Source organism: Medicago truncatula, chromosome 7 (genome assembly GCF_003473485.1).
Source record: "Medicago truncatula cultivar Jemalong A17 chromosome 7, MtrunA17r5.0-ANR, whole genome shotgun sequence".
Classification (NCBI taxonomy): Eukaryota; Viridiplantae; Streptophyta; class Magnoliopsida; order Fabales; family Fabaceae; genus Medicago; species Medicago truncatula.
Window position 1 is genome coordinate 29,046,824 of NC_053048.1, and position 144,179 is coordinate 29,191,002.

At 33.0% G+C, this 144,179-nt stretch overlaps 14 protein-coding genes across 14 annotated transcripts in view; 3 read left to right on the plus strand and 11 right to left on the minus strand.

Annotated features, from left to right (window-relative positions):
• The window catches only part of LOC25498501 (probable WRKY transcription factor 49), a 2,643-nt gene extending 1,318 nt beyond the window's left edge, over positions 1-1,325 (minus strand). Inside the window, exons 1-2 of the mRNA XM_013593426.3 lie at positions 912-1,325; positions 622-765 (exon numbers count right to left, since the gene is read on the minus strand). Of these exons, the coding sequence (XP_013448880.1) occupies positions 622-765; positions 912-1,198 (431 nt within the window). The 5' untranslated portion in view covers positions 1,199-1,325. The remainder of the gene's footprint in view (positions 1-621; positions 766-911) is intronic.
• A 14,661-nt stretch (positions 1,326-15,986) lies between these two features.
• On the plus strand, positions 15,987-19,798 carry LOC25498503 (laccase-17). The gene is made up of 6 exons (XM_013593428.3): positions 15,987-16,104; positions 16,209-16,360; positions 16,731-16,975; positions 17,212-17,340; positions 17,798-18,760; positions 19,323-19,798. Exons 1-6 carry the CDS (start codon positions 15,988-15,990, stop codon positions 19,451-19,453), a joined length of 1,737 nt encoding a protein of 578 aa, XP_013448882.1. The 5' UTR covers position 15,987; the 3' UTR covers positions 19,454-19,798.
• A 2,502-nt stretch (positions 19,799-22,300) lies between these two features.
• On the minus strand, positions 22,301-24,573 carry LOC25498504 (protein FAR-RED ELONGATED HYPOCOTYL 1). Its single transcript, XM_013593429.3, has 3 exons — positions 24,313-24,573; positions 22,824-23,341; positions 22,301-22,689 (listed from the first exon to the last, which is right to left on the minus strand). The coding sequence occupies exons 1-3, from the start codon at positions 24,354-24,356 to the stop codon at positions 22,610-22,612; spliced, it is 642 nt and encodes a 213-aa protein (XP_013448883.1). The 5' UTR covers positions 24,357-24,573; the 3' UTR covers positions 22,301-22,609.
• A 15,347-nt stretch (positions 24,574-39,920) lies between these two features.
• LOC25498506 (uncharacterized) lies at positions 39,921-41,677 on the plus strand. Its single transcript, XM_024770926.2, has 4 exons — positions 39,921-40,311; positions 40,411-40,589; positions 40,675-41,391; positions 41,526-41,677. Exons 1-4 carry the CDS (start codon positions 39,921-39,923, stop codon positions 41,616-41,618), a joined length of 1,380 nt encoding a protein of 459 aa, XP_024626694.2. The 3' UTR covers positions 41,619-41,677.
• Positions 41,678-47,344: 5,667 nt separating this feature from the next.
• LOC25498508 (uncharacterized) lies at positions 47,345-49,281 on the minus strand. Its single transcript, XM_013593435.3, has 3 exons — positions 48,433-49,281; positions 47,637-48,347; positions 47,345-47,547 (listed from the first exon to the last, which is right to left on the minus strand). The coding sequence occupies exons 1-3, from the start codon at positions 49,069-49,071 to the stop codon at positions 47,479-47,481; spliced, it is 1,419 nt and encodes a 472-aa protein (XP_013448889.1). The 5' UTR covers positions 49,072-49,281; the 3' UTR covers positions 47,345-47,478.
• Positions 49,282-49,534: 253 nt separating this feature from the next.
• On the minus strand, positions 49,535-52,618 carry LOC25498509 (laccase-17). The gene is made up of 6 exons (XM_013593436.3): positions 52,400-52,618; positions 52,119-52,270; positions 51,738-51,982; positions 51,498-51,626; positions 50,257-51,225; positions 49,535-49,959 (listed from the first exon to the last, which is right to left on the minus strand). Exons 1-6 carry the CDS (start codon positions 52,553-52,555, stop codon positions 49,829-49,831), a joined length of 1,782 nt encoding a protein of 593 aa, XP_013448890.1. The 5' UTR covers positions 52,556-52,618; the 3' UTR covers positions 49,535-49,828.
• A 7,494-nt stretch (positions 52,619-60,112) lies between these two features.
• Positions 60,113-60,873, minus strand: LOC112416640 (uncharacterized). Its single transcript, XM_024770927.1, has 3 exons — positions 60,684-60,873; positions 60,531-60,600; positions 60,113-60,320 (listed from the first exon to the last, which is right to left on the minus strand). The coding sequence occupies exons 1-3, from the start codon at positions 60,871-60,873 to the stop codon at positions 60,113-60,115; spliced, it is 468 nt and encodes a 155-aa protein (XP_024626695.1).
• A 789-nt stretch (positions 60,874-61,662) lies between these two features.
• On the minus strand, positions 61,663-62,667 carry LOC112416641 (L10-interacting MYB domain-containing protein-like). Its single transcript, XM_024770928.1, has 2 exons — positions 62,353-62,667; positions 61,663-62,238 (listed from the first exon to the last, which is right to left on the minus strand). The coding sequence occupies exons 1-2, from the start codon at positions 62,665-62,667 to the stop codon at positions 61,663-61,665; spliced, it is 891 nt and encodes a 296-aa protein (XP_024626696.1).
• Positions 62,668-65,052: 2,385 nt separating this feature from the next.
• Positions 65,053-65,799, plus strand: LOC25498511 (agamous-like MADS-box protein AGL62). The gene has a single exon (XM_013593438.1). The coding sequence runs from the start codon at positions 65,053-65,055 to the stop codon at positions 65,797-65,799; it is 747 nt and encodes a 248-aa protein (XP_013448892.1).
• Positions 65,800-67,353: 1,554 nt separating this feature from the next.
• On the minus strand, positions 67,354-69,457 carry LOC25498512 (aspartic proteinase PCS1). The gene has a single exon (XM_013593439.3). The coding sequence runs from the start codon at positions 69,237-69,239 to the stop codon at positions 67,929-67,931; it is 1,311 nt and encodes a 436-aa protein (XP_013448893.1). The 5' UTR covers positions 69,240-69,457; the 3' UTR covers positions 67,354-67,928.
• Positions 69,458-72,300: 2,843 nt separating this feature from the next.
• On the minus strand, positions 72,301-73,262 carry LOC112416642 (uncharacterized). The gene is made up of 2 exons (XM_039827955.1): positions 72,656-73,262; positions 72,301-72,557 (listed from the first exon to the last, which is right to left on the minus strand). Exons 1-2 carry the CDS (start codon positions 73,260-73,262, stop codon positions 72,301-72,303), a joined length of 864 nt encoding a protein of 287 aa, XP_039683889.1.
• Positions 73,263-102,947: 29,685 nt separating this feature from the next.
• LOC25498514 (amino acid transporter AVT1G) lies at positions 102,948-108,403 on the minus strand. Its single transcript, XM_013593441.3, has 10 exons — positions 108,083-108,403; positions 107,770-107,984; positions 106,251-106,274; positions 105,972-106,152; positions 105,534-105,756; positions 104,674-104,809; positions 104,395-104,563; positions 103,855-103,898; positions 103,702-103,764; positions 102,948-103,221 (listed from the first exon to the last, which is right to left on the minus strand). The coding sequence occupies exons 1-10, from the start codon at positions 108,291-108,293 to the stop codon at positions 103,126-103,128; spliced, it is 1,362 nt and encodes a 453-aa protein (XP_013448895.2). The 5' UTR covers positions 108,294-108,403; the 3' UTR covers positions 102,948-103,125.
• A 6,049-nt stretch (positions 108,404-114,452) lies between these two features.
• On the minus strand, positions 114,453-120,376 carry LOC25498515 (amino acid transporter AVT1D). The gene is made up of 11 exons (XM_013593442.3): positions 119,918-120,376; positions 118,978-119,261; positions 118,471-118,685; positions 118,051-118,074; positions 117,771-117,951; positions 117,368-117,590; positions 116,794-116,929; positions 115,690-115,855; positions 115,262-115,305; positions 115,107-115,169; positions 114,453-114,790 (listed from the first exon to the last, which is right to left on the minus strand). The coding sequence occupies exons 1-11, from the start codon at positions 120,133-120,135 to the stop codon at positions 114,695-114,697; spliced, it is 1,650 nt and encodes a 549-aa protein (XP_013448896.2). The 5' UTR covers positions 120,136-120,376; the 3' UTR covers positions 114,453-114,694.
• Positions 120,377-132,924: 12,548 nt separating this feature from the next.
• Positions 132,925-134,950, minus strand: LOC25498517 (uncharacterized). The gene is made up of 2 exons (XM_013593444.2): positions 134,592-134,950; positions 132,925-133,471 (listed from the first exon to the last, which is right to left on the minus strand). Exons 1-2 carry the CDS (start codon positions 134,846-134,848, stop codon positions 133,333-133,335), a joined length of 396 nt encoding a protein of 131 aa, XP_013448898.1. The 5' UTR covers positions 134,849-134,950; the 3' UTR covers positions 132,925-133,332.
• Between the last annotated feature and the right edge of the window lie 9,229 nt (positions 134,951-144,179).

Consider the following 144,179-nt stretch of genomic DNA (forward strand, 5'->3'; position numbering starts at 1 on the left):
TAAAATGATGTTGAAAATTTAACCTTAAAAATGTTAGTCGTTTGATTGAGATCAAACAAGTCACATCAATTTGAGTTGTTTGATATGATAAAATAGGACTCAACATCAAATTGCATGACTAGTAGGTTTTAAGATAATAGACATGAATTATCTGTAGTAGCCAAAACCTACTAGTCATGCAATTTGAGTTGTTTGATATGATAAAATAGGACTCAAAGTTCAACCTCTAAATGTTTTTTTCATCAATAATGCATCATTTTTGGCCTTTTACAACTACAACAAATTCAAATTCATTTAGGAGATTTTATAAATATAACTTGTAACATGTCTACAACTTGATTAAGTTTTACTCTAAATTTTCTAGCCACTACCAATTTTATAGGTGAGTAGATAGTTGTATGTATTTCATTAATCTATTGAAGTTGTATGATTTTATTGAACTAAATCAACTTTGTTTGAGAAGGTTTTTTAAAACTATTGCCAAAGTACTATATATATGCATTAACAAGATTGGTTTAAGGAAATATCTAAAAAAAAATCACAAGTAAATGAGAAAACAAAGAAAATATATAAAAGTGAAGGCCCCATTACATTACATGTAAAAGAAAATCAAGAGTTTACCTAGGATTTGGGCTATTCTTGATGGATTTCTGACCATACTTCCTCCACCTATATCCATCATCACCCAACCCATTGCCAAAGCATTTGATTTTCAAAGTATACTTATTCTCAATCTTACTCAAACTCCTTTCTAATATTGAAACTCTGAAATGAAAGCATGAAACACAATTACACACATCAAATAAGTGAAATCTAGCAAGCATATGAAGAGTTGGTCCAATTCATGCAACTAAACCTAATGAAATTACCATGCAAGTTAACAAAAAAATAATGTTGAAGTATATTCTTACCTTGTTGATGAAATTTGTTGAAATTGGTTACTATGGTTAGTAACTAACAAAGCATTTTCAATATCTGAAATGGTAGGACCTGAATAAATATTTGAAATGAACCTATTAAAAGCTTGGTCTTTTGAAGAATCATGACTTAAATTGGCTACTTCAGATACTCTCTCATGTGGCAACATAAGAAGAGGAGACTCATCAACTAAAAGCTCTCTTAAAAGTTCATCATTCTCTGACCAATTAGAAGACATTATTTTCTCCATCATTGTCTTTGACATGGATGAGTCAATCATATTTATTAGGCTTTAAAGAGAAAATAGTATAATTGAAATATGAATTTAGGTGAAGTAAAGATATAATAGGCTAATGAGATATGAAAGAGTGGAGTAGATATATGAAGAGGTGGTTGTTATGCAATACTTTGTTTCTTCTATCTTGACTTTTAAAAGAAAGCCAAGCAATGTGGCTATGTGGTTTTTTGTATGTATTATGGTTTGACTTCTAAGGAAATTTCTATTCTAAATAATGTTGTAATATTGTCAAAATGTGTCATCTTTCACGGCCTCATAATTTGAAATGGGGCCTTTTACCTATTCTTACAATTTTGTTAAGTGAAATCTAAAAATTGAATTATATATGTGGTAAATTTCTTTGTTATTCCCCCTCTTTTGGTTGAGAACATGCAAGTGGAACAAGTGTAATTTTATAGTTTTCTAAAAAAGGTCTTTGATAGTGATAAGGACTATATCAAGATTCTTATAGTTTTTTTAAAAATGATTTATACAATGCATCATCTTTTTTCTATAACTTTTTAAATAAAGATTTTTTTAAGAATACTTTAAATGAGAAATTAGTTTAATTTTAATAATTTTTTTATAAAAAGTCATTTTAAGTATTTCTTCCTTTTGGTATTACTTTTTTTGGACACTAGAATTTCAAAAAATGGTTAAAATGAAATAGCTTCTCATAGAAATCATTTTTTAGAGATATTTTTTGGAAAAAAATATAATATATATTTATTACGTTAAATCTCTAATGAATATCTAAGTTAATGATTGCCAAAATTACCCTTTTGAATTTATTAGAAATGTATTTGAAATAACTTCTATTAATTTGAGTAAGTTTTCATAAAAAAAAAAACACATTTTTAAAACTATTAAGAAAAAATATTATTCTTAAATCTATAACTAACAAACCTTAAGTATGGATTTGGAAAGTCGTGCACTAGTGAAGTCAAAATAGTAGTGATTATTGGATAAGTTCAAACAATCTAAATTTCACGCTCAATATGTTAGATTATTTTAAAAAAAATTAAAATTGGTATTTTCTACATTGTTCGATTATGATCCAGCGACCACAAATATCTTGACTTGATGAAAGCAATGATTTCTAAGTGCATGAAATCCAAATCCATTAAGTAGTGTTTCTAGACTCGTGCATCTAAATTTCAATTGTGCTAAAGTTGCTGAGACATTAAAAAATTTGATGTTTGAAGTTGAGATAAAAAGGCTAGAACTTTTTTTTTAAGACCTTGAATGCAACATCAAGATTTTTAATGTTTCCATGATTGCAATATTTTAAAATGTTACTAAATTTTATCGTTACATGTATTGTCTAGTTTTTCTCTCAAAAAAAAATGTATTGTCTAGTTTTCATCTTTTTTTACCGGATCATGGTGAATTTGATGTATGGCTATGCTTTTAGATTAGTTTTAGAATTGACATAGGTTGAATCCATACAAATAAGATATGGTGATGATTCATCATGGAGAGAGGCGTTGACATTTTGAAAACATTTGTAGTACATGACCTGTTTTCTTTTAAATGTTTATATTGTCTTGTTATGTGATGGGATTGATGCATCACAATGTGACAAAAGTTACTTGACAACACCATTTCAACTAAAAATAGAGTCAACCTTAAAGAATTATTATTTAGATTTTTTAAGATGCTCTTTGACCCTTGTAACTTATTTTAAGTAGAAAAAATTATAAGGGTAGTTGAGTTTTAGCATTATTTGCTACTATAGATTAAACGGTAGGTTACTTACTAAAGTAGCATTCTCCCTATGAAAAGTAATATTAAGGAAGCTACTAGAGCTAATTTGTCCTATAATCAAAATCAAAATCATAGAGTTTTAATTCTACTAAGATTTTATTAGAAACATAGCATTTAATATAGATAACATGCTTTTTTCCATTTAGTATTCACAAGATGTAGGGTTTGAAAGCTACTTGATACAATGTTTAGTGCATCCTAGTTGTTAAAGTAGTTTTAGTAAGTAGGATAATTAGAAGAACATTAGTAGCAAAACTTTATGTAAAGATTATGAGTGATGAATTTTTTTGCAGCAACTCTTGGACCCATTGTGAAATATGAACACACTAGTGGTAGAGAAATTTGGCATTAATTATTATGCTTTGTTTCATATACAAATACAAATGTTTGGCAAAACCGAGCACATTCCTAAACAATATCTTAGAAAGCCTATTGGTCTTGAAATCATAGCTTAGAATTTTGGTTGGCATTCTTTCACAAGCAACATGAAATAATGGACCCAAGTTGTAAAGGAAACTAGTGACTTCAGTGGCAGAGGAATGATGATCTTACACCAGAATTCCTACAAATTGATAAAAATCGGACGATAAAAAATGATCATCGATGTGCCAAATGTGTGAATGCGTGACAACTTGACTGTTGGGGAGCCAAATCCAAATTTTTGAGACATTCACAAGTGAGTTGTTAATGTGTCTTAGGTAAAAATTGTAAAACAAAATCATATTTCAAAGAATCTATAAAATTTGGTCTCATATCTTCATCGTTGTTTATCCACAACTAATCTATTTTAAAGAATCTATTAAAGATAGAGGAGTGATATTTGTACAACTAATATTAGACAACTTTGGTGACAACCACTTTTCTTCTTTTGTGATTGGACAAAAACAATGGAGAGAGAAAGAAGAAGAGAGATAATAAAAGCACATGTGAGTATGAGAGAGGGGGTTGTTTCAAAAGTTGTCAAAAAATGGTTGTACAAATATCATCGTTGTTTATCGACAACTAATCTATTTCAAAGAATCTATTGAAGATATAAAGTAAACTCTCTCGGTCTCATCCCAACTATGTTTTTTTGTATGCATAAAAGTCAAATTCAAACGGTCTCATCCCAACGAGGTTATTTTGTCAAAAAAATTTAAATGGTTAAACTGCACTTTTCAAAATGTTGCGATTTTGGCCCTCTATTAAACAAATGAAAATTTTGCTCACTATCTTTAAGGAAATATGCTCTTTTGACCCTCTAACTTTATAAAATATGCTCTTTTGTTCCTCTATCTTCAGGAAAATAAGCTCTTTTGACTCTTTATCTTTACAAAAAATTGCAATTTTGGCCCTCAGTTTTAGGATACGTGGCATCTTCTTAGTGGTTTTGCAACGTTTTGTAAAATTAAGGGGAAATTTTTATATTTTTTTTAATAAAGAATAAAAATCGCAACATTTAGAAACTTAGAGAACGAAAAATGCAATTTAGTGAAAGTTAAATTAAACTTCTGACAACTTATTTAAGGTCTTTAAATTTACTACCAATTAATCAACCATATATTTACCAAATTCTATCACTCTAAAGTTAATATGAGGGATTTGTGGTGAATTTGAACAGGTATACTTTTTCATGATAAAATAAAATCAACAGTTGTGAAAAAACAAATAAAACAAAGTTATTATTCGGAGGAACAATGTTGCTGATTTTCCTCCCCAGAAAGAGACAACAAAGATCTACTCCTCCTGCAACATTTTCATCTCTAGAAGGTACACAAGAATCATGATTTCTTTATCTCAATGGGCTGTTGGATTACTTGGAAGTTAGGGAAGTATTTGTTCTTATGTGGCTTTGACTTATTGAAACCAAACAAAACCATAATAATAGAGAGCATATTCCACAAAATTATCGTATATTTATATTGTTTTATTTTAAAAGTCAACCACTATATTGTGATTTGTGAGAAATCACATGAATGCAGAACGTGGGAAGTTTTGAGCCCAATGGCAACAGCGGTAGGATAATTGCTCTTCTCCCATCACATTTTACTCACTCCAAACTAAACTTTCGAAAATATCTTTTGGTGACTTAAGTCATGCAGATGTTAAACGTTGCATGACTTAACTCACGTTGCGTGAGTTAAGTCACGATGAATCACGTTCTGAACACCAACGTGAGTTAACTTATGCTGGTTTTGAGTCGACTGATTATTGAGTCTAGCGGTAGATCCAATTGAACGTTTCCCATCAGCCCAATAATTTGAAAGTGATGGTGCAATTGTTAACTACTTTGATTAGGGAGTGTTAGCACTGATTGGGTGTGTTTGATTTGGAAGAGAAGGTTTGAAGTGTGAAGTAAGTAAAAGAGAGTGTGAGAAGAGATAAAAAAAAGTGAAAAGTAGAGTAGATTTGTTTGAAATTGTCGTTTTTCGTCCTTCCATGCCAATTTTTTATGAATCAACAACATTAAAAAGTGATTAGTAATTGTAGGATTTGTTTGAAAATGAGCTAAGGAACCAAATTAAATGGTCTATCGACGCATCTTGTTTCTCGTTTGTCTTTTATTCACATGTAATTAATCATTAATATATAAAAGATTACAAATTGTTTTTCTCTTAAAAAAATGATTAGTAATTGTATCTTCATGAGCTAGTTCAGTTGGTAGGGACATTGCATATTATATACAGAGGTCGGGGTTCGAACCCAGACACCCCACTTCTCCACGTTATAATGTGAGTTTTAGCCACTAGGCTACTTGACCAAAAAAAAAAAAAATTAGTAATTGTCAATTGATCGAAATGATTAATAATTATATTGATCAAAACTCAAGTGACCCATATTTATAAGAACAATTTGCATAATTAAGCTTTTTATTTTTCATTTGGTAGTGCATGCGGTGGCAGAGCTCTTAAGGAGCCCAAGGGAGGAGTGGAACACCCCCCCCCCCCCCCCCCCCCCCCAAAATTAAATTAAATTAAATTTATAGGAAGATATTAAAATACATCCCACATTTGTAGAAAATTATTAGACTCTCCCTCACTTCGCTCCCCCTAATTGTATAAAATTGTATATTACTTTTATGTTAGTATTTTTCGCTTCCTATAATATTTTAGGCAAGATCCACCGCTACATAGAGGAATGATAAAAAATAAAAAAAATTAAAAAAAAATAAAAAACCGCTTGAAAACTTACAAGCATATAAAGACGTCTTGGTTTCGGAATCTAGATAACTACAAAAGATATTCAACCTAATAATCTCGACTAAGAACCTGTTTCTCTTCATATTTTATTACTCCTTATTTCTTTAAGTAAGCAAGCTTTCTCTTAATTATTTTAGATTTTCTTCAATCCTCATTCTTGCACTATATCGAATGAGTAAGCTTGCTTTTGTATTCCAAGATTTTGCACTTTGATTATGATGAGAATGGGGTTTTATTCTGAGATGACGTCATGATCCTTCTTCTTTTACACCATTATCATTTCACAAAGTGAAATGGGTTAGTTGCACATCATCATTTACCCACGAACGAGTAGGGACCAACCTTATGATAAACAAATCATATCTATTGAATTGGATGCTTTATGGAACAAGAAGTGTTGGAAAAACTTTCTTTTCAACTTTTACTCTAACATTCCATTTTTATGAAATTCATATGGTTCCTCTACTTTGTGTGAAACTCGTTTTCAAAATGAGATACTCACATTTATTTTATATGATAACAGGGCTTTGGAGTAGGTTTTAGAATAAAAGTATTCTTAGCACTCTTTTATTTAATTTATATAGATTTAAGCATCAAAATAAAGTAATTTTTTTAAAAGAAAATCATAAAAAAATAAAATAAAATATTGTGGTGGCCGAGGTTTGAACTCCAAACTTCGTATATATTTATACATTGTTTCTATTAACTGAGTTAAGTTCACTAATATAAAACTACTAGAAAGAGATTCAATATGAATATTCAAAAAATAAAAGCTTCTAATGATAAATTGTGTCAGGAGTCAACTTTTAAAAAACATCACAAAGTTTACAAAATTGCGGGGTCTTTCCAAAGATGTAAGTTCCGGAATGAATATTCTTACCATAATTGTTTTTGGAAATAATCTTAAAAAATGTTTGAAAAAAGAAATTGTCTTTTTTTTTTTTTTTTTTACAGTAAATTATCGGTGGTATTTCACATGCGAAAGGTCAATCCTTTAATAGCAAGAAGCTTTCACTGTACTTGGTAACTTTGAACTTGGTCGATTGGTGTCTTGCCACACTTAAAAGCTTCTGAAATTTGATCCACATATTACTAAGTACGCTAAAACTGATGAATTCAAGGTGCTATGTCATTAAAATTTAAAAATCTAAAATATATATTGATTAATTCAATTACTCATGGCACTCCTATCATCATTGAGTTAATCCAAAGATTTAAAATTATTAATTAAAAATTAAAATATTCATATTCACTGGTATAGTGAAAATAATTGCTAATTGAGATGCATCGTTCCAAAGAAATGGAATTAAAGTTAAAAGAAAATTTACCAATGAAAGTAATTGCTAGTTCACTGAACAGAAATGAAAATCAAGTGAAAAGGTAAAACAAAATTTTATATATTGATTTTAGAGATGCAATAGTGAAATTAGTGATGAACGAGTGTGTCTTTGGAACATTTGATCTAATGAATGATATTAACTTTTCTATAGTGGAAGAGGATTGACCTTTTCCATGTGAAATGCCACCTAAATTGTCTTGTTGTGACACGCAAAATCCATCGCCAGAAGTTCTCGAAAAAAAAAACAAAACATTCATGATATCATTTCCTGGATCTCTCAAAAACGAATGTTCTTGTATCAGTATTGATACCATTAGTTTTGAAGTTGAAATGCTACAGTGTAATTGGGTTAAGAATATAACTGAATGTTTCCCGTTAGTCCAAGAACTTGGAGAAGTGACAATGGCACATGTAAAAATTTGTTCAGTTAAGTTGTTTTGAGAAGCTTTTACTTGTATCTCAAATTTATATGTTATATAAAAAAAAATGGTAAAACTTTTTTAATGTCTGGTATGATCTGAAAATACATGTAGAAAGCTTAAAAAAAGTGTGTTTGAATCTTTGTACAACTTCGCACGTTGACATAATTTGTTAATGATAGAAACTTCGGATTCCCAATATCCCTTATATTGATAGTCAACGATTGATGGTTACAACACCCTACCATTCGTAACAGTCATCCGAAAAATGTCCTTCAAAAATTATCTAACGAAGGTGTTGAAACTAAAAAAAAAAGTCCTTGAAGAGTTATCTCCCAAATGATTTTAGCATTTTTTTTAAGGGCATAGGAAGATTGGTGGGGGTGCGAGAAAAGCAATCATCCTTTCTAATATACATTCAGTACATTAACATAAGCCTCGTGATATTAACTTTCAAAGAGAGAAGTAATTACCGAAGAGACCCGCCACATTACTAAAAATTCAAACAAAACATTTATAGGAAGCTATAACCCGAAATGAATTGGGGCAATTTATCCCTAATGACAAAAACGATTCGATTTTAGAACGAAGGAGATAGATATCACATGTTGAATGAAATAGATGAAGTTTGATGTTCTTGAGATGAAAATGACAATTGATTGTAAAGAAAAAAAATCTTATCGATGAGACCTACATTACCCATTAATGAATTGGAGGTAATTTACCCTAATGACAATTACGATTCGATTCTGAAACATAGGAGATGGTGATCGCATCTTAAATAGAGAATATAAAGTTTGATGTCCTTGAAATAAAAATGGCAACTGATTGTGAAAATAAAGATAAAAAAAATAAAATAAAATAAAATAAAAAAAAGAGATTTTCTTTCATAGTGTTAAATTATCCTCAATTCATCAAGGACCAATACACCCACGAAAATAGATTCAAGATTTAGCATCAATTTTTGTAGTCATGAAAATTGAAAAAAGTATTGGGATTCAACCATTTTTTTTTATGAAATATACACTTCTACTATTAAATAGCAAGATTGTATTTTACCAAAAACATAGCAAGAGTGTCTAACAAAAACTACATGTTTGGCATGAATGCTCACAAAATTATGAACAAAATCTTAGACGGTGGAAGGATTCACCCATATCTTGCCTTTGCAATAATGATCATAAAATTTAAATTTATAACAAAATACTAAACATGCTATATGCATCTTTGGATTCTTCTTTTTTCACGAGGTCTATGACCCTAATTTTAATACCATGTAAAACTTAGAAACTCATATGCTTCATGAGTGCCAAGAAGGAAACAAACACCTGGAGTGGGTAAGCTCAGCTGAACTCATGGGCAATACATGTTGGAATTAAAAGCTTTCTCTTTATCTTCTCATAATTTCAAATATTATTTGAATGAAAATGTCTATTTGATTTTGTGGATATAAACATTGATTTTGGTTAAAATTAATAAATGTAAACGAACGTTTGTGTAATTATGTTTGCGTAAAATATAGGTTGTTGAATAATAAAATTAAGAATGTGTTTGGTTCCATGGAATGTTGCTAGCTCTCGCAACTTATAGTTGATTCTGTACTAATTTTAGGTATTCCATTTCATTAGCTACGTTAAGGTTTCACCAACTTCGCGTCGGATTTGCTCCAGTTAAATCTTGGTAAAGCATACCAACAGTTGGTTGAACTTCATGTGTTACCACAACCACATCAAACGTTTCACATCCAAGTTGAAGTTTGGTTTTGTAGCTTTTATGAAATTGCGACGAACAATTGGTTGAACCTCATGTTTTGCCAAAATCACAACAAGCTTGCTGCGTCTAGGTAGAAGTTTGGTTTTGTAGCTTTTAAGAAATCGCAACAAAAGCAAGGGCGGACATGTGTTTGGAAATGCGGGCGCGCAACAAAACATACACCAAGATAAATTATCGGGTTTGGAGGTAAATATAATCCTTAAAGTTAAAATCAATTTCAAAAAACAAGAAAAAAAAAATACTAAAAGCAACTAAATATATGAAAGTGAATTTATATTTTTAAAAGCACTTTTATAAGTCAATCAGCCATGAAGATTTCTTTCATAATGTTTTGCAACGAGAATTCGATGGCTCCTAGCTACTTACTTTTGATGCAAGAAGTTTGTTTCAATTAGTTGAACCATCAACTTTTATACAATTATTGGGTCATGAGAAGATGCTCAAGTATCATCACATTGATCTAAGAACATCCTACAAAGAGAGTTTAAAAAACCATATTTTTATCCCAAACCTAAAGACGTATGTGCTTGGATACACGTTTGCAAAATCACGGCAAATAACTATATTAACTCAGAAACAACAATCAATCACTTCGCATTTTGACATCAAAAGACCTTAGTCATGTGGAATCGATGAAAATAATTCAAACCGAACATATATTTGGTGTATAAGTCATCTCACTTTATACTCAAAGTCTAATTTTTCATCCATCCGGTTTAAGAGTTCTAACTCACATTTACTTACTATACCTACACTTTTTCACTCATGTAGCTCTCTGTTTCTTCAATCAAAATAATGCAGAGATATGAGAATTTTCCAGCTGAAAAATCCACTAACTTCAGCTCGCATTTTCATGCCTTCAACAAGCACAAAGCAATGACTTGTATAACCCTCTAAAAATCAAAAACTATATTTCTTAATAGCTTTTACATTACATATAACTAAGTTAAAAAATACAAACAAAGAAACATTAAAAAATCAAAACACACAAACATTTCATTAAAAAAATTCAAGGAGAGTTCACATTGACACAAATCATATATGTATATATATGATAAATGTAATCACTTATCATTTTCTGTGTAACAAATTACATAAACCATCATAAAAAAAACTACAAACCTCTACCCATAACACCATACACAATTATTCTTATATATAATAATTAAATTAAATCTATAAAACAAGCAATTAAACAAACACTCTCCACTACTCCTAAATAGAAAGGACCAATATGAAACAAAACAAGAAAAAGGTTGAAACTTTTCAGGCACAAGCTTCTTTTCTGGCTACATAAACAAACAAGGAATCAAGATCAGGTGGTTGGAAGTACCCTTCCTTTGGTGGAGGTCGTCTCATTCCGACAACCGGCTTCTTCCTCGGCGGCGGTGGTGGACAAATGAAAACCGCTGGAATTTGATTCTGCAACAATCTTGGTGTTCTACACTCATCTTCCATGGCACCAAACTCAACAAATTCACAATTCAACTATATTTTCAGTAACCCTTTTGCCCCTTCTCTCCAAAATCACAATAAAAATGTGAACTTTACACTTTCAACTTTTCAAGGTTTAGACATTGAATTGAAAGTGTTTTTTCATGAGAAGGGTATATATAATAAGAAAAAAATAAATAACTAATGTAAATAAGAATATGGATTATTTATTTAATTTTAAATATTAAAATTGGAGGGAAAAGAGTGAAATGGGTGACAGCTAAGCAATCAAAAAACAAGGTGACACGTGGCGTTTAATAAGTGGATGACAGTGTACAACGTAGGACACGTTTCGCCGCGTTTTTTTCATGTGAATTCAAATTGGGCGGCGCAATGGAAATGAGTCGGTGTTTGCGCGGGAAAAGGAAAATTTTTGTGTTTGGATTTGGAAATTTGAAAGTGTTGAGATTCACTGTTGGATGAAGTGGGACCCATTGGGAATGGACGGTGGGATTTGTAAGTGGGGTCCATGAGGGTATGGGTTATTTTTGTTGGGTAGTGGTGATATTGATGAATTTTTAATGGGTTCATTGGATTCGATCTGACAAGAATAAAGAAAGAAGTGAAGAGTTACGTGGCCCAATGTTGTTGATTAATCACATCTGTCAAGTCATCAATTAGTTTACATTGTTGAAGACAAATATAAGGTCAAGTTTGGATTGATGCATGGTACATTTTAAGATTTACTCATGTCATTTTAATTACTCCCTCCATTCCACTTTTGTCATTTTTAACAAAATTTGTTTGTTTTAAATTAAAGAAATGATATTGTACAATAACTTTGTGATTATTTTTCTTTGGTTTTTGTGTTAATATTTTTTTCTTTGTAAAATTATGATTGTTTCAAAAGTTATCAATCAAATAATATAACTCTTTAAATTATATGTCACTTTACAATATAAAAGAATCACTAATAATTTTTCTATAATGTCACTACTATTTACTACTCTCTCCGTTTCAAAATGAGTGTCACTTTAGCCAAAAGAATTTGTTTCAAAATGAATGTCACTTTACATTTTCAATACAACTTTAATTTTTTTCTTTCAACTTTAACCTCTCCAGTTTAGTAAAAGTGATATGTCTAATATTTATTTCATTAGATTTCTTAATCTGTATACAATTGCTAAAGCGACACTCATTTTGAAACGAAGGAAGTATTACTTTATCTTTTTTCAATTATTTTAATTTATGTTTTCCTTATCATCAATGAATGATATTTTTTCAAATCAACTCATAATTTCTCTTTTCTATACGACATTAATCACATTTCTTAATCCTTGTGCATTTGCTGGAATGACATATAAAGTAGAGTCAATGGAGTAGTTTGAATGAAAAGATTAAGAGTTGATGAACTAAAAGTCTTGAATTCAAGTTCTAGTATGAAAAAAATTTAAGAGTAATTATATTTTCACACCCTTTTCTTTCATGTCTCGATAGTCGTCTCTTATTTACAACATCTCTGAAAATGTTGTTGTTGTTGTGTTTTGAAGAAGGATGTGATGCAAAGAGAACATATGCGGATGAGAGGGGATGAGGACGGCAGTGGCAGTGGTGGTGGAGACAACGAGACGAGAGGGTGAGAGATGACAAAAGTTGTGGTGGTCATGGTGGTTAGATATGAGGATTGGGACGGTGGCGACAATGGTGGTGACGACAAGAAAAAGCGTAAGAGATGGCGATGGTGGTGGTTAGATCTGAGGCAGACAGTGGTGATTGTGGTGAGATTTGAGGTTGAGGATGGGCGACGACAGCGGTGGGTGGGGCCGGTGAGAGATTAGAAAGAGATAAAAAAAGGTGAGGAAGTTGCTGAGTGTGTTGGACAAAATTATCCCTCGTTTTCTTCCAATGGACAAAATTGCCCCTTTGAAATTAATTAAAAAAGGCACATGGAATGGTGTAGAATGGGGTACGACATATGAGGAATTCTATGTATCACTACTAAAAAAATTAACATAACAGTGTCAACATTTTTTTAGGGGAGCAATATGAACATTTGTCATTAAAAAAACAACTACATAAATAAATGTAATGTTGTAAATTTTAGTCTTAAATTTTATCATATCTTCATTGTATATCGTTCTTTTTGTAAAAACAATGTATTTTTTTCTTTGGTTAAAAAGATAATTTGCATTTGTTTTTTTTTTTTTTTGAGGAATAATTTGCATTTGTTGGTGGCTCATAAAATAAAAGTTTAGAGAAAAATAGACATAATTTAAACTATTCGACCCACCTTTTTAAGAAAACGAACAAATTACCAAATATCCTAGAAGTTGAGTCTCTCAATTTTTCAATCTTAACGGTTAACACCTTAACCAATTTTCCAAATATAACTTAGATGATAGATCAAGTTAAGGTGTGTTTGGAGTTTTGAAAAAGTAACGTATGACCTGAACTAGTACCTTTGAAAAGGGCTTTTATTTTTCTTTTAAAAAAAAAAGGACTTTTAATTGATATATTGGACAAATCTCCGTACACAGTAGTGCACAGTTCTAAACTTTGTATTGTGTAATTCAAGAGTATGTTTGTGAATGAGTTTTTTGAGGGGAGTAAATAGGTCATTATTCTCCTAAAATTATAAGTTTTGTCAATTACTGAAATTAACAAAATTTTAATTACTCTTTGAAATTATACAACGTTAATCAATTTACTCCCTCCGTCAAATTTTTCTACTAGTGAACATGACGTTTTGCAAATACACCTCTGAAATTTTGCACTTTTGTGCAAAATGCTTCCGAACTTGAAAATTTATATATTTTTTTTGTGTAATGAGTACTTGAAAATTAGTCCACATCTAATTATGTACTAATCTTGTTCTTGTCTTGTGAAGGTGGTGCACACTTCTTAATTGTGACTTTGTTTCTCCTTATTGCTACTCATGCTAAGCCTAAGTCTGGTAAACTCAAAGTGATGAGTGTGAATTCTCTCAAGACCGTTGTAAAAATAACCATTATTGTCACTTTAAAAAATACACATTTTTCCCTTCCCCAATTTTTTTTTCTAAAAAAAAAAACTATGGGAAAATCAAATAGGTACAAGCCTATTTTGATGTATATATGCATGTAGTTTTTCAAACTCTAAAATTAATAGTTAGCTTTAATATTTAACTGTTAATTGTTTACCTTTAAGGGAAAAATAATATAAATATTTAAGTTCGTGGGACATTTTGCACATAAGTGTAAAACTTCAGGGAGTATATTTGCAAAACGTCATGTTCACTAATAGAAAAATTTGACGGAGGGGTAAATTGATTAACGTTGTGAAGTTTCAGGGGGATAATTGAAGTTTTCACTACTAGAAAATAGACATTTCACAACAGGACTTTCACATCAGTGGACAAAATAGCTGAAGGGAATTATAGCACGGTGGCATTTTTGAAATTTTATTGAAGTTTGATTTATTTTTCCCATCAATGGACACAAGTAGCCGAGGGGAAAACTAAATAACCAATAACATTTCCCATCGGTGGATTTTTGAAGTGAGGGCAAAACAAAAGCGGTGGCAATTTCGCAATTTTAACTAAACTTCTCTTAACCAATAGAAAACACGTTTCTTGTAAATCAAACTTACAATTTCAGGGAGGGTAATTGCCTATTTACTCTTTTGGAGGGCTTTTGTTGGACAAATTTTAGAAGGCTAAATTTATTTTTGATAATTGTTAATCACACTTAATTGATTTTTAAAAAATATTTTATAATGTCCATAGTTCAAAAAAGAAAATTAAATTTTTTCCTCATAGACCTTCCATCACAACATATTCTTGTTTGACATCCGAAGCCGTGTAAGAATAGTTCAACTGGTATAAATTTAAAGAATAAAAAATTGAAGATCATACGTTTAATTTTGAATGAATGAGTAAATATTAATTAGTATAAGAATACTACAACCTATATGTTCAATTTGATTGTGTTGATCCTTGTTTTAGCAATTGAATGAAGTGTATTGTGTCTATGCCACTGTATATAAGTTTAGTTAAGAAAATATATTTGCCAATATTCACGAAAATTAGTCATGTCCATGAAAAAGTAGATCTTGAGAGACCATTGTCACCTATATAAGTTGGTCATTGTTCCCCTTGCCTCAACTTAGATTGATCAAAATTCCAAGTGACATGGAATACTTGTGTTCTAAAATTAAGTAATGGAACAAATTTTTTTACTCAACTTGAACAAATTGACTTTATAGCTGTCCTCGTGAGCTTAGCTCAGTCAGTTTGAATAATGCATAATATATGCAAGGTTCAGAGTTTAAATCCTGGTCACTATCAAAAAAAAATTGACTATTTAGCTAAATAGAGGAAAAATTTAGAATACAAAGTGATCATATAGTATTGAAATTTGCTCTTTTCCTTTTCAAAATTACTCATTCCCTTCACTCAACGAGAGTTAATTCTCGCTCGACATTTTTTGTGTTAACTCACACTGACATTTTTAAGATCGATTCAATTACTTTTTAAGCCGGTTCAACCAATCTTAATAGTGCCAACATGAGTTAACTTACACTGAAAAATATCGAACGGGAGTTAACTCCCGCTGAGTTAAGGAAATGAGTAATTTTAAATGGGAGAATTAACAATTTTCTATAGTATTTGAAATAAATACTTAGAAACTCATATCCAATGATCAAAGGTCATTGTGATACTCAAATAAAGGCACTCAATTAACCTCACAAATATTACTTCATATCCACTCTAAAATTAAATCAGACCTACAACCATGTTCACCACACAATTTGTGACAAGACCACCACAAAAATTAATCTGTCTGTCAATTTTCTTATATAAACATATGAGTTCACTTGTCCTAACCACAACTAAGACAACAAATGGAATTGACCAAATTTCGTTCATTTCATTCATTCAAAGTTTTTTTGTTTGGTTTATGTGTTATAATATTGTTTCCCGAGCTTGTAGTGTGCAGAACAAGGCACTATACATTTAATGTACAATATAACTTAACTCATGCATGCAATATTAAGTTTACTTCTATTCTCTGATTGCATTTTTATCTAATATTTATACTTTGCATTTTTTTTTCATGTACAAGATTGAGTACAAGAATGTTACAAGATTGTGCCACACAAGAACCATTCTTAGTGTTAATGGAAAATTCCCTGGACCTCGTTTAGTGGCAAGAGAAGGTGATAGAGTTTTGGTCAAGGTGGTTAATCATATCTCAAACAATGTAACCATTCATTGGTATGTATATATGCATGTACTTAGTTTTATATTGCAGTTCCAGAGTCATAATATAAAAGATTTTGAAGTCTCGAGAACATAAACTTTGACTACATCGGTCGCACTTTTCCATATTTTACTACAATATAAAGGTTTGCAGCATAACCGCAACCATAATTTTTTTCATTTTGTTATAAATTGTGGTTCAGTTATGCTGCAAACTTTGATATTGCAGCCAAATGTGACCGATGCAAACACAGTTGTTGTCAGAGACCTCTAAATCTTTTATATTGCAGCTGCAATTGTGGTTGCGGACCGTAATTTAAAGCAGTAACCTAATATTCTAGATTATTGTAGAATTTTAATATGCTATGATCTTTGATTTTTGCAGGCATGGAATAAGGCAGAAAACAACAGGATGGTCTGATGGACCAGCATATGTAACACAATGTCCAATTCAAACAAATCAAACATACACATACAACTTCACCATTACTGGACAAAGAGGAACCCTATTTTGGCATGCTCACATATCATGGCTAAGAGCAACCCTTTATGGACCTATCATCATCCTTCCTAAGCACAATGAATCTTATCCTTTTCAGAAACCTCATAAAGAAATCCCCATTCTTTTTGGTATAATTAATAGCTAGAGTCTTCGGTTTTAAATTACGATTGCAGCCGCAGTCTCGGTCACACTAGGAACCTCAATGAAGCCAGAAATGTGGTTACAATGCCGTTGCAGAGACCACTAAAACCTTTATATTGTGGCCTTAATTGCGGTAGTGGACCGTAATTTAGAACCATGTTCATGCAACTCTTATGACAAATACTTATATAGTAATGTAACTTTTATTGTTGTGGGATTTCAGGAGAATGGTTTAATGTTGACCCAGAAGCAGTTATAAATCAAGCATTGCAGACAGGAGGGGGACCAAATGTTTCAGATGCATACACCATCAATGGCCTTCCGGGACCATTCTACAATTGTTCCTCTAAAGGTATGAAAACAAGCATGTTTTAAACATTGCCCAAAATAATCGCTCATTTTATCTTTAGAGGCTATGATGTGACATGTTAACTGGACATGTCACATTGCACGTTGATCTCACATCAATGTCAGTTTACTAGAACTAAATTTTCATTTGAAGTTTAGGTCATCACGAGACAATTTTTTAGTAATTGTTATATAATTTCATTTCGAAACATGTTATAGGTCACATATTTACCATTTGAAAAATTTAGAAGCTAAGATGTGAAAATTACTAGACTATGAAGCATGGACACTCCTCGACACGACACCGACACATATAATTACACTGAATTATGTGATTTTCTCAAATAATTTACGGTGTCGGCGTGTCAGTGCCTGTGTCGTGTTAGGTGCCCGTGTCCGTATCCGTCCTTCATAGATGATAAGTCACTAATTTCTTTTTCTTGTATTCATGATTTTTGTAGATACATTCAAACTAAAGGTGAAGCCAAACAAGACATATCTACTAAGGATAATCAATGCAGCACTCAATGAAGAACTCTTCTTTAGCATTGCAAATCACACCTTAATAGTTGTTGAAGCTGATGCTAGATACACCAAACCATTCAACACAAACACACTTCTCATAACACCAGGACAAACCACAAATGTTCTTCTCAAAACCAAACCAGATTTCCCTAACACCAATTTCCTCATGATTGCTAGACCTTATATCACAGGTCTTGGTACATTTGACAATTCTACCCCTGCAGGTATCTTGCATTACAAGCAACACAACTCATCGATTAAAAATCTTCGATTTCTCAAACCAACACTTCCATCATTAAATGACACAAATTTTGTATCAAATTTCACAAAAAAATTCAGAAGTTTAGCTAATTCTAAATTCCCTATCAATGTACCAAAAAAAGTTGACAAAAAGTTTTTCTTCACTGTTGGATTAGGAACATTTCCTTGTCCAAAAAACTCAACATGTCAAGGTCCAAATAACAACACAAAATTTGCAGCCTCAGTGAACAATTTCTCATTTGTTCTTCCATCAGTTTCTATTATGCAAGCATACTATTTTGGAAAATCAAATTCAAATGGAGTGTATAAAACTGATTTTCCCGAAACACCATTGAACCCTTTCAATTACACCGGAACTTCGCCGAATAACACAATGGTTAACAATGATACAAAGTTGGTTGTGTTGAATTTTAATACTAGTGTTGAGTTGGTTTTGCAAGATACTAGTATTCTTGGTGCTGAGAGTCACCCTTTGCATCTTCATGGTTATGATTTTTTTGTTGTTGGACAAGGTTTTGGAAATTATGATGCTAATAAAGATCCTGCAAAATTTAATTTGGTTGATCCTGTTGAAAGGAACACTGTTGGTGTTCCTGCTGGTGGTTGGGTTGCCATTAGATTTTTTGCGGATAATCCAGGTTGGTATTTATGATGCATATCAATGAAATAATTTGTGATTGTATAATGAAATATTAATGTTACTTTTTTTATTATATCTTTGACTATTTGTTAGTTATTACTCTCTTTTCTTTCAGTTTTTTCATTTATCTTTTCCATATCACTTATTAAGGATAATTTTATAAAACAACTCATAATACATATTTCCCCCACAAAATTAATTACATTTCTTAATACTTGTGAACAGGGACGTTCCTTGGCAAGAGCAAGCGGCTCTATGGAACTAGGCCTCCAATTTATGGGGGCCTCAAATAATTGTAGGGATAGGGGTGTAATTGTTAGAATTACAACTGAGCCTCTAAATTGTCGGGAATGACCTTACGTGTGAAATGCCTAAAACATCATATAACATTATATAATATATCACAGGGAGTAGTAAATAAAAAGTTAGTAAATAACATTTGAAGGTCCTAATTAATAATCTTTTGGAATACTTGTGTACCTTAACAGAAGTAGTATGTCTTAGTCATTGTTGTTTAATGTTTATGTCACAATGACATGTGGAATTTTTGGTGAAAACAGGAGTATGGTTCATGCACTGTCACCTAGACATCCATACAAGTTGGGGATTGAGAATGGCATGGCTTGTATTAGATGGACCTGACTCCAACCAGAAGCTTCAACCACCACCTTCTGATCTTCCAAAATGTTGACTTTGACTCACCCTTTTGTCTCCACATTCATTGAGGCCCTATACTTCATTTTCTCAATCATTCTCAAATGTTAATTAATTTTGTTCCTTTAATTCACTTCAATATGAAGGAAAAAAAATTGAAATTTTTTTGATGTGTTCAATAAGTTGTGACAATTGTGTTGTGTCACAACAAGATTTGTTCTTGTAAAATAGTGTCTTTGTCTTGAGTCTTGTTGCTGTCATGTTTGGTTTGGTTTGATTAGGTTAAAGAGAGATGAGAAGTTCAAGAGTAATAGTCATAAGAGGGTTTGCATTCTTGATTTAATTAATTTGATCATAATTAGTATTTGATTAGTTCCCTTCATTTGGTCTATTTTGCTTCTATTCAAAGTCTTAAGCCACCTATTTGTAGTAATAAATGATCATTTCTTCAAGTTTGAACTAGTTACTTCGTGTTTGAACTAGTTAAAATTGTAACCAAAAAAAAGAATTATTAAAATGAAAGGTTACCACCTTTTTGAATGATTACGTCCATTCTCTTGTTTCTCTCATTAATTGAAGGGAAAATAGGTAGTACTTTGGACTCAATTATAAGTAAAATAAAAGTGTTTACATTTGTTGTAATCAATGTAAGAAAAAATATAAACAAATTTATTCACATTTAACGTTATTATTTAAAAAATGCCTTAAATTAATTCTTTATTTTGTGAGGAGATGATCACTATGATCAGAGGCAAGTTATTATATGTATTTCATTTTTTTCTTCATAAAATAAAGAAAATTAATTGCACTTAACTATCTTTGTTTTTCGGCTACAAATTGCACTTAACTATCTTCTGAGTATTTTTGTGAGAAATGATATTTGAACAACTAATTTTTAACAACTTTTGTGGCAACTATCTCTCTCAAACTCACATTCTCTTTTTATTTTCTCTCTATTGTTTTGGTTTTTGTGTCACTATCTAAATTTCATTTCTATGTAAATTTTAATTGTTCAAGAAGTTGTCCCAAATAAGAGTTGTTCAAATAACATTCCTCTATTTTTTGCTTACAATTAAATCTAAATGGAGTACATGATTATTTTCAAAGATTATATGATCACTATTGGATAGAATAGAATCATAATTTATAGGTATTTCTTCTATATTTTTGTTGCTAATTATTTTCAAATAATGAATAACTCCAAAGAAGTTGATTAGTGTGTACCCTAACCCTACTACTATTAACTTCAAAATGAAATTTGATTTATGAGATTAATACTTAAGAAAGCATAGTCTCAATTAATTATTTTCTTGACCAGGAGGAATTGCTTTCTAGAATCTATACTAATTATGGATTTATTAGTTTGTAAGAATTGTTTTATGACCTTTTAACAAATAAGATAGTGACATTTTGTTTTGGTTTAGAAAATATTGACAGTTTCAATTGAAACTTTTTTACATCTGTTATTCTTTTAACTAGATTGAAAAATCACATGTCCTTTTTTTTTTTTACTGATTCATGAGTGAATGAGGCATATACCCTAGAGCAAATATGAAGTCTAATGTGGACAGCCAAATATATGTTTAATTATTTTAAGTGATGCACAATTTTAATAAAACTAGATATAGCCATAAAAAGTAGATAGCTACTTTTTCACATAGATCCGGTGGAGGTGGAGCGCAATGGTGGAAGTTCAGGTGGTGGCCACTCAAACGAAAACAAATTTGTTGTGGGTGAGGTGTTGGTGGTCATTGGGGTACATGAGAGGACAATGATAACCTAGTAAGGTGATCATACACGAGACACGGAATATGCAGGACAAGCGTGTGCGTTCACTGCCACGAGAACCTTAGAGATCATTCATGTTTTTTGTGTAGCAACTGTAAGGTAGAAATCTCAAATTTATCAAATTGGATGAAAATATGAGAATGTGGAACAATATATAAATGTGAAGACTCGTAAGGCTAATGCCTTAAGATAATGAGCTCTCATATAGTTTTGGATTCGTAAATTATGATGACAATTATCTGATATTTAAATAGATGGAAGCAATAAATGGATTAAATTTGGAAGTTTATAACCAAAGTTTGATAATTGTTTAAATATAGTTAGTTGTGTACAAGCTTAGTCAGTACTATAACTTCATAAGTCATAAGGTTAGCTCATTTGTACTATCTTATCATTTGTATGTGAGTGTTAGAGAGTGCGCTAGAAAGAGAGTGTTTCTAACATTTCTCGACACAGAAACATACTCACCAAACGAAACCAGAAAAACAACCAGCAAACTTATGGTGAAACATCAAGAATTTACGCGCTTCAGTCTTAGAGACCTATCCGCAGGAGATAGAGAGATCGCGGAACAATTTCACAATGACAGGAACAATACAAGATCAAGCTCAATCACTCTAATTTTCTTTTCACAAAGTTGAGTTTATCTCACCCTTCACATTCTCCACATAGAGATATGCAATACAATTTATATAACCCCTTGAAACAAGCTGCAACTGAGAACAAAATAATGTAAAAACTTGTAACTAACTGCAACAAACTCTCAGAAGATGCAACATCTATATGTTTCAATTCTAGTTTATGTGATTGTATAAAAAGTTGCTCAAAATTCTAAATTAAATTCCAAATTTCAAAGAAGTTTGTTTATATCTTACTATAGACTCCAATTCATTTTAGTGCAGATACTCACAATTTTTACTTTAACATGATAATCTGAAAGATTATATACTACACAATAACCAAAAAAAATTTCAAATAATTTTCATTTATTCTTCTGCACATTGTCCACATTAAAATCTAGTAGAAGATAATTCGAGAAGTACAGCATCATCAAGGAAATTAATGCAGAAGGAAAATAATGCAGCAAACAGAGATGTGGGAAGGCCAGAAGAAGAAATCTTGAACTACCTTCTGAAAAGGTGAAAATCTTCATACAAGTAATATATACAACTTCCATTGTCAGAATCAGCGGTGTCAAATAGTGGCTATAGTTGCGCTATAGCGTATCAGATTTTGAACAAATTGTTATTGTTCTGCAACACACTAGTTTGTACAAAGTGTTGTTAAATAACAGCGTTATAGCACTGTAGTATAGCAGAATTTGAAGAAACCGCTATTTTCTGCATTCCACAATTGACAACACTGGTCAGAATTATATATAGATCTACCCCCTAAATAATTTCTGCTAGAGCATAAGTGCGGAAAAGTACTCCTCAAATTCTTGATCAATTGTCGGCGGCGGCGGCTTTGTACTTGATTCAGCTTCTGCATTTAAAACATTATCAAATGTGAGCCTAACATTTACTAACCGGAATTGTTTATCAAAGGCATGCAATTAACCAAGAAACTAATTTCACAAGTTCTAGCATGATCCTATCTCTCTCATATATAATGCATACCTTCGTTTAGTAACAATCGTCCAGATGAAAGGACATACTTGTCAGGATTCACGCCATTAGAAAAAAGAAAATCTTCAAATTCCTTATCTATAGATTGATCATCACCGCTGTCTTTAACATACTCTGCATATACCTGAAGATGCTCCTCCGGATTTTTGAATGCTTGTGAATCAAGATCATCATAGGATGAATATGTATTTGCACTATCTGCCTCAAGTTTGGCTTCTTCATTTATAGACATGGAAGTATCAGAGTCTTCAATAAAACTATTACTATCTTTGGCAGATTCGGGTTCGGATCTATCATCGAGGAACGCAACATCCATTCTGCTATTAACCGTGTGGTTGTTCGCACTACCAAAAATTGGACTTTCATCAGACATTGATGTATCTTCTGAAGAGAAACTCTCAACCCGGCATTTATGTTTTGGTCTAAGCATATCTAACTGAAAACCCTGTAATTTTCTTTTCTTGTTCCATTCAATAATGTTGATGTCATGCATTTCATCAACATGGAATCTGGAAACAGTTTTTGAAAAATGTCAGTTGAAAAGAAGAAAAAAGATAAATCATGACAATAATATAACAAATAATGGAATGAACATTTTACAACTTTCTCATCAGGGATTTGAACTTCGTCCCTTTAGGTTATAAAGTCAAACTCTTACCACGGAAGTGAGACCTCATAGACAAGATTTTTATTCAACTAACTTTTAACTCAGTTTAATCATGGAAGATCATTCCTTAACCTACAACTTTTCCTATGCTAAAATCAATTTATCAAGCGTGCGCTATGCATCGACAAACAAACAAAATAAGTGCACAACTGAGACAAGTCTTGCACGATGTTCAAACTTGTTTTCACCTTGATCAATAAGTGTTATTATTAGATCAAACGATATATGATGAGACATATTGATACAATGGTGAAAAACAAATCCGTGCATAATGCAAGAGTAATTTAATTGTGCACATTAGACAAAGCCAGTAAAACCCTATTAGCTTCTTTTGTGACTTATTGTGATCTGAAAACAAATAATAGCACCTCTAACTAGAAAAGTTCAATAAACTGAAAAAAATAAAATATGGTAATCTACAAACTTTCTTAGGAAGTAATCTAATTAGTGTGTCAAATGAAAAACTTAATCACTAATCATTTGAAGCATAAATGACAAACCAGAACATAAAGGTACCAAAAAAATGTGAATTTACAAGAGTCTCATATCAGACAAAAGATGGTATGAACATGTGTTTATGAGCCGTGACAATTCTCATCTCACAAGCCGGTTTTGTAGGGTTGTGTAGGATCCAACGATAGTTTCTAACATTTTCAAAATTCCACTACTATGAATTACAATACCAAATTGGATAAGATAAAGATAAACAATATCATCAAATCTATGACATATAATACAAGAAAAAGTAAAACAAACAGTGATTAAACACAGTAAAAAAACAAGAAAAATCTTGAACACCCCAGATGGAAAAACCTGTTAACTTGAGAAGGGATCTTTGTTCTTGCTTCAATCTCCATGAGTAAAACCAAGGACTGTGATGAAAAACCAAAACTAGACAAGGTTCTTGAGGTTGAGAGAAAGTGGAAAGGAAAAGTTACTTTAAGGATGCCATGCTGAGAATATCCGAGAATTTATCACCCACACTTTGCTCTGTCTTCTTGTTGTTTATTACCAAAATAGTGTCCATGGCGCGTGAGTTGCACATTTTTTAGGTTGGACTTTGGAGCAATTTCACGTGGGAAAGTATGGTTGAGGATAGGGTTTGATGGCCACTTGTTAGTTGTAAACATGGTGACGTGTGAGTTGTTCATGTGCAATGTAGTGATGAGTGTTAAATCATCTCTTATAATTTAAGGTTAATATATGTTTGCCTCCCATAAAAAATATGAGCAATGATATATGAACATCATTTTGATACAATCAACAACTCTTTTGCAATTTTTAAATATATTTTTAATGATTTTGATTTGCGTGCTTCTCACATTATCAAAGGGTGTTGCATTAGTTGTTCAATTTTGGTTGTACATATAATACAACTCTAAAAATATTTCTGTAGATTTTTTTTAAGCGACTTAATAGCTGGAGCTCACACATTTTAAATATGGATAAATAGGGTGTCAGAGGTTCGAATCCATACCCCTGCATAAATTATGCAATGTTCCTACCAATTGAATTAAGCTCACGGAGACAAATTTCTTTAGATTTCAACTCTGCAATTTGAAGATTATTTAGCTTTGGACTTTTATGATATCAAATTATAAAATTTAAAGTATTTTTATCCTCCTTGTAATTTGAGAGAATTTTGGTTTATCACATGTCATATCATGATTTTGTACAGTCAAAATTCATAAAGGTTCAAAAACACATAATCTTCAAATTACATTGTTGGAATCTAAAGAATTTTTTTTATAGGAAGATAAACCAGAAACTACTAATATTATAGAGAATAAACATATATTTATAATTTAACCAAATGTTCTGAGATTGAATCCAATAAAAAAAATGCAGAAATGTTAAATTTTTGAAAATTAGTTTTGTTATTTACTGGGGTCTTCTTGAATCTATTTAGTTGTGCACATATCATATATGATTCACACAAATATTTTAAGTTTGATCCCATAATCACGACTTAGATAGTAATTCTATGGATATTTGATATATTGAAACTTAGTTTATTGAATGTGAGTTTTGTCATTAAATTATTTGAAAAAACCACTCCCTTTGTATTAAAATAATCAAGTTATTTGTAAAAAGAAAAAAAATTCTCCTCAAATAAATGATTCATTTTACTTTTCAAAACAATATTAATTACTTTTTTTTTTCAATTATACTTCTAATTAATACTACTAACTTTATCACTCTAATTCAATACTTCGTATTTTGCATTTATGATAATTGTAAATGTATCAATACTCGACAAAAACATTTAAAACGATTTTAACTTCTTTCACTTATATATTTTTCTTAATATGTGTGAAATGATCAAATTATTAAGTTATTTTAGAAGGGCGAAGTATGTTTTATATTTTAGGTATCCATTGCATGATTTATTCTTACATTATTTAAATATAATTATAAATAAATCATTCTCACGTTGAAATAGGTGTTGACTGTCATTGAAAGCAAAAATTTGCATTTTTTAATATGAACTTCAGTGGTTAATGAACTTTATAGAAGGATTGATTGTTCAAAAGAACATGAGTTCTATTCTAAGGCAGAACAATTTTTAACCAAACTTTACTTACATTTCGATCGAATTTCGGATTGTCAAGATCCTTTTCCCTATGAACTGAAATGTTAACAAAAAAAAGGTGATGCAAGTTGTAACACCCTAATTTTCTATTTTTAATTAATTCAATGATGTTTAATAGCTGGAGTTTTGATTAATTTTATTGTTGATTGCTCTTGTGCTTGAGTATTATTTTATTGTTGAGAAAATAGAAATAATGACGTGGAGTGGGAAGTGGTTTGAGAAAATTAAATGCAACGAGGAGGAGTGTCCTAACAAAATAAATAAAGAGTCGTGGGTGTAGAAAGTAAGATTATAATAAGTGGGGGAGGGGAGAAGTAAAAGAGTAGTGTGATAGATTTTTAGTAAGTGTACTAAAAATGCATCGAAGTAATAAAATAAGTTCGTACACGAGGACTTTGTTAATCTCAATTTAGCAATATAGTAAATATTTAGGATGTATAAATTATTTTGTTTAGATTTGATTTGATGGCATAAAATTAATGACAGAAAATAAAGATTGGTTTTAAGAATAAGATAGATGAGTTTAGGTCTTTCGAATCATTGATGTTCCCCTAATTGATATACTGCATCTATTCTTATGAATGATTCACTAGTTCCACGATAATTAACCTAATATCACTAATAAAGGATTATTCATTCCTAGACTAACCATGTTTATTAGAATAATTCAATTAGGTGTAAGTCGAAAGCTAGGGTCAGTAGTCATTCGTTCTCACTAAATCATGTTTATATTTGATCAGAATATAAAAAGCATTAAGAACAATTGAATTGAATAAAAACTAGATTATCATTCACAATAAATAGAGTTTCGCAACAACATGTTTCAATTAGGGTTAAAAAGAATCATATCAGACCTAACTTCTAATGGATTTAGCTACTCATAATGGTGTTTACAAATAACATAATCATTAGAGGATTCAATACATGCATGAATTGGTAAAAGAGTGAAGAAATCGCCCTTATAGTCGTCTTGTAGTCTCAAAATCGCACCTTGCTTTATCCAAATCGTAACAAACAGCTGAATTAGGGTTTCTTAGAATCGTGTCACGTTTTTGCCATCGTGACACGTTTTTGCATTCCAGAGAACATGTTTTTGGTCTTCTCAAATCGTGTCACGTTTTTGGCAAATCGTGACACGTTTTGCTTCTTTGCATTTTCCTCAGTTTTTCTCATCTTTTTGCTGCATAATTGTGAACTCCAATTTGTGCTCAGTTTACACATAAAATTACGTAATTACGAGATGTCATCATAGTGCGTAGGAAAGGAAGACAATTATAGCGAATGGTGAGCCCAAATATAAATAGGAATATTAGGGATTAGAAATCAGTTTTTCTAATCAGAGAAAAGGGAGAAGAAAAGCAGACAGAGAGAAGCGGAACCCTAGTGCAACAACATCGAGCCAAACCGAAGGTTTCTACGGATTCGAGGTAAGGGGGAGAATCTCTTCATCTCTAGGGTTTAATATTGGCTTGTGGGGATGTAAAGGGGTTATAGTAGGAGTGTTGTTATGATGGTGATGAGAGCGTTGTTGAAGTTAATTAATTTTAAAGTTATGATTGTTGTTATGAGGAGGAGTTTCACTAAAAATTATGATGAACTGATGTAAAATTGTTGTTCAAAGAGTTTTGTTAAGATAACCTAGTTTAGAGATTATAGTTAAGACCATGACTCTGAACGAAAGTAAAATTGGATAGGTTAAGAGGGAATTAATTCTCAAACAATAGGGTAAACCTAGAGTGATAATTAGGGACAATTTGGGTGGGTAGGGATTGAGCTAAGTGAGTTAAAAGTGATTAATTGGAAGAAAACGCAATTTTGAACTGTTTTTGGTCGATTGTCTGTCAGCCAAAATCGGCCACCAATTTTGGTTCAAAATTTTAGTGTTTTGATTCGACAAAAATCGGGCCCCGATTTTGGAAATTCGGTCCCCGATTTTGTCAGCCCAACTTAACAAATAAAAACTGTTTTGTTTAACCATTTTCCGTTTTGAACTGGGTTTTGGTGTAAACACAAAAGTTGTAGGTATATGTCTTAGCTTTCCAATGGCTTTGGTCTCACCTCAAGAAGACATCCAAAACGTTAGTTAAGATCGAAATACTACACAGGGGTCAGCACGGTCAAGCGATCTGCCTAGGTTCAGGGAAGCCAATCTTTCCACGCTTCTCTGTACATAATTGGATTTAGGTTTATTCATGAAAGATGTAGATAAAGGTGTTAGATTTAATTTACCATTGGATGGAATCCATTAGTCCCTCTAGAACTTGAGTTATGATTTAAACACCGCACCTGGATCATGATACGTTGTTAATGAAATTTCAGTACAATCCTTTTAGTGGAATCTTCAACATCTATAAAAATAGTAGTGATTTTAAGAAAGCCATTAGTGTGTAAAGTAAATGTAATGACCTCTAAATTACATATATAGATGAGGGAGTGTGTTCGAGCATAAGTAGAAGTGCTTACATCAAGATAATAACAAGCTTAAATATGAACCGAAGATAATTGCCTATGAGAAATTAATAATTTCAAGATAACTTGGAAATAGGAAGTGAAAGATAATATGGATGACGCTACGAGGAATATTAGTAGAGAGGTAAACACTTAAATTAGAATGGAGAATAGGGTATATTATTAGAATGAAAGAGGTAGTAATGGAGAGAACGAATGATGAGAGTAGATTCCAAATTTAGTAATGAATAACAAAGGAATGTGATGTGTACATATGTTCGTGTAAGATGTTGTTTACTGATGAGAGGTTACTGTCGTATATATGATGAAGATATATGTTGAGATGACAATTTTTGAATGAAGATGATGAATGATGTAATAAATGATGTTTGTGAATGACGAGTAATACCGATGTCATATCTTGTTTAGGGTGACAAATAAATGATTAAGTGGGTTATGTTGCGAGTAGGAGTTAAAACATTGGACAATGTCAGTGGTGAAAATAATAGAGAGAAAAGATATCTAGTTAACTAAGGTTTACAAGATGAGACTTCAATAGAGCAAATAGTGTGGGTACGTGGTGAGTCTAAAAACACATGATTTAGTGAAAGGGGTATAAGACGATCATAAAAGTGGATATGAAGTAGGTGCTTTTCTGAGTAATTGATGAGGTTATACATAATCTCCTTAAGCCAATAATGAGTTTAGCAATACCATTAAGTGAAAGAGTAAAAGAGTCAAGGTAGTTAAAGAACTTAAGATGAATGTTAGATAGTAATGTATAAGGTGTATAAATGAATAGAGAATATAGAGGTCTAATTTAGATGATTGTAAACGATTAGAGGGTCGTTAAGACGAAATGTAAGGGAAGATAAGGAGTTGTATATTAAGTAATTAAAGATAATAGGAGTGATGATAACGATGAGTAAAACAGGGATCGATTAGAAGAGAGCAAGATGAATAGGAAAGAGGATAAGAGGTAATAGTTATAATGGTTAACGATAATAATAAAGACTAGTATCGAGAGAATGAAACCTTGAATTATAATGTAGTCTTAGTGAGGAAAGTTGCTAAAGTCAAATTAATGATAAGGTGGTGATATAAGCGGATGATAGAGAGTATTGATGAGGAGTCCTATAACTATGACAGAGAGTGATGACGATTAATATTATATATATGTAAAGAAATTACTACGATGGGAAATGATGAGGTTATATTATAATAATGAAGAGAATGACGATGTATATATTGTTGTGATGATGAGAGTGTCGATGGTTAACTTATGACGATGATGAGAGTGACGATATTTATCTATGATGATGATGAGAGTGGTGATGATGTTTTGTGTGCTTGCATTAGAGTCGTGCATTTTATGGGAAATCTTGCATTAATATGTGAATTATGTGATGAGTGTATACTTGTAATACTTGTTGATTTTAATTTTATGCGTCCATGTAGAGTCTAGAGCATGATGTCTTGCATTGTTATGTAGTGAAAGTCCAGTAACATACCTCTGGCAAATTATGCAGTGAAAGTCTAGTAATATACCTATGGCAAAATATGCAGTGAAAGTCCAGTAGCATAACTCTGTCAAAATGACAAGTAGGTGTGTGGTACCACATTCATATAGGTAGATAAGAGAGTCCATATGCATATATATGATGATGTTTTGTGCTTGGTGGTTGTAAGTGTGAAAATGATATGCTTTAGTGATTTGTGAAAAGAAGAGATTATGCATAATAACTATTGAGAGTGAAGAAGATATAGTGGAGATTATATTATTTTGATATTTATTTAGTATATGTGTTTTTCCCTATTATTATGTTATGGCAGGATTTCTCACCCCTTATTTTGTTGTGTTGTTTTATGTATGATGGTTGTACCTTGAGTACAGATACTCAGGTTGACAAGGAGTAGCTATGGGACGTTTTAGAAGGTGGAGATGAGGGGATGCCCTCCGTTTAGTTCTGTTATTTAGTAATTGAATAAGCATGTAGTCTCCACGAGCTCTGATATCGTAACATTAGGGTTGGGGTGACGATTTAATTTTTAATTGCAGTTTGAGTTGAATCTTGGAAACTTTGTTATCTTCCTATTTATGATTATTGAATGACAAGTATGAATTTATTAATGTGATCAGTGAATAATTTTCTTATTCTCCAGTGAATTTATTTTAAAAGAAAACATTCTATTGTTATTCTGTGATATAGTGCCGAGTTTTGTAACATCCTTACTATTAAATATATTCTTATTATTTAATAATTATCGTTGGGAAATAGGGTGTTACACAAGTAGTATGAATCAAATGATATAATTGGAAAAAGATAATTACAATTGCATAGAAAAATGAAAAGGGTCATCCATATTGGAACAATTTTTTTACAAATAGCTCAATCGTTGTGAGATGAAGGTAGGAGTTCAGTAAACAAGGATGATATTTGAAGACCCAAGTTTTCCAACAATCATATAACATTTTTTTTTCTTTTTATCTCTATTCTTATCATCACTAACTTATCACATCTACACATCATTTTATTATTTTTATTCCTTTCAAGATTTTACAGTTTTGAAAAAAATCCTTTTTAAAAATGTGTAGTTAAAAACAAATAAAAATAGAATTTGTAAAAAAAATCATACAAGGTGTTTCTTTGGGAAAGATTGACATATGCATGTCAACTTTACTAAAGAGAAATGATAACTAAACACAAAATATTTGACACAAATACGACACCATGGGTAGTTTGGATATTTCCACCATTAAGCAGGGGTAGTTTTGTCAAATCCCCATAGACCCATCTTCTTCATACTCCCATCTTCCCTGCATTCTCTCAGTTCCTCACGACAGCACCATTCTCCTAACCACCGCCGTCCTCGCCCACTGTCCTCACCGTCGTCGGCCTTCATCAGTGGCAACCAACACCGTCCTCACCATCAAGCCGTTCAAATCTGAACGCGGCGACGACAAATCTTCTTCTCTCTCTCGTCGTCGGAGTTCCGTTCAGATCACCACTACATCAGACATCAAATCTGTTTTGTTGAAGACGGTGACGACCGTGTTCGCCGTTGATTGTGAGAAACCTCGAGGGAGAGAGAGAGCAGTGAGAACTCGAGGGACAAAACAAACACATATAGCACATGAGAAAGGTGGAGGTTGCGGCGGCGTTCAAAGGAAGATTACCAGATAGCAAGCTATGAGAGACACTCGGAATGCAAGAAAGAGAAATGCAGCAGGGGCTGTTCAAAAAAATGCAGTTAAAAAAAAATGCAGCAAGGAGAGAGAAAGAGGGTTGCGGACAAGAGAAGAGGGAAGAGAATTGAAAAAATAATAATAAAATATAAGGTATAAGTGAACAGTTGTATATGGTGTTGTATTTGTGTCTAAAGTTTTGTGTTTGTTTATCATTACTCTTACTAAACAAATATTGTAGCTCAAGTATAGATCAAGGTGTCAACTTTACTGGTTTAACTGAAAGAGACTCAAAAATATTAAGCAACTGATTGCATGTATCCTTCATCGAACCATCAACTTTAATATCATTGTTAGGTTATGGAGGAGTCTAGAGGATCATCCATATTGGACAAAAAATAACCACAAAAATAAAAGAAATACCACATCTTACTCAAAAATCGTAATATCACATATAAACAAAAAATTGTAAGAGATTAGGTTTGTAAATTTTCTTACTTATATATTGTTCAACATTCACTTTTTCATTTAATATGAAACTTATACCTCACAATATACAACAATTTCAGATTCCACAAGTAGGCGAGTTTTTTTTTATACACCTCTTACGAACAATAGTCGGTCACCTTTTAGTAATGTCACTCAACCATGAAGGTTGTTCTTGCAACCGACAGGACCGTTAATAAATTATTCTCTAATAACTTGTATGTAGGAGAAACTCTTGTGTGGTCACAAAATTTTGTTGTACTCAGAAAAATGAAAGGTATAATTAATAAATAAAACATACAATATACAAGTTATTGGAGAATAATATATTAAGGGTCTTGTCTGTGGCAAGAACAACCTTTATGGTTGAGTAACATTACCAAAAGGTAACCGAATCTTGTTCGCAAGAGGTGTATAAAAAAAAAAAAAAAAAACTCACTTACTTGTGGAAGCTAAAATTGTTATATAGTGTGAGTTATAAGATTAACATTAAATGGAAAAATGAATGTTGAACAATATATATGTAAGAGTATTTATAAACCTACTCTCTTACGATTTTTGGTTAAGATGTGCTATCTCTTTTATTTGTGTGGTTGTTTTTTATCCAATAGATCCTCTAGACTCCTCCATGACCCAACAATGATATCAGAGTTGATAGTTCGACAGAGGATACGTTCAATGGACTCCTTAATATTTTGATCATTTGACACATATTAAAAAAATGTATAAGTGAAAGAAAGAGGAAAATCGTTTTAAGTGTTTTTGTTAAGTATTGATACATTCACCATCATAAAAGAGGAAATAGGAGATATTGAATTAGGAGTGATGAAGTTAATATTAATTAGAGGTATAATTGAAAAAAGATAATTAATACTACTCCATCCGTTCCTTATTATAAGAAATTTTTGATTTTTTAGATTCATTGAGTAATTAATGTATCTTGTTGTAAATATAGACTAGATACATCACTTACACAATGAACCTAAAAAGTCAATTGTTTCTTATAATAAGGACCGGAGTGAGTATATTACATCGAAAAGAAAAATGAATCATTTATTTGAGGACAATCTTTTTTTCTTTTTACAAATTACTTAATTATTTTAATACAGTTGGAGTAATTTTTTCAAATAATATAACAATGAAACTCACATTAAATAAACTAAGTTCCAATATATCAAATATTCATACAATTCCTATCTAAGTCGTGATTATGGGATTAAAACTTAAAATATCTGTATGAATCATATAAGCAAATATTCTCATTTTAGATTTATTAATAACTGATGTATGTGGATTATATTATAGTCTAGAAACATTAATTATTCAGTGAATCTGAAAATAGAATATTTGTGTGACCGGATGGAGTATCGTTTCAAGAGAATGCTAACGAGTTCTCTCGAGGCACTTTTTAAGAATCATAAAAGGATAAAAAAAATTATGTATGTGTAGTCAATGCATTGAAAATTGTAATAGTTGACATTTTGAAGAAATAATTTTTAAATTTGGGATCCTTAAAGACTGCCCCGGGACTCTCATGAGCAAGTAAACCAAACATGATGCGAACCCTGAATTGGTAATCTGTACCGGTTCATATTACTTTTGTGAATTAGTTCGCACAAATTCCCCCTATAATTCCTTGAAATTGGTGAACAAAATATGTGAAGATTGAAGAAAGAGGAAAATGAGGTTGAGTATGACTTAAAAGAGAAAGAAAAACCTCTGGTGATGCAAATAAATTTTGTATAAAATATTTTTGAAGCTTAGAGAAGAAGAATGTCTTTTGCAAAATAACACCAATAAAAAAGTGAAAGAAAATTGAATATGAAAAAAAGTTTTGTTAAGTGAGCACTAGTTTATTGCAGCTGATTATTATAATCCTTCTACTTTTTGGAACTAATTAATTTAACTAAATAAATATTAAGATATTTTGAGTACCTGAGCAGAGTTGGAAAGACTCGCAATGAAAAAAATAAAATATTTTTCTTAAAAATTTATGGATAGTTTAGGCTAAGTCATACTTAATTTATAACTCAACTAAAACTAAAGTAAAATTTATTAAGGCAAGTTAGAATATGATTAATAAATGGTTTAATCTATTGTATCTTATTGGTGCATCAACCGAAAAATTTAAGCATGATAGGGTAGATTTAAAAGATCCGGCTCTTGGTATAAACTATTTTGTCTGCAGTATACCATCACGGGTATTTTTATATGAACAATCCCTAAAATTGTAATGTACTCCCTCCGTTCCTGAATAAGTGACCTATTTGTAAAATAAAATTGTTTCAAAATACTTGATCTTCTCAAATTTTAAAGCAAAATTTGACAATTTGACTCCTTATAATTGCTAGTATGGTCTCCATGTAAAAAAAGTGTGTCAGCTCCATTGAGTATCAAACATGCTTACTACTTCACGTAAAGCAATCAGAACTTTGGCTAAAGATTTAGATTGGTGCATTGAAAGGTTGGTTTACACTACAACTAAGCCAATCAGAATTTGATTTATTGCTACAAGTTTCATGGCATATGCATATTGATATCTGACAGCTACGTAGCTTTGGCATGTAGAGCAAAGTTTATTCATTGGTTGCAGTAAAAGTTTGTAGTGGAACAATTAAAGTAATTATTATTTAAAAGTGAAGGTTTAAAAATAATAATAAAGGCAATTCAATAAAAATATCACTCTCTTTCTTTCATCTTTACACTTTTCTTAATCTGTGTGAAATGATCAAGTAGGTCACTTATTCAGGGACGATGGAAGTATAAAGTATAAACTACTTCACTTGACTTGTGATGGTTGACCCATGATGATGGTTAGTGACATGTTATAATATCCATCTTAGACCATTCTAGTGCTTGTCTTTTTCATCAGTAAAATACAAGAGAATCAGATTGTCTTCTTCTAGAGAATCCCAAATTTAAGTTAAAATTCATAGTTTTTAATGTTTGTGTATGGGGCTTTGATACACCACTGAACTCATGGTTATCTTCATTTGTCAATATTTGTTGTTATTGCTCTTTTTGTCCTTTTTCTTTTTGATACAAATATAGCGAAAGGAAGGATACAAATTTGGCTTGTGATTAGAGATCCAATAGTTGAACTAGTTTGAGCTAAAGCCTAAAAGTTCTAGTTTTATTGTAGGTAAAAGGATAAGTTTATAAGATTAAAATGAATTTTCAAAAAAAGAGAAAACATTTAAAAATATATTTCAACCTAAATACAATATGAATAACTAAATACTGGAACCTCCATAAAACTCTACCCACTAATAAATTTACAACAACTTGATTGAATGAAAATAATCAGTAATAACATAGATCTTTTCAATTTGACATAATAAATGGAGTATGTTTGTGCTTTTCTTTTGAACATACATTTTGCAACATCAATTGTTATGAACAACTTTTGGGGTTGTTCATTAATAGAGGAGAATTACTTTAAAAGGATTAAAAAGCTATAACTACACTATTCTAACATAACAAAATTCTCCATTCATTCATTTGATTTGATAATCATTACACCAATCACTTATTTATAACCTTGATATTCACCTATGACTCATCACAATGAATCTCTCTAGATCCTTCTAAAAACATGACTCATCCTCTAATATAACGGGCTATTATATTCTAATGGACCTATCTTAATTCATTACATTCCACTGTTCTTGCAGAAACACCTTGTCCTCAAGGTGGTAATTAAAAAGCTCACATTATAGTCATTCTTCCTAACTTCAATTCCACTCTATTTAGACTTTAATGTTTAGCACATTTGACCCATGACATCAATACTAAATATATAGATGTGAGGTGTTAGATGAATCTATGTTTGAAAATAGAGTAAATGGTCACTTTAGTCCTGATTTTGCACCTCTATGTCATAAAGGTCCATAACTTAAGATTAAATATAAAGTAGTCCCTGAATGTGCACTTCTGTTATCAGTCTAGTCTATGTCGTTAAAAACTTCTGTTAACTGATGAGTTGACAAATGTTTTTTGCTGACAAGGCGCATGATGTGTCACAAGGACTAAAGTGAAAGTAGAAAATGATCACTTTGGTATCTAAACCAAAAATCAATGAATCTCAAATGCCTAAATTTTGAATTTAATCCCGAAATCCTTAAAACTGGTATTTACATAAATTTATAAGGTAAAAGTGGAAGAAATAACAATAAGCTATAAGTTATAAGCTCAAACGCTGCTTGAAATAATGTCTGAAAAATAAGTTATGAGCTCCTGAAATAAACTATAATCTCGTTGTAAAAAGACCGTTACTAAACGAGGCTTTTTTTGTTAGACGAACTTATAAGCTATAAGTTAGCTTCTTGGTCTTGCCAAACAGAGCCAAAACATATAAGCTTATTTATAAGCTATAAACTAAAAAATATGCCACCAAATAGACCTAATGCAATGGCTCACTAAGCCGAATTGAAGTTCTTTCGTTTGAAAACCCATTTCTTTTGTTCCCTAAACCGTAATTAATGCAAAAGCAATGCTATATAATGTGAAAGAAAATATAGCGAAAGCATCCTGAATCAAAACCAATCAATCACAGTTTGCTGTTTGACAGAATACAAGGAGGTGTTTGCAGAAAAAATGGAAGTAAAAAAATAAACCTCCAACTAAAACTAGCCAACTAATGTAGCTATACATTCTCGGGAGAAATAGTATTTCCCTTGATGCAAAGTGATCTAAATTCCTAATCAAGCTCTCGTCCATATGTTAATCGGGAAAGAAAAAGGGGTGTTACTACCTTTTTATGCATTTGCTATGGCAAAATAGCTTATTAATTAAACGGATACATCTTGTAAACAACTCCTATCTTTTTCCAAGAATCCAAACACTAATCTCAAGTATAGACATTTAATCTTTCAAAAAAAAAAAAGTATAGACATTTAATAGCTAATCGATGATTTTACTTGTACAAAAAGAAAAAATCATTTTTATCAGTAAAGTCAATTTGTAATTGTTGGAAATAATCATTTTTATCAGTATAGTGGTAGAGTTGTTAGTAGCATTGGACAAGAGGACACATATTGTAAATTAGCTCATTCTAGGAGGAAAGAATATGAAATGGTAATGCCTACAATATTATTGACATGGCATCTCAAAGGCTTGAATACAATTGCACCCATATAAGCCTATTTATAAGTGCCTGAAGATGTTTCTAGAATTAGAATAATCTAGGTCTTTGTTTGCCTTTTCTACATTAGAATATTGTAGATGTTTTTAGGCTACAATTTAATCTAGATATTAATAGAACAATCTAGAAACATGTGGCAACTTTAAGCTATTATAGTTTTTTCTAATAGACATTATCATTATTTTAACTAGAATATTCTAGAAATATGTATCAATTTCAACAGTAATCTCAAAAGTCATAGGTTAATATAAAATTCCAAACATCGTTTGCTAGTTGCTATTTGCTTCCATGGCTTCTACCCAAACAGAGGAGGCGTATGTGCCATTCAAGCTTGTGGTGAATGAAGAGAGTAACAAAGTCATGTATGCTGAAGCAGAAAAAAACTTTGTTGATGTTCTATTTAGCTTCTTAACATTTCCATTAGGAACCATTGCTAGACTTGTTCAGAAGGAATCTAGCATGGGTCCAGTTAACGTTGGATGTCTAAACACATTCTATCATAGTGTTGCTGATCTTGGTGATGAGTGTATGTTGAGTGAGACAACCAAACAAATGTTGCTGCAACCTATTAACTTCGCAGAAGATTATTGCAACACTCTTAAACTTAACATCGATGACACTCAACCAACAAAGTTCCTCGTGTGTACCAACTTTAATGGCTGCTACTATCGCGATATGACCACATCGACATATAAAGATAAATATAAATGTCGATGTGGTCATTCTTTTACAGTTCAAATTTTCCTTAAACATATCCGCCAAGGATTTGTTACTGGTGTAACTACTTTTGTCATAACTGATGATCTCACTATCAAGCCAAATTGTATTGCCTATACAAGCTTTAGTTTGTTCAACGAGTTTGGCATAAAAAAACCCTAGTTCGGTAAAAGAAGTGGTTCTGAATGTCACTAAAGAAAAGATTTTGTATTTGAACATCACTATTGTCTATAACAGTTAGAGGAATGATATTTGAACAACCATTTTTTGATAACTTTTGCGACAATTTTCTTTGCCAGAGACTACCTTACCTCAATGTGTACGCCGCCAAAAAAAAAGTTCATCGCTAAAGGGGCTCCAAAGAAAAATAAACATTTCATTCAATCGACGAAGAGATCGCCTTCGCTCTAGGAGATTGTTGATTCTCAAGAACAACAGACACAGACTTCACAAACAAATTCAACAGGGGCAAGTAAAAAAAGTGCACGGTCAATTCCCAAAAATCATAACACAAATCCCAAAAATCCTAAGTCAATTCTGGATGCATGACTTTATTGAAAAGGTGGTGGAAGTTGCTGGTGATGGTCGTTGTGGGTTCCGTGCAGTTGCAGGTCTACGTAACTTGAGTCTTGACGATCACCAAATGATCTGTTACCAGCTGCACAAAGAGATAATAAGTGAAGGAAATACTCGTTATCAGCGGATGATTAATGATGATAGGCGATATAAAGAGGTCTTGGGTGCTCTAACCTTTTATGGTATTGGTCATGTACCACCGGATAAATTGATGACCATGTCGTATATGAGTTTTCTCAATGCTCAGAAATACAACCACGCAGTTGTTCTACTGTCCACTCAGAAAGTGGAATCTGAAACATTTTTTGCTTATAATTTGGGACAAAGAAAATGAGTTTTTTATGCTTATAATTTGGGATGGAGGGAGTATATATACACACACGCACACACATAATTATTTATTAGTGCAATTTTATCATAATTGTCTTTTACTTGATTTTTTATCTTCAAAAAAGTATGAATTCACGAAAACATGCAAAAACTGTCCAATATTGTCTATATTGTGACATTTCGGATAATACAATCCGGACATGTTCGGATTACGTTCTTCGAAAGACATTTTCGAGAAAAAAAGATAGGGCGTGTGATTATACTTACTCCGTCCCAAATTGTATGTCACTTTAGAAAAAATATTTGTCCTAAATTGTATGTCACTTTAGAATATCAATGAAACATTAATGTTACTTTTTCTATTATATCCTTAACTATTTATTACTCTTTTCTTTTTCAATTCTTTCATTTATCTTTCCCATATCATTTAATAAGGATAATTTTGTAAAACAATTCATAATATCTCTTTCCCACACAATATTAATTACATTTCTTAATATGTGTGAAATGTCCAAAACATCATACAATTTGGGATGGAGTGAGTATTTAGAGTAGGAAAATTAATAGTCTAATTTGAATATTTTATATATTTGCATTTAATTAAATCAGTCTAAGAAACTGCTGCTGCACTTAGGAATCATCAGAAACCCTTCGGTACCGTAAGCCGTAATAACCACACTTCTGCTGTTGTGGTTATCCAAATCATTAATCAAACTCTCGATCATGCAAAAGTCCTATCTTAAGTTTCCAAGAATTGAAATAATAATTTCAAGAATTACAATTAATAAAAAATACTGGCCCTTAAGTAAAAGCAGCGAGAATATGAATGTTCCCTTATATACCCATTATATATATGAATGTTCAAATCGTTCTAACAAAGTTACCTTCAAGTTCAACATAAGACTTTAAACTCCTCAATTGATAGTTCTTATCAATTTACCATGGCAACAACTACTCAAGTAGAGGAGCATGTGTCCTTGAAACTTCTGTTAAATGAAAAGGGTAACAAAGTCCTATTTGCAGAAGCAGGGAAGGATTTTGTAGACATTCTCTGTAGCTTCCTCACAATACCTTTAGGAACCATTGCCAAACTTGTAGAGAAGGAATCTAGCATAGGGCAAGTTACAGTTGGTTGTCTAAACTCTCTCTATGGAAGTGTTGCAAATCTGGATGAAGGTTGTTTCTCAACTAAGACAACCAAACAAATGTTGCTGCAGCCAATAAACTCAGCTGAAGATTATTGCAACACTCTTAAACTCAACATTGATGACACTCAACCAACAAAGTACTTCGCATGTACCAACTATAACGCGTGCTACTATCGCGATATGAGTATGACCTCATCAACATTTTTTTTTTTTTGGTACAAGACCTCATCAACATTTAAAGATAATCTTAAGTGTCGTTGTGGGAATTATTTTACCCGTCCAGTTTTACTTAAACATCTCCCCCAAGGATTTGTTAATGGTGTAGCTACATTTGTCATAACTGATGATCTCACTATCAAGCCAAACTGTATTGACTATACAAGCTTTAGCCTGTTCAAGGAATTTGGCGTAAAAAACCCTAGTTCGGTAAAAGAAGTGGTTCTGAATGTCACCAAAGAAAAGGTTTTGTATTTGAATATTGCGTTTGTTTATAAGTTATAACTTCTCTCTTCAATTTTTGATCGATTATAATTACTATTTGTTATAGGTACTTGATCTGCTTAAGTGTTCTTTGCTTTCCAAGTCAACTTTGACAGATTTGTTCCTAGAGAAGAAACCATCCCTTGAGAGATCAAGGTTTATATTGGGTGATGTTGAAATTAGTGACAATATCCAAATCAATCTAAAGCTAGTTATAAGAAAATCAGATAACAAGGTATTGTATGCTCAAGGACAGCAAGATTTTGCAAACTTACTTTTAAGTTTTCTTACATTTCCTTTGGGTGGAATTGTTCGAATATTTGGAGAGAATTGTTCCTTTGGAAGCATGAATGGATTATACAAGAGTATAGTTGATTTGGATGAAAACCAATATTTGACATCAATGGAAGCTAAGAACAGGCTTGTTGATCCTTGCATTGCCCCACAGTTGAAGTTAAGCAAGCAGATTTTACCAATTCTTGATCCTGGTGTTCTTGAATACTATGGTTATTTTGAAGGCGTTGTTACCAGTAATAATATTATCCAGGTTCAAATTTTCAAACCTGGTGTAGATAAGAGCTATGCTGGAAATTTTAAGAAACTGAATTCATCGAATGTCATGAATCCTGTTGACGGTTATGTTAAGGGTCCAGCTATGTATTTCGCTACAGATGATCTGGTTGTAGCACCCTTAACTCCAATCTCAGCTTTGGGTTTACTTAACCGTTTGAATACTCCTCTTAATGAATTGAAGGAAAAAGTTATCACAATTGGCATCAAGGAGGTAAAGCATAGTAAAATTTATATTAGATTTTAAATCTTCAGTTTATTTAAATATTCTAAGTTTGGGGCGTGCCAATTTTGGTGCGTTAGTTTGAAAAATAAAATGCTTATGTTTACCTTATTTACTTGCTGCAGTGTCTTAGCATATTGAAGGCTTCTTTGACATCAACATCTGCCCTAACAAATGGTTTGGCTCACATGTTAACTGAAGTTAAGGAGGAGAAATGAAAAGAGTTTACACTTTGTTGTGTGTTTCAAATCAAGTTTCTTGGAGGAAAGTTAGCAATGGACAAGGAGACAATAATGCTAGGTTTACTGTTTTGAAGTTGTTATTTCTATTCTATTGTTTTATTTAGTTTTGAATTTTTAATAGTATCATTTGATTTCCCTGCAAGCCATATTTGCATCTTTCAAGTTTCTGCTCGTGTTTCTGTCGAATTGGATATTTGGTTATATTATATCTTCATTGCATTTATGTTTTTGTGTGTGTGCGCGCCTAAACCTTGTAACCATGAAACACTGTCACTCATCAAGGGTTCAACCAGTTATGAACTATTCCACTTTGACTTGTGATGGTTGAAATTAATACATGTTAAAATATCGTTTTAAGTTAAAAATTATCATTTTTTAAGTTTTTATTGGAGCTTATGATGAACACGAATTCACTACAGTCGCTATGACCACATCAAGAACCAATTAGTCAAGACCAGAGGGTAAGATATCTTAAGCAAATATTGTGTTTGCTTAAAAAATATGTTTAATCCGTAGATTGACATCAGCTGGTAAATATTTAACAAATTCATACTCCATCCATTTTAAAATGAGTCGTTTTTAGCCGATTGGACATCGATTAAGGAATGAAATGAAATAATCGTTAAACATAACACATTTACTAAACTGCCTTTACTTTATAAAAATAAGACAAACTTAAAGTTGCATTGAAAATTGTGTGAGAGAAAAGTTGGAGAGGGTAAAGTTGGAAGAAAAAAAAATTAAAGTTGTATTGGAAATGTAAAGTGACATTCATTTTGGGACAATTTTTTTTAGTTAAAATGATACTCATTTTGAAACGGGGGGAGTATTTGTTTTGGACTAGGCCTTGGCCCACGATGCCGACTGAATGCATGGCGGTTAGATAATCCATCATCACCAGTTGAGTCAAGACGAAAGACTTCATGTGTGTCTTACCGCACATGGTGGGACTCAATCCACTAGGATAGTCAATGTGATCTCTGTTGAAGTCATGCTTTTCTGTCGGATTTCACGGATCAGTTATTGCTTGGTTCCCCTATATAAACACGGCTTCACGCCACAATGAAGAACATACACAATTTTCACCACTTTTTCACTGACTCTCGAATTGAGTTTACTTTAAAATTGACCGAAGAATTTGCTCCACCGTTTATTCCCAGGTAAGAGCGGCATGGTTCAGTAAACCATAAAAACCAAACCGAACCGAACCAAATTGTTGAGATGGTTCGGAAAAACTAAATCGAACCGTTTAAGGTTTGAAAGTAATTAAACTGAACCAAAGTTATTGTTCGGTTAACCATTTTCTTATCTTTGAACCAATCCGAACCAAAACCAATATTTGAATCGAAATGTATTGAATAAGCTGTTTTGAATAAGTTGATTTTTAAAATAAGCTGTTTTGAATAAGCCATTTTTTAAAAAGTTGTTTTGAATAAACTGTTTTTAAAATAAGTTGTTTTACATAAAATAAGTTGTTTGGAATAAGTTGTTTTTGAAAATAAGTTGTGTTGAATAAGTTGTTTTGCATAAAATAAGTTGTTTTGTATAAGCTGTTTTTAAAATAAGTTGTTTTTTAAAATGAGTTGTTTTGCATAAAATAAGTTGTTTTGAATAAGTTATTTTGCATAATATAAGTTGTTTAGAATAAGCTGTTTTTAAAATAATATGCTTAGCATAAAATAAGTTGTTTTGAATAAGTTATTTTTAAAGAGAGATCATAATAAGTTGTTTTTTCATAAAAAGATAGATAAGGTTAATGGTTCAGGTCGGTTCGGTTAATTGTTGTTATTAACAGTTCAGTTCAGTTAGTGAATTGTTATCAAAATAATGGTTCGGATCAAAATTTATGAAATCGTTCGATTAATTTTGATACGGTTCAGTTAACCGGTTCGGATTGACTTTTAGAGTGATGGGGCAGCTTTGGCTACCCCAAATTTTTTTATTTCTATTGAATGACTAAGTATATTATTATAGTTAGATACCCGAATAATATAATTTTTAGTTATTTGAAATAAGTTTACTTGTAAAAAAATTAGCATAAATAAAAAAGTTAAAAAATTATTACTTGATTAATAAACTTATTTATTTTATTTGACATTTCGGTCTCTATAACAACTATAGAGAAAATATTTTTAACAATAAAAATTATCAATAGTCAAATAAAATGGACGATAGTTTCATGTAAATAGCTTATTTGTTTATGTTGAAAAAGAAATTGTTAGTCTATTTTACAATTATTCAATTATAAATATATTTGACTGCTTATAGCTTAATTTTTTAAAGATTAAACATATTAATCCCTTAAATTTAATATATAAAATTTTAATTTTAATTTACCTCAAAAAATTCTTTGCATTTGTCCCCCTCGTGAAAATTAGTATAGCTTCGCCACTGCCGTTTATTCCTTTTCCAGTGGAGGTATTTTTAAAGTTGGAATTTAATCTTGTGCTATATGCAACTCCAGCTGGTGAGAAACAACTTTGTGGTGCCGTTTAGCATGGACTCATAGATGTATTGGTCCATACTGGATCAAGATTTTTGACCATTAACTTGAACAAACTTATAGATCCTATCTTGTATTTGTTGTATTATATCTCTCCACCCATCATTTTTTTATTCTTTCTCTTTATTCTCTTCCTCTCTCCAATAGAGAAGTGTCGAAAACTGTTTCCTCCTCCTAGCTCTCTCTCCTTACCTAACTGCATAAACGCATAAACATGAGTTAACTAAACTTGCAGATTTGAGCTCATGTGTTCCTAATTAATAGGCTAAAGTGCATTTTTCCCCCTCCCTTAATTTTCAAAAACTTGTAATTTTGGCCTCCTAAGTACAAAAACTACAATTTTGGCCCCCTAAGATTTAGCCCCTTTGCATCTTTGGTCCTTTTGGTCAATTTTGACTTATTCAACGCCTACGTGGCCTGCCACGTGTGTAATTAATTAATTAAAAAAAACAATTTTTAAATTAAAAAATCAGAAGAAAAAAAATAAAATAAAAACTGAAGGGACGTGATTCATCCAAAACATGATAACCACCTTGTAGACATACCCTCATTGCTTGCAAACTTGATTTCTTTCTTCTTGTCTCCTTCCATAACAACAACATGTTTTTCAATCATCTGTAAGGGAATTACACATTTCCCTAGCAGTTCCTCTTTGTTCGGCACAACCCTATCTTCCACACTTCAAATTAGCGGCTCTTCAAATGGTTCTGCAGCCACAAACATCAAATCCTCATTCCACATCGGATTGATACTCCTGCTCCGAGAGATTCTATTCCTCAAGGTCTTCTCTAGTTGTGGATTGTAATGATTAATGATAAAAAAAATTTGATTTATGTTCATTGTGGTTATTTTTTAATTTTTGGGTTTCATTAATGGGGTAGTTTATGGGTTTAAATGTAAATAATGAACTTTTGTAAATGATGAATTTTTGGATTTAAATTTGTGTTAATGTTGGATGATGATGATGAAACTATTTTGGGTTTAATTTTTGAGTGTTGTTATTTCTGAATGAGTGTTGGGTGAAAAAGATGAAGGTGTTGTACTGGGTTCATCAAGATCACGTCTCTTCCTTTTCTTTTTCAATTTTATGAATTTTTTTATTTTTTTAATTTCATTTATTTAATTTAAAAATATTATATGATTTTTTTAATTTTTTTAAATTAACTAATTACACACGTGGCCTACCACATAAGCGTTGAATAAGTCAAAATTGACCAAAAGGACCAAAGATACAAAGAGGCTGAATCTTAGGGGGCTAAAATTGTAGTTTTTGTAATTAGGGGGCCAAAATTGCAAGTTTTTGAAAGTTATGGAGGGAAAAGTGCACTTTAGCCTAATTAATAATTGATGTGTTCTTTAAGTTTATATCATCATCAGATTAAAATAAATGCTTCATATTCTTTCTAATTAATTTTATCCAAATTTATCTTTCGTGCGTTTTTCCCAATTTCATTCATCTTCATTGATATGTTCTTCCTAAAAATCCAGAGCTGAAATCAATCACAGATCTATTTTTCGACGAATCTAAAAAATGAGTTTAATCTTTTGATACATCCTCAGGATCCGTAGCAAATTTCCACCCTCTACCTTACAAACACCAAACCCTACCATTCCTCTTAATCAAGAACACAACTTATCTATTGAAACTGTCTTAACAAACCCAATATTGTCTTGTTGAGTTGATTTATTTATGTCTTTTTGAATGGTTTTCTTGTTCAATTGATGTTTGTGGTATGTATTTATAAAAAATAATTGATGTTTACAAAAAAATTGTCTGCATGAATTGATTGTTTGCGTTTCTTAGCCTTTTTTAAGTTATAAAATAAAAATCTGGATTTGAAATTTGTGTATTTTTTGTTTTGAAGAAGATGATATAATGATGGGGGATAGTGTGTAGGATAATGCATACAATATATCGTTGCTTTTTCTACTTTTTAGGATAGTGTGTAGATGATGTAGGGTATTATTGTGAGGCTAAATCAATCCAAGGGTATAAAAAGTTGGTCCATTATGGACCAATTTTTTTTAGTGGTTCATTATACGGCACCCAACTTTGTTATAGTTCCCTTGAGTCCCTTACTATATTGCTAACAACAGATATTTCAAGAACTATGACTAATAAAAACAGTAGATATCTTACTAAAGAAATCTGTCAGTTCTTGTCAAAAATAAAAAAAAACTCTATCAAGAGTTATGATTTATAAAAAAATATATCAAATTAAATTAAACAGCATTGTTATTTATCTAAAGATATTTTATTAAGAATTGATCAAGAAAAGATCTCAGCCAATTAAATTTGTTATTTGTCGGAAATCAAAGGAGATAATAGTGTGTAATTAAGGAAAGGTGTTAGCTAATACACCGTCTTGAAATTTTCTTGATAAAGTTTGGTGTGTTTCGTTTGCAAAACAATAAGTATTGGACAGAACAGTACAAGACATAACAACACAACACAACACAAGGCAGAACAACACATGACAAATTATTAGAGCATTAAATAATTTTTTTGTTTTATACGATTTTTGGGGGACGAAATATCATTTTGGTATTTTAGACAACTTGTACGTATAACAAAAAGTTATGTTGTGGTTTGGTGAAGGACAAAAATATCAGTTATTGTCGCGTCCCTTGCCTTCACTTTTTAGCAAATCAAACGCACATGATCATTTCCCACTTTTAAAATCTCTCCCTCGTCCACTCTCCCTTTACTTTTCCGCTAGTTGAAGGAAGTACTCCCTCCGTCCCGAAATATAAGCAAAAAAAACTCATTTTCTTTGTTCTAAAATATAAGCAAAAAGGACAAACTTTTATTCTATTTAATCTTATTTTTAAAAAAATATCATCTTTTCCAATAATTTTTTTTGCTTATTCTCATGAAATTAAATGCAAATTACATTTAATTTTCTCTCTCTTCCATTTTTTCCATAACCAATATCCAATGAAAATTGTTTTTACATCTTCCCATGAAACTTATTTCAAAGAAAACACAAAAATCTATGCTACAAACTTTTATGCTTTAGTTTTCTTAATAAGTGTGATTTTTATTTTTTTACTTATAATTTGGGACGGAGGGAGTAGATCCTAAAAAGTTTCACTTTACTACAACATCAACCACACTTTTTTTTTTGAGGCAACAAAAATTTATTGTATAATATGAAATTGAAAACATGATTAAAAGACGCAGATATGGCTAACAGGGTAGGGAAAACAAACGATGCCATTCAAAATTCAAAACTTAACAAACTTCGGATCTCAAAACAAATTGCTGTAGAATTGAAATAACACACAACAAAGTGTAAACTGATCTTTTCATTTCTCCTCCTTAACTTCAGTTCACATGTGAGCCAAACCATTTGTTAGAGCAGAAGTTGAAGTCAAAGCAGCCTTCAATATGCTAAGACACTGCACAAGACAATAAGGTAAACATAAGCAATAAGATATGAATAATGTGAAAATTAAAAATTTAATATAAATTATATACTATGGTTTACCTCCTTGGTGCCAATGGTGACAACTTTTTCCTTCAAATCATTAAGAGGAGTTTTCAGTCGGTTAAGTAAACCCAAAGCTGAAATTGGAGTCAATGGTGCTACATTAACCAAATCATCTGTAGCAAAATACATAGCTGGACCCTTGACATAATCCTCACCAGGATTCACCCCATAACGTAAATTCAGTTCCGTAATACTTCCAGCACAAATGGTCTTATCTACATCAGTTTTGAAAATTTGAACATGAATAATACTATTACTTTCAACATAACCATAATATTTATGAACACCAGGTTTAAGAATTGGTAATATCGACTTGCTTAACTTCAACTGTGGGGAAATGCAAGGATCAACAAGCCTGTTCTTAGCTTCCATTGATGTCAAATATTGGTTTTCATCCAAATCAACTATACTCTTGTATAATCCATTCATGCTTCCAAAGGAACAATTCTCTCCAAATATTCGAACAATTCCACCCAAAGGAAATGTAAGAAAACTTAAAAGTAAGTTTGCAAAATCTTGCTGTCCTTGAGCATACAGTACCTTGTTATCTGATTTTCTTATAACTAGCTTTAGATTGATTTGGATATTGTCGCTAATTTCAACATCACACAAAATAAACCTTGATCTCTCAAGGGATGGTTTCTTCTCTAGGAACAAATCTGTCAAAGTTGACTTGGAAAGCAAAGAACACTTAAGCAGATCAAGTACCTATAAAAAATAGTAATTGTAATCGATCAAAAATTGAAGAGAGAAGTTATAACTTATAAACAAACGCAATATTCAAATACAAAACCTTTTCTTTGGTGAAATTCAGAACCACTTCTTTTACCGAACTAGGGTTTTTTATGCCAAATTCCTCGAACAGACTAAAGCTTGTATAGTCAATACAGTTTGGCTTGATAGTGAGATCATCAGTTATGACAAAAGTAGCTACATCATTAACAAATCCTTGGGGGAGACGTGTAAGGATAATTGGATGGGTAAAAGAATTCCCACAGTGACATTTATGTTTATCTTTATACGTTGAGTTGGTAATATTACGATATAAGCAGCCAATAGAGTAGGTGGCACATGTGAAGTACTTTGTTGGTTGAGTGTCGTCAATGTTGATTTTAAGAGTGTTACAATAATCTTCCGCTGAGTTGATTGGTTGTAGAAGCATTTGTTTGATTGTCTCGTTAGAGACACAACCTTCATCCAGATCTGCCACACTTTTATACAGCGAGTTTAGACAACCGACTGTAACTTGCCCTATGCTAGATTCCTTCTCTACCAATCTCGCAATGGTTCCTAAAGGCATTGTTAAGAAGCTACAGAGAATATCCACAAAGTCCTTCCCTGCTTCTGCAAACAAGACTTTGTTACCATTTTCGTTCAAAAGAAGTTTCAAGGACACATGCTCCTCTGCTTGAGTAGAAGTAGTAGCAGCCATGTTAAACTGATAAGAACTAGCAAGTAGCAATTGTGAAGTTTGAAATTGTGTTGAGCATAATTTTGTTACACATTTTGAGTCACATATATATTTAAGGGTACATAGTGTGATTGCAAAATCGTTCAGGGTCTTGATAACGAGTGTATTAAAGACATTTATTAAAGAAATCAAATGTACACCTTTTACATTTGAAAAAGTTGAATACACAATTTTCCAATGTAAAATTTCTATATTTATATCTTTAAGCGATCTTTTAAGGACACTTTTAACATTTCTCAATACGTCTAACAAAGTTACCCTCAACACAAAATTTCAAACTTCTCAGTTGCTTTTTTGGTGGTGAGTGTTTTGCTTTTATCAGGAAAAAGCAAGTGAAATGATACATTTTTCTTTTGTACCTAAAACGTTTTGAATTCATTGAATTTTTTCTCTGTTTCAACTTTTTTGGTGGTGAGTGCTTTGCTTTTAACAGGAAAAAGCAGAGTGCTTTGCATCTTTTTTTTCTACTTTAATTAAAACTCTTCCACTCGTTACTTTTGTAATGAGTGTGACCTTACAAGAAAACAATCACTACAATCAAATTGTCCAAAAATTTCTTCTTCTTTTTTTCGAATACAAAACTTCTATGAAACATATTACTAATAAAAACAAATAAACAAAGAATGTGGACAAAACTAAATCCAAAAAACAGAATCAAATCCAATTCTAGCTAATCCAAAAATGGATATAGAAATGTAATATAATGATCTAAATCTTTTCAGCATTTGGGAAGATCAGAAGGTGGAGGTGGCAGCTTCTGATTGCGCCGTTTTCCATCCTGGACAATCCACGCCATTTTCAATCCCCAACTTGTATGCACTTCAAGATGGCAATGCATGAACCAAACACCTGCTCATGATATATGATCAACATAACATTAATTTCAAAAACATTAATGTTGTGCATATCAATAGCTAGATATATCTAATTTGATGTAACCAAGTAGTTGGACATTGTTAATGAATTACGCGAACTAAGTTCAATCTCTGAATGAAACAATTTTTAACCAGACTTTACTTATCTACTGATTACCTGGCTCCGTGTCCTCTAGGCCGGATGGTTACGAACAAAAAAATATATAATATTATGTCAAACATATTTATTGATTAAAAAATAATGGAATTTAGTATTTAAAATGTTTCCCACCTGGATTATCTGCAAGGAATCTCAAAGCAACCCATCCACCAGCTGGAACACCAGCAGTATTCCTTTCGACAGGATCTACCAAATTGAACTTAGCAGGGTCCTTTTTAGGGTCAAAGTTTCCATTCCCTTGACCAACAATGAAGAAGTTAAAACCATGAAGATGCAATGGATGACTCTCAGCTCCAAGAATACTTGTATCCTGCAATACCAACTCCACTTTGGTATTGTATGGCAAAACTGCAACCTTGGTTCCACTCTTTACCATGATGTTCTTTGGTGGTGTTCCAGTGTAGTTGAATTTAACAGGTGGATTAGAAGGAAAATCAGTAGTGAAAACTCCTTTTGATTTGTTGAAGAAATGAGCTTGAAGTAAAGCAGTGTTTGGCATCACAAATGAAACATTGTTAATAGCTGCTGCTACTCTTGTGTTATTAGGTCCTTGACATGCTTGGTTTTTTGAACATTGACTAATACCTAAACCAACTGTGAAGAAAAAGTGTTTGTCAACAGTTTTTGGAACTTTTGCTGGGAATTTCTTGCTGTTCAAGCTACGAAGTTTCGTGTTGAAGTTCATCGCGAAGATAGTGTCGTTGAATTTAGGAAGTGTTGGTCTAAAAAGTTTAACAGTTTTGTTTTTTGACTTAGTGTTTGAAAGTGAATGTTTCTTGTACTCCAAGAAACCAATTGCTGTAGTGTTGTCAAAAGATGCAGGACCTGTAGCATAAGGTCTTGAAGCTATGACAAATTTGGCATTTGGGGTTTTGGATTTGGTTTTGAGAAGGACATTGGTGGTTTGGCCTGGTGTGATAAGAACAATGTTTGTTCTGAAGGGCTTTACATAAACAGCATCAGCATCAACAACAAGGAGGGTGTGATTAGCAATGCTAAAGAACATCTCATCATTGAGTGCAGCATTGATTATTCTTAGTAGATATGTTTTTCCTGGCAGAACCTTGAGCTTAAAGGTATCTGCACAAATAGAATAATTTAACAACTTGATTGAATGAAAATAATCACTAATATGGTTTTGAATGGACTATGTTTGTGCTTTTCTTTCGAATGTTCAACACTGACATAGATATATGGACACCAGACACAACACTGACACATCGACACCATAATTAATTGATAAAACAAAATAATTGAATGTAATCAAATGTGTTGGTGTCGTGTCGGTGTTGGAGACTGGGACCTGTCGGATACTGGACACACTTTTAATCTGATTTTTCGGTACTACTTACCTTTAGCTGAACAGTTGTGGAGAGGACCTGGAAGACCATTGATGGTGTGAGCATCTGAGGTATTAGGTGCTAACCCTGTTTGTGTTGCTTGATTTATAACTGCTTCTGTGTCTGCTTTCCACCACTCCCCTATCATGTTATCAAAGTTAATATACTAATTTAGGAAATAAAAAATGTACACTTATAATATGTAGAGTTAATATTAAAATGTGTGACATATTTTGAGTGGTCTTAACTTACCTAATACAATTGGGATTTGTTTGAAAGGATGAGGGAATGGGTAAGGCACATGCTTTTTGGGAAGAATGACAATAGGGCCATGAAGAGTAGATCTAAGCCATGAAATGTGTGCATGATACCACAATGTTCCCCTTTGTCCTATGATTGTGAATTTGTGCACATAACTTTGTCCTGGCTTAATTGGACATTGTGTTATATATGCCGGTCCATCTGCCCAAGCACTTCGTACTTGGCGAATTCCGTGCCTGAAAAAATTAATCAAAATTTAGGTATATACTGACAGTGTAAAAACATTTTAAATACATCTTGATATATATGATTGAATGCTCGTGTAAAATAGTAATTAAACTTATAAAATTGTAGGAATAAATAGTGTAATACCAATGAATGGAAACATTGTATTGAACGTGGTTAACCACTTTCACGACGACTCTGTCGCCTTCTCTTGCTATGATTCTAGGACCCGGAAATTGTCCATTGACGGTTACAATGCTCTTTGTTTGGCAAAGTCTTGTGACATTTTGCAATTTGATCTACAAAAAGGAAAATGGAAAAAGATAACATTAAGTAAGTGTAAATTGATATCAAAATTATTGAATTGAATGCATTTTTTTGTCACAAAAAATGAAATAAATCATGGTAATGAAATGCAATACACATACATCAAACTTGTAATGCCTTGTTGTGCTAACATGTTTTGCATGACTTGTTGTTCTAACATGTCTTGCATGTGCTAACTCTGGCAATACCCACAAAGCACATAACACAATCAACATTGCTCTCATGAAGCTTGACATTTTGATATAAGCAAAACCCATTTCCTCTTCCAATTGTTTTCTTTGAAGCTCTTTAACTAGAAATTGAGGTTGATGTTTTTTGATTTGGATGGAGAAAACAACAAAATGATGTAGCTTATATAGTAAAGATTGAATTAGTGTAATTAGATAATTAGGTGATTAAAAATGAATTAGTGTGATTAGATAATTAGGTGATTGAAAATGAGATATTACAAACTTGGTATAACTTGCACAACAATGTTCCAAGCTTTTATCCATGCCACTTGCTTAAGAGCAATAGAGTATTTTTCAAGCTAGATTTTTCATATTTTGTAACATCCTCTAACGATCTAACATCATTTTCTAATATGTCACTTTGTAAGACAAGTTAATTAGTTACATCACTAGATCTGATAAACCTCTCTAGTATAATCATCTAAACATATGAATTAACTCATTATAATAGAATTTACTATGTCAATTAGTGACAATTAATGGTACGTGTCATAGAGATTGGACAGTGAAAAATCTAGGTAACTTTAGATATCTAATGAGATAATTATTATGTGACATTGGAACAAATTAGTTAATGTTATTATTAGTAATAGATCATGGGTCAATTTGGTCAAATCATATTAATATTATCCAAGAATACTTTGCATAGTTTGAGTGAGAAAATGAAAATAAATAAATAAATGTTGAAACCCATTTGGGGTTGGTCTAGTGGTTGACTTGAGATCTTAGAGTTTGCTCTTTCAAAGGTCTCAGGTTCGATTCCCTCTGGTGCTAATTTCGGTGGGTTAAGTTCAGAGCTTGCTCTGGCTTTAAACGGGGCCTCCGCAAGTGGGCGGTGGGATTGATCTCCTCGAATTAGTCGATTCTTGGATCGGATACCGAGTTTAAAAAAATAAAAAAATAAATAAATGTTGATAAATGAAAGGGACTGGTGATCACAAGCTGGGTTAGATGGACTTGGTTGCAAGGTAAACTTCACACATCTACCGTTAATACTTGCTATTTAAGGAAGAAAAGGAAAGTTGCAATGTTCACAACCATATTGTTTAGTTAGCAATGTCGGTTGTTAATTTGATGATAGTGTACTATAAACAAAGTCTAACAGCTTTTGATGTTATTCTTGTTGAAAATGACATTTCCTCGGGAGAATTTAAAATATATTTTTTAAGGACATTGTTATTTGAACAACCATTTTGTAGGACAACTTGTGGGACAATCAAAATATAGAAAGAAATGTTAGTCTTGGCACAAAAACCAAAGCTATAGTGAAAAAAAATGAGAATATAATGTAAGTATGAAAGAGAAATTTGTCACAAAAGTTGTCATAAAATAGATGTTCAAATATCATTTCTCATTTTCTAATCCTAGGAGATAATTATATTATTTTAAATTGTGAAACGTTGATCAAGTTTGCCACTTTAGTTAAATATGTTATTAAATGTATCTGTAACATTACTAAATTGATGTTATTATAATCACATAAAATACAACCATATAGACAAATTTGATTAATATTTTACAATGTTAAGATTATTTTAGAACTTAATTTAAAGGGGTTTTAAAATATTGGTAATATAAGCAATTAGATTGATACAAACCTCCAATTTTAAATAAAAAAGTTAAGAATTTACAGTACCTTTTTCTTGAGTTTCTTTCTCTCTCTTCTCTCTCATATGGCACAATCCATTGACCATATTTTGGATCTACTTTTAAATTTTTGTAGTGATATTTTATTGGTAGGAAACAAATTTAGTATGTAATGTTGGGAGCTTCTACGGTACACCTCACAAATTGAGGTGTACCGATACTTGCTTCATAAATTTATAAATTAATTATCATTTTATGAAATAAGTTGTTATTTGTCATTATTTATATTTTAGAAAACACCATCTCATGAGAAAAAAAACATTATTTCATTGTTTATATGAATTATATTAAATTTTTAACATTTTCTCATAAAAAAATAATAAATATTCTTCATTATGAGCAATAAAAATTCAAAAAAAGTAAATTTTATTTCATCGACGCTTTTGGTAAATAAGATATAATTATTATAATTGTCAATGATAGAAAAATAATTATTTTTTCTTCAAAAAACAATCAATTCAATTATTAATTTAATATTTAGTGTACCGATACACTCAAAATGTTGGATGTATCGTAGAATTTGCTTTTAAGGTTTACATTTTACAACACTCAAACTGCACTAGAAATATATGGAATTTAATAGTTTAAAAAAGAGGTAGGACATCTATGGTGTACATATATCAACACTAAAAGAATTAATAAAGGAACTTGCTTTTTCAAAATAGTTGTTGTTGTAACTATTATTCCAAGAGTCCACTTACTATAATTTGGGTAAGATGAAAATAGAAAAAAATGTGTTCGATTTAGTTGAAAGAAAAACCCTCTCATGAGGGCACCATATCTTTCAAGTAGGGTCTTTTTAAAAACTTTGTGTAACCTTCTGTGTTCTGCTTTCTACACTCTGGTTTATGTGTTCTGCTCATTGTGCCTCCTCCACACCACCCCACCGGCCACCAACATCGCTTTTGGCTGCGTCTACCACTGCAAAAAATCCGTTAGATAACGGCGTTTTACTGTGGAGGTTTTAATAAAAAAAAACCAAGAATAATCTAAAACAAACATCAAAGACTTCGGGTAGTATAAAATTTTGTTTAATTTGCTGAGGTTAAAGAAAACTTTGTTTAATTTACTAAGGTTAAAGAAAACCCCTCTAAATGAAATAAATACTTAAAACTAGTATGTTATTTTCAATGAAAAAATGGTTGCTAAAAGATGCACCCTTTTTTCATAACTCAACGTTTTTCTTTTTGCATAAATAGAAAAAACAAAAGTGAACACCACAATGATTATCATCGATAGGGTACATATAATTGCTGGGATTTTACCCCAATTATTGAATGTAATTGTCATCACACTATTTAACTCTTCCTATTCCTGTATGATAGCACATAACTCATTTTCATGAATTCTGGATTTTCAATTGTTGAATTCTGGAAGAAGAAAGAATCATCATATTCACGAATTCTGGATTTTCAGTTTCCGCGTTAAGTGCCGAGGTTTTTCTCGGTAGTTAACTGCAGTTGGTTTTGAACTTCCTCGACAGTTAACTACAGAGAGGTATTTTCGTATTTTATATGTGTTTATCAGCCAAACAACACGTGTATACATCAATTTTCTAGTCCTTTAAGTTTTCTTTGTTTTATATTGATTTTTTATGTTTCAAATATTTACAATATTACCCTTTTCATGTAACACCCTTACAATAATGTTGATGTGGCAGTCGAAATCAACAAATACGCCGACATAGCAGTCCGAATCAACAAATTATATGATTTTTTAATTAAAAAAATCGAGAAAAATCCATCTTCATGATATTCATTGGCTCTATTTGGTAAAAATAGCGGATAGATTATAAGTTAGCTTATAACTGATATTTGATTACTGATAGCTTATAGTAGATAGCTGATAGCTGATGACTTATAGCTAATAAGTTAATTAAAGTCTTTGGTAAAATTAATGGTTCAAATTGCTGATAAATGTAAAATGACAAAAAAAGACATTCTTAATTTATATATATATATATATATATATATATATATATATATATATATATAGTAATTTAAAATTATTAGTTTAATAAATATTTTATATATTATTAAATTAATGTTTTGCTAAAATTCTATTTTTAAATTTATTCCATTTCGATTTTTAGACTTTATGAAAATTAAAGTATGAATGATTTTATTTCAGTTTTATACTTCAGAAAAATTAAACATAACATTGCACTAAAAATATTTTGAACATAACAAAACTCAACGTAACACCTCCTCAACAATAAAAATAAACTCTCAATAAAAAAAAAAAATGTAACAACACTTTTTCTATTTTCTTGACAGGATGTTATTTTCTATTTATTATTATTTAAGTGTCTCTATTTTATAAAATGAATAGACAGTACCAAAATGTATTATTATATATGTATATGGGATATTTTGTCAAAAAAAATCCATATGAAATATTACTTCAAAAATCTATATGGAATATTATATACCATCTACATGTATATCAACGATGGACGATTTTTCTAAAAAAACCAAATAATGGATGATTATCTTTAAAAAAAAAAAAAACAATAGATGATTATAAAAAAAAAAAAAAAAAAAAACTAAATAGTTTTCGTAACAAAAAAGGACAATTCTACTTGGTAATACCTGAAAAAATATCCCAAAAATAATGCTTTTATTATTTTAATAATAAGACCAAATACCTCCCCGAATCCTTTATGTTTCATGTTTGTTTCAGATACATCCTTTAAGTTAAGTTTCTAAGGTTTCAGATAGGTCCTTTAAGTTTCGAGTTTGTTTCATATAAGTCCTTTCTATCAACCTCTGTTAAGCCAAAGTTGATTTGATAGAAATGACATATCTGAAACAAACTCGAAACTTAAAGGACCTATCTAAAACCTTAAAAACTTAAAGGACTTATCCGAAACAAACTCAAAACTTAAATGACATATCTGAAACCTTAGAAACTTAAAGGACCTGTCTGAAACAAACGTGAAACTTAAAAAGGGGTAGTGCAGGATTTTACATAAAACAATAAGGGTAAAAATAGAAGAAAATATGATAAGCTATAAGCTCAAATGCTACTTAGAATAGCGTTTAAAAAATAGCTTATAAACTCGTGAAATAAGCTATAAGCTCGTGGTGAAAAACCGTTACCAAACAGAATTTATTTTGTCAGACAAACTTATAAGTTATCCGCTATAAACTATAAGTTAGTTTTTTGGCCTTGCCAAACAGAGCCTAAATTAATTATAACATTACCACCAACAAGGCATGGTGATTACTTGGGTCAAAGACAAGGAAGAATTGGTTACCATCTTAGTTAGGCCAAAACTTAGAAAATAGGGATCCAAATGGAAGCACCAATAGAATTAAGCAACCATCTAAAATCTTTAATTAAAAAAAATGAATCTATCATCTCAATATCATCACATGCATAATGCATTAGTTAACACACACCGGCCACACACTTTATTGGTAAATTAACATCAGAATTGAGAACAATTGACTGCACTTTTGTTGAGACCTTGAAAATTGACACTACAGTCATTAAGAGCTAGGATATGAGATCAGCTTCACCACTTCACTTGTGTTCTATATAAAGACACAACTAGCTGCTCGGTTTCTTATTCATACCCTCCCTTGAAACACAAACCTTGTTTTCTTTGATCATTTTGAACTATGGACAACAAAGGAAATGACAATAATGGTGCTGCTGCAAACAATGCCAAGGACAACGTTGGCAGTACCACTAAAGGTGATACGATGAAAGCTCCTGGTGAAGATGGATCCAACATTTCAAGGGAGCAATTTGAGAAAAATCCACAAGGCTATTTTGCTGATTTGCATGCTGCTCAAAAGGATAACAAGAAGAATTAGCTAACTAGTTAATTTCTTTTTCCAATAATGTTTCTTGCTATGGTATTATATGTTCTGTAGAATATATTTTGTCATGTGCTAAGGAATAAATAAGAATTACATTTTAAGTTTGTTTCCTAAGGTAATTGTACTGCTGATCTATGATAAAGCATTTTTCTTTGTTGGTCCCTCTTCTATACTTGTTCTGTCTCAAACTATTAATTTTTATGTTGAATTGATACTTTGCAAGAGTAATATGATAACTTTTATCTTTTTTTTTATAAAAAAACTTGGTATCTGATCAAAGAATCGATTAATCCGAGGGGACTAATCACACCGGCCACTTGCGAGGGCTCCGTTTAAAGTCAGAGCAAGCTCTGTATGGACTTAGCCTACCGAAATTGACATCAGAGGAAATCGAACATAAGACCTCTAGTGGAGTAAACTTCAAGATCCCAATTTCAAAAACATGAATACTATCCAATTTTAAGCTGTTACTTTTGATTTTTTTTTGACAAACCTGTTACTTTTGAATTAGATTCCTAGGTGGTGGTCAATAGTGTATATGCATATTGTGGTTCCAAATATTACAATGTAATTTTATTGAAGGTCAATAAAATGACAATGCCACTTTGATGTTGTCAAACTTAGTCCAAATATTTACTGACATCATGTTTTGTTTTTCTTGTCTACTTATACATAGCTGATATTTATAAATATCAGCATAGGGAAGGGGCAAAAATGCTTTGAGACTTCTCAGAAATTTGAAATCAAATACATTGATATGTTTTCTATTGATTAAGTTTGATTCATTTAGGATGTGTTTGGTTTAGAAAAGAAGTTGTGAAGAGAGAAATATATAAGAGAGAAAAAGATGAGAAATAGAGTAGATTTGATGTATTGTTTGGTAGAAGAGAGATATAAAAGAAATAGAGAAGAAAGAAGTGTTGATTATTTTTAGAAGTACCAAAATACCCCTAACTAATAAACCTTCAATAAAAATTAATTTATTAAATAACTTAATCCAATTTTTAATTTAAATTGTTGATGACAATGATGCTGATTTTTTTGACAAATGATGAAGATTATTATTAAAAATTAATCATTTCATTAATTTGTAACGTCATCCAAATAAATTATAACTCTTTTTTTTTTATTCTTATTGGAAATCATCCGTTCAATAAAAGCAAAAAGGAAAAGAGTGAAGAAATAAATAAATAAATTTAAAAAACAGCTTAATTATCTACATCCCGCTTCTCCTACATATATGCAGCTTAATTTCATGTGCGAAATTTTCTATTTTGCTTCAGCTTGTCTCCTACAACAACTTCCCTTTGTTTTATCCTTTATATTGGATAATCATTGGTGCAATTTCTGAAAAATAAATCATAAATGAAATATGAATACAAGGGTAAAAATGGAACACCAAAATTAAGGCACCTCTCTCTCTCTCTCCTGTTTCTTCGATGTGAAGAGGAGAAAACAAAAAGCACTGGGTCTCACAAATTTTTAGTCTCTCTTCTATCTTTTTTTGCATTCCAAATAAGAGAAATTTACCATCTCTTCTCTATTTCTCTCTTCTCTGTCTCTCTCTTCCTTATCTCTCTTCGACCAAACAGAATGTTAAATAAGTAGAATTAGGGTCCGTTTGTTACGGATTAAAATAAAAGTGATTTTGACATAAAATAATTTAGAGATTATGTTTTAGAGATTCTTTAAAAAACGAATCTATTTTATGTTTTTTTTTTTTTAAAGTGATTTTTAGTTTGTTTGGATACAACTTTCTAAAAGTGATTTTTTATTATAAAATTACCATAAAGGACACAAATTTCTTTCAAATATAACATGTTTGTCCAAAAAAAAATTACTTTTTTATGTATGAAAACAAGTATGTTAATTAAAAATGCATTTACGTTGTTAAAAAAACATACTATCTACATATTTGTCACATTCAAAAAATTTACACAAGATATTACATAAAATTATCAACATGAATTCAAATAAAATGAGTAACATAACATATTCCATGAAGAACAATTAACATATCATATTTAAAAAAATATTAAAGCATAATTATAGTATCTATACTCGGTTTCATTCATTGTCCATCGAAAATAAATATATAAACATAAAACTAGTGTTGTCCTCTTCTAGGAAATTGATCTCTAATAGCATTTCTCATTTCTTCAATGTGTTTGATATCTTCTTGTGTTGGATCTTGCCATTCATTATGTTCAGGCACACTCTTATCATCTTCATCACTGACATTTTGCTCATTGTCTTGTAACTCATTAATATTCTCTAAATTCTCAAGAATCGATATATCACTCGAGTCTTTTCTTCTAATAAAATTGTGAATTGCGAAACATGCCCATATAATTGAAATTTGAGTTTGAGGTTTAAAATTGGTCATATTTTGCAATATTCTCCATCTTGCTTTGCAAACACCAAATGTTCTTTCAATAACACTTCTCAAACTAGAATAACGATAATTAAATATTTCATTTCTTTATCTGAAACTCGGAGCAAGTCGAAAATGTGGAAGATGATACCTCGTATTCCTATATGGTCCCATGAAACCTTTGAATGATGGATATCTTGAGTCGACAAGGTAATATTTGCCTGTGCATAAGTAGGAGATGTGAAATACAATATTATTAAACATAAACATATAAAAAAAATAGTTGAAGTTACATGCAACTAACCTTCAGGCGAATAAGGGAATTTTAACCTCGGTGTACGAAGAGTTTCCATAAAAATCTTAGCATCATGAACAGATCCTTCCCAACCACTTAATGCAAATGTAAAACACATTAAAATCACACACAACCATGACATTGGTGCTAGTATATCCTTTCCTATTGAAATAAGGTATTTGTTTATCGGCTGGGACATGTATAGCGATATGGGTGTCATCTATTGCCCCTATACAATCTTTAAAGTAAGGCCAATATCGATCATCTTCTTTAATGTAATTAGAGGCAACATAGTGCATCTAGTCAGAAGGTCTGATAATGTGATTCCCCAACTTGTAAACGGCTATTAAAACTCTATGGAAATGATTATGAATAGTTTGACCTGAATGTTGGAAGCCTCCTTGGACGTTTCTATATGTGGCTCCATGACCTATCATATACAAGAATTAAGCAACACTTTCTTCAACTCCGATGTTTTTAGTTGGTGTCAAACCGTATTTATTGGTTAGTTCCCATACCAATTGCTGGAAGACATGTTTCCTCATTCGGAGTTGCTCAAACAATGTGTTGTCATTTCCATTTATCAGTTCTCTATACCACATGTGACCTGTGAGAATTGATGTAGTTTTCTTTTCTTACACAACATATTTCAACACATGATATGTGACTAAATAGGCTGCCAAAACTGTTGCAATATGATAGCTACTATTATGTTCATAATCAATTTCCATTTCTAAATTACTATCACTCTCATCCGAGCTTTGGGACATCCTGTGCCACAACATTTAAACTAAATTAATACATAAAAGAGAGAAAATATATAAAATATTTGATTTAAATATTGTTAAATAATACGTATCCAAATAACTATTAAAGTAGCCAATATCAAGTAAGAAAAACTATCATAGTACTCTAACATAATTTTTATTAACTTTCATTGTATCAAATAAAATAATAACTAATTATCATTGCTCAAATAAATATTCAATCATTGATGATGCTCCTCGGAAAGAGTGCCTAGCCAATCAAAAGCCATGTTAGGATCTTTCTTCAAGAGGTGAAAAAATGTTGTTCTGTTATCTTTATTGGCATGGAGTTTCATAGCAGAAAAGTATAAATGTGATCCTTGTACTAAGGAAGGAATCTCATCCAACATTGTCAGACACTTATCATAACTATAATGATCCTCAAATATTGGTGATTTATGATTCATCCCATCAACAATACGATCAAGAGATCGTTGAAGTTTTTCTGCTGTTCCCATCTTTCCTTTTCCGATATTTTTCCTCTTTTTCAAACCAATATTTGAAGGAGTTGGTGTTGCATTTACTTCAACATTATTACCAACTTCAAAGCTATCATCTTCTCCTTCATTATCAATATTCATATTATTTTCATGACCTTCAAAAGCAACCCTTTCTTCTTCACCTAGCACTTCAAAAGCCGGTGGATCTTGATACGGCTTTAAAATAGAAAATCCAGTAACTACCTGACCCTTGAAACATTTATCCAACAAATCAAGAAATTTAGGTCCCCCAATCTTCCATTTCAAAACATCAGGATCCTCCCAGATATCAAATAAAAAATAAATAAATATGTAAACAAATCATTACAAGAAAGATAGATATAAGGGAAAAAATTAATAATTACAAAGTTACAAAGTCAAACAGAAACACACCTTACTCTTAGCAGTCCACCTGTCATCATTAACTTTGACGGTATTCTTATCATGATCCCACCCAAGTCCGGTGTCTTTTTCAACTAATTTTGCAAATGATGCAAATTCCCTTTTTAAGGCATCCAATCTATTTTTCAGTTGAAAGCGGTTATAAGCATAGGTTGTCCTCTCTTGAAACTTAGTTTGAATGTTCTTCCATCCATCTTTCTTAAAATGTGAAGTTGGCCTATTACCGGTATCAACTTCTTCAACACAAATTTTCAAAAATATCTGTTTTGTGATTGTCCCATTTTGCGGCAATTTTTTCATCTCCATCAGACCCTTTCAAATCTTTTTTGGGTGCCATTCTAGTTCTAATACATTCAATGAAGATCAAATATCTATAATAAAAAGTGTTGAAAACTATTTAACTAAAATCTCTTGGACATATATGTGTCATTCTAGTTCTAATACATACATACTATTAAAATTCAAAAAATCTAAACTTAAAACACGAGCAAGATGATTAGTTGAAAAAGATGGATTGTTCTTCCATATCATGTGATACTATATATATGATATTTAGCTACTACATATTAATAATAGCATTTGTTCATAATTTAACCTGAATCAATACCTAACTAAAGTGATCTAAGAATAGGGATCAAACAATGCTATATATGTAAACAAATTATGAATAGTTAAGCATGCCATAAAACTATTGATTTACCAAATTATTACTCCACATATATTTTGCACAAGAAACACAAGAATGATAAATTTATCACTAGCATTTGTTCATAATTTAATTTGCTTATGCACTCATATTGCCGAATACAAAGTATCATATTATTTTTTTATAAAAAAATTAACAAATATTCATCGGTTTAGCATTTGACACAATACTGCAAGAGTAGGAGACAAGCAGTTGGTGAAATAGCACAATACAAAAGCGTTCGTCAATTTCTTGCCATTGGTTTATATATATATATATATAAGCCCCACACCATGGCAGGACAGGGCACCCAAACAATTACCCTCATCAACAGCACCGCAAAATAGAAGCAATAGTGATATATACAAACAGAAAAAACATCCAATATAGACAAAACAACACAAAATATATGATAATGGAAAGAGAAACATGAAAAAAAAAATATACAGGTTCAATTATGAATGAATCAAAAAGATAATAAAATTGCTAACCTTCACAACTTAGATGATCTGCAGCAAAAATTAAAAGAGGGAACTCACTTGTTTAAAGAATAGAGAGAAGAATAACGAATAGGCTGTGAAAAAAATGAAGACTAGTCTTTGTGTATATATAGCAAAACAAGGATATGATTGGAATTTTAGTTTGTTTTAAACATATCTTTTTTTGTTAAAATCTCGTAACAAATTTCTCTCTCCTCTAAAAAAAAGTTGCTCATAACAGCTTCTCATTTGAATCTGTTTTTAGATTATTTTTAGATTTTGATTGTTTTGAAAATCTGTAACAAACAGATATAGCCCTCGTTTGGATAAACAACTTATATAGATGCTTATAGTATTAGGGCTTATAATATTAGAGCTTACATCATAAGCTCTACTTGATAAGCTATTTATGTTTGGATATGTACACTAAAAAGTACTTACATAAATTGAAGTGTTTGGATGTGACATTACATAAGCAATTATCGAAATTTTAAATATTTTTAATTTAATAAAAAAATCAAAGAATCGAACCTCAATTATCAAGATATTTTTTGATAAAATTAATCAAGATGTAAAAAAACAATATTATAATATATTAATTATAATTATATATATATAGTATAATCAATTTTCGTCCTTAAAAAAAATATCAATATTCATATAAGACAAAATTAACATTCGATGTGTAAATAAATAGTCTAAACATCACTATACAGAAGTATAATAATATATGATAAGCTTTCTTTAAAAAAAAAAGTATAATAATATAAATATAAACTTGAGAAATTATGATTGTAAACTTACCGTATATATAGATATTAATGTACAGTTTGTTACCAAAAAAAGACAAGTTAAGTTTGTTTTTTTTATTCAGTTTCATTTTGTTACGTAATAAAAAAATAATAAAAATTATCCTTAGAAAAAAATTTAGTTACGTGTGTTACTTTAGTAAGATAAGTATATAGCAATTTTGTTACTCATGCACAACCAAAGATAACTAACATTATAATTAAAATATATGTTTTTTTTTTCTAAAAACAAAAAAATAAAATAAAAATATATGTTTTGAAAAAGTGGATCCAGAGAAAATCGAATGAGGTTACATAAATTCATAAGCTCCTTGTTAAGCCGGAGGGTAAGTTGAAAATTTAGGCTTATTAAAATATGGCATAAGCAGCTTATGAAATTATGATAAACTATTTTTATTTATTTACCCAAACACCTTTAAAAAGGCTTATGGGAGTAGATAAGCCCACATAAGCTCAAAATAAGCCAATTCAAACGGGGCCATAATATTAAAAAAAGTGATTATTTTGTTCAAAAAAGTGATTTTATTATTATTTTTTTTTATAAAAAAAAAGTTGTAACAGACGGGCCCTTAAGAACAAGAATATGAACATAATTATTGCAAATTCCAGCAAATATTTAGGTACATACACCATAATTTGTATGCAAGTTAATTTGACAAGAGCGTCATTTTTTTTGCATTGAATATCATGTCATATTTCAATGTAACGAAAAGGCGTAATGTTTGAAAAAGATAAACACATATTGGTTTTTTTTAAGTCCAATCACAATACGGGAGTTAGAATATACACACACAAAAAGTGGCTATACAATGACTCATTCGCAATCCAAGTGACTTTCTTAAAGCATCGTAGCGGACTCTTCAAGAAAGTCAATGAGCTTTGCACCCTTTGTGGTGTAGATGTTGCTCTCGTTGTATTCTCACCTAGTAAAAAGGTATTTTCTTTCGGTCATCCAAATGTTGATATGGTCATAGATCGCTATCTCTCTGGGGTCCCATCGCAAAACAACAACACCATAGAATTTATTGAGGCTCATCGTAGCACCAAAGTGTGTGAGCTCAATGCTATGTTGATTCAAATCAACAACACACTAGACGAGGAGAAAAAGTGTGGTGATGAGTTGAGTCTTTCATGCAAGGCGTTGAAGGCTCAATTTTGGTGGGCTTATCCGATTGATGGAATGAATAAGGCTCAGCTTGAATTATTCAAGAAGATGTTGGTGGAGCTTAAGAAACTTGTTAATCAACATGTTGATAGGAGTGCAATTCAGGGTGCTACTGCTCACACTTTTCCATTTTCTGTTGGTAAAGATTTATCCTCTAACATCCCTCTCCATTATCAGCCAAATCCTCAACAAATTGAGATGTTTTCGCCACAAAATTTTCATAACCCTATGTTGCAACCTCATTTAATTGGTTTCAACAATATGGGAAGAGGAAGATATGGACCCCCCGGATTTTATTGAAGTTCTAGAGTCATTAAGTTCATATTCGCCACTTTACTTGTGTTGTATGAAAATCCATAACCAATTCAATTTCCCATCTACGCCCTCTCTTGAAACTAAAACTTTTATTTACGAGTCTAATCATATCTCTGTTATCATTTTGAACTATATAGATGACAGAGTAAAGGGTAATTATAAGTTTGTTGCCTAAAGTATACACACCGTTGATATATAATAAAACACTTTTCTTTGTTGAATCCTCTTCTATACTTGTTTTGTCTAGTAAACCGGTAATTTTTATGCAAATTTGATACTCTGTATGCTTAATGACAATTTCATCTCTCATTTTTTCATTTGTCTCTCCTCAATCACAAAAATAGAAAACGAGACAAAATTTCATTGTAAAAACCAAACAGAACAAACCGATCAACCAATATGTCGGTAAGCCCTATATTAATTAATTTTAAACAATATGAATTCATCCGTCCTAATCTATTCTCATATTATCCTAAATAATGAACTTTTTAAAGTATCCATTAGAGAACTCAACATATGAGCAAAGAATTCAACATATGAATACAAAGTTAATTGAAGTTGATAAAGACTAACCAACGGTCAAAGAATTAAACAACATATTGCAAATTTCTAGAAATATCCAGGTACACCTAGCTAGCATATCCAATAGTTTGCTGAATAATTCTCTCAAAAAAAAAAAAAAAAAGTATGCTGAATAAGGTAAGATATACAATTTTGCAAAGCGCAATTTTTTACATTGAATTTCCTGCCATAAAAGGCATGCAAAAGAGATTTGATAAGAATATCCTAATCTAGTAAATTATCAATATGAAACGTATGAAAAAGATAGCCACGATTGGTATTCAAAGAAAAATCATAATACAATACTTAAAACACATACACACAAAAATTGACTATACAAAATCACCCCTTCACACCCAATTTCAATGTGTCATTTTGTACTCTAAAATATCAAACACACAATCACCCACCCTTTTCTTTTCTTTTCTTTTCTTTGTTCTCTCTGTTTGTGCGTCAGTCATGTCGAACGGAAAGAAAGGCTGAGGTCGCCAAATGATCGAGATGAAAAAGATGAGCAACGAGAGCAACCTGCAAGTAACTTTCTTAAAGCGTCGTAGCGGACTCTTCAAAAAATCCGATGAACTTTACACCCTTTGTGGTGCAGATGTTGCTCTCGTTGTATTCTCATCATTAAACTCATTATAGATTACAACTATAGATGCATTTTTAATCACAAAAACTATCCATAAAATCACCCTACCAATATGACAACATCACTATAGTTACTGAATAAACCTCGTAAATTGTTCAATCAATCGAGTTGTAATTTTTTATGAATTTATTTTGTCAAAGTAATTTCGGGGAGATCTTGAATGTTAAAAGTATTGTGTATGTTCTAGTCTAGGCCATCAAGATAATTGTTTTTAGTCATTTTAAAAGGGACAAATAAAAAGTATTGTACATAAGAGAAATGTTATATGTCACCAAAGCTTCCATGTATGAAAATATATAACAACCTTTTTTTGACAGTAAAAAATATAAGAAACTTAAAAATGATTATCTATATTTATGTATATACATGAATAAGTGTTTATCAACTGAGAATGAGCAAAGAAGTAATTGTATCCTAGCCTACCACCACCTACATATTTGTACTTTTCGTGCAAATAATTTGGTATGAACAAGTACATTTTCAAAAAATAAAAGAAAATATACAATTTGCAATTTCCTTTATTTTTATACTGAAATATTGCAATTTCAAATGTAGTAACAAAATAATAGAGTGTATGAACCAAGAGACTGATTGTTGATTTTAAGTTCCTGACAGCCTTGTCCAAAGTTGATTTCTACCAAGAGGCCCCTCATTAAAATCGCACGAAGGGAATGGACCACAACTTCAGAAATTTGAATAAGCTTTAATTGGACCATACCTCAATAAAATCATTGTTGTTTAGTAGGTCCTTCAAAATTGCTTTCGTTTAAAAAAAAAATCATTGAGAATTATGATTTCATCATGCTTTACGCACAAAACAACGATAAAAAATTACAACCTGATCGATTGAGCAATTTGAAGGATCTATTAAGTAACCGTCCAATATAACATGTGGGTCTAACTACACAAAACCCAATACTTTTTGACCCACCATATCACATCGTACGTGAGCCAAACCAACCCTAGATTTTACAAGATCAAATTCCATCCACATATTCTGTTGTTGGTGATGCCCAATGATAAATGACTCTACACCTAGTAGATCCGAGTTTCCAAATGTGAAACAATAAACTGAATCATTCCCTACAACCCGACCTGGAACCTGATATAAAAGTTGTTCGCCCGAAACCCTCATCTCGACTCCATCAAATACTAAACTAACACTTGGCAACTCGGGTAATTTTGATTGGTTCAATGGAACCCGATAACAAAGATCCATTGCTACTTGAAATGCAAAATTCGGATCATCCAATACCTGTAAAGTACTATTTGTTTGATTAAGAAACTCTTCTCTCAACACACTATAAACCGGCCCAAGTAAGAATGTAAACTGAGTACCCAAATCAAACATAGTTTGACCCGCTCCAGTATGATCTGGAGCGAGCATATCACTAGACAAATTAAGTAACTTCTCTGAAACCCTAATTCCCATTAACCGAACTGTGTACGCGGCCCGATCAAAATAGGGCAAAGGAGTGGATATTTGAACCAAAGGAGTATAATTCAACGACCCGACCCATGAGAAATTGGATTCCCCAAGAAGCAAAATACCCGAGAAATCCGAACCCGATATACAATATGAGAATTTGGGTATCTTAAGCTGAGAAACAAAAGAGAGAGACCCGAGATTCATACCCATTAACCCGGTTGTGTTAAAATCTCCATCAGAGTTTGTGCTAATGCTTGAGTCCATACACCCAAATACAATTCCCGGGTTATCGGATGCTCCAAACCCGAATGAATCAGAAGCAAGGTTCCCTTCAGAGGAAGAAAAATCTGCGTATGAAAGAGTTGCATGGCAATGATTGTTGGAGTCGCATGAAGCAGGTATGGGAAAATCTCGGGTTTGGGTAGTGCATGTAGATGAAGAACAAGAAATAGGTTTGTATGAAGAAGAAAAATTCGGGTTAAAAACCGGGTCAGGCATGACCCGGTTTGTTGAGTTGTTGCAATGAAGCCATGAAAGTTCACTTCCTGTGTCAATGACTAATGACACGTTTTGTGGGGGGGTGCCAATAGTAATTGAAACAGTGAGACTAACATTGTGATGAAACCTAAGCTTGTTTGGTGGTCTTGGAAGATACCCAGATGAGATAACTTGTGATTTGAGTGGTAAAGTTAAGATCTTTGTTTGTGTTGTGAGTGGTAAAGTTTGTAGAATGAGAAAAATGATAATTTTGAGAAATGAGTTTGTGAGAATGGTGCATCTCATTATGGCTTTTCACCTTTTAGAATGATGCAAATTGGTGCAAATGTGTGATAATGTCTTGGTTTTTGGTTTTGAGATGAGTTAAATGATTGGTAGATTTTGAGTAAATTTTAGGGACAAAGTAAAGTATACGATGTTGTTAACTTATAGGTAAGTAAGAATCTCAATGGTTTGTTTTACTACACAAGAAAAAGATCTAAGAAATAGGTACAAGACTTTGGTTGTACCATTATATCATATGGTACCTAATTAACATACTTATGTTTCTTGTTAGGTATGTGTAAGTATATAATAGTACTAGTATGTTAGATTTTATTTTATTTTGCTGACATTTATGTTTCATGATGTGATTCTGAGGTTGCTTTGTTTATACTAATAATTTGGTGATGCTAACATGGTTTAAATTGTATACATGTTATGCTGTCTGTGTAAAGAAAGACAGAGTCTCTTAAGTATTAGCATTGGAAGGCTATGCATGAAGCTTATTTAGAAATCTAACATGCTCAATACTTTCATATTAACAAAAGAAAAACATCTCAATAAATATTAACAATATTATATGTTTTCAATGTAACATTACTTATTTTAGTTCTATTGTAAAAATTATTATTTATTTTAATTTTATTTCTACCTCCAAATTAACATTATGTATACTGGTATGAAGTTTTCACTCTTTTTTTTTTCCTACAACTTTTTTATTTTGTGTAAAATAATAAATTAAAGTTACACACAATATGGGACCAAAGAAGTACTTCAAGTAGATGAGATCAATCAAGACCCTATAGTTTTATTATCTTCTAGCTTTAGCCCCACCTTATGGGAGTTGAAGTGTTGAACTGTTAAATAATTTTTGAAATCCAAAAAGTAAGTTCGTTTCTGAATTATTGATATATGTGTGAGTAAATTATCACACATTAGATGAAAAAATAAATGTTATACATTTTATCAATGAGATAATCCATAAACCTAATATCATAAGATTTTTTTTGTTAAAGTATGGTGGTCTCTCTCACTTGCTTAATTGTTTAAACCTCGATGTAATGATCCATGAGACTCCCTCATAATCCAATGGGTCATTAAGGTTGAAGAGTTAATATACAACCAAATCACAAGAGTTTCTTAAATTGAAGGTAAATTCTTAAATGACATTAGAGATCTTGTAAAGCTCCATTTTGATTATTCTATAAAGGAATAATAGCAAATTAAGAATATATGATGATGGCACACACTTGGTGAAATTATACTAAAGAACGTAATGCCTTGCTTGATCAGGAAATTGATTTTTAATAAAATGATTCTGTTTATGTGTGTCTCTTAAATAAGAAAAGCATACCCCTCTAGGATGTGCTTTAGTTTGAACACGTAGATGTTTACTATTTCATATATGGACAAGTTTTTTCCGACCAAATTATGTGGATGGACAAGTTACTTTATATCACTGTCACTTATATTAAATATCACTCTTTATTGTTTGATAAAAAAAAACTTTTTTTCCTTCTAATACCTTAGATTCGACTTTTATAAAGTGAACAGTTTACTTTGGAGCATATAATAAATAACATTAATTATTGAAAAAAATAAATTATTGGTGTTTTATGTAAATGAATAAAACATCATGGATACATTTTTTTTCTTTGAAAAACCAAAAGGAACAAAATTTTATTCAATAAATAATATATGTAGAATGTGTGCGTAGAATACAAGGATCTTTAAAAAAAAAACAATACTAGCAATTAAGATAAGAATCAACACTGAAAAACCAAGCAAAACAAAAGAAAGGTCGATAAAATATTACTCACATTAGAACTGAAATGGACGTCGAGGAAAGAACACCAAAATAATGTAGACTATGTCGGAAGACGGTCATATTCGAAGAAACTATCCTTTTATAAAAAAATCAGTTGTATTTTATTCAGAATTATCGTTTTTATAATTATTGTTAACTTTTGACTCATATTTCTAGTGTTTGTTTTATTTATGTTAATTAAAAATATTAAAACTTATGAGGAAAAATAAATGTCAATTGGTTCGTTGAAAATAATATGTAATCCAACATTCAAATAATAAATAGATAAAATTACATTAAATTTGATTAGACAAACAAACATAATATAAGCAAATGATCAATACTTTGTAAAAATCTACTATCATGTAATGTACAATTAAAGTGGATCTAAATCAAACTATTGTTCTGCAAACATGTCTTGTAGATCCATGTCAGTCCCGAGTAGTTTATATTGATGATGGACATCAAAATTTTATCAGATGCCAATGAGACATGGGAATATGAGTCACTTTAATAGTGGATTCGTTGGACCATTTACAATGGTCACAAATATTCAACAAACCTTAACATCCATTTTTTTAATTCCTAACACGCCACATCATTTTCTCTCTTTTAATTCAACATCCATTTAATTTTTACCTCTTCAATGGTTTTTTTATTCAACACTCTACTCCACCACCTTTTATTTCTTATTCTTATTTAATTTTATATTTTTGTTTTTATAATTACATAAAATTACAATTATCGATTATAATTAAATTAAAATGAAGAAACACTTAACAATTTTTTTTTTTTTTTTGTAAAAACAAAATTTATTTAAATAATTTATTTTTATTTTCTTAACTTAAATAAAATGCAATACAACAAACTAAGTACGGGTCACACAAATAGCTTAAAATGCAAGACAACAAACAAGCACACAACACACAAGTAATTTATTTAGTACGATAGAAATCATATTCAATCACGAAACATTTCAAACTTTGTCCATATGTGCTTCACTAGATTTGCTTGCAATTCGCGATGAACATTTGGATCACGTAACTCGGATCTGGCACGCACATGATTTGCAAAAGTGGGTAACACCTCGGTCGAGTATGGTTGCGGTGTACTAGATCCACTTCCCTCAGATTGCTCAAAATCGGTCCAACATTGAGCATATGTATCTTATTCATCCTCAACAATCATATTATGTAATATGATGCATGGCCTCATGATGATACCCAAATCGGCTATGTCCCACAAGCAAGCTGGTTCATAGATGATTTTAAATCGAGCTTAAAGCACTCCAAAAGCACGTTTGATGTCCTTCCGACATGCCTCCTGATGTTTTGCAAATAACTTATCGGGTTCACTTTGAGGAAGTCTAATTGATTTGACGAAAGTTGGATAAGAAGGGTAGATACCATCAGCTAGATAGTATGCCATATTATAGGGATGTTGATTCACAAAGAAATTCACCCGTGGAGCCTTTCCCTGTTCCACATCATCAAACACCGGTGACCGGTCTAGAACATTGATATCGTTCAACGTTCCTGGACATCCAAAAAAGGCATGCCAGATCCATAGATCATGAGATGCAACTGCTTCAAGAATAACTGTGGTGGTTCCCTTATCCCCCTGGTGAATTGACCTTCCCATGCTTTAGGACAATTTTTCCACTCCCAGTGCATGCAGTCAATACTCCCGATCATCCCTGGGAACCCCCGCATTTCACTAACATGTAGTATTCTTTGAAGGTCATCTTGATTTGGTGCTCTCAGGTACACTTGCTCATACAATCGTATGATTCCTTTACAAAATCTACGTAAGCACTCCAATGATGTAGTACCTCCTATTTTGATGTATTCATCGACCGCATCTGCTGCCACACCATATGCTAACATTCGCATTGTTGTGGTACATTTTGCTAACGGTGATATACCTTCTTTGTTGGCGGCATCAACTCGCTGGGTGAAGTAGTTATCAGTAATTGAAAGGTCTCCAACGATTCGAAGGTAAACATGCTTTTGCATCCGGTACCGACGACGAAACATTGGATCGTCATATGTAGGCTCGTTGGCAAAGTAGTCGTCAATGAGTCTTTGGTTTGTCGCTGCATGATCTCTATTTAAATATTTTCTACTACGAGATCCACTACCTTCCTCTAATTTTTTTCGACGCTGAATAAATCGGTTGACGATATAAGTGTCTTCAATATCACGTTTTTGTTTGTAGTCTTCGATATCAAAAGGATCCATTGATAGTCTTTGGTGATATTGGAAGTAGATAGGAATGAGATTTGTGATATTGGAAATAGATAGGAATGAGATTTGTGATATTGGAAGTAGATATGAATGAGATTTGTGATATTGGAAGTAGATATGAATCCCTATATATAAGTACATTGTGTGGTGGACACTGAAGGATTCGAAATAAGTTATTGTATTGTATTAAAGCAAACATTGATAATTATTAAAGTAAACAGTGGGGACTAGACAACACTGATAATTATTAAAGCAAACAGGGAGGACTAGACAACAACACTGATAATTATTAAAGCAAACAGTGGGGACTAGACAACACTGACAAATATTAAAGCAAATAGTCGGGACTAGACAACACTGATAATTATTAAAGCAAACAGTCAGGACTAGACAACACTGATAATTATTAAAGCAAACAGTCGTGAGTAGACAACACTGATAATTATTAAAGCAAACAGTTGGGATAATTATTAAAGTCACAGATGGTATCATTTTATTAAACAATAGGCACATATTCCAACAAATGGAGGAACACCTTTAAATAGTGTTTGAAATAAAAGTCAGGGATAATTGGTAAAGCAAACACTAGGGACTAGACAACACTGACAAATATTAAAGCAAACACTCGGGACTAGACAACACTGATAATTTTGACTGAATACAAACAAATATTTGATTAAAATTAATTTTCAAACAGCTCACGCTCCAACAGCCCCAACAGCTCTTTCTTCCGGTCATCGAGATGCTCTTCGAAACTTAACTTTAGATACATTTTCATTTTCTTAACTTCAGTCTTTTCTTGTAGCAACTTGTTTTTCTGTTGTTTCACCAAGGTTAACTCTTTCAATTGTTCAATCTCTTGCTCCTTTAATTCTTTGAATTGAACCCACTCCTTTTCCACCTTCTCCAATGTCTCGTCTTTGCTTTTCTTTTTACCTTTTTTTTTAGATGCTTCCCTACCCATTGGACGAGCACTAGATCCTACAGAGTCCTCGTAAGATCTCTTAGATCCAATACTTCCTGAGTCAACATTTCCTCCCATTTGACTACCATACCGTGGTTGATCTCGGAGAGCGCACCATTCTTCCTTTAAAGTAAATTGAACATTCTTCCCACATGCATATAATTCCTGGGTTTTTGTCAAAACATCATCTTCCGACCAACCGCTTCCTTGCATACGCTTAACGCCATCATAAGCACCAACCCATTTATTTATTAATTTGCTCATATAATTAAAACGGTTTCGGCATGCAACTACATCGCGCGGAGAATCGAATGAGCAATGCTCATTAGAATACTCAACAATTTTACCCCAATAAGCTTCACTTGTCTGGTTTCTCCCGACAACACTGCATGTTCCATATTTTATCCACCCACTAATTAACACCAAATTTTGTTCAGTGTTCCATGATGGTTGGTGGTTTTTCTTGCTCTTAGGAGTTGTATCCTCTGGAGTTGAAGCGACTTCATTATCTCTTGTCATTCTACCACGATTTATTTGTGATGAAAATTCAAGATATTCACCAACACTCTGAAAATTTTCATTCACCATTAGCATATAACCATTAAATAGGGGTGTTTGAGATGGATATCCCATCATAGATCTAAAATATGGATTAAAGTTGTTTGGAACAGAGGATGGATGATTGAAATTTGAAGCAAAACCAAAATTAGACATGTTTTGAGGATGTTGGTAGGGGAATTGATTTGGGTTTTGAGGATGTTGGTTGGGAAATTGATTTGGGTGTTGATAATTGTTGAAATTTTGGTAGCTAAAAGGGTAATCAGAAGAATTTTGGATGTTGAATTGATTGTTAGTGGGATCCATTTCACTAAATAAATACTAAAACTTCAAAAGAAAAGCTAATACAAAGCTAATAATAAGATTAAGAGAGTGAAAAACTTGATTTTTTTTCTGTGTCCAAATCAAATGATCCAAGTCTCTATTATTAAGAAGAAATAAAAAATAAAAAATAAAATTATTTGCAATGAAATAATTGAGTCCAAATTATTAAGAAGATAAAAATCCAAGCATCAATCAAAACATGCCAAGTGTCACAACATTATCCATTTCTCTCTTCTCTCTCCGTGGCCGAACTCACCCACGCGCCCTGTCCGCGCGTGTAACGCACGCGCCTGTTTTGACAAATCCGAGCGCGCCAAACGTCTCTGTGGGCCAAACTTTCAACATGTTGAATTTGTTCAACACCTATCTCCTTCAACTCAGTTTTTTCCCAATTCAACACCCCCTATAATGGTTCAACATGTTGAATTGCAAATTCAACATCCCATTGCACTTGGTCTTAGATATACCAAAAACGTGATTGAGATGATTCTTCAACGCCAATAATATCATTATTGGACTTAATAACATTTCGAATAGGCTATCCCGTGAGCATAGTTCAGTTGACAGGGATAATGCATTGTTATATGTAGGGGCCGGGGTTCGAACCCCAAACACCCCACTTATTTACCTTATAAAGTGAATTTTAGCCACTACACTACCTGCTAAAAAAAAACATTTCAAACGGGCTTATCCAGTGATCGAATTGAACAATAAATTCCAATGAAGGAGAAGAAGAATACATGATGAAGAAGATGATAGGAGAGAATTGTATAGGTGAGTAAGAATGATTGTCGTTTGTGATGAAAGGAGAAGTTATATTTATAATAATAAAAATAAGATATTTTAATACATTTTGCGACAACAAAATGTCTCGCAATTCCATTTGATGTGAGACAAAACAATAAAAATAAAATAGAAAAACATGTCACATCACGCAAGTTACAAAAAAGAAAAAATGATAAAAATAAATAAATAAATAACACGCCATTTGGTTTTACGTGACACCCCGTTAAATAACAATAGAAAAAAATAAATTCATGTAAAACTATGGGGGGTCGGCTTGCGCTTCTGAAATATGCCTTGTCCTCCATCCTGATATACTTTCTTTCCTTCTTCAAGACTCCGTTGGATATTATTTCTATCCTTGAATCTATCTTTAATAGGGAAAAATATGCTTTTCATCCCTGTAATTATAGGCCGTTTGATTTTTCATCCTTGAACTTACTAATCCTTCCATTTTGCCCCTGTAATTACTAATCATTTGAAAGTTCGTCCCTCTTCCCGGATAATCACTGCCACGTCATCAAATTAGCAAAATGGCATGGGAATTGACAAAAATACCCCTGGCTTATTTTTAAAATTTTGAAAATTGTTTTTATAAATTAAAAAATCTGAAAATAATTTTAAAAAATAAAAAAAATTCTAAAAATATTTTGAAAATAACTTTTTCGAAAAAAAATGAAATAATTTTTCACATAATTTTAAAAAATATATAATCAGATTTTTTCGAAATTAATATTCTGATTTTTAAAAAAAATCAGATTTTTTAATAATTTTCGAAATTATATATTCTGATTTTAAAAAATATATATAATTTTCCATTTTTTTTTCATATTTCAAAAAATATATTTTTTAAAATTATATAATCGTAAATTTTTTCGAAATTATTATTATGATTTTTAAAAAAATCAGATTTTTTAATATTTTCGAAATTATATATTCAGATTTTAAAAAATTATATAATTTTATATTTTTTTCAAAAAATTATATATATATATTTTTTTTAAAATTATTTTCAGATTTTTAAATTTTTAAAAATAAGCCAGGGGTGGGGGGGTTGGTTGTAGGGGTGTTCGCATCCAATCCAATCCAATGCAAACCGCAGCAACCGAACCGAAAAACCGAAAACCGAAAAAAAAACGCAATTTTAAATGGATTGGATTGGTTTTCGGTTCACATGGTATAAACCGATCCAATCCAATCCAAACCGAACTTATACTTGTATATATGAATTTCTTGTAAATGTAATCCTTAATTACTATTATTCTGTAACGTTTCTATTCTCTATGACTTTCTCTTTGTATTGACTTTTTTCAAATTTTTAACAAATATTATTAATTGTATTAATTCTCTTCCTTGATTAAGGAGTATACATTCAATGATCACTTCTACCAAAACAAAAATCACTCAAACGACAATCAGCCATTTATGCTATATATTTGCCTAGGCTCTTGTTTCTGTATACTCATTCACCTTTGGCCTTTCATTTGCTGAAGCACTTCATCCCCTCCCTCTCTCAGCCACAGTTTCGTTCCCTTATAGTATTTGGAAAAGCAAGGTGAACATCAACTCTTTTGCATTTCTTTCTCTTAAAATTCTTCTATTATATGTATTCAAATAAATGGGTTTATATCTTTTGTGACTTACTCTTAGTGTTTCTTAATTTCTTATTCCTTTTTGTGATTTACTATTTGATTTTTATGCAGAGATATTGTATTTACATTTGGTTCTTTTAAGTGTTCTCATAGCATTTCTACTAAAAATGGCTGAGGTAAGTTTAAAAGTTATTTTGAAGGAATTTAATTTGATATCATCGTTGGATAGAATTCTAACTTGCTTGTTTTATCTATACAGGAACAAAACACCCAAAATGTGGAGAGAGTAATTGAAAATGCTGAATTGCCTTCACCTAACCCAATGAGCAACAAACTACTTCAAAAAAGACAAAGGTTCCCAAAAAAGACAAGAAGAGGAAGAGTGGTGAACCAACTGCTGAAGAAGAAGAAGGAGAAGAAACAGAAGAAGATGGAGGTAAGAGAAAATCCACTAAACCTAGATCTTGGACTTGGGATCATTTCACTAAATATAATTGTCCTAAGTCAAGAAAACGTAGGGCTAGATGTAAATGGTGTGAGGCAACTTATGCATGTGATACACATAGGAATGGTACATCTAATTTAAAGAATCATTTGTTGACTCAATGCAAAAAGTTTCCAAGAGAAACTACTAATGATGCACAAACAATTCTTAGCCTCTTGCAACTAAAAAAGGAAGATGGGAAAGGGGTTGGTAATACATTGGTTGGTGTTTCATTTGATGTTGAAGCATGTAGAGAAGCTCTTTCTAGGATGATTATTATAGATGAGTTGCCTTTCAAGTTTGTTGAGGGAGAGGGATTTCGGTATTTCATGAGTGTTGTGCAACCTAGATTTACAATTCCAGGAAGGATCACTGTGGCTAGGGATTGTTGGAATCTTTATGTGAATGAAAAGAATAAGCTAAAAAGTTTACTCAGTCATCCAAATCAGAGTGTTTGCTTAACTACTGATTGCTGGAGTTCTATTCAAAATTTGAATTATTTGTTTCTTACTGCACATTTCATCGATAATGATTGGAAATTGAACAAAAGGATACTAAACTTTTGTTTGATCAAAAATCATAAAGGTGAAACTATTGGGAGAAAAATTGAGAAGTGCCTTTTGGGTTGGGGAATCTCTAAAGTTTTCAGTCTTACAGTTGATAATGCAAGTGGCAATGATGTTGCGGTTTCATACTTGAAAGGTAGAATGGAGGACTGGAATGCTCATCCGATGAAAGGTGAATATTTACATGTTCGTTGTTGTGCTCATATTTTAAATCTTGTAGTTAATGATGGATTGAATTCAAAGGATCTTCATGCTTCAATCAATAAGATTAGAAATGCTGTTAGATTTGTGCGTGCTTCCCCTGGTCGCTTGGAAAGGTTCAAGAATGTCATAAAGGAGTGTAGGATACAAGATAATAGCACAGTGCAATTAGATGTGTCTACAAGATGGAATTCTACTTATCTTATGCTTGTAAGTGCTTTGAAGTTTCAAAAGGCATTTAAAAGGTTAGGAGAGCGAGATACTGAGTTTGCATTGATGTCAGGTGGTATTCCAAAAACTGAGGATTGGGATAATGCACGAGTGTTTGTGGAGTTTCTGAAAATATTTTATGATGTGACTTTGAAGGTGTCTGGTTCTTTGTTTGTGACTTCTTCTCAATACTTTCATGAATATTGCTTGATATCTAATACTTTAAAAAAATGGTCAAATAGTTCAGATCCTTTGCTTGAGACCATGGCTGAAAAAATGAAAGCTAAGCATGATAAGTATTGGGGGAACATTAAAAATACGAACATGATGATTTTTATTGCTGTGGTTCTTGATCCTCGATACAAGCTTCGATTTGTTGCTTGGAGTCTTCAAAAGCTTTATGATAAGGAAGATGCTGATTTATTAAGTGGAAAAGTGAAGGAGACTTTTGAAAAAATGTTTATTGCCTATAGAAGTTTTAATGGAAATGGTGAATCTCAACCTACCAATATTGAGATTGAGACTTCTGAAACTGAAGTAGCTAATGAATCCTCATTTGCTTCTGAGTTTGATAAGGATGTGAGTATGAATGAGATTATGACCAAAAATGAGGTGGAAGAGTATCTCTTGGAACCTTTGGAGAAGAGAACTGGAACTTTTGATATCTTGAATTGGTGGAAGGTGAATTCTAGTAAATATCCTATACTTGGACTGATTGCCAAAGATGTACTAGCTATGCCAGTGTCCACAGTTGCTTCAGAATCTGCATTTAGCACCGGGGGTAGAATTCTTAATAATTATAGGAGTTCTCTTACTCCAAAAACAGTTGAGGCTTTAATTTGTGCACAAGATTGGTTTCGATCCTCTCCATTAGCAACTGACATTGAAGAACTTGTGGCAGAATTTGAAAAGATTGAGCTAGGTACTTTACTTTATTAGTGTAATTATTTATGTTAAGTCTGATTTTATCCCTTATTTACAATTTTCTTTTTGACTATTTAGAACTATTGCCAACTACACAACGCACTGAAGACGACTCTGGTGCTGAGTCAGATTGATTTGGCATAACTTGTTGCTACTGTTTTGGTAAGTTATATGTTGTTTTCTTATATTATTGAGCTATATTCATTTTAATATGTTTAAGTGTTTAACTAGAGTTGGTTTGGCTTCTTGTTAAATATGCCATGCTGCTTATATCCTACAGTTTTTCTATGTTTTATGTATTGTTATACCCTGTTTTTGGACCTAAAAATACTGGGCCCAATTTCATTTCAAACTTTGTCAATTATCAAATTTCAACTGCACAGTTCAAATTGTCTCTGCCTCGCAGTATTTTCAATCACAATTTCACCTATGTTTTTCTTGCATAAAACCTTTTGAAGTGTCTTTACTTGTCTTATAAGTCATTCAAAAGTGTCTCTGAATCATTGCATTGCTTTTTCTACAGTTTATTTCAAAATTTGCAAAAAGTCATACAGAAGGGTATTTTGGTCATTTCCTGCAGTGGGACCCATTTTCATCCTTGTGACTGTCTCTGAGTCTTTTCAAATTGTTTTTTTTTCATTTCATCAGTAAATTTTGTTAATTTCGTTTCAAACTTGCGTCTGAGTCAGTGTCGAGTCAATTTGAATCTGTTTAGGTCAATTTTAGCCCTAGGGGCATTTTGGTCATTTCACACGAAATTTTGGCATGGGGAGGTTACTTTGAAGTACCTCATTTAGGCCATTGGTTCGTTTTAGTCCGTTTTGTCAATTTTATTTTTGTTTCGCTTTACGTTTGGTCAAATTACGTTTTTTATTCAATTTTATTTTTAATTGCATTTTGGTCCCTCAATTGAGGTCCCAAAATTGCATTTCAGTCCCTTTTTCTTTCCAATTTGCATTTCAGTCCTTTTTTTATTACAGTTCAGTCCTTAAGTTTTTGTTTTTGCAGAAAAGTCCCAAATTCATTTCAAGTCCAAGCCGTGCCATTTTCATACAAATCCAGGTGTCACCTTTTCATTGGATTTCAAGTACACATGTCAGATTATAAATAGTGCACAGTGCCACTCAAAGCCATTAATCACACGCCAACTCATAAACACAATTCCAACTTTCTCTCTCTCAGCAATTGAATCAAAACAGAAATTTCTCAGATTCATCAAGAACACCAAGAACAAAAACCCTAACCGTTTTTTTCAGAATCACCAGAATCACTGAATCATCAACAAATTCATCAAATTCTCTGCAATTCTCAGAGATTCAATACTGAATCTTCATCATTGAATCACCTCCTTCACAATACAAGTGCGAGTCCATTACTGTTAGCAACGGACTCAAGCACGATCACGAAGAAGACAGTGAGAAGAAGAGGGAAAGAAAACGAAGAATCTGGACCGGTGGAGAAAAGGAAGAATCACTGATTTATTTTCAGTTTCAAAGCCGGAAATCAACACAGAAAGCACAGAATCTCCATCAAAAATTTCAGGTAAAAACTCAGAACCTCTTTACAAAATAAAATCATAGTTTAAACCTGCAAAATCACGCAAGCAGCAAACTTAACAATTTTCCAGAATCACAAAAAGAACCAGAACCAGAACCGTAACCGTAACCGTAACCATAAACGCGTGAATCTCGTTTTTCTCTTTTCAAAAAGCATCAACGCAAGCGAATCGTTACAGATCAAGAAGGATAGAAGAGGATTTGATCCAAGAAAGTTTCAAAGAAAAAAAGATTCTCAAAACCGTGACACAAAAACATAGATCTACAACGATTCAGACCTTGCATGCGAAATCTAATGCCATATTCTTGTTTAGAACGAAAAAGGATGTCTTAATCTGTAAAAAATTTTGAAAACGGTGGAGTTTCTCGCCTCCGGTGCGGCGGCGCCGCCCTGTTGGGCCGGCAAGCCACCACACCGGAGCGGTGAAGCTCACCGGAGAAGACAACCGGAGAGAGGAGAGAGGTGAGAGCTTCTCTCACTAGGTTTAGGGTTAGAGAGAGAGAGGAGAAGGAAAAATGGACTGGACCGGTCCTGTAATCCTTTTATAAGCAGCTGAACCGGACCGGTCCAGCTCTGTTTCGTTCCCTTCAATCTAGACCGTTGGATCTAGGGTTCCATCTCCTGGATCAATCCAACGGTCCCTGCGCTTTCCTGTGTTTTGACTTTGGGCTTTGGGTCTGGGCCTAAGATTCCATACGTTTTTTTGCTCCTTTGTGCTATTTACACCTTTTTTCTGTGCTATTGAAACCTGTGCCTTGACCAAAATTTTGATAAAAATTCCTAGATTTTTTAAGTATACGTTGTGTTGATTTCTTATGGTTCCTATGACATTTTTGCATGTTGAGCTTGATAAAAGTATTGCATGATTAATTCATGGCATTTTAATTCCTTTTGGATCATTTGCCATGAGTTTTTTCATTGTATTTTTATCCTTAATGTGTTAATATGTGATAATAATCTTTTGGTATGTTGATGTGAGATGTTTATGCCTCTAATCACATGTTGATCTTGCTGTTTTGAATTGTTTTTTTTTATCTTGACTTTGTTATACATCGTGCTTGCTAAATTCTCATGTTGCATACTCATTTGGCACATTTTGCATCTTTCCAATTATATTTTTTCCTTGTTGCACTAACATTTTGTTCCCCATGTGATTTCACTCCTAGCATTTCTCTCCACTCTCTACTTTCTTTAAGCCTAGCATTTATTTTTTGCAAATTTTGATTCATTTAGTGATGTAATTTGTTATCATTGGTTTGTAGCTTGGCAAAGAGGCCATAGAATGTATTTAGGCAATTTTTGTAATATGGACTATGGACACTATGACGCACCGACACGCACACACTCACCTTAGATGTATGCATAGGATTGTATGGTTAATTAAGCGTTTAGGTTTTAAACACTTAGAGAAAATCCATCTTTTTTTTCAAAAAAAAAACAATTGAATTTCACTTCAAAAATTTTCATAATAAATATGAAGTCAACACTTCATTTTTTTCCTTTTCTTTTTCTTAAGAAAAATTCAATTCATCTTAATCATTTAGACTTTTTTTTTTTAATCACTAATCAAACCTCACTTTTTGCTAAATCTAATGCCCTTGAGGCCTCTCATCTCTATTCTTCAAAATCTCTTTTCAAACCTAAAATCAACCAATAAAAACAAAAACCATCTTTGAGCAAGAACTACGCCGGTTTTGATCCCGTAAAACGGTACGTAGGCAATGAGTCAAAACTCATCCAAGCCGAAATAAAAATCAAATTCTACCTCTTCTCACCTCCATTCTTAACTAATCACACCTTCTTTTTTACAAATAAGCAATAAAATTAAAGCGTAGAAATAAACTTAGGAAAGCGGTTCTTATGGAATACCATAATCGCTCCGGGTGCCTAACACCTTCCCGTAGCGAAAACGACCCCCGAATCCGGAAACTCAAGGGTTTTTCTTCTTTTACCCTTCCCAAGAAAAAAGAGGGATATCAACGGTCAAAAGGTTCAAGTCCAATTAATGGCTTGGCACCCAAAAACCATGATAACAGAAATGGCGACTTCACTGGGGACTCTTTTTAGCGGGTCGCGCCTAGTTTTCCTTAGTTTATATTTACGCTTTATTTTATCGCTTACATATGTGAATATTTGTTTACTTTCATTCAACGTGTGGGGTGAGAATATCAAAAGTCCTAACCCGGGCTGAGTGAACTTATGTTTAGGTAGAGATATAATCGACAATTCGATCCGGGGGTTGCCTCGTGTATTGGATTATGCGATCAATCTCACATAGCTGAGGCATTTTGAAGGTGATATTGTCGGCGTGTGTTGTCATGCTTAGGCACTTCACTTTCAATTGTTCGACGAAGCTATGAACCGTAGTTACCAAACCCATCCTAGCCTTTTTAGGACGTAGTGCGGTGGCTAAATTGAGTGTTGTCTCAAACTTTAGTCGTCACGCGATACTACACTCAAACTAGACCTTCTCACAAATAATCATGGAACGGGTGTCGTCCTGTACTACCATGATATATGTGAGAGAGGTTGCAGTTTGGGAACTGTGTTAGAACCTTGGTTACTACTATCCAAAGCCTTAGTTCACCGGACGCCGTGTCCATCCGTGGCCCCGTTACTTTGAAACTCAACCCACATTGTAACTAAACAACACAATCATGCATACATGCATTCATACATAAACATTTTTCATGCATTCATCGAAGGGTTTAAACAAATGAGAATTTTTTGTAAATAATCACAGGTATGAAGAAGACTAAGTGCTACAAGTTCAAGGAAGTGGATTTGGTTAGTTTGAGAGAGTTGGCACTCAAGGTCAAGAGTCAAACAGGGTTCCGACTCCGATATGGGGGATTGCTTACTTTGCTCCGAACCGATGTGGAAGAGAAGCTAGTGCACACTCTAGTGCAGTTTTATGATCCGAGCTTCCGTTGCTTCACTTTCCCGGACTTCCAGTTGGTTCCTACTCTCGAGGCCTACTCCAATCTAGTGGGTCTGCCTATAGCCGAGAAGACGCCTTTCACCGGTCCCGGGACTTCTCTTACTCCTCTGGTTATTGCTAAGGATCTCTACCTCAAGACTTCCGACGTCTCCAACCATCTTATTACCAAATCTCACATCCGGGGGTTCACTTCGAAGTATCTTCTTGATCAGGCTAATCTCGGCACTACTCGTCAGGATACACTCGAGGCTATTCTTGCTTTACTTATCTACGGGCTCATTCTCTTCCCGAACCTCGACGACTTCGTGGACATGAATGCTATCGAGATCTTTCATTCCAAGAACCCGGTTCCTACTTTGCTAGCGGATACTTACCACGCCATCCATGACAGGACTCTCAAGGGCCGTGGGTATATTCTTTGCTGCATATCTCTCTTGTATAGGTGGTTTATTTCGCACCTTCCGAGTTCCTTCCATGATAACTCGGAAAATTGGTCCTACTCTCAGCGGATTATGGCTCTCACTCCTGATGAGGTTGTCTGGCTCACTCCGGCCGCTCAGGTGAAGGAAATCATTATGGGTTGTGGAGACTTTCTCAATGTACCTCTTCTTGGTACCCGTGGAGGAATCAACTACAACCCCGAGCTTGCTATGAGACAGTTTGGTTTCCCTATGAAGTCGAAGCCCATCAATCTCGCTACATCTCCAGAGTTCTTCTTCTACGCGAATGCTCCTACCGGACAAAGGAAAGCTTTCATGGATGCTTGGTCCAAGGTTCGAAGGAAGAGTGTGAAGCATCTAGGTGCGAGATCCGGTGTCGCTCATGAGGCCTATACTCAGTGGGTGATAGATCGAGCTGAGGAGATTGGTATGCCTTATCCAGCTATGAGATACGTGTCTTCATCCACTCCATCTATGCCTCTACCTCTACTCCCCGCGACTCAGGATATGTATCAGGAACATCTAGCTATGGAGAGTCGTGAGAAGCAAGTGTGGAAAGCTCGGTACAATCAAGCCGAGAATCTAATCATGACTTTGGATGGTAGAGATGAGCAGAAGACTCATGAGAATCTAATGTTGAAGAAAGAACTAGCTAAGGCCCGGAGGGAATTGGAAGAGAAAGACGAGCTGCTTATGAGGGATTCCAAGAGAGCTCGAGGACGACGAGACTTCTTTGATAGATACTGTGATTCAGATTCCGAGTCCGATGATCCTCCGACTACTTCCTATGCTTGAGGGCTTCATGTGTTTTGTTGAAATTTCAAAGTCTTCCTGTTAAAAATACTATGTAGTTTTGATTATTTGCAAAGATTTCTAATTTGTTTAAAATTCCTTCGATGAAAAAATAAGTCTTTTGCATTTGCATTTGCATATCATGCATCATATGCATCATGCATTGGTCACAAAGGCTTCCAAGTGCTCACTATCTCCTGGTTTCTCTGCCTCAGTGTGAAAAGTGGCTCGTGCTCAGAGGATTTACGAACCTGATAGAACCGATCGAACCAGAGAATACAGAAGAAAGAAAAGGGCTATGGAAGAAGAGAACGCTCAGCTTCGCACCGAATTAGCCACTCTAAGGGAGGAATTGGCTAAAGCTAATGACGTCATGACTGCTCTGCTAGCTGCTCAAGAGCAATCAGCTACAGCTATCCCTACAACCACAGCTGCACCGGTGACTACAAGCGTGCTCCCAACCACTTCTGCGGACACTCGCTTTGCTATGCCAGTGGGGTTTCCGTATGGGCTTCCACCGTTCTTCACTCCCAGTACTGCAGCGGGCACTTCGAGCACCGCTAACAATGTTCTGATCCCTGCAACAAATGCTGCCTCCATCAATGCTACTTTGCCACAAACAACAGCGGCTGTCACTGAGCCTCTTGTGCATACCCTGCCCCAAGGTGTTAACATCAACACACAGCACGGAAGTACCCCCGTAACCAAGACCATGGAAGAGATGATGGAGGAACTTGCTAAAGAACTCCGTCATGAGATCAAGGCCAATCGGGGGAATGCGGACTCTTTCAAAACTCAAGACCTTTGCTTAGTGTCAAAAGTGGATGTTCCTAAAAAGTTCAAAATTCCGGATTTCGACCGGTACAACGGGCTAACTTGCCCTCAAAACCACATCATCAAATACGTCCGAAAGATGGGCAATTACAAAGACAATGATTCCCTTATGATCCACTGTTTTCAGGATAGTTTGATGGAGGATGCTGCTGAGTGGTATACTAGTTTGAGCAAGAATGACATCCATACCTTTGATGAATTAGCCGCTGCTTTCAAGAGCCACTACGGGTTTAACACTCGTTTAAAGCCGAATAGGGAGTTCCTCAGGTCCCTATCTCAGAAAAAGGAGGAAAGTTTCCGTGAATATGCGCAAAGGTGGAGAGGGGCAGCTGCCCGTATCACTCCTGCTTTAGATGAAGAAGAAATGACCCAGACGTTCTTAAAGACGTTGAAGAAAGATTACGTTGAGAGGATGATCATCGCTGCCCCGAACAACTTTTCGGAGATGGTCACTATGGGAACCCGTCTTGAGGAAGCAGTCAGGGATGGAATCATTGTGTTTGAGAAAGCTGAATCTTCTACGAGTGCATCGAAGAGGTATGGTAATGGACACCACAAGAAGAAAGAAACGGAAGTGGGGATGGTGTCAGCTGGAGCCGGTCAATCAATGGCTACTGTTGCTCCTATCAATGCAGCTCAAATGCCTCCGTCATACCCATACATGCCGTACTCTCAGCATCCGTTCTTCCCACCGTTTTACCATCAGTACCCCCTGCCGCCGGGTCAACCTCAAGTGCCCGTCAATGCAATTGCCCAACAGATGAAACAACAGTTGCCGGTTCAACAACAACAACAACAACAACAGCAGCAGCAATATACCAGACCAACTTTTCCTCCTATACCAATGTTGTATGCAGAACTTCTTCCAACTCTACTCCAGAGAGGGCATTGTACAACTAGACAGGGCAAGCCACCACCTGATCCGTTGCCTCCAAGGTTCAGGTCTGATCTCAAATGTGACTTTCATCAAGGTGCCTTAGGTCATGATGTCGAGGGGTGTTATGCTTTGAAGTATATTGTGAAGAAGCTCATTGATCAAGGGAAGCTGACTTTTGAGAATAATGTCCCACATGTCCTCGACAATCCGCTACCAAATCATGCCGCTGTGAATATGATCGAAGTATGTGAGGAAACTCCTAGACTTGATGTCCGCAATGTCGCAACTCCTCTGGTGCCTCTGCACATCAAGCTGTGCAAAGCTTCTCTGTTCAGCCATGAGCATGCCAAGTGTCTAGGATGCCTCCGTGATCCTTTGGGTTGCCATGCTGTTCAAGACGACATCCAAAGCTTGATGGATGATAATCTTCTGACTGTCAGTGATGTTTGCGTGGTCGTGCCAGTTTTTCACGATCCGCCTGTCAAGAGTGTACCTTTGAAGAAGAATGCTGAGCCTTTGGTGATAAGGTTGCCAGGACCAATTCCTTATGTTTCGGACAAGGCAGTGCCATACAAGTACAATGCTACTATGATAGAAAATGGAGTAGAGGTGCCTCTAGCCTCCTTTGCCACAGTAAGCAATATTGCCGAAGGGACTTCTGCAGCACTAAGAAGCGGGAAGGTTCGTCCGCCATTATTTCAGAAGAAGGTAGCTACGCCAATCACTCCACAAGTTGAAGAAGCAACTCCAACCGTCGTTTCACCCATTGCTACAGATATGAATCAGCCAGGCAAGTCTATAGAGGATTCGAATTTAGATGAGATTCTGAGAATAATAAAGAGGAGCGACTACAAGATCGTTGATCAATTGCTGCAGACTCCTTCGAAGATATCTGTATTGTCATTGCTCTTGAGCTCCGAGGCTCACAGGAATACCTTGTTGAAAGTGCTGGAGCAGGCTTATGTTGACCACGAAGTTACGGTAGATCGTTTCGGTGGCATAGTGGGAAATATTACTGCTTGTAACAACCTCTGGTTCAGTGAAGAAGAGTTGCCGGAAGCGGGAAAGAGTCACAATCTGGCTTTGCACATCTCGGTAAATTGTAAATCAGACATGATATCAAATGTGTTGGTGGATACCGGTTCCTCCCTCAATGTAATGCCCAAGACAACTCTAGATCAGTTGAGCTACCGTGGGACCCCGTTGAGGAGAAGTACTTTCTTGGTCAAAGCTTTTGATGGATCTCGAAAGAATGTGCTGGGAGAGATAGATTTGCCAATAACCATTGGCCCTGAGAATTTCTTGGTTACTTTCCAAGTGATGGACATTAATGCATCCTACAGTTGCCTGCTGGGAAGACCGTGGATACACGATGCAGGTGCGGTTACTTCCACCTTACATCAGAAGTTGAAATTTGTGAAGAATGGAAAACTCGTTACAATCCATGGTGAAGAAGCATACTTAGTCAGCCAATTGTCTTCTTTTTCTTGTATTGAAGCAGGGTCTGCTGAAGGGACTGCTTTCCAAGGTTTGACCATTGAAGGTGCAGAGTCTAAGGAAGCTGGGGCTGCTATGGCTTCATTGAAGGATGCTCAGAGAGCCATTCAAGAAGGTCAGACTGCCGGCTGGGGCAAGGTGATACAGCTCTGTGAGAACAAGCGTAAAGAAGGTCTCGGGTTCTCCCCGTCATCAAGGGTTTCCTCGGGAGTCTTCCACAGTGCAGGGTTTGTTAATGCTATCTCTAAAGAAGCCACTGGATCTGGTCTCAGGCCTGTATTTGTTACGCCAGGAGGCATTGCGAGAGATTGGGATGCCATTGACATTCCTTCAATCATGCATGTTTCTGAGTAATGTGTCTTGTTGCTTTAATGCTTTGTTTTCAAAATAACAATCCTCTCGCTCTGCCCAAAGCGAGAGTGATATTTTCTGTAAGGGCATGTTTGTTTCGGCATTGCCGTTGATTAATAAAACTTTGTCGTTTCTCCCACGACTACTCTTTTAGTGCTTTTTCCCTTGGAAACAATGGTAATGCCAGAAAAAACCAAAACGTCTGTATTTTCTTATTAATTTCAAAAATCTGCATGAAAAAAAAAAACTCTTTCTAAAATCATCCAATCATTATATGCAGGTTGAACCATAATAAACCCGTTGAACACAGTAATCCTACGGTTCCTCCAAGTTTTGATTTCCCTGTGTATGAAGCCGAAGATGAGGAAGGTGATGACATACCGTATGAGATTACTCGGTTACTTGAGCAAGAAAAGAAAGCCATTCAGCCTCACCAGGAAGAGATTGAGCTTATTAACATAGGTACCGAGGAAAATAAGCAAGAAATCAAGATTGGTGCTACTCTAGAGGAAGGGGTTAAGCAGAAGATTATCCAACTCCTCCGGGAATATCCGGATATTTTTGCATGGTCCTATGAAGATATGCCAGGTCTAGACCCTATGATCGTGGAGCATCGGATCCCTACCAAGCCTGAATGCCCTCCCGTCAGGCAGAAATTGAGAAGGACTCATCCCGATATGGCTCTCAAGATTAAGAGCGAGGTTCAAAAACAGATTGATGCGGGTTTCCTAATGACAGTTGAGTATCCTGAATGGGTTGCCAATATTGTGCCTGTGCCAAAGAAGGATGGTAAAGTCCGGATGTGTGTTGACTTCAGAGACCTGAACAAAGCCAGTCCAAAAGACAACTTTCCATTACCTCATATTGATGTGCTTGTTGATAATACTGCTCAATCTAAGGTGTTCTCCTTCATGGACGGTTTTTCTGGTTATAATCAGATCAAAATGTCTCCTGAAGATAGAGAAAAGACATCTTTTATCACTCCATGGGGGACCTTCTGCTACAAAGTGATGCCATTCGGCCTAATCAATGCTGGTGCTACCTATCAAAGGGGAATGACCACTCTGTTTCATGACATGATTCACAAAGAAGTTGAGGTATATGTGGATGACATGATTGTGAAGTCAGCAGATGAGGAGCAGCATGTTGAATATTTAACAAAGATGTTTGAAAGGTTAAGAAAATACAAGCTGCGATTGAATCCCAACAAATGTACATTCGGCGTCAGATCCGGCAAGTTATTAGGCTTCGTTGTCAGCCAAAAGGGCATTGAAGTCGATCCTGATAAAGTCCGGGCCATCCGAGAAATGCCAGCTCCACAGACAGAGAAGCAAGTCAGAGGTTTCTTGGGACGTTTGAATTACATCTCCCGATTCATATCTCATATGACTGCAACCTGCGGGCCGATCTTCAAGCTACTTAGAAAGAACCAGCCTGTTGTATGGAATGATGAATGCCAAGAAGCTTTTGATAGCATCAAGAATTACCTGCTGGAACCACCTATCCTTGTCCCACCCGTGGAAGGAAGGCCGTTGATCATGTATTTGGCAGTATTTGATGAATCCATGGGATGCGTGCTTGGTCAACAGGATGAAACTGGAAAGAAAGAGCATGCTATCTACTATCTAAGCAAGAAGTTCACCGACTGCGAAACTCGGTATACAATGCTTGAGAAGACTTGTTGTGCTTTGGCCTGGGCCGCTAAGCGCCTGCGTCATTATTTGGTGAATCACACAACTTGGTTGATATCCAGAATGGATCCGATAAAGTATATCTTCGAGAAAGCTGCCGTCACTGGAAAGATTGCACGCTGGCAGATGCTTTTGTCTGAATATGATATTGTGTTCAAAACTCAAAAGGCAATCAAAGGTAGCATTCTTGCCGATCATCTTGCCTACCAACCTCTTGATGATTATCAACCAATTGAATTCGATTTCCCCGATGAAGAGATCATGTATTTGAAATCCAAAGACTGCGACGAACCGTTGATTAATGAAGGTCCAGATCCCAATAGCAAGTGGGGTTTAGTCTTTGATGGTGCTGTCAATGCTTATGGTAAAGGAATCGGGGCAGTCATTGTATCCCCGCAGGGGCATCACATTCCTTTTACCGCCAGAATTCTGTTCGAATGTACCAACAATATGGCTGAGTATGAAGCATGTATCTTTGGGATCGAGGAAGCAATTGACATGAGAATCAAACACCTCGACATCTATGGAGATTCTGCGCTCGTCATCAATCAGATAAAGGGTGAATGGGAGACACACCATGCTAAGTTGATTCCTTATCGTGATTATGCGAGACGTTTGCTGACATATTTTACAAAGGTTGAGCTGCACCATATTCCTCGTGATGAGAACCAAATGGCTGATGCTCTTGCTACTCTATCCTCCATGTTTCGAGTAAACCAGTGGAATGATGTGCCATTAATCAAAGTGCAACGCCTCGAAAGACCTTCACATGTGTTTGCTATTGGGGACGTGATCGATCAGGCTGGTGAAATTGTGGTTGACTATAGACCCTGGTACTATGACATCAAGCAGTTCTTGCTGAGCCGTGAGTATCCGCCAGGTGCTTCCAAACAAGACAAGAAGACCTTGAGAAGATTGGCCGGTAGATTCCTGTTAGATGGAGATATTCTGTACAAGAGGAACTATGACATGGTATTGTTAAGATGTGTTGATGAACATGAAGCAGAGCAGTTAATGCATGATGTACATGACGGTACCTTCGGGACCCATGCTACAGGGCATACTATGTCAAGAAAGTTGTTACGAGCAGGTTATTACTGGATGGCTATGGAGCATGATTGCTACCAGTACGCCAGAAAATGCCACAAATGTCAAATCTATGCTGATAAGATTCATGTGCCTCCGCACGCTCTCAATGTTATGTCATCCCCATGGCCGTTCTCAATGTGGGGCATCGACATGATTGGAAGAATTGAACCGAAGGCTTCAAATGGTCATCGTTTCATCTTAGTGGCAATTGACTACTTTACCAAATGGGTTGAAGCAGCATCTTATACCAATGTGACCAAGCAAGTGGTAGCTAAGTTCATCAAGAACAACATCATCTGCCGATATGGTGTTCCCAGTAAGATTATTACCGACAATGGTACCAACCTGAACAACAATGTGGTACAAGCTCTTTGTGAAGAATTCAAAATTGAGCATCATAACTCTTCTCCCTATAGACCTCAGATGAATGGTGCAGTTGAGGCCGCCAACAAGAATATCAAGAGAATTGTCCAGAAGATGGTAACCACTTACAAGGACTGGCATGAGATGTTACCCTATGCTCTGCATGGCTACCGCACTACCGTGCGCAGTTCAACCGGGGCAACCCCTTTCTCTCTTGTATATGGTATGGAAGCAGTTCTTCCTTTGGAAGTGGAGATCCCATCTCTCCGTGTGATCATGGAAGCAAAGTTATCTGAAGCTGAATGGTGCCAAAGCCGATATGATCAGTTGAATTTGATTGAAGAAAAACGTATGGATGCCATGGCTCGTGGACAATCGTATCAAGCAAGAATGAAGACTGCCTTTGATAAGAAAGTTCATCCTCGAGAATTCAAGGTAGGGGAACTTGTATTGAAAAGGAGGATAAGCCAGCAACCCGACCCAAGGGGCAAGTGGACGCCTAACTATGAAGGTCCTTATGTTGTCAAGAAGGCCTTCTCCGGTGGTGCTTTAATTCTTACACACATGGATGGTGTAGAACTTCCAAATCCAGTGAATGCCGATATAGTCAAGAAATACTTTGCCTAGAAATATGAAAAGAACAGCGTGGTAGGTCGAAAACCCGAAAGGGCGGCCTAGGCAAAAATGCGCTTCCCGGTGGATCGAAAACCCGAAAGGGCGGTCCAGGCAAAAATAAGGGACAAAAAAAAAAAAAAAAATATGAAAAGCTCGCTGAGATTATACACAACTCAGGCAAGAATGAGCGTCTCGATGAATCGAAAACCCGGAAGGGCGGTTCATGCAAAAAGGAGGTTGAAACAAAAGGCAAGTAACTATATCCGGCCAACCACCGTCCCCCTTGGGGCATCTGCAGCTGTTAATGACCGTCCTCATCTGAAGCTTCTGTACTTGTGAATTCAAAGTTTCTAAGAACTGTAGTGATCACTGTGTTCAATGTACCACCAACCAATAAAATTACCATTTTCCAAGTTTTGTGAATCCGTGGAGTCATGCCTTTGGCTGACCACCACTCTTATACATCAATTTGAGCTGGTGCTTTTGTTTGAAATTCTATTTTCTTCTACTTTCAAAGCTATATACAAAACATTTTCTTTCTATTTTGATAATGACAATGCTTGAAACAAACATTTTTTTGAAAATTGAAAACTTTTTGTCTATTTTGAAAAGCAAACCTGAGCAACAGGGTACAATCAAATGGAACATGCATGAGCGAGGGTATGTGAATGTCTATTTCAATATATGCTACAAGCAGGTTCTCCTTCAGGTTAGTCTGTGGTCAATGGCAAGAATGAAAAAACAGAATGAAAATGCATGAAAATAAATGAGCTCGCTAAGTTGAAAACCCGGAAGGGCGGCTTAGGCAAAAATGAGCACCCCGCTGGATTGACAACCCGAAAGGGCAGTTCAGGCAAAAACGGGGCATTGAAAAGAATTTATTTCCCCGGTGGATCGAAAACCCGAAAGGGCGATCCAGGCAAAAATGGGATGCAAAAAATGAATGAATGAAGTTGAGAAAACAACATGCAAAAAGCATTGACCACAGATGCGATGCCCAGCATCCGGCATTATCCCCAGTAAAGTCTTTCAAGATTCTATCTCCAGCAAGTTGCATACCTGCCTGCCCTCAGCCTTGGCTCCGGTACGTCTCCCAACGACGTCATCTCCAAAGAGGATTTCCAAGAATGTGTAATATAGCACGAGCCACTACGTGCCCAATGATCTGATGTCTTGTCTTCCCCGTGAAGTCGTGCCTACAAAATGCCAACAGTCATGCATTACAAGCATTCATACATGCATAATCATGCATATTACGTACCCATGCATATTAATGAATCTGTTATATCATCCATGCATATTGCATTTCCAATGTCAACATCAGTCTCAATTCAATACTCATGTCAGGTTCTCTGTCAAAACCTTGTGAGCCAATAATATCGGTCAATTTCTACCTTTCAAATCAAATCGACGTCAAGTCAATCTCAATCTACATTTTGCCAACAAACCAATCCCCAGTGAATATGTTTCTGTTCGGTCAAGTGGCTAGTTCAAGTCCAAGAACAGCTTGTACCTATCAATTTGCTTATGTTGTCGGTCGAGTGCCCAGCTCAATCCAAGAGCAGCTTGTACCTGTCTATCTGTTTCTGTCCGGTGGAGTAACCAGTTCGCGTCCAAGAACAAGCTCGCACCTGTCTATTTGCCTTGCTTTCAGTCGAGTAACTAGTTCGAATCCTTAAGAACAACTCGTACCTGCCAATTTTACATGTTTTCAGTCGAGTCACCAGTTCGAATCTATAAGAACAACTCGTACTTGCCAATTTTCTCTTTTTCCCAGTCGAGTCACCAGTTCGAATCCATAAGAACAACTCGCACTTTCCAATATCCCCAAGTGAGTTACCAGTTCGAATCCATAAGAACAACTCATGTTTGTCCAGTAACCTCTATCCCCTGTGAAGTGACCAGTTCGAATCCATAAGAACAACTCGCAGTTGTCTGTTTGTTTCATCCCCGGTCAAGTGGCTAGTTTGAATCCAAGAACAGCTTGTACCTGTCCAACTTGCTTCTAGTTTCCCGTTACTCTGCTATTCACTATCTTTGTCAATGTCTACCAATCCCGCAATGGATACGACATATTTTGTTAATTCCAATCCCCATGAGGTCTTGCATTCATAATCCAAATGATGCATGGCATGCATATTATTTGAAAATGGGTAGGCGTATTTTTACGTCCAAACACAGTGCAAATGCTAATATTTAAGTATCTTCGTCCTGTCAAGCCAAAGACTCCGTCTCTTGACTCTCCAGACAAAGAAACTTAAATAGGGGCAGCTGTTATACCCTGTTTTTGGACCTAAAAATACTGGGCCCAATTTCATTTCAAACTTTGTCAATTATCAAATTTCAACTGCACAGTTCAAATTGTCTCTGCCTCGTAGTATTTTCAATCACAATTTCACCTATGTTTTTCTTGCATAAAACCTTTTGAAGTGTCTTTACTTGTCTTATAAGTCATTCAAAAGTGTCTCTGAATCATTGCATTGCTTTTTCTACAGTTTATTTCAAAATTTGCAAAAAGTCATACAGAAGGGTATTTTGGTCATTTCCTGCAGTGGGACCCATTTTCATCCTTGTGACTGTCTCTGAGTCTTTTCAAATTGTTTTTTTTTCATTTCATCAGTAAATTTTGTTAATTTCGTTTCAAACTTGCGTCTGAGTCAGTGTCGAGTCAATTTGAATCTGTTTAGGTCAATTTTAGCCCTAGGGGCATTTTGGTCATTTCACACGAAATTTTGGCATGGGGAGGTTACTTTGAAGTACCTCATTTAGGCCATTGGTTCGTTTTAGTCCGTTTTGTCAATTTTATTTTTGTTTCGCTTTACGTTTGGTCAAATTACGTTTTTTATTCAATTTTATTTTTAATTGCATTTTGGTCCCTCAATTGAGGTCCCAAAATTGCATTTCAGTCCCTTTTTCTTTCCAATTTGCATTTCAGTCCTTTTTTTATTACAGTTCAGTCCTTAAGTTTTTGTTTTTGCAGAAAAGTCCCAAATTCATTTCAAGTCCAAGCCGTGCCATTTTCATACAAATCCAGGTGTCACCTTTTCATTGGATTTCAAGTACACATGTCAGATTATAAATAGTGCACAGTGCCACTCAAAGCCATTAATCACACGCCAACTCATAAACACAATTCCAACTTTCTCTCTCTCAGCAATTGAATCAAAACAGAAATTTCTCAGATTCATCAAGAACACCAAGAACAAAAACCCTAACCGTTTTTTTCAGAATCACCAGAATCACTGAATCATCAACAAATTCATCAAATTCTCTGCAATTCTCAGAGATTCAATACTGAATCTTGATCATTGAATCACCTCCTTCACAATACAAGTGCGAGTCCATTACTGTTAGCAACGGACTCAAGCACGATCACGAAGAAGACAGTGAGAAGAAGAGGGAAAGAAAACGAAGAATCTGGACCGGTGGAGAAAAGGAAGAATCACTGATTTATTTTCAGTTTCAAAGCCGGAAATCAACACAGAAAGCACAGAATCTCCATCAAAAATTTCAGGTAAAAACTCAGAACCTCTTTACAAAATAAAATCATAGTTTAAACCTGCAAAATCACGCAAGCAGCAAACTTAACAATTTTCCAGAATCACAAAAAGAACCAGAACCAGAACCGTAACCGTAACCGTAACCATAAACGCGTGAATCTCGTTTTTCTCTTTTCAAAAAGCATCAACGCAAGCGAATCGTTACAGATCAAGAAGGATAGAAGAGGATTTGATCCAAGAAAGTTTCAAAGAAAAAAAGATTCTCAAAACCGTGACACAAAAACATAGATCTACAACGATTCAGACCTTGCATGCGAAATCTAATGCCATATTCTTGTTTAGAACGAAAAAGGATGTCTTAATCTGTAAAAAATTTTGAAAACGGTGGAGTTTCTCGCCTCCGGTGCGGCGGCGCCGCCCTGTTGGGCCGGCAAGCCACCACACCGGAGCGGTGAAGCTCACCGGAGAAGACAACCGGAGAGAGGAGAGAGGTGAGAGCTTCTCTCACTAGGTTTAGGGTTAGAGAGAGAGAGGAGAAGGAAAAATGGACTGGACCGGTCCTGTAATCCTTTTATAAGCAGCTGAACCGGACCGGTCCAGCTCTGTTTCGTTCCCTTCAATCTAGACCGTTGGATCTAGGGTTCCATCTCCTGGATCAATCCAACGGTCCCTGCGCTTTCCTGTGTTTTGACTTTGGGCTTTGGGTCTGGGCCTAAGATTCCATACGTTTTTTTGCTCCTTTGTGCTATTTACACCTTTTTTCTGTGCTATTGAAACCTGTGCCTTGACCAAAATTTTGATAAAAATTCCTAGATTTTTTAAGTATACGTTGTGTTGATTTCTTATGGTTCCTATGACATTTTTGCATGTTGAGCTTGATAAAAGTATTGCATGATTAATTCATGGCATTTTAATTCCTTTTGGATCATTTGCCATGAGTTTTTTCATTGTATTTTTATCCTTAATGTGTTAATATGTGATAATAATCTTTTGGTATGTTGATGTGAGATGTTTATGCCTCTAATCACATGTTGATCTTGCTGTTTTGAATTGTTTTTTTTTATCTTGACTTTGTTATACATCGTGCTTGCTAAATTCTCATGTTGCATACTCATTTGGCACATTTTGCATCTTTCCAATTATATTTTTTCCTTGTTGCACTAACATTTTGTTCCCCATGTGATTTCACTCCTAGCATTTCTCTCCACTCTCTACTTTCTTTAAGCCTAGCATTTATTTTTTGCAAATTTTGATTCATTTAGTGATGTAATTTGTTATCATTGGTTTGTAGCTTGGCAAAGAGGCCATAGAATGTATTTAGGCAATTTTTGTAATATGGACTATGGACACTATGACGCACCGACACGCACACACTCACCTTAGATGTATGCATAGGATTGTATGGTTAATTAAGCGTTTAGGTTTTAAACACTTAGAGAAAATCCATCTTTTTTTTCAAAAAAAAAACAATTGAATTTCACTTCAAAAATTTTCATAATAAATATGAAGTCAACACTTCATTTTTTTCCTTTTCTTTTTCTTAAGAAAAATTCAATTCATCTTAATCATTTAGACTTTTTTTTTTTAATCACTAATCAAACCTCACTTTTTGCTAAATCTAATGCCCTTGAGGCCTCTCATCTCTATTCTTCAAAATCTCTTTTCAAACCTAAAATCAACCAATAAAAACAAAAACCATCTTTGAGCAAGAACTACGCCGGTTTTGATCCCGTAAAACGGTACGTAGGCAATGAGTCAAAACTCATCCAAGCCGAAATAAAAATCAAATTCTACCTCTTCTCACCTCCATTCTTAACTAATCACACCTTCTTTTTTACAAATAAGCAATAAAATTAAAGCGTAGAAATAAACTTAGGAAAGCGGTTCTTATGGAATACCATAATCGCTCCGGGTGCCTAACACCTTCCCGTAGCGAAAACGACCCCCGAATCCGGAAACTCAAGGGTTTTTCTTCTTTTACCCTTCCCAAGAAAAAAGAGGGATATCAACGGTCAAAAGGTTCAAGTCCAATTAATGGCTTGGCACCCAAAAACCATGATAACATGTATTAAAGCATAGAGTGATAAGACAAATAATATACAAAATGAGTACAAATTTAATAATCTTTTTACTTGTTTCATGTCGAAAATCTGTTCTTCTCATGAAACTTAATTGAATACATGGCTCATAATTAGCTCATGTTTAACACCAGAATTCTTTATACGCTAATGCCATTTTGTATTTTAATTTTCTGTATGCAGGGGTTGTTGGTCTCTCATTTTAAGTGCCTTTCATTGGGATCAAACAATCAGCTTTGGAAAAATAATTTAGCAAGATGGAGCTTAGTTTTGCACTCAATTGTAGGGTGCATTTTATTAAGACTATTATTTTCGGATTTCATTTCTTGAGAGAGTGGAACTTTTTGGTTAATTGTTATTGATCTTAATTTTGTGTTTCGTATGGTTTTGTAAGACATATAAATATTTGGATAATTTTTCTTGAATGGTTACTATTTTGTTTGCTTATAAGGCTACTATATTATTTACTTTACGATGATTTTATTTTTCATTTATTCATCTTTTTTTTTAACCTTATTTTTTTTATGAAATGTCATAATCAGAAAGCTTGTTTTCTTAAATAAAAATTAAAAATTTTATAAAACAATAAAAACCGAAAACCAATCCAATCCAAACCGAAAAAAATTGGATTGGATTGGATTGGATTTGATTTTAAAACCAAACCAATTGGATGAACAAATAACAAAACCGAAGACATTGGATTAGATGGTTTTTCCTTCCAAAACCGAACCAATCCAATCCGCGAACACCCCTAGTTGGTTGGGTTGTTGGATGGAGGGTGGTTGGTTACCAATGTTGTTAGGGCGGTGGGTCTTCCACTTTTTTTTTTTTTTTTTTTTTTTTAAGGATTTAAGGTTAGAAGGAGTATCATTGTCGATTAGGTTCCATGGATCGTTTGAGTTGGTAGAGAATAAATTGATTTCAGAAGATGATATGTTCCGTTTAGGTTGGGGTGTGAATGAGGAAGCTTGGAAGTGGAGACGTAGGTTTTTTCTTGGGAGGAGGAGTTGGTGAGGGAGTGTGTCGATTTGTTATCTGTTGTAGCTTTACAGGTGGATAGGTGGAGTTGGAGATATCATTCATTGTCTAAATACATTGTGAGCATCACCTCTAAGATGTTAACCGAGGTTTTAGATCATGATGCAGTGGAAAATGGTTACAACTATTTCAATCATATCTTGTGGCTAAAGGAGGTTCCGTTAAAGGTCTCGCTACTTGCTTGATGTTTACTTCAGAATCGTATTCCTACCAAAGACAATTTATTGAGACCTTAAGTGCTTTCCATTAATGATCAACTTTGCACAGGCGGATGTGAATGTAATGAGGATATAGATCACCTATTTGTTTCTTGTGTTTTTTATGGTAATATTTGGTGTTTGATTTGCAGCTGGTTAGGGATTCATTCGGCATCCCCTCACACATTATCTCCGCATCTTCAACACTTATGTGGATTGGAAGGTTTCTTGAAAAACATTTGTTTAGTTTTCACGATGATCTGGTCATCAGTTGTTTATGTTATATGAAAAGAGAGAAACAAGCGTATTTTTCAACATAAGGAGGAGCCTATTCAATACATTGTTGAGCAGGATAAACTTCTCGTGTTTTGGTGGTTTAAATCGAAGATTGTTTCATTTGATTTTCACTACATTGGTTCACTCTTTTTGAACTGTTTCTTGAATCTTTTGATGTCTCCCTAAACACTTCTTATACTAGTTGACATTTTTGTTGTGGTAATATATTTCATTTTAATCTCTTAAAAAACAAATTACATACCAACATTGGTTTCTAAGTGGGTTTACCGTTAAGCAATGATCTTTTATAATTTTCTAATATTATTATTTAATAAATACACATTTCCTAAGATTAGGGTGGACTCTGATGTGTGTTTCTTTAGTTTATGACCCTTGATTAAATTTGATTAAAAAGATAAAAAATGCAAGTTGGAGAGAGATGAAGAGAGGCTTATTCATTCTTATAAGGAGAATGCTAATCATTATCCTTAGAGACATTGGTTAAAGTACTTAAATAAGTAAGTTTGCATCGAAAAGTGGTGTAATGATTGCTAAGAAAAAAATAAAGACTTTTATTTTCAAGACAATGTTTATATTAATAGGATCTTTAACCATCGCCTTCAGGACACTAATTAGCAACACCCTTCTTATAATTATAAATCGTCATCCACTATTTTTAATTCCAAATGGAGTACCTATCTATAGATGGTGGTCGATGCCCTTACTACTTATAGGCTACACATTGAACAAGGCATAGTAATTACATGACTACGTGGCCACTATTTGAGTCTTCCTTCTTTGTTTATAGTCATACCAATAATGTCGAATCTTCAGCACATGTGTTGTTACTTTGCTTAAGGACACATCATCATTTCTGGGTCCAAGAACAAGTCCTTTTTTGAATCCCTCAAAAAAAAAAAGTCCTTTTTTGAAGTATGTTCCAAATTTAATCTTAATAGGGTTGAAGCATTGGATTGTAGTCATTGTTTCTTTTCTCATTTAGCAATGCTAGAACAACAGTACAATATTTCTACGATTCCAGGCTAGGAAAATGTTCCTTGTATATCTCTAGTGCTATTTGACGCCTTTAGAGAAGTGGTGGAAGCAATAAATAGGTTTTAAAGAGATAGAAAGAATAAAAGGTCTAAAATATAAGGTCTTCCAAATTTCTAAATTGCATGTTATAAAAATACTATAATTTTTTTTTTTTTAACAAATCAAAATGGAATATATTGCTCAAAAGAAGAGTGATTCACCCCGCACAAGGTGTGCTAAAAACGATGAATCACTCAAAGTCTGATACAAAAACTAGGTGACTGACACAAACCCAAGTCACCAACAGTACAAAAAATAAAAATAAAAATTAGGCAGCCCCTATACAAAGAAGTGGGTGCCTCCACCAATCATGAAAACCAAAAGCCAAAGATACCGAATTTGACGAGAGCCATAAAAAAGAATCCAGCTTCACCTTTTCGACAATATTGTAAGGATCAATTACTGTATTTTTGAATAAACAGCTATTTCTCTCATTCCATAATGCCCATACACAGGCAAGCCAAATAACCTTAAGATAAAAATATGAAGCTCGTGGCATACCCAGCAAATGAGTAAACTGAAAGTAGTGATCCGCAACCGAACCTGGAAGAACATAAGAAATACCAATCCAGTGACATAATAAATACCAAACTTTCCCAAACAATTCACAACCTAAAACAAGATGCTCCGTCGTCTCAATGAGACCACATCCTCCAACATACAAAGTGTCAGAAGCTTGAAGAACGTGTCGACGCGCCAAATTTGACCTTGTCGGAATGCTGTCTTTCAATAAACGCCATGCGAAAAGAGAAACTTTTGTAGGAACCAATTTATGCCACACATCTGTGTTTGTAGCAACCACATCCTGATCCTCAAAAGATGTTAGGAAACGGTAAGTCCCACTAACCGAATATCCGTGAATAGGATCAAGCAACCAACACCAGTTGTCCTGTGAATTAACCTGCAAAATAACTGGATGATTGCGTAGATTTGATGTGGCTGATAGGTAGACTAGTTCACGTAGTCATGTATTAGAAGCCGTTCGACCAAAATTGGATGATAAAGATTCCAGTTTGCTATTTTTAAATTATAAATTTTAAAAAGTTATAAGTTTTTTTGAGCCATCCGATCGAGGTTGGACAACCATTGATGCCTTAACTGTGTGGAAAATATTAACAGTAGGGAATCCAATTTGATTTTATGAGTGATGGAAATTGATATTTGAGAATGTGAAACAGTGTTGAAGAACACTTGTTTTTGTCCCTACATGCAAGGCGTGTGCGCCTCAGGGAAAAAACACTGTGCAAGCTATATTTTCTTTTAAGAACAAAATGTCTTTTTTGATAGCAATGAAATGCTTTTCACACCATGTATGATGTTTACTAAAAAACACCGATCAAAAGTTTACTAAAAAAAGCCGGTCAAAAGTTACGACTAGGTTGAACAATTTGACCGGCTTAATGAATAAGATATATCCAATACGTATTGGAGGTGAAAACGAAGCTCCCTAGTTTTAGAACATCAGTTAAAGAGTTCAGCCCAAAACTGACAACACTTATCGAGTGTGGCTCATCCGGCGTCCAGCAGTTTTCCGTTAACACCCACCACCAAAACCTATCTTCTAGTAGGGTATTTCTACTCGCAAAATCTACCCGAAATCCATCTTTCGATAGTTGTTTTCATGCATTTTCAGCAACATGGGAGGCCCGTAGAGCAATCACCACACTTATCTCATGCATTTATCAGGTATGATATTTTTTCATTTCAATTTACACCAAAATGTGTATAAAAAAATAGAGAAATAGACAAAACAGAATAGAGAAATAAAGGGAAACATTTGCTAGTGGTATGGAAGGCTTATGCTACTGATATTCATTTTCATCAAAGAAACATTACAAGCAAATGCTCATTCTCACAATTCACAAGCATATAATTATAATCCTTCTCTCATGATTACAGATCAAGATAGCTTGTTCAAACCACATAAAGCATAAACAAACAATTTTGTCTTACAAGTCTAAAAATATCCAACACAAGCCAAGAAAAGAAGTGAGTTTTACAAAGAAAATAACACTATCATTTAATCTCCATCGCCAAATATTCTTGAAGTAGCTGAGTATGTTCCTATGATACCACTTATCACCCCCACAATAATAATCAAAATGCAATTTGTTATCTGAAAAAGAAAAAAATAACGTGCAATATAACATGTTTTTAGTCTCTATAAAATTAAAGTCTTTTCATGTTTAGCCTGTACAGATAGTTTGTTCAATTTTAGTCCTTATTTTACTTTTGAAGAGGCTATTTAGTTTCTAGAGGGACAAAAAACACATTTTTGGTAAAATGATTTCAAAATAAGGACTTCAATTGAAATGAATGTAGGGGCTAAATTTAAAAAGAAAATAAAAATTATAAAGATTAAAAATATATATAACCCCTATGAAGCACCGATACGGTGTCAGACACCCGTCGATGTCCGACACTGACACTGACACACGACACCTATGATTGCACTGAATTATATCATATTCTCAAATTATTATCCGTCTCGGTGTCGGTGTCTGTGTTGTGTCTGGTGTCTGCGTCTGTGTTCGTGCTTCATAGTGTAACCCTAATATAAAACAGAAGTATTATAAAGAAGAGCTGATTGAAATACCTGCATAGTTGATAATCTGCCACTATGTAGCTTAAGATAACATGCACAAGGATATATAAGTGACTGTCATGAAACATGAAGAATATGTAAACCAATCTGCTTTCATGATTTTTTTCAAATAATAAGAAAAGTAAATTTGAAGAGATAACTTACAACTAGCATTGACATTAGAGAACCAATTAGAGCCATGACAGAACCTGTGGTAAATTTGAACAAATAAAGCATTAATTAAACACTGCAAATTCATTCTCTTTGTCATTATAACTTGCTTCCAGCGATAGTGAGTAACATATTGGCAAGTAAGACACCAATATGCTACAAAACTTGAGCAAATGTGGCTGCAATTGCGGTCACAATTGGCGTTTAGGAGATCTCTAAAACCTTTATATTGCAGCCGCAATTACAGTTGTAGGCTATGATGTGTTTCTCAAAAAGTCACAAACAATGAAAAAACATAGTAAAGAAAAGCAATGCACCTATGAAGCACTTCCACAAACAAGGACACGACAAATCGACACTGACACAGACACATTGACACGGGTGAAAAATTTGAAAATATGAGTTAATTGAACGTAATCACATGTATCGATCGATGTCGTATCCATGTCAGACACCAGAGACACTTTTCATCAGAAGTGTAAGTGCAACAGAGCAACGCACAAAGGTAGTAATAATAGTATGGACAATACTTACCAAAATATGGAAAAGAGAGGGCCACAAATAAACTTGAAAACACTAAAGTTGTTTTAATAAAAAGAGACATAGCATAACATCTTAGCCTAGGAGAAGGGACGACAAGTTCCTCTATGCTTGATGCAACAGGCAATAATATTAAGGCAAATTTTGCCAAAGGAGTCACAACCTATAAATAAAACAAAACACAGAAATTTGTTAAAATGTGTCATCTATGTGATAAAACATGAATTTAAAGTCAAGAAAAAAGGAACAAGGAGATTAATTTTGATTTCTTACAGTTGTCCAAATTGCTATCTGTGATGCATATAACTCTTTGGGCATGTTTAAGGTAAACTGGGATTCAATTTTGTCACCAAACATTAAATAGCCAACTGCTCCTACACTGGTGTACATAATAACACTAATAGCAAAACTGCACAAGAAAATAAAATTAATGAGAATTGTTCTTCAGTAAAACTGCACTAATATTTGACTATGAAAAAAAAAGTAGTAGTTATTAATGAAGGTTGGTTCCTTTAATTATGCCAAAATTAATGAATAGCATCATGGTTTTAAACTGCGATTGAGGTCGTATTTGTGGTTATGTTGTGAACATCTGTATTGCGGTAAAATGTAGACAAATGCGGCTACAATTACAGTTGTGATGGCATTGTGGATACCTATAAAATCACACAATATTGCATTTGCAATTGTTGTTGTGCACTGTAACTCAGGGCCGTATCTGAGGCAGAGCGAGGAGGGGGACCTTCCTAAGCCCAAAAAATAATGGGCCCCAAAATATAAAATTAAAGGTTCATTAAGTAAAAAAATATTAGTGTATGTTAAAACCATATACATTTTAGTTGAAAAAAGACATATTAGGTAATTGAATATCACATTTTTTAACGTAATAATAACTATCATCTTCAATAAAATTATTTTCACACTTTAGGAAGTCAATTTCTTTTTATATACTTATTAGTTAGGGCTTAAATTGTAGGTTCGCTCGCAGGCCACCAAAATCTTAGAAACAGCCCTACCGTAACTTATCATGAGTAGAATATCAAGCACTTATTTTCTTGCAACAATTGCAATATTTTACTTTACTCTATAAAATGAGAAAAATCCTAAATTTAAATAGAGAAATTTATGCTAACCTGATATATAGAACTAATGGGAATTTGGATTGATCCTTCATGGAAGAGTAGACGTTTGGAAAAACTGCATGGCCAGTAAATGCAAAACCAAAGAGACCAATTGATACAGATATGTTTTTAATGTCTAAAAGTTTGTTTCCTGGATTAATAAATCCAACTTGGTCAATTGCACCAACCCAGAACAAACAAAGTGCTACAATTACTGTTGCAAATATTCCTCCAACTGAATACAAAGGTAAACAATAATTAGTAGCTACATTTCAAAGAGAGAAATTAAAAATGGTATAGTTTATGTATAAATGCTATTTAACAATATTTTGTACTAAAAGAGTATCACGGAACAATAGCAATTTGAACAAATTCCGCTACGCTATAGAGCTGGTATAGTTGTTTTTAACAACATTGTAAAGAACATATGATTTTGATCAAGAAACTAACCTGAAATATATGAAAGCAGGCTTAGATTTTTCAACCAAACCGTTGGTAAAACAAGAAGAGCTGCGGCAATGGTGAAAACTTGATGCGTACTAAGTTCAGTGCCGGCTACGATCATGCTGGTGTTGGGGAAAAGTGCAGAGAGATTATCACTTACAAGTGTTAAAAACTCAACAGAAGCACCCTACAAATAAGAACAATGCACCTTTGAGCACACATTTGAGATTAAATTTAGCAATCTAACATAGAAAGAATTGCAAACAGATCAAGTCTTGAACTTACAAATAGTTCCAAGGATAAAATGATCTGCAGCTTGCACAAAACATAGTTGTTAGATTTCACTTTATATTCACAACTTCACACACACAGACCAATATACAAGTTGTTTTATATTGTGGTCAAATTACACAAATGTGGTCTCAATCATAGTCGTGAAGACAACAAAATTGTGGTCAAATTACACAAATGTGGTCTCAATCATAGCCGTGAAGACAACCAAAACCTTGATATCGTAGTCATCAAGATCACGGTGTAACAAATATCGGGGCCTAATTCATCCCTACAAAACCAGCTTGTACGGTGAGGAGTGTCTCTCCTCTTTATAAACTCTTTTCAAGAATCCTATTTATCCGATGTGGGATTAAATCCCCTCGAGTGTTGACCGCTAACACACGGTTGTATACCTTTTTCCAAACTCAAACCTAATAATTATATTATTCTCGTAAAGAGGGTTTTAAGCTATAGTTTTGATAGCGATCTAAGCAATTGCGACTGCTTTGAGGTCAAATCAGTCGTATTTTTGATCCAATTCTTTACAATATTCAAAATTGTGACCGTGACTGCTATTTAAAACAAAGGTTGTTAAAATCGGGATTTTGCTTCAGATCGAAAGAGAAGAGCAAAATCGAGAATCGTAAAATCACAACCAAAATTGAAGAATTTTACTCAACTACTTTTGTAGAATCGATATAAGAAATCGCAATCAAAATTGATGGATTTTATCAAAATAATACTAAACATATGTTATAAGGAAAATTCTATGAAGTCATGAGAATGACTTTTCTGATGAAGTTAACACTATAACATCAAAAATGTTGTGAGTAACACTCCACTGTTTGTGCAGTGGTATCAAAAGTTCAGTCCCCATAGTATCATCAATTCATCAGATTAACAATAATACACTTAATCTAATTTTATCCTACCTTGTTTTAAGTGTAACACCCCACAAAGTGTAACACTCAAGACTATCTCATGATATCAACAACTCTGTTAAGGATGCCAACGATAAAATAGTACATGTAAGTCCAAGATGTTGCAAGCATTACTAGATGAATTACTATTGATCATTAATCAGTAATCAACAATTTAAAAATGAATCATACATTAAGATTAAAATTAACTTTTTCAAAAAAAGTTATATATATATATATATATATATATATATATATATAGTCATCAAGGTTTTAGTTTGTAAGAAATCGTAAAATCGCAATCAAAATCGATGGATTTTGCCTATTTTGGGATTCTGCGATGGATTTGAGTTGTTGAAGTTGAAGAAAGTCGCAAATTCCTGAATTTTAGGATTTAAGTCGGGATTTTGACAACAATCTCAATCATAGTCGTGAAGACAACAAAAACCTTGATGTCGTAGTCATCAAGATCACGGTTTTATACTTTTTTTTCCAAACTCAAACTTAATAACTAGCCGTATTTGGTCGCAATTCTTTACAATATTAAGGATTGCAACCACGGCTGCTATTTAAAACCATGTTTGTAAACCTTATTATTGTATTGTACTCACCGCGATCCCCAAGCGACCGGCGTATCCAAAAGCAGCTTGGCCAATATCCGGATAAGTGTCGAGTCCAGGGTAGCTTTGTAAACATCTCATCAATAAAATTCCAGTATAGCAACAAATGACAGCAAACAGTAACAGTAATGCAAGGCTCAAAAACCCTCCTTCTTTTACTGCATATGGCATAGTCATAAGTCCTATCCCACATAGTAGATTGGTTCCTTCATTCAAAACAAAATTGATATAAGTTCTCAAAAAAAATAAAGACACTCTAAGATATAAGCAGATGAAAATTAATTATAGAACAAATTAGTCATACCATTAATTACTGATCGTGCAAAGGAACATTGCCTTGGGGTTGAAGTTTTCTCAGAAACAAAAGGTATAGTTAAAGAGTTAGAATCATCTTGGTTTTCCTTAGAGAGATAACTACTCTTCCATGTTGAACCCATTCTCATTAGGAATATAATATGAAACAAATTTAGTGAGTTGTGGAATATAATGTTAAAATTTGATCCAAATAAAGACATCAATTCATAAAAGTTTTAGTTAGAATTAATCAATCATTTCCTTAATTTTTTATGATGACATGTGATGCAGATACTTTATTGGACTTGTACCTTCTTCACACACACTTGTTTCAAAGACATGAAATTGTACAAAACAACGTAATGTTTTTCCTGATTAGGGAATTGCCTCTTTATTAAATAAGAAAAAGCACACCCTTCTAAGATGTACTCTGGTTTGAACATGTGATTGTTTTACTGGTAGTGATTACATGCGTGCAACGTGGGGAAAATTTAATATTTTTTATTATTTTTTTGGTAGTGTAGGGGGATTTAACATTCAAAAAGGAAGGACTATTTAATAATTAGTATAAAAATGTACAATTTATAACTGATGCGACTATAAGAGAGAAATAAGTAATTAAAAAATGAGAAATGTTAACAAGTGTCCTATAATATTCTTTAAGAATCTAAAATAGTAATTTTTTATGACAACTTGTGTATTTAATGCATTAAAAATTGAATTGATTGACTTTTTTAAAGAATAAATTCTTAATTTAGAATGTTTAAAAGTGCCACGGGGCACACGTTAACAAAACCCTTCAAAAATTATTAAAAAAAATTAAAAAATTGAAATGATACTTATATGATATAAATATAAGGGTTTTTCTAACATGTGCAATGTTGTACAGGATAAAAAGTAATTAATGCACTTTTTTTTTTCTCTCTCTCATTAACTTTTCTAACCCATTTATGTCTTATTAATTAGCTTTATGAATTTTCACCATCACAGTCCCAACGTTACAATTCACCTTAATGAGTGCAAACAAGCGAAAGGTCATGTAACAAGGAAATCAAAATTAGGAGAATTTTGGAATCAGTGGATAGAATTGGTGGAATGTTATGTCATTAAACTTGAGTTGTCTTTTATGTTTGAAGTGTAGCTCTTGTTTCAGGAATATGTGTTATGTTCTTTCCCTTTGAGACCATGGGCCAAGAACTACAAACATTCACCTCACTAATTCCGGCAAAAACGGCCACAAAGGATTGAACCACCATTAACAACAAGATTTATTCTAATCGAAGTTTTATTTTCAATTGGACAAAGGATCTTTTCAATTAAAACATTCATCTTCTTCGTATATTTCAACACTGTTTTTTTTTGGAAGAAAATAAACTTGCATATGGCATTCAGTTTCAAGAAATGAGGTCATTAATATGGCATAGGAAAGGCTAGAAAGGTTAGTAAAAGAGAGAAAAAAAGTGCATTAATTGATTCTTATCCTGTGCAACATTGCACATGTTAGAAAAACCCTAAATATACAGTGTTGCACAACTAAAAGGTTATCAAAATAACATTTCTCTTATGATAATTGTACATTAATTTAGTATTTTTTCATCATATGTCCTCGTGAGCTTGGTTGTAGGAACAATACATAATATATGTAAGGTCTAGGGTTCGAATTCCGAATACAAAAAAAAAAATCGTAATATTTTATAAGATAATTGTTGATATCTCATCTGGTCCTTTTTTTTTTTGTGGTGTCCGGGGTTCGAACCCCAAACCTTGCATATATTATGCATTATTCTTAGCAACTGAGCTAAGCTCACGAGGACCATTTGATTCTCGTTTAACCACATGTATTATTTTATAAAGTCCTCACACATTTAATAATCACATACAAGAAATAACGATTATATTATATAGCTTATCTACTAATTAAGTATTTGTCAGTTCTCCAAAATTTTAAGAAGTATTATTCACTTAAAATTTTTTTTTTTTTTTTTGACAAACTTAAAAATATTTCTTCTTGCCCCGATAACCACATGTAATATCTTTATAAAGTTTTCACTCATTCAACGGTCATATACAGAGAAGGCTTATTTAATTCATTGGTTCCTTAAATAACCTTAAGTTTTCATTTTTGTTCCACAATTAATAAAAGTTCCGTTTTGGTCTCTCGGGTTTTCCCCTGTTTGCCAAATAAATCTCGGACAGTTAATTTTAACTTCAAATGTCTATCACTACAAGAAATGTTGCATTTTACCAAGGGAAGAAGCCCTGGAAAAATGCAGAAAGCCTTGGCAACTGGACGTTTGCCAGGAGTTTCCAGGAGTAAATCACCATGGACAGAGAAGGAAGAGAGGAATTCAAAGGTGTTGGTTTCATGGCTAATAGATGTCGGAGTATGTAGATCGGTCACCGTGAAAGTGGGTGGTTGTGGTGGTGTTTTTCGTGGAAGGAGAGATCGAAGAACAGAGAGGAGAAAATAAAGGAAACATTTCTCAAGTGAGAGAAAATAGAGGAAAAGGCATTTTTAAGTAGCGATGTAGCCTTTGCAGGCTTTGTTGACCGAATTCAAGGCTTTGTAGTTTGCCAAGGGCATCTAGTCGCATAACCCCTGGCAAATGTCTGAACCGTACTACAATTTTTGACTAAAGAGGAATCAAAATATTCTCGTTTGAATTTCAATTCCCTCCATGCATTTTGCCACGACTTTTGTGAGGGGTTGCCCCTGGTAACTTTGCTAGGAGTTTTCTCTGGCATAGCTCCTGGAAAATTTGACAGCAGTTCTTGCTCCTGGCATTATTCCCTGGCAATATGCAACATTTCTTGTAGTGTATGATAGACCAATCTTAAGAGTGGTCCATCGTATACCTTATAAATTTTGTTTATTTTAACCGTTTGATCTTTTGTTTTAAAGGAGTACCATTGGTGAAAGTGAAAGAGTTAATGGTAACAAAATCTGAATAAGAACAACCTTTTAGTTAAAATCAGAAATAGATTTAAATGAAGAAAACGTATATGAGATTTGATGGGTTGAACTTTTGTGTATAAAGTTAGAAGATGATTAGAGAATGGATCTGCAAAAAAAAAAAAAAAAAAAGAAATTAGAACAAGGAGTGTGGAATTTTTATGTTTGAATTCATTTGGTTTAATTATCATAGGGTGATGCTTCTGCTTCCGTGGATTGTTGTAGTGCTAATGGTGGTGGTGATGGTGATGAGAAGAAAAGGAAGAAGGTTTGTTGGAAAGTTGTTCGTGCAGCAACCATTAATGGTTATGGAGATGGTAGAAGAAGGGATTCATTGATGAAGAAGACAATATATACTTTTGCAAATGGGAAACAATCAAAACTCACGTAACCCTTCCTTATTTTCTTTTAATTGTTTATCATGTGGCATTTTGATTTATTTTTTAATTAAAAAATACACAGTTGGTATCCTAATCACTTAAGTGATGTGACATATAGGCATTGACCTAGTCAAAATTGAGCTTTTGCAAAAGGGGTAAACATAGATGGTCATTTTTGCCATTTTTTATTAATGGGCCAAAATTGCTATTTTTGCAAACTTAAAGGGTGAAAAGTGTGTTTAGCCAATAATAAAATAATAGCACAACAAATTTCATATCGTGGTTTCTCCTTCTTGGTCTACAAATACACAAAATGCAAACACCTCCCGTGCATTTTAAATCCCAAAATACAAAGGGCATTTTTGATTTGTTAAAAAATGAGGGAATGGCTAAATAACCATGGACATCCTTCAATACATATGGACACCGGCTAAATAACCATTCAAATATAAATTTTTAGAGAAATGATATTTGTACAACCATTTTATGACAACTTTTAAACAATTTTCTCTCTCATACTTACATTATATTCTTCCTCGCTCTCTTCCTTTTTCTCTCTCCATTATTTTTAACCAGAAGAGAGAAAAGAAAGATTGTCAAAAAGATTATACTAAATAGTTGTTCAAATATGATTGCTTAAATTTTTAAGTACCCAATGCTCACAAAGATATTTAATGCCAACTCATTTGTCACATACCTGCACGTGCATCTTGTTAGGACAAATTCTATGGAAAAGAGAGTCCAACTTTTTTTGTTGACAAGTCAATTTTATTTAGATGCACATTTACTTTTAACTAGGACTGGAAATGAGTCCAGTCGAATCGAACTTTTATGAGCTCGACTCGACTTGTTAAGAATTGTCTCAGTTCGAACCTTGGTAAAAATTTGAGGGGTCTATGACTTATAAAAGGGGGTGAAGTTAGAGGACTGGAAAGTGATTTTTTTTTAATAGGAGGCCAAAATTACTATGGAGCTAAACATATGAGGTCAAAAATACATTTTAGCCAAAAAAAATTAATGAGTCCAAAGTTATAATCAATTTTGATCATTTGTTGTCCTTATTTCTCTATACAATGATCCTTACTATAGTCACTATGACGATTCTTACCACAATAATAACATCTCAACTTTAATCTTATATCCAAATATTTTATACAAAGAGATAACTTAAAGTTTTCATATAGAATGATAATGATTTCTTCAATATTTACCGATAATCTTCTTACCTACATTGCTAGAAAACCCTGATAAACATTTTAGTAGCAAAGCACAATGATAAATACTCAAAGAAAACAATGTTTTTCTTTTTTCAATTTTTTTATAACATAAAATAAAATAAAATAAATCACAACTAAAATAAAATTGTCTATTTTATCGAAATTAATCAACATTTCTTGACAACGAAATATGTAAGGTGAGAAAACAATTTCTCTTAGTTTTTTTTACTAAAAATCATGTGTCTAAAAGTATATTTCCCATAAAAAAAAATAAAAAATAAAAACTATTTTCTTTAGGCAGTCAAACTAATCCACCTAAATTGACATCGAAGAGAATCAAATATGAGATCTTGAGAGAAGCACACTTCAAAGTTCTAAGTTTACAAATATACTTCGAGACATAGAAATTGTGTTTTTTTTAGAAACAGTTTAGAACAAGTACCGGAGGTGAAAAAAGATACAACCTAGTTTTACTAAGCCACAAATTTGTTGCCACCCCCAGATAGTTCAACACACATCCGACTAGTCAGGCTAGGCCAAACCTAGTTCTTTTACAAAATTTTATTTTTAAGAAGTCAAATTAGTCCATCAAAATTAAGAGTAGAGAGAATTGTATATTAGACTTTGAGAGAGACTATTTTTACAAGAAACTTAATATAAGATGATTGCTCATCTTCCTATGTTATGTTTAAAACTGTCAAAATACATTACAAAAGCTTTCTTCCGGTAACATTATGCATTTTAAGGGTGGTTTGTTGAGCAATCACTCTAATATAATTTAAAAAATAAAAATAAAAGGCCCCAACTCTAATGTAATGTGCCAGCCAAATGAAAGTTGCTCTTTAGGAAGTTACCATTTGCTCACATGCATCTCAAACTGAACAAAACACCTCAACGATAATTAATTACAATTCGTTATTCCTCAAGATTTCAGGTTCGATTCTCCCTGATAGTTAACTACCGTACCGTTCCTGAAATACACTTGTATTTAAGTGTGTAAATAGAAAACGTAAGAACATGATTTATCCTAAATGGTAGTTAGCTACCGTTGCTGGTTTTGTGATCACGTTTTGTCCAATTCCTTTCACTATTACATGCTACGGGATTGGGATTGCAGCTGGTAAATATAATTTGGCTCTCCAAAATTGTAAGAATAAATGATGAAATACAAATCAACCAAGAAATCATCAACATCCAAAAATGGCATTCAAGCATACCAACAATATCAGGAGTAAGACAGCTAGCTAGCTGACAATCAGTGTTTGAGAATTTAATGAATCCAATGAACGAGGAGATTGGACATAAATTTGCTTAGTGAGAATTGAGACATAAATTTCATACACTATCTTTATTGGACAAAGTAATTTACGAGAAGATTGGAAAAATCTTGTTCTTACATTTTCTATCCACACACTTAAATATAAACAAGTCTATTCCAAGAACGGAGCTAACTTCCGTTTAGAGCAGCCGATAGTAAATTGTCGTTGAGAGTACTTTGGCCAGTTTAAGATGTCTGTGAATAATTGTTAGATGTTTAAAGAGCAATTTTCAAATCAAGTTTGACTAAAATGGTACGATTGTTTTTAGAACCATAATCGAAGAGTTCAGCCGAAATACAGGCCCATTGAGTCTGTACATTCGGCCAAGCCATAATCTTTTTTGGGACAACACTTATCTCATGCATTTATCAAGTATCATATTTTGTCATTTCAATTTAAACAAAAATGTATATGAAATGATTTACACCAATATGTATAAGAAGCAGAGAAATAGAGAATTAGACAAAATAGAATAGAGAAATAAAGAAAAATTGCAAGTTGTATCGAAGACTTCTTCTACTAATATTCATTTTCATCAAAGTGTATAATAATAGTACAAATCAAATAAGCATTACAATCAAATGCTCATTCTCACAAATATATGGCTATAATCCTTCTCTCATCTACTATGGTGTATATAAACACACATACAACAACAATTTTGACTTGCATATCTCAAAAAGTCTAAAAATATCTAACACAAGCCAAAAAAAAAAAAAAAAGTGACTTTTACAATAATATTAATACTATCATTTAGTCTCCATCGCCAAATATTCTTGTAGTAGCTGAGTATGTTCCTAAGATACCACTTATCACCCCAACAATAATAATCAAAATGCAACTTGTTATCTGAAAATAAAATAATTAACATGAAATATAATTAGTCTCGTAAACATATTTTTAGTCTCTCTGAAATTTAAGTCTGTTCAAGTTTAGCTTCTACAAAAAATTTATTCAATTTTAGTTTCTTTTTACTTTTAAGAGACTATTTAGTTTGAGGGACTAAAAACACACATATTTTTGTAAAAAATGGTTTCAAAACAAGGACTTAAATTGAAATGTATGTAGGGACCAAATTTTAAAAAATTATTTTATAAGGATTGAAAATATATTTAACCCTAATATAAAACAAAGAATGATTTCAAATAAGAGGTTATTGAAATACCTGCATATTTGATAATTTGCCACTTTGTAGCTTGAGATAACATGCACAAGGATATATAAGTGCCTATCATGAAACATGAGAAGAATATGTAAACCTATATGCTTTCATGATTTATTAACATAATAAGAAAAGTAAAACTTGAAGAGATAACTTACAACTATCATTGACATTAGAGAACCAATTAGAGCCATCACAGAACCTGCAGTAAATTTGAACAAATAAAGCATCAATTACACACCGAAAAATCTATTGTCTTTGTCATTATAACCTGTTTCTTGTTTCATATAATTAACATTGTTCTTGGAGGAAGAATATTGCAATAGTGAGTAACATATCGGCATGTAAGAAAGCAATGTGTGGCATGGTTTTAAATTGCGGTTGTGATTGCAGCTGCAAAACTTTAGCAAATGTGGCTGCAATTGCGGTCACAACTGCCGTAGAGGAGATCTCTAAAACCTTTATATCGCAGCCGCAATTACAGTTGTAGGCTATGATGTGTTTCTCAAAAAGCCATATACTATGAAAAAACAAAGTAAAGAAAAGCAATGCACAAAGGTAGTAATAATGGTATGACAAAACTTACCAAAATATGGAAAAGAGAGGGCCACAACTAAACTTGAAACCACTAAAGCTGTTCTGATGAGAATAGACATAGGATAACATCTTAGCCTAGGAGAAGGGACAAGTTCCTCTATGCTTGATGCAATAGGCAATAATGTTAAGGCATATTTTGCCAGAGGAGTCACAACCTATATGTAAAATAAAACACAGAAATTTGTTAAAATTTGTCATCTATGTGATAAAACATGAATTTAAAGCATAATAGTCAATCCCGCATAATTGTGTGTAGCGGTCGACCCTAAAAGTGGGATAGAAGGATAGCATATAGCGGTATGATAAATAACGGCCATCGATATTTGATTATTTTTTGGACAAGTTACATGTATAATACTATAAAGTACAAACAAACTTATATTTAATATAAAATTAACTCATTAGGGGTTGGCCTAGTGGTTGATTTGGGATCTTGGAGTGTGCTCCTCTCAAGGTCTCAGGTTTGATTCCCTCTGGTGCCAATTTCGGTGGGGACTCCATACAGAGCTTTGCTCTGGCTTAGAACGAGGCCCCCGCGCAAGTAGGCGGCGGGATTGGTCCTCTCGGATTAGTCGGTCCTTGGATCGGATACCGAGTTTTAAAAAAATATATATATAATTAAATGTAACACTCAAATCTCATGAAACATTCATAAATAAAAAAAAAAAACCATAAAACAAAAGAAAACAGATGAAGAAAAAAAGAACAGAGAAAGAGAGAAGATATCCCCATGTTGTGTTTTCCAGTTGAAAGATAGAAGACTGTGTTTCGCGACGCAGGTGAGAAGAGATAAAAATTTGAAAAGTGTTAGGGTCTACAAAATTCCCTTCAAAAGGTTTTAAAAATAGGGTAAATTTGGAAATTTCCTACTAAAATCAAATAGCGGCTGACGCGGCCGCTATCCGCTACGTACCTCTCTACCGCTATAGCAGCTGAAGCGGAAGCTATTTGATCCGGCACCACAACTACGAATGCTGTAGCGGTTTGTCGCCGCTACGCCACGCGCAGCCGCTATAGTGCTGCTTTCGGCCGCTATTGACTACTATGATTTAAAGTAAAAAAAGAATAAAGGAAACTAATTTTGCTTTCTTACAGTTGTCCAAGTTGCTATCTTTGATGCATATAACTCTTTGGGCATGTTTAAGGTAAACTGGGATTCAGTTTTGTCACCAAACAATAAATAGCCAACTGCTCCTACACTGATGTACATAACAAGACAGAAAGCAAAACTGCACAAGAAAATAAAATGAATGAGAATTGCTCTTGAGCAAAACTGCACTAATATTTGACTATGACAAAAAAAAAATATAGTAGTTATTAATGTCAAAACAACTTCTGTTGAAGGTTTATTCCTTTAGTTATGCCAAAATTAATGAGCAGCATCATGGTTTAAAATCACGGTAGAGGTCACATTTGTGCTTATGCTGCGAAGTGCGAACCTCTATATTGCGGTAAAATGCAGACATTTGCGGCCACAATTGCAGTTGTGATGCCATTTTGGAGACCAATAAAATCGTAATATTGCACCCGCAATTGCAGTTGCGCAGCGTAACTTATAAGCATGAATAGAATATCAACCACTTATTTTCTTACAACAATTGCCATATTTTACTTTACTCTATAAAATGAGAAAAATCTCAAACATAAATAGAGAATTTTATACTAACCTGATATATAGAACTAATGGGAATTTGGATTGATCCTTCATGGAAGAGTAGACATTTGGAAAAACTGCATGGCCAGCAAATCCGAAACCAAACAGACCAATTGATACAGATATTTTTTCAATGTCTATAAGTTTGTTTCCCGGATTAATAATTCCAACTTGGTCAATTGCACCAACCCAGAACAAACAAAGTGCTACAACTATTGTCGCAAATATTCCTCCAACTGAATACAAAAGTAAACAAATAATTAAGATCGACATTTTAAACTTCAATGATATAATGCCGTTATAGATGCTATTTGACAATATTTTGTACTAATAGCATATCGCGGAACAATGGAAGTTTGTTCAGTTGTTATTTAACTATACCGTAAAGAATGTACGATTTTGATCAATAAACTAACCTGAAATATATGAAAGCAGGCTTAGATTTCTCAACCAAACTGTTGGCAAAACAAGAAGAGCTGCGGTGATGCCGAAAACTTGATGTGTACTAAGTTCAGTGCCAGCTATGAACATGCTGGTGTTAGGGAAAAGTGATGAGAGATTATCACTTATAAGTGTTAAAAACTCAACACAAGAAGCCTACAATAAGAACTATGCACTTTTGAGCATACATGAGAAATTAAATTTAGCAAAACAAAATATAAAAAGCACTGCAAGAAGATCAAATCTTAAACTTACAAATAGTTCCATGTATAAAACGATCTGCAATTGGACAAATCATAGTTATTAGATTTCACTTTATATTCAAAAGTGCACACAAACAGACATACACAAGCAAGTTGTTTTAAATTGCAGTCAAATGTCGCCAATGCGTTCTCAACCACAGTCATGAAGACGACAAAAACCTTGATGTCGTAGTCAAGATCGTGGTTGTATAGCTTTTTCAAAACTCGATCCTAATAATATTATATTTGTAATCAGGGTTTTAAACAAAGGTTGGCGATAGCGATCTAAGCCGCAGAGTAACAGTTTTTTATGTTACCAAAACCTTAACATGACAGCTTTTGAAGCCATATCAGCCGTATTTCATCGCTATTCTTTACACTGACCAAAACTGCTATTTAAAAACATGCTTGTAAACCTTATTATGGTACTCACCGCGATCCCGAAGCGACCAGCAGTTCCAAAAGCAGCTTGGCCAATATCCGGATAACTGTGGAGTCCAGGGTAGCTTTGTAAACACCTCATCAATAAAATTCCAGTATAGCAACAAATGACAGCAAACAGTAGCAGTAATGTAAGGCTCAACAACCCTCCTTCTTTTACTGCATATGGCATGGTCATAAGTCCTATCCCACATAATAGATTGGTTCCTTCATTCAAAACAAATCTGATATAAGTTCTTAGAAAATAAAGACAGTCGAAGACATATAAAGGGTAACCCGGTGCACTATAGCTCCCGCATACACAGGGTCCGGGAAAAGGGTCCCACCATTTTTGGTGTATTGTACGCAGTCTTACCCTGTTTTTTACACAAGAGACTATTTCCAGGACTTGAACCCATAACCTTTCAGTCACATGACAACAACTTTACCAGTTGCGTCAAGGTTACCCCTCTAAGACATATGTAGATGAGAAATTAATCATAGAGCAAATTAGTTATACCATTAATTACTGATTGTGCCAAGGAGCATTGCCTCTGTGGTGTTGGAAATTCAGAGGTAGAGATTTTTGAACAGCTGACAGGTGATTGATGATGAGATGTTGTTGAAGTCGGATCCTCTTTTTTGATTGAATCTTCCTCGGTAACAAGAGGTATAGTTAAAGAATTATAATCATCTTGGTTTTCCTTAAAGAGATAACTACCCTTCCCTGCTGAACCAATTTTCCTTAGGAAACTAATTCCAGGCGGGGTTACACTAACACTTGTTAACATATCCATCGATGTCCTACACATAAAATCGAACAAATTTAGTGCGCGTTTGGAAAACACCAAAATCACGGTGGATCAGAAGCTGCATATTTAAGAAAACTTCGATTAATATGTCGACGTGATGTTGTGATTTAAGAACAGCACTACAAACATTTGCATCAAAAATTTCTTGGGAAACAAATTGTGTGTTATCCGGCATATATGAAAATATGTTGCAGTGCTATAACAACCATATATTCAAATTAATTTGCCTATAAATTTTATAAAAGTCAAGTACAAGAGATACCTCAACCCGATAAGCAGAGCTAATAAAGAAAAGTAGTAAGTTTCATCTAAAATCGAAACGGGTAATTAAAGAGGCCTAATGCAAACGACAAAGGCCAATGTCATACAAAATTATACGAAACAAATTGTATAACGAACATGTACATATTTTTTGAACCAACTGAAACAACTAGCCATCAAAACGGAAGAGGGAATCCCAAGTAGGGTTGCACCACCACCTAATAAAATTGAAAAAGAAAGAGGGCATCCCAACTAGGGTTGCACCCCCGCAGGATTTGAATGTAGAGAAAAACTAGAGGTGATGATGTAAATAAAGAAAACATAAATACAAAAATCAAAACAATGATACAAACCATAATATAATAAAGAAATGATTATAAATATTACCTATAGGTTTGAGGCCATGTGGTGTTAAAATCAACCTCATTTGATGAATATCTTGAAGGAGGTGAATTCTTATTATCTGATGATTCGGTATCATCATCATCCATTTGATTTTTAAAATCCCTATCTGCTTGATTTTCTTCATCATCCGTTTGAAAATCATCTTCACGGTCAAGTTTATGATCAAGATCTTCATCAAGCTTCATTTCACCTCTTTGCATTCCAATTCACACCCTTGTTATCAAATGGTGTTGTTCCTCAAATTCCTCTAAACTTTATCTTATAAAAAGAGAGAGAGAAGAAAACAATAATTTAAAATATCTTTTAAAATTGAAAACAGAGAGACATTTGAATATTGTTTGAGGGTGCTTTGAACTACGTTGGCGTACAAAAGTTTGTGTTACATATGGAGGTGACGGCTTCTGATATATATCAGAAATATATGATTAATGTATTTCTAGGTTTTTGTTTCTTTTCACAAAAGAAACTTGCGAGGCGTTGTATCCTTATATAGTACTAAATTATAATAATAATTAATTAATAATAAGAGTAAATTACATTCTCCATTCAAAAAAAAAAAAGGAAATAACACTTTCTTTAAATGAATTTTAAATTACATTTATCTCATCTCTTATGTTAAAATTAAGGGTGTACGTCCAAAACTGAACCAATCCAATAAAAAAACCGTAAACCAAACAAATTCAAATTAAAACCGCAAAAGTTTGTATGTATTCGGACCATTTTTTTTTACTCAATCGTATGGTTTGGTTCGGTTTGCGATTTTTATTTTACCAATAGAACCAAATCAAACCAAACTGCAACATAAAAAAACAATAATTAAATATATGTTACATAAATCAATACTCGTAGAAAATAAATAAAAACTGTTATAAAAGGACATATCTTCTCTTGTTAAGTTTCTTCTAATTTGCTTGTTATTTAAAATATTTATCTGCTACTTAAACTTTTAGAGAATAATAAAATCTTATTCTTTTGCATTTCTTAAAAATATGATTACTTTTTGTGCACGTTTTTTATTTGGTCTATGTAGTTGAAAAAAATGTTGGATGAAATTGAAAACATTGTTGAAAATATGTTATGTTTTATCTTTTTAACTAGATTTTAATATTGAAAACAAAAAATTATATTATCTCGAGAAAAAAAACCACACCAAAAGAACCAACCCAAACCGTATTGGTTTGGTTTGGTTCGAATTTTCTTTTAAAAGTCAATCAAATCAAATTAAATCGCATGTTTTTTTTTTTTATCTTGGGGTTTGCTTGACTTTTAACTTCAAAAGAGAATCAAACTACACGACGAACACTCCTAGTTTAAATAGAAACTTTCATCTCTCATCTATTGAGAATTAAAATCAAGTGTAAATTATATTATCCTACCTTAAGAGATGTTTGAATTACATTTCATTCAAAAAGATAGAATATATTATATTTGGACTGTTTTTTCTCCTTCCAAAATTACCCTCAACTTTCATTGCGAATATCACATATAACAAATAGATAAGAGTAAATTCAAATATTAAAATAAAATGTAACAAATTGTATATGTCTGTTTTTTCCTTATCGTTTAAAAAAGATAATGGATGAGAGTGAATTCAAATATTTAAAATACATAATAAACACAATATTTTTTTGTTACAACACAAAATATATCGTGTAACAAACACGATGCGAGTATGCGTCGAGCTTTTTTTCTTTATCCTTAAAAAAATGTAAAAAACAAGATCAAGTATGTGTCACTGTAAATATAATCAATAGGAAAATGATTGTTATTTTATTTTTATTTTATATGTTGACAAACCAATATACATTGAGTTAATAAATAATTTCGTTATATCCTTTGACAAGAATTTGTAAATAAATCGATGTACAAATAATTTAAATTAATATTTATAAAGTTAAAAATTGGAATCAAAATTATACAAACAAACATAATAAAATATACACACGCATAACTCGTAAGCCCGGTAAAATGAGCGGACATACATGCACGATAGTCCCGTCTTTCCGCTGGTAGATGATAAATAATTTGCACTTTTATACCGTAACAAACTATATTTATCTTTTTCAATAGTACCAACTATAAAACCCACTTGGATTGGTCTGGTGGTATTGGCTTGGACCTTATTGTGCCCTTCAGGGTCTCAAGTTTGATAAATTTGCTCAAGAGTATAATTGAAAGGAAAAAAAGCTAGTCCAAAATGGTCTACTTTCTTTATATATAGTATAGGTATATTGGTCTCATAAGTCATAGCTCAACTGGCAAAATTGTCGAAATTGTTAAGTCGGACGTATGATCGGGGCTCGAACCCTGATACCTCCACTTTGTGTGCGTGAATTTATGATGGCTTTGTCATCTTTTCTATCTACCAAAAAAAGTATCGGTATATTGTAAATGTATTCTTGATGTTATTGAAAAAAATAAGTATAATTTATTACGATATGAACGTGAAAAATACATATACATATAATTTTAATAAAAATCAAAATTTCATACAAACTATTGTTTGTCAAAAAATTTAAAACTATTGTTCATAATTTATTTATATGCAATAACGTAATAAAAACAAGTTAAGAGACCGACATGGTGCTTGTCTGAACGCTATTTTTGAGGTAAAGGAGAAGATAGTGTAATACAAATATCTCTTAAGAAAGAGGAGATTCTTTTAGGTCATGTTCTCTCATGATTTTTCAATTGAAGAAATCTTCAGCACCATTAAACTCATTTATCTCGGTTTTTAATTTCATTTTTTGCATTTATTTTTTCTTTCCTATTATATCAACAATCAATGGTTTGGTCACATGATTTTCATGTGAGACGAATCTTTTTTCCTAATTATATAGGTGTTTCAGACAACATAACCTCGTGGACAGAGAGAATATACAAGAAACGAACAAAAAGAGTACTCATGGGCTGTCCAATTTTATTTTTGTCTTTTTGATGAACTTGACGGAGAGTTTCCCTTAACATGGTGTAAGTCAGACATCCTTCACGCATGTAATTGCGGAAAGATTAATCTCTCGTTTTGTGGGGCTTAAATAGACGATAAATTTTTTTTTAGAGTTTTAAAGTTGTTGCATTCTCTAAAAAAAATCGTTGTTGCATGTCAAAAGCTAAATTCAATCTCAGAACATTGGTTACACAAGAATAGACCTGTGTCATCTCATCTAGGCGCTCTTAGATCGAAGAATTTCATTTTTGGCTAAATAAATAATTAAACTTGTCAAAAAAAGTAAATAATTAAAACTAGTTTTTTCAGATGAAATAATTAAAATTAGTTTTTTTTTGAAGGAATAATTAAAATTAGTTAAAATTTTATTTTTATACATAATATATTACCATGATAATTAGTGGTTGGCTTGGGATCTTGGAGTTTGCTCCTCCAGAGGTCTCAGGTTCGATTCCCTCTGGTGTCAATTTCGGTGGGCTAAGTCCATACAAAGCTTGCTCTGGCTTTAAACGGGACCCCCGCAAGTGGGCGGTGGGATTGGTCCCCTCGGATTAGTCGATTCTTTGATCGGATACCCAGTTTTCAAAAAAAATAATAATAATAATAATAATTCCTTCAAAATAATAATAATAATAATAATAATAATAATTGAACGTTCCTGATCAGAAGGTGACTGCCGGTACTTTGAAAGCGGTGATTTTAGTGGTGGTGAAATGCGCCAAAATGCTTCTTGGAGCGGATTGGGGGTGTGTACCTGCAGGCACTCCGACGCTCAAGTAAGTAGAGATAAGAGAGAGTGAGGGTTTAGAGGACGAGATAGATTCTACCTTGGGGACTGCTGTGAGTCCCATATTTATAGAGGTGGAGGGCTGCAGAGCCGTTGTAATGGCACACCTGGTTCTGGCAGAGGCTCGCACCGCTCTTGAGCAAGCGGTTGGTTCTTCCCAGAAGCTGGCTGAGGAGAAGGCATCTTTGGAGGAAACTCAGAAGAAGGCGGACCTCCCTGGGAAGGATGAGACGGAAGACACTGCTTTCCTGAGGTGTGCCAATGTTTTGGACAAGATTGGTGAGCTGGAAGGAAGCTTGGTGGACGCCGTCAAGCTTTGCTTTGATCAGGCGATGGCTCAGCTGAAGGTGGTGAACTCGGCTGTCGACCTGATTGTCGAAGGAATTCATCCCCTTAGCGAAGTGAAAGATAGGGTGATCTCTTCGCCTCCTGACCCTGAGGAAGACAACAACCATGTTGATGAAGCCTAGGCCTGATGAGGCCTTGTAATATAGTATCTTTTTGATCCACCATGCTTGTAATGACATTGTACGCCCTTCGTGGTTTTAGCACCTTTTGCAATATAATTGTTTTATCATCAATTTCACTTGTTTGAAAATGCATGTTTTATTTTCAAGTATAATGTTTGCTCGTTGTGTGAGGCTTTGTATACTGTTTGAAGTATTTGTTGAGAGCGAACTGTCTATCTTGAGTGTTTCACATACTGCAACAGTTCGTAAGCTCTTTAGTGTTCAACTTTTTTTATTTCTCGTTTTCGAAATGCGAGGCTTTGAGGCGAAGTGTGTTTCGTTGTGGTGGGATGGATTACCCCCCGCAGTCATTATTTCGACGAAGTGATTTAGTGACTGGAGAGTTTTGCATGCCCGCCTGATTACTTGCCATTTTGGTTCAAGGTTTTGCCCTTCCTTTTCTCAGGTATTTGTTGCTCTGTTGGAACGTTTTACCTTTTACATTGTTTTGCAAGGAAAAATTCGGCTGTGAGAGTTCTAACTGTTACGCGGAGTATTTGTTAGAAGTACTTCACATCCAAGAGATTGTTTATCCGAATGTGTGTCCAAAGTCGTATTTCGGACGTGGAACAGCGGATGAATGAAGAAATCATTCTAAGTTCAACGCACTGAGGCGTGAATCACCCATCGCAAGCTGGGGTTCTACCTAACATGTCAAGCAGTGATGTCGCAGCAGTAAGCGTACATATTGAGGAGTAAGAGAATATGTTATGTACATTTTTCTTATCCTTTTATCTTTTTGGATTCAAAGTGACACAACTTTCCTCTTCCGTTTATTTTTGCTCGATCGGGGAGCGAGAAGTTCGTTGTGTTGAACTTAGTATGTACATTAGAGTAGTTTGGCGTTTGTTCGCCATCTAAGTGTAATACTTTTTGAGTTTTTCGGCATTCCAAGTTCTTGAAATTGCGTTTCTGTGGTGATCTTCGAGTCCGTAGGCGCCTGTCCCGATCTTCATTCGGATTCTATAGGGCCCGTCCCAGTTGGCGACGAGTTTCCCTTCTTCATAATCCTTCTGGTTTCGCCAGAGAACGAGGTCGCCAACTTCGAATTCCCTCTTTCTGACCTTGTTGTTGATCAGAAGGTGACTGCCAGTGCTTTGAAAGCGGTAGTTTTAATGGTGGTGAAATGCGCCAAAATGCTTCTTTGAGCGGATGGGGGGTGTGTACCTGCAGGCACTCCGACACTCAAGTAAGTAGAGATCAGAGAGAGTGAGGGTTTAGAGGAAGAGATAGATTCTACCTTGGTTGTGAGTCCCGTATTTATAGAGGTGGAGGACTGCAGAGCCATTGTAATGGCACACCTGGCTCTGGCGGTTACGAAATCATGGGAAGTGTAACCGGTAGAGAATTTATTGCAGGAACGTGCAGAGAAACGTTGTGGTTCGTTTGAACTAGTCTCTTTCGCTCCGTGCACCCGCCTTGCATGGAAGGGGTGTGTTGCAAGTAACTTTGTCAAACGTGGTGTTGGACTTTGGATTGTATTGGGCCTAAGTAAATGGGTCAAATGTCCTTTTGACCGGTCTAGAACAATAATAATAGAGAATAGGTTAGCATCGCAATTTTTTTTGAGGCAATAACATCGCATTTTTGATTTTTTTTTTTTTTGTCAGGTAGCCTAGTAGCTAGAATTCATCTTATAAGGTGAATAAGTGGGGTGTCCGGAGTTTGAACCTCAGCCCCTGCATATAATAATACATTGTCCTACCAACTGAGCTATGTTCACGGGACCGCATTTTTGAAAAGTTAATATTTAAGATTTGAATGATTCCTTAAAAAATATATGAATGACTTTCATCTAATTTTCTTCCTTTTCTCTCTATTGTTATTATCCAATAAAAAGAGAGAAAAAATGATTGTCAATAGAGTTGTTTAATTTTAGTTATCCAAATATCACTCATCTTTTTAAAATAGATTAATTAGGATTCTTCTCATTAAAATAGGATAATTAGGATTTTTTTTGAGGAAGGTTAATTAGGATTCTTCTCATGAAGAGAAGTTCAAAAAAGGAATAAAGCTTTAAATTTATTCCGTAATAATTATACATTAGGAGTATTATTAGGAAATAGCCAAAGTCAAATCAAATCATATTATATCATTCAATCATTACATAAAAATAAAAATTAACATTAAATGCTTTAATTAATGTAATACTCCATATTTTTGTGACCAATTTGAAATTCCACGGGAGAATGAGTAAAATTTGACCAATATGCCCGGTTTATTATCAACAAAAATTGACGAATAATTATCCTACTTTTTCTATTAGTAAACCAATAATTATTGTAACGACCTAAACTTCACAAAATATTTAAGGGCTTAGTAACCATTGCCCTCAGTGCAATGGTGAAGGAAACCAAAAGTACTCCCTCCATCTCAAATTGTATCACGTTTTAGGCATTTCACACATATTAAGAAATGTAATTAATTTTGTGTGGGAAAGAAATATTATGAGTTGTTTTACAAAATTGTCCTTAATAAATGATATGGGAAAGATAAATGAATGACTTGGAAGTAGAGAAGGCAATAAATAGTGAAGGATATAATAGGAAAAATAACATTAATGATTCATTGGTATTGTAAAGCGACATACAATTTGGCACAATTTTTTTTCTTTCAAAGTGACATACAATTTAGGACGGAGGGAATATCATGTTTGCATTGGTTTCAACAACATGTTAACTTTTAAAAAGTAAAATTTATCATTTTTCATTATTTTCCAATGCTATATTTCTATTTTTATCCTTTATTCAATGCCCCAAAGGCAATGGTTAGCATTCTCCAATATTTAAAGTGTTTTTCTAACCTGTGCAATGTTGCACAGCTTAAGCCTTAATTAATGCACATTTTTTCCTCCGATTTATTACCTTTTCTCTTTAACATTAATTAGCATTTTTTGAAAATTGATGATAGAGACAAACTTATTTTCTTCAAAAAAAAAAAAAATGAAAGAAAGAAATGCGTTGATAGAAAACGGGAAGACGGTGAATCAATACTTTAGGATTCTTTCTTCAATAAAAAATAAAATTTTGATAATGATGAATACTATTTGTAAAAATTGTTTATATTTGACTTTTAATTATGAATTGATAAAAGTTGCTTGATTAAAGATTATTATAGGCACAAAACACAAGAAATGGAATGAAAATATTGTTATAATGATGTGCCAAAAGGAAAAGAAAATTATGTATTGGGATTAATTTTGATAATGATTTGAATAATGAGAATTTGGTTTTGAATTGGTGTTTAGGTTGATTTGTGGTTTCAAACAAGAAATGCAATAGAAAGTTTAGGGACGCCTCACTTTCTAATCCTAGAAACTGATAAGCCTATGGAAATAAAGATCACCACAAGAAAGGATTCTTGATACAAGGTCCAATTCATAACCTAAAGAGCAATTACTCGCTTTTTAACAAAATTCAACTTAATTTTTATTCAATTTTCGTGTCCTATATATAGGTAGGAATGACACTTGCCGAATTACAAAGGAAAAGGCAAATAACACTTAAGATTCCTTCAGCAAAATTAATCAATCATTATTTCCTATGGCTAAAGTAAATTAACATCAATATAAAAAATGGTTACAAGACAAATCAATGAATGATGGTTGGTCTTGATGATTATGATGATGGTGATGTTAGGACGTGATTTTGATGATGATGATGGTTTCACACTACAAAAAAACGTGTTTTTACCGGCAGCTAAAATTTGAATGTTCTGGCGGTTTTAACCGCCGCTATGCACAATTCTGGCGGTTTCAAAACTGCCGGAATTTTGTCTGCCACAAAGTTTAAAGCGGCGGTTTAAAAAGAGCCGCCATGCAAACTGCCATCATACGCTTGAAGTCTTGTCTGTTTCCTTTTCAATTCTTACATTCTTTCCTCCTTCAGATTAAATGTTCTTTAATGTCTTGTCTTTCATTTGTCTTCAGTACTTCATTGCACAAAATAAACACACAAAACATTCCATTTAAAGCTTTGGAAGCTTTAAAATGGATTAAACACACAAAATAACCATACTTGTTGTTTTTGGGCCAAAATTGATCCCTTACACTTTTTATTACAACATAACAAAAATAACTAAATAAAATGGGCAGCAAGATATGCGCCCCATCCATCCTCCAATGGTTTGATGCACATGACCATTTTATCCTCCATGCTTTCTAGCGTAGGTTTGAACTCCAAGACTTTTGCCATCAATTGAGTTAGGGCCTCCTTAACTTTCTTGGTCCTTGCCCTTGTCATTGGTCCTCCTAGCCCTTGAATTGAATCACTTGTGTCATGGAAAACTATGCCCTCATTATATAAGAATAAATCTTGCTGGTGGTGGTGATTCATGAAGGTTCTCCTAAAAAGCGTGACGTCACAATCCATTTGGAACCGACGCCAGGTAATACTTCATTGTTTGTTTGCAAGGGCTTTGCAGGGATCTCTGGGAAGAGATTTCGACGTCTCACACACGTTTCAGTTGCGTGTGAGAACTTTCATTTCGATCATTCGTCGAAGTTGCGGAGGAGGCGCAACTGTTTCTGTTCTGAGGCGCGAGGACTCTCGTAGGAGATCCAAATCGGTGTGATGAAGATCGTGGTAAGGGGTGATGAATCATTGGAATTGTTTCCTGATCAGATGGAGATTGATATGTGGAGGTTTTGTTGATCGAATTCAACCTTGTTGAAGCTTGCAAGGTTAGTGCGGTGACGGCTTGATTGTTACAGTGTCCAAGGGGCCAGATCTGCAAAATATGGATGGCGACGGTAAACTTCTGCTTGAATGTTGATGGCGATAGTGATTTTGTTTGCAAAGATGAAGATGATGAAATTATGTTCTTAACACATTAAATGATACCTGGTTCTATAACCAATCAAAAAAATGTTAATTAATATGATAGAGAAAAGACTAGAAAGGTTAATAACAGAGAGGAAAAAAATGTGCATTAATTAAGGTTTAAGCTGGGCAAGTGCAACTTTGCACACGTTAGAAAAACTCATATTTAAATATAAAATTCAATCCCTTAAAAAAAATATAAAATGCACTATATATCAAATGAGAATGGATCTATTGACTCCAAGAGTAAGTGTAAAGAGTTACTCTAAATCATGACCTTCAACTTAATAGTAATTGATGGCTGTGATTAATTGATAATAATTTCTACAGTGAGGGTTAATTGAATTATGGACATCTGGGAATTGAATTAGACATAATGTCAATTTGTTATTACTGTTAATTTATAGTGAAAAACAAGAATCTCATGAAGCTTCTAGTTCTAGCAACATCCAACCCAACACTTCAAATTCCAAAATCATATTTGTTCTCGTCTACGACGAAAGAATCTCTCAATTTGTTCTCGTCGTCTTCAATTTGGAAATAAAAGAAAAAGATTAGGGTTTTTAATTTTATTCCCCCAATTATTTTTTATTTCAATTCAATATTAAATTGTTATCTAATCTATGATAATTTTATGATTGTATTTTTATTAAAATAACATGGAAATGATGTGTTAAATGATGGACCATGTAGACAATGCCACATAGTATCTACGTCATTAATGAGCATGCCACGTCATTCAGAGAGGAGGGAACCATCAATTTTCGTTCACTTTATAAATAAATAGGGGATCAAAATAGTGGTTTTAAAAATAAGGGTATCAAAAGTTCACAAATTTAAAAATAGGGGGATCAAAATTGCATTTAAACCTATTATCTATTCCTATATCACTACAAGAAACTTGACCTCTAGTGACGGGCAAAAACCGTCACTAAAGGCTATTTTCCGTAGGTATATGTGGCCAAAACTTTCACCCACGGCCATATTGGCCGTGCACTATACTTAGCAAGTTGCAACGGATTTTTGTCTGTAAGTGCATGTTTTACCTATGGACAGTACCTTTACCTACGGACGGGTTGTGTGTCTCTACAAGATTTTTCTACAGACTAGTACTTTTACCTACAGCGTCTCTGGCCGTGGGTAAAAATCAATCCCACAATTTTTTTTTTTTATAAAATGTCCCCCTTTTTTTTAAAAACGTGAAACCCCCAAATATTTTTTGAGGTATTATTTATTGTTGTTGCACTGTATTATATTTTTCTCCATCATACAAACTGGTTAATAACTATAAAAACATTTATATTTCATAAAAAAAATTGGTGGATTAAGATCGATACAGTTTGAACAAAATCGATACAGATTGATGTTGTGTTTGTTTTGACGGTAGAATGGGGTCTCTAACGCGCGTTTCAGCTTAAGCTTGAATATATAGCTTTTCAATATCACGTCCAAATTGCACGCAGAATTAGTGAACTCAACGTGTAACCAAACAAAGCATGAGATCGATTTAGTCTATGAGCTTGAGAATGATTAAGAGCAAAATCAATTTGAACAAAATATGAACAACAAAATCGATTTGAAAATCGATACAGTAGGGAATCGATTCAGAGCTTGTTTGAGAAGATTGTTGAGGTGAGATTGATGAGGTTTGTGAGGTTTGAGATTAATGGAGTTTGTGAGGTTTGAGATCAATGGAGATTGTGAGATTTGAGATTGGAGATTGTGAGTTGAAGAAAAAGCGATTTTGAGTTTGTGAGATTTGAGATTGTTGAGCGTGTGAATGGTACGTGTTTGTGAAAAAAAAAAATCCACTCTATTTGTAAGAAATATAACAATAATAATTATATAATAATATAATAGAAATAATAAAATAAATAAAATGGTTTTAGTGACAGTTTTTCATATGTCCGTTGGTAAAAACTACCCCGCTTTAGAAAATGGCCGTAGGGACAGGGCACTTTTCTTGTAGTGTATTTTTAATCAAAATCATAATAATTTTAGTCAAAATTTCATTACTGTTTCTAATTTACACATATTAGCGCAGTACGAAGACGGGACAGACAGGTACAGAGTGCATTTGTGCCCGTCTAAACACTAGTATGTATACAAGGAATACATGGTTTTTTTCAAGGCTTAAAAAAAAAAAAGGAATACATGGTTTTAGGCTGATTTTTCAATTCCAATTATATTCTTAAAAAAAATTGATTATAAGAATAATATTTTGTTTCCTCAAAAAAGAATAATATTTTGTTGGTGTCATTCAAAAAAATATGAATTTATATTATATTTATTATATTTTTGGTATCATTGAAAAAGATAAGTGTAGTTTGTCAGAAAAAATTACACCACCCTCCCTTGAAAACTACGATCATTAGAAACTTGATTAATCAACGATGTTTTAAGAATAAGAGTAAATTACACTCCTCTTCCCTCAAAGATGCTTGATTTACACTCTCCTCCCCTCTTATGTTAAAATATACACTCCACTCTCTTGAAAAGTAAAATTTATACTCCCCTCCCCTATAAGATGCTTGAATTACATCCCCCTCCCTTAATAATTAAATATGGACTACACTTTAATCTATTTTAACATAAATAAATATTTTTATAATATATATTAATTTTGAATCACAATTTAAAAAATATAAATTCGTTTCTTTATAATATAAATGTCAATAACAATTAAATTTAAATTTTTTGTTATTATTTTTACAATTTAGAGTATAAAATTCACTTTTAAATAACCATACTTAATCAACTTTAGTAATTTTTCACATATTTTCATTTTATTTTGGGTTGTTTCATATTTTATAATAGGATTTAAAACTATATGTTAATGAAATTGTGAATAAAAAATAGAGAAAGATATGTATTCAAAATTTGATTATATTAAAATGAACACTCAATGCTAATTTTCTTTGAAGTATTAGATTCTTTTTTTGCTAGATTATTATAAATAAATAAAAAAAATTATTGAGGGACTAAAGCGTAGATTTTAACTTAAGAGGGGAGGGGAATATAATTCAAGCTTCTTTCAAGGGAGTGGAGTGAAATATTTTCTAATATGTTTTGAATAAGAAGGGAGGGTAGTGTATATTTTAACATAATAAAAAAGGGGAGTGTAATTCAAGTATCTTTGAAGGAAGGGGAGTGTAATTTACTCTAAGAATAACAGACGCTATGTCCTGGCTATAAGCTTGTCTAAGCAATTCATCATTCCAACTCTTGGAATGGTTGTTACTCAAACTATCCATAGTAAACTACCGGACGAATTGCGTACCTATTATGTTACCATGGATACTTTCAGCATTCAACAACCAAGGTTCATAAAAAATTGGGTTATGGCCTAAGTTGGTTGTTAGATAACTTTTATTAGGAAATACCTAGCTTTGAAAAATTGGCAGATAAGAGATTGTGCCTCTGTTTGAAATTTCCATCCTTATTTATCGAGCAACGGCCAAGTTGAAAGTCGATAGGTCCTTAAAACCTACGCCACCATTAATTTTATGTGTTGACAACTTTTCTCAAGACAACCAATTTATACCATGGCTATTGGCACCATCATTTTTCCACAAAAACGAGTTCATCATTATTCTATGGTAGTGATGAGAGATGTTTAATAAGAGATAGGGAAGTATAATTTTTTCTTGTTTTGTATAAAAAAAAGAAAAATGTATATTTTAACATAAGATGGGAGGATAATGTAATTTAAAGAACTCTCATACGAGGGGAGTTTAATTTACACTAATTAGTAATTTTTATATCAAAATAACGTAGAAGAACATTCTTTGAGTAATAATACTCAAAAAATTACCCTTGTTTGCCCTTGTATCAAATCACCTTCTACTTTATATACAAAAAGAAGGAAATAGTCATGTTTTCCAAACCTCTTTTGATTCACCTTTGTCAAAAAAAAAAAAAAATTGTTTAAACCAAAAGAAAAAACGGATATGGTTTTTTTAAGAATTTTTTAAGAACATACATCAATGTATCATGATGATAGACAGAAAAGGCAACAAATCAGATTTGTGTCTTTCCCTTCCCTCCTTACATTATGAAGTTCATCACAAAGAAAGAAATGCAAGAGAAGCAAATACTTTTATAACTACTTACATTACATTACACACGAAATCGAAAAAGAAAAGACCGCTTCTTTTCCCATCTTATGAGTTTCTCACGCACTCTATATAGTTTAGATTATAAAATCCGAATGGCATAAACACCCTGTAAAAACCTCCAAAAACACGTTGAAATATTTCAGATTTTAAAATTCAAATAGGCGCACGAGAAACTCATAAGGTGGAAAAAGTAATGGTCAAAAGAAAAAAGCATTTCTATTTGTCAACTTGGTTAAGTTTTCCCAAACCATCACAGCGAGCACAAACAATTTGAGTTTGATCCTTTCTTGCTGCATTTGCTCTCAATGTCACCCCACCTTTCCTAACAAACCCTGCTCCATCACATTCTGGGCATCTGATACAATGTTCCAATTAAGGACATAGTTACATTCTTTTTTACATGCTTAAACCATTCCAAGCAAGAATCAATGAGAAAAACAAGCACTTGAAAAAATAACTTGGACAAAATTAAGGAGCCGTTCATGATGGTTATAAGTTATTGATTTTAAAGGTTAAATTTGAAAACAAAACATGTTTGGATAAAATGAATTTGAATTGGTTTTTTTACTTAATTTGAAAATAGGTTTCACTTAAATCTTAAAACCACAAAAATAGGTTTATAATTCTTGTATTTATTTTAACGTTAACATGTTACCACCAACGATCGATGACCATCAACGACCAACACTACGACCACCAAAAACCATTTCTCTGATCACCATCGACCAAGTCAACCATCCCTCCAACCACCTTAGATCACCTTTGACCAACACTACGACCACCAATGACGACTATTGAAAACTACTCTAACCACCGTTGATCATCTCCGAGGGTTTCAATCACCTGTCCGCCAATCATCATTTTGGCAGTTGCAGCCACTTGTCCGCCAATCACCACTCCGACCATTGCAGCCACTTGTTTGCTGATCACCACTCCGACAGTCGTCTACCACCTCCTCCGACAGCCACAACTTTCAACCACTATTATTAAAAACTTAGACTCATCTTAGAATTGAAAATGGAAACTAAAAACCGAAATCAGAACGTGTATCAATAAAGTACTCGATTGAGACCTAAATCAATAAGAACGTGTATCAAATTAAAACTATACTTATATGGAAATGGCTTAAAAAATGTTAATCAATGATTTTTGTGTATATAACTAGGACAAATTGAATTATTGACAAAGATTAGAGACAAAATATAACAAATTAATTTCAGATTTTTACATCTCTAACACTTCTGAGAAAATTAAAGATAAGTTTCATTTTTTCCATCTCTAATTTGTATTTATATTTCAATTTTTTTATTAAAATACCAATCCAAAAATGCCTATACACAAATTTCTTGGAATAAAAAAATGTTAAGTCTTCAAATTTAAAGATAAAAAAATTTAAAGATCATGAAACAATTAAAACTATGAATGAAACGAAAATATAAAACCATGAAAATGAAACTAATGATGATGTTACTTACGTGTCTTTACGAGAGAAAATGATAGGAAATGCAGTTCCAACAAGAGCAATTCCAATAGCACCAGCAACAAGATAAATAGTACCATCAGAAGATACATCTCCAACTGCTGAAACAACAACTGATGATGATCTCTTCTGATTATTATTATTATTATGAATCTTATTACATGGCACAGTTGTTAAGCCTCCAAATGAGTGTTTAGTGTTGTTGGAAATTGTAACATTGGGAATGATTGTGTTCAAGGTCATGGATGCCATGTTTGTAATACAATGTAACCAAAAAATTTGAAGAAAGTGAGAATTAAGAATAATGAGCAATTGTTGGTTTTTTTTTTTTTTTTTTTTGTATAAGGTATTGTTGGATTGGATATTAACATGACACGTAGCATGTTTTTGTAAAAAGATTATGGTTTGATAATTATTTGGATAAGGCCATGTCATATGTCTTAAGATTTTTCAAGTTTTGTGGATAAGACAGGGTGTACAATCTGTGTTTTATTGAGCAAATGGATTTCAAGTTTCAACCATGTGAAAAATTGAGCAAGATAGGAGGAATTTGAGTTCTTTGTAAGGTTACATCTCTATTGGGATTTAGATCTTCACAATTTTAAAAAAAATACTTGAAAGAGTTATGTAAATGATTCCACCATTAAAATGAGAGCTTTGCTAAATATTAGAAGTGTGAAAAATATTTTTTAATGTTTTATATCAACGTGTACGCGTACCTTTCTTTTTTAAAGTTTGTCGTATTACGTACTGGTATCTGTACCAGTATCAGGTACCGTATATGTACCTATGCATCATAGATTGACGCAAAAAGGCAAGAATGTGTCTTCCAACCGTTTTAAAAAAGTATAAAATCACTAATTAGACTTCGACGAAAATCAGATCCGTGCATTGTTGAAAGTTAACAACCATGAGTCGTGCATTTCTTCTTTCAATTGTTTCGTAATAATGAGAAAGAAAATACTTGAGTGATTTTGAGATTTGATGACTTTAGTGTATTTTAGATGAAAGAGAGTGATAGATAAATGATTAAAATAAATTATTTTGACGAGAGAAAATTATTTGTTATGAAAATGATAAAGATAAAGTCATAAAACACAAACTCACCTAAGTGTAACCCGAATGAACATTAGTCTTTAAATGATAGAAAAACATCGAACCAAAATAGCATAACATGTAGGATCATGTTAAATTCTGAGGTGTCTAAAGAGCAATTTTCAATTGTGTGGGTTGAAAACATTAACCTAACCCAATAAATAGTGGTCCATGACTGATATACACCTATTTTGCAATTCATACTTGACTAAATATATGAAAATATTATTTTTGAAAGGAGAATATATGAAAATATTATTGTCACCCAGTACTATTTCATGTTTATAATTTATAATTAAACTATTTTTATTACTGGAATTAATAATTAAATTATTAATTTGATATTTTTAGTATATCCATAATCTACATGTATAAATTATAGATTGTTTTTAGAATGAAAATGAAAAAAAAAAATAAAAAAATATCGTTCTACCTACGCAAATTAAACAATTTTTTCAATTATAATCAGTTTATTACTCAACAACAGTGAATGTATAGAATCCTAAAAAACTGAATTTTTACTATTTTTTTCTCTCAATTTATAACAAAACTATTGATTTGTTAATACCTTTATTTGCCCCAAAACTTAAGTGTTGTTGGACATTTTTTTGAGCTATTTAATCACATTTTAAATAGGTTTAACCGATCTTAAAATTGTCAAATGACACTTAACTGTCGTTACAAAATCGAATGACAATTAATTGTTGGGCCAACGACAGTTGAAAAAATGAGCAATTTGAGATGTGAGAATAGAAATTTTCTACAACTTATGATATGAAATTCTGAATTTAATACCGCTGATTTTATTTTTTTTGTCATTTCTATGTGTTTCTAGGATGTGAAAACGGCAAGTGTCTTCAAGATATGTTGTTTGGGTTTTCGTTCATAGTCTATTTTAAGAAAATTGCTCTTTATATATCTATCAATTGCTCGTAGACACCTAAAATTACTTAAACTACTCCCACCGGTAACTAATACTGATTGACTACCTTTTTAAATCATTTATATTAATCTAAAAAGTGATTTAACCGATTTAAAAATGTTGAACAATAATTAACTACTCTTTTGAAGCGAACAATGGTTAATATAGTTGTTTATGATCAATTGTTATGTGCCTAAAGTATGTATTCTTTGGTTATATGTTGACTATTTCTTATCGCATCTCCACCTTCTCATGCACCCTCTGTTTTTTTTTCTATTTTGCACCTGTTTGAATTATATAATACACTTCAAATTAAAAAAAAAATCGAACAATGTCATCATATAAGTATACGTGGAACGACAATCGTGACAAACACAAACCATCACTTAGGACATAGTTTCATCATGTACCTAAGGTTAAACCTGAGTCAATAGAATAGGTACATGATCCTCAACATGAGGAAGTTAAGCAGCTGAAGGCACCATGACAACCTTAGGGTTCATATATCCTGGTGACCGGAGGGCATGTCAGTCATTTCCCTGTATTCACACCACATGGCCTAATACAAATGGGAGGAAGATGTTAGAATCGTGAAACTTTAGCTATCTTGAATATGTTTTTTAGATTCCGTCCTTTATAAAATAAAGATACTTTAAGATTGCCTCTGATCCCTATGACTCAGCAGAATCTCTTATGTGCGCTGATGTGGATATTTCTTTTTATTTTTTATTATTTTTTCATTGCTCACATGTATAATTCATTTAACACATCATATTTAATTAAAAAATCACAAAAAATTAAAAAGAATTTTAAAAAATCGAAAAAATTAATTTTCAAAATAAAAAGTTCAGATTTTTTTCTCAAAAAATAAAAAAGTCTGGAACTTAATTTTCAAAATTAAAAAAAAAAATTAGAAAAACAGATTTAAAATTAAAAAAATTTCAGATTTCATTACAATATAAAAATTCTGGAATAAAATGTCTAAACAAATTTTTAAAATAATTTTTTTCAAGAATTTTTCTTTTTTTAAAAAATTATTTCAGTATAAAAATTCTGGAATGAAATATCTAAAAAAAATTCAAAATAATTTTTTTCCAGAATTTTTCTTTTTTAAAAAAAATACATTTTATTTTCCTGAATATTTAATTTTTTACAAAAATAATATATATTTTTAATTAAAAACTTATTTATTTTCCAGAATTGTGTATTCTTTTAGAAAAAATAAAAGTTTTATTTTGAAAAAAATATTTATTTTACGAGAATATTTAATTTTTGTTACAATTTTTTTTTTTTTTATAAAAATAGAAACTTTTCTTATTTTCCTGAATTTTTATTTTTTTAGAAAAAGTAAACCAAACTTTTTATTTAAGAAAAAAATTGAACTTATTTTAATTTTGAATTTATTTTTATAGTTTTCAAAATATATTTTCGAATTTTTGTTTTTTTGTTTTATTTTGAAAATTTAGTTCCAGAGTTTTTTATTATATTAGAAAATATAATCTGAATTTTTTTCTTATTTTCTTTAATTTTTAAAAATTAATTTTCAGATTTTTGATTTTTTTATTATAAATGATGTGTAATATGTTTTTTACGCGTCGCGTCCAAAAAAATAAAATAAAAATCTACATGAGCGCCATGTAAGAGATTTGATGAATCATATGGGTTATGAGGTAATCCTGAAGAATCTTTATTTTACAAGGATGAAATCTTAAAAAAATATTTTACAGGGTGTAAAATCAAAAGTGTCCTATTACAAGGGGTAAAACACTATTAACCCTTTATTTAATCTAAATTATTCTTTCTTTTTAGTAAATTGTTCAAGAAAAAAATTTAATGAATATTTTTTATTATTTATTTTAATTTGTTAGATGCTTACCTAGAGGACACTAATTAGGAGATCGATGAAACAAATGGGGATCATGTGTGGTTCATCTTCCTGACGTGTGAGCTCAAGTGGGTGATGTGGTAAAGAGTGAGCTAAATCGACAATATGCCATCATGGTGTACCTACGATACTATGTTGATGAGACCTATTTATAGTATTTTCGTGATTTGGAGATGGTTTATGAGTTTAATGTTGCCCCTGTTCATAAGGTGAATCAACTGATTGGTTGTCATACATTGCTTCAGGTAAAATAAATACATGGTTCTTTATATAACTTTAAAGATGAAATAGACTATGTTGTTTACTAATTATTATATATTGATTATGGCATAAACATTTCAACACTTTTGGGGTGTTGGAGCCAAGGATTTTGAGGAAGGATACATGGAGAATCGACACCCGCGTGCTAACATGTTTACATCTCTTAAGGGTCTCATTGTCACAAACCTTTACCGAGAGGACTTGGACCGGTTGTTAGTGAATGATTGCGTCTTTTAACCATATGTCGCTCGCTAAAACGCACATTCATTCTAGAACATCAGCGTCTACTCTGGTAGGATCAGATATTAACCTCGCATGGTGGGGTATTATTTAGAGTGCATGTTGCAAAAGTCTGGATTTTTCATGCCATTCCTAGACATACAATTGTCTCTGCTTAACCCCTGGAGATTGGACCATATGTTTTTTTTTATGCCTATGCTAATTTTCTTGACTATGTGTTGGCCGCAAAGAACCTAGGAGATCTTGCATTTTATGGGTGGAATACAACAATGTGTTACATAAGGTAGTAGCCCAGGATATCACATTTGTATGTGCTGCCCACACCTTCGAGAAACCCTCCTCGACCAGCTAAACATGAGACACAAGTCGAAGAGGCGGGGAACTCGGTTGCATACTTAGTCGAATGGACATGCCAAATCTGGATGTTAGTAATTATATTTCTGATGATGCTTCGTCATATGATATTTTTAGTTGTGTTTTGGAGTCTTTTTCTATTCATATGAACATAATATATATGGTTTAGAATAAGTTAATCATGGTTTTGGGAATGTTTTGTTACATTTTTTTTTAGAGATTGTAACTTTATTTCTTTCTAATCATTAACCTTCATATGTGTTTTGAGTCTTTTATTATTTAATTTACATCATATAATTGAGCAAAACAAGACATTTCATAAAAGTAATGAACAGGGCCGTCTCTGGGGAGGTGCAAACAGCTCTATAGAGCTGGGCCTCCCCAATTTTGGCGCTTAAAATATTTTTTATATATATATAATGCCCTGAAACTATAATATATAGACATAGCATCGTTGATATATCAGCATTGTATCCGCGCCTCAATGTTAAATCTTTGTAGTATTATGCAGGGTGGCTCCGGTGCAACACCCAGGGATGGCAGTTTTTTCATTTTTTTTTCTTCCAGCATGATATGATCTCTTTTGGGCCTATTTTTTTTTTTCTTGTTTATTTAGAGCACTCTTAATTTTTTTTTGCATATACTTGTTGTATAAAATCACAAAGTTCTAACCACAAACATTATAATTATTCTCTAAAAAGATAAAAAACATTATAGTTTTTTTTTCTCTTCTAAATAATGGGGCCTAATTTTACTAAGAGAGCCGGCTCTCCGATTTCACAGGGACGACCCTAGTAACGAAAGCTTATAAATCAAGCCACTTCATAAAAGTAGTGCAGCACATTCCAAGATCTCAAATCAATATCATAAAGTCAACCTTAATGGATTAAATTGTAAACATATTTGATATACACCAAGACACAAATTCATGTGTTTTGAGTCATTTATTATTTACATCATATAATTGAACAAAGCTAGACACTTTATAAAAGTACTAAAAGCTTAAGAATCAAGTCATTTTATAAAAGTAGCGCATCACACTTCAAAATCTCAAGTCAACATCATAAAATCAATCTTAATGGATTCCTTGAGTGCAACATACTTCAAGATTTCAAGTCAATATCATAAGATCAACCTTCCTTGAATGCAACACACTTTAAAATCTCAAGTCAATACCATAAAGTCAATCTTAACGGATTAAATTGCAAACATATTTGATAAATTAAGACACAAATTTGAAACTGCAATTTCATACTTCTGAAAACTGAGGTTAGCCGATAGACTCTTAAAAAATATTTGGTTCTTTGCCTTTTTAACAACTTGTGGTGCATGAAGCTTTGTAGCTATCTTTTTTCCTAGCCAAAAATACTCTTCGATTTCAATGCCTATCATGCTAATTTGACACGATGATTAGCAACCTTAATTAGCAGAATATATATAAAGTATATGCGGTTCAAGATGTAATACTTTTTGTTTTTCGTTCCAAATTCGTGGTAGGTAGTGAATATTTTACTCCACAAGTTGCAGACCAATTCCCCCAAAATAAGGAAAGAAACAAGAAATCAATGGTTACTCTCTGATTTATAATTTTAGTTCGTGCTCTTGGAATATTAATTTTATGAATTAGTGGCATAAACTAAAGCAAAATTGAATAAGTCAAAATTTTCCTTGCTGTTTTATGTACCATATAACCTTTTGTTCATTATTTTTCTTAAAAGTGGATATAAAAGTATAAATTAATTAATAAATTAAGTTTTATGACTATATGTATGCTAAATCTTTCATATGATCATCTCATTGATCTACAATCACTTCCAGCATAATATAAAGCTTGCATATAAATAAATTCAAAAGAATTTTGCAGCATTTTATTATTTTTTGTAACCTTGCTCTAAGCCGCCAAACCCAACTAAGCCATAACCATTAATCTTATTGATTATTAATTTATTATTAATTAATTAATAATAGGCACTATAAGACCGACTAATCAAACTGTTGGATTATGGTTTCCTACTTGATTATGGTTTCTTACATGACAAATTATTTGTCATATATTATTTAGAGAAAATGGCTCTTAAGACATAGATAGGTGTATGCATGTTTATATGTTCTTTTTTAGGGAAGTTGGTGATTAATCCACTCTCATGTATTACTTGTATTTGAAGTTAATGTTTTGTATTAATGAGTTTTGATGTCTTCAACTCTTTTCAATAATTTATTTATTTCTGGAGAGTATTTTCATATGTTTGGCATCATAGTCGGTCCAAATTTCATGTAATGTTGTTCTCTTTAACATTAGTTATTTATGTTTTAGTCATGAGTAGCTAAACTCTTTGTGATTAGGTCTAAGATGATTATGTCCTAGATGTTTGAATCGTATAGACTGTAAAACTATATTTAATACAATTGCAATTCTAGTCTTTATTCAGTATAATTTGTGTTTGATGTTTTTTGTTTTTAATCTTGATCACATATGAAATGAACTCAAAGATATCAATTGACTATTAGCACTAGATGTTGACTTAAATCTAATTATATTGTTCAATCAAACATGTCACTTTAGATATATGGATTGTTAGATTGTGATTATAAATTAATGTTAAATCAAATCTTCGAAGATTACGAACTCACCTAAGAGATTAGAGGATTGTAATCTTATAAGAGCGCTTTGAGTCAAGAGATTGATCAGAGCTATTTTAATAATTATAGTAAACTAAAAGAACAATTATAAGGTTTAGGTGCAATTTATCAAACAATAACGAATATAGAATTCGAAAGACCTTGTCATATTTTTCCAACAATCTTTACAAACTTATTTACATTTTGCTAGAAATTAAAGCAGTCTCCAATTATATATTTTATTACTTCGATCATTAGTACACTAAAATTCTATCAAATATACCATGATTTAAATGTAAAGGTCATGCAATAAATGTTTAATTTTTCAAATTAAAACGATCTATAGTCTTATCTTTGCGAGCTTAACTCAGTTGGTATGAATATTTGCATATTATGCAGGGTCTGGTGTTCGAATCTCGGACACCCTACTTCTCCACATTTAAAATGCGTGAGTTTTAGCCATTAGACTACTTGAGGAAGAAAAAAAAACGATCTATAGTTTTTAATATTCTTTTTACTATGACGTTTCTTAATATTAAATATGCCTTCTACTTGTGTCATCTGGAGTCATATATGCTCAGTTGCTCACTTGTTTCCTAAGTATGGGTCTCCATGGTGGTTTGGTTTGATGTTTGTTGATGGTTAAGGGTGCATTTCTGGTGTCACACTTTGTTTGTTATTTGGGCTGTTTGGAAATTGAAGAATTGTTGTATTTTCTCTAATCAATAAATGTTATTTCTGGTGGATCATTAAATTCTTATAAATAGTTTTTGTACAAAGGAAAGTGGATCTGTTTCTTTGATTATCCATAGTCTTTTCTATTAAGGAGGTAAGTTTGATCAAGCTTCTTTTTTTTTTTTTTTTTAATAACTGATCAAGCTTCTTTGTAAGCTTCTTGATTGTGATTTTATTTGTATGAGATTTTTCTTACAAAATTTTATTTAAAAGAGTTGAAGTACTCCTAATAGTACTCTTTTTTTCATATTTAAAATATATTAGTTGTTTATAAAGAATTTGCATATCATTAAGAAAAATTATAGATACAATTTTTTAGGTGTTTTTCGTATGATTCTTAACTAAATATTCATCGTGATTTCCTTAAATTTTTAATTTTCTCAAAGTTTGTTATACTCAAAAAAGATGTATTTTTTAATTAAAAACCATAGGAAAAGCATCTAAAGAATTATATGTAAGTTTTGTCCATCAATTAAATCTCATAGTGAGGTCAAAAGTAAGTTAGTGATGGAAACAACTTTTAGGTGTAGTAGACATGTTATTAGCTGTATGGAGCACGTCTCAAGTGAATAAAGATCATTTCTTTTAAGGCTTAATTAGGATATATACTAAGGGTGAGCACTGACGGAGCCAGAAAAAAATGTTAGGGTGGACTACTAAAATTAACTATTGAAAAATTGTTTAAAGTTTCACAAATTAGACCTATAATTGAATTATTTAAATTTTGCGGGTGGGCCACTACACCAATTTGCGGGAAATTGGATCAACCGAAATCTAAAACCGACATAAAATTGTATAAAATCTCGCAAAATAGACCTATAATTGAATTATTTAAATTTTCGGGTGGGCCACTACACCACTTTGCAGGAATTTGGATCAACCAAAACATAAAACCGACACAAAATTGCATAAAATCTCGCAAAGTAGACCTATAATCGTTGATTTTTTAATTTTTCCGGGTGGGCCGCTCTGCCACTGAGGGTGCGTTTGATTTGATAAAAAATGAAGGATGTGACAGAACAACTCCAGTTGTCCAGTGTTTGATTTGTAAAACAGTTTCAGGGACCGGACAAACTCGAGGTAAGGGACAGGACAAAAACTGCAATGTTTGTCCATCGCCAAACCACAACGCAACTTTTTATCCCACGTACAAGTTGTATAAAATACAAAAATAGCATTTCGTCACCCAAAAATCATATAATACAGAAAATTATTCAATACCATAAAAATTTATCTTGTGTTGTTCTGCCTTATGTTGTGTTGTCCTATCTTATACTATTTTGTCCGGTATTTACTATTTTGCAAACCAAAAATACCCTAAAACAAAATCTATTGCAGCAATCAACTGTATCTAAACAGGAAAGTTCAAAAGTAAGTTAGTGATGGAAACAACTTTTAGGTGTAGTATACATGTTATTAGCTATATGGAGCACGTCTCAAGTGAATAAAGATCATTCTTTTAAGGCTTAATT

Coding starts and splice junctions, on each gene's coding strand:
- LOC25498503 (XM_013593428.3), top strand. CDS start 15,988: ATGGAATTGACCAAATTTCGTTCATTTCATTCATTCAAAGTTTTTTTG. Junction 16,976..17,211: donor AGAAATCCCCATTCTTTTTG/GTATAATTAATA, acceptor GTGGGATTTCAG/GAGAATGGTTTAATGTTGAC. Junction 17,341..17,797: donor CTACAATTGTTCCTCTAAAG/GTATGAAAACAA, acceptor TGATTTTTGTAG/ATACATTCAAACTAAAGGTG.
- LOC25498504 (XM_013593429.3), bottom strand. CDS start 24,356: ATGGAGATTGAAGCAAGAACAAAGATCCCTTCTCAAGTTAACAG. Junction 23,342..24,312: donor ATCCCTTCTCAAGTTAACAG/GTTTTTCCATCT, acceptor AACTGTTTCCAG/ATTCCATGTTGATGAAATGC. Junction 22,690..22,823: donor ACGATTGTTACTAAACGAAG/GTATGCATTATA, acceptor TTTTAAATGCAG/AAGCTGAATCAAGTACAAAG.
- LOC25498506 (XM_024770926.2), top strand. CDS start 39,921: ATGGCAACAACTACTCAAGTAGAGGAGCATGTGTCCTTGAAACTTCTG. Junction 40,312..40,410: donor GTGCTACTATCGCGATATGA/GTATGACCTCAT, acceptor TTACCCGTCCAG/TTTTACTTAAACATCTCCCC. Junction 41,392..41,525: donor TCACAATTGGCATCAAGGAG/GTAAAGCATAGT, acceptor TACTTGCTGCAG/TGTCTTAGCATATTGAAGGC.
- LOC25498508 (XM_013593435.3), bottom strand. CDS start 49,071: ATGGCTGCTACTACTTCTACTCAAGCAGAGGAGCATGTGTCCTTGAAA. Junction 48,348..48,432: donor TGAATTTCACCAAAGAAAAG/GTTTTGTATTTG, acceptor TATTTTTTATAG/GTACTTGATCTGCTTAAGTG. Junction 47,548..47,636: donor TCACCATTGGCACCAAGGAG/GTAAACCATAGT, acceptor TGTCTTGTGCAG/TGTCTTAGCATATTGAAGGC.
- LOC25498509 (XM_013593436.3), bottom strand. CDS start 52,555: ATGGGTTTTGCTTATATCAAAATGTCAAGCTTCATGAGAGCAATGTTG. Junction 52,271..52,399: donor CAAGGCATTACAAGTTTGAT/GTATGTGTATTG, acceptor TCCTTTTTGTAG/ATCAAATTGCAAAATGTCAC. Junction 49,960..50,256: donor ATTCCTTGCAGATAATCCAG/GTGGGAAACATT, acceptor TATCATGAGCAG/GTGTTTGGTTCATGCATTGC.
- LOC112416640 (XM_024770927.1), bottom strand. CDS start 60,873: ATGTCCCAGCCGATAAACAAATACCTTATTTCAATAGGAAAGGATATA. Junction 60,601..60,683: donor ATTCCCTTATTCGCCTGAAG/GTTAGTTGCATG, acceptor ACTTATGCACAG/GCAAATATTACCTTGTCGAC. Junction 60,321..60,530: donor GGACCATATAGGAATACGAG/GTATCATCTTCC, acceptor CAATTTTATTAG/AAGAAAAGACTCGAGTGATA.
- LOC112416641 (XM_024770928.1), bottom strand. CDS start 62,667: ATGGAGATGAAAAAATTGCCGCAAAATGGGACAATCACAAAACAGATA. Junction 62,239..62,352: donor GGTGGACTGCTAAGAGTAAG/GTGTGTTTCTGT, acceptor GATATCTGGGAG/GATCCTGATGTTTTGAAATG.
- LOC25498511 (XM_013593438.1), top strand. CDS start 65,053: ATGTTTGAAAAAGATAAACACATATTGGTTTTTTTTAAGTCCAATCAC.
- LOC25498512 (XM_013593439.3), bottom strand. CDS start 69,239: ATGAGATGCACCATTCTCACAAACTCATTTCTCAAAATTATCATTTTT.
- LOC112416642 (XM_039827955.1), bottom strand. CDS start 73,262: ATGGATCCTTTTGATATCGAAGACTACAAACAAAAACGTGATATTGAA. Junction 72,558..72,655: donor TTGTCCTAAAGCATGGGAAG/GTCAATTCACCA, acceptor TTGGATGTCCAG/GAACGTTGAACGATATCAAT.
- LOC25498514 (XM_013593441.3), bottom strand. CDS start 108,293: ATGTCTTTATTTGGATCAAATTTTAACATTATATTCCACAACTCACTA. Junction 107,985..108,082: donor TGCACGATCAGTAATTAATG/GTATGACTAATT, acceptor TTTTGAATGAAG/GAACCAATCTACTATGTGGG. Junction 106,153..106,250: donor TTTTATCCTTGGAACTATTT/GTAAGTTCAAGA, acceptor TCTTATTTGTAG/GGTGCTTCTGTTGAGTTTTT.
- LOC25498515 (XM_013593442.3), bottom strand. CDS start 120,135: ATGCAAAGAGGTGAAATGAAGCTTGATGAAGATCTTGATCATAAACTT. Junction 119,262..119,917: donor ACATGGCCTCAAACCTATAG/GTAATATTTATA, acceptor TTTTATGTGTAG/GACATCGATGGATATGTTAA. Junction 114,791..115,106: donor GCAAATTATCAAATATGCAG/GTATTTCAATAA, acceptor TTTTATTTTCAG/ATAACAAGTTGCATTTTGAT.
- LOC25498517 (XM_013593444.2), bottom strand. CDS start 134,848: ATGGCATCCATGACCTTGAACACAATCATTCCCAATGTTACAATTTCC. Junction 133,472..134,591: donor ATTTTCTCTCGTAAAGACAC/GTAAGTAACATC, acceptor ACATTGTATCAG/ATGCCCAGAATGTGATGGAG.